This window comes from Fistularia commersonii, chromosome 9, assembly GCF_037954325.1.
Source record: "Fistularia commersonii isolate RoL2024-O1a breed Wild chromosome 9, RoL_Fcom_v1.0, whole genome shotgun sequence".
Classification (NCBI taxonomy): Eukaryota; Metazoa; Chordata; class Actinopteri; order Syngnathiformes; family Fistulariidae; genus Fistularia; species Fistularia commersonii.
Window position 1 is genome coordinate 4432956 of NC_141292.1, and position 129742 is coordinate 4562697.

General features: G+C 42.3%; 4 protein-coding genes across 11 annotated transcripts; 2 read left to right on the top strand and 2 right to left on the bottom strand.

The window, feature by feature from the left end:
* Nucleotides 1-528: 528 nt before the first annotated feature.
* zbtb7c (zinc finger and BTB domain containing 7C) lies at nucleotides 529-24083 on the top strand. Of its 3 annotated transcripts, none has more exons than XM_086152063.1 (4): nucleotides 529-612; nucleotides 18991-19724; nucleotides 19796-20469; nucleotides 21581-24083. In XM_086152063.1, exons 2-4 carry the CDS (start codon nucleotides 19020-19022, stop codon nucleotides 22158-22160), a joined length of 1959 nt encoding a protein of 652 aa, XP_086008189.1. In that variant the 5' UTR covers nucleotides 529-612; nucleotides 18991-19019; the 3' UTR covers nucleotides 22161-24083. The 3 variants fall into 3 exon arrangements, with proteins under 3 accessions (XP_086008189.1, XP_086008191.1, XP_086008188.1); XM_086152065.1 differs by lacking the exon at nucleotides 529-612 and adding an exon at nucleotides 11741-12082; XM_086152062.1 differs by lacking the exon at nucleotides 529-612 and adding an exon at nucleotides 11741-12078.
* Nucleotides 24084-42061: 17978 nt separating this feature from the next.
* s1pr3b (sphingosine-1-phosphate receptor 3b) lies at nucleotides 42062-45342 on the top strand. Its single transcript, XM_086152067.1, has 2 exons — nucleotides 42062-42209; nucleotides 43088-45342. Exon 2 carries the CDS (start codon nucleotides 43155-43157, stop codon nucleotides 44292-44294), a length of 1140 nt encoding a protein of 379 aa, XP_086008193.1. The 5' UTR covers nucleotides 42062-42209; nucleotides 43088-43154; the 3' UTR covers nucleotides 44295-45342.
* Nucleotides 45343-45822: 480 nt separating this feature from the next.
* Nucleotides 45823-61272, bottom strand: shc3 (SHC (Src homology 2 domain containing) transforming protein 3). Its single transcript, XM_086152066.1, has 12 exons — nucleotides 60527-61272; nucleotides 56061-56131; nucleotides 54175-54238; nucleotides 53271-53390; nucleotides 52228-52281; nucleotides 51876-51927; nucleotides 51661-51790; nucleotides 51441-51594; nucleotides 51041-51134; nucleotides 50748-50939; nucleotides 49266-49591; nucleotides 45823-48856 (listed from the first exon to the last, which is right to left on the bottom strand). Exons 1-12 carry the CDS (start codon nucleotides 61142-61144, stop codon nucleotides 48728-48730), a joined length of 2004 nt encoding a protein of 667 aa, XP_086008192.1. The 5' UTR covers nucleotides 61145-61272; the 3' UTR covers nucleotides 45823-48727.
* An 8684-nt stretch (nucleotides 61273-69956) lies between these two features.
* On the bottom strand, nucleotides 69957-113773 carry sema4d (sema domain, immunoglobulin domain (Ig), transmembrane domain (TM) and short cytoplasmic domain, (semaphorin) 4D). 6 transcript variants are annotated; one of them, XM_086152090.1, is made up of 20 exons: nucleotides 106577-106896; nucleotides 104146-104254; nucleotides 87761-87894; nucleotides 85323-85468; nucleotides 85173-85235; nucleotides 84992-85090; nucleotides 84826-84919; nucleotides 84561-84677; nucleotides 84117-84268; nucleotides 83820-83995; nucleotides 82739-82895; nucleotides 82438-82660; nucleotides 81881-81993; nucleotides 79157-79329; nucleotides 78979-79025; nucleotides 76671-77042; nucleotides 74818-75045; nucleotides 73306-73518; nucleotides 72448-72539; nucleotides 69957-71356 (listed from the first exon to the last, which is right to left on the bottom strand). In XM_086152090.1, the coding sequence occupies exons 2-20, from the start codon at nucleotides 104181-104183 to the stop codon at nucleotides 71336-71338; spliced, it is 2658 nt and encodes an 885-aa protein (XP_086008216.1). In that variant the 5' UTR covers nucleotides 104184-104254; nucleotides 106577-106896; the 3' UTR covers nucleotides 69957-71335. The 6 variants fall into 6 exon arrangements, with proteins under 6 accessions (XP_086008216.1, XP_086008218.1, XP_086008217.1 ...); XM_086152092.1 differs by lacking the exons at nucleotides 72448-72539; nucleotides 73306-73518; XM_086152091.1 differs by lacking the exons at nucleotides 69957-71356; nucleotides 72448-72539; nucleotides 73306-73518; nucleotides 74818-75045; nucleotides 106577-106896 and adding exons at nucleotides 97340-97398; nucleotides 113637-113665 and having other exon boundaries at nucleotides 75065-77042.
* Between the last annotated feature and the right edge of the window lie 15969 nt (nucleotides 113774-129742).

Here is a 129742-nt window from a genome sequence, read left to right on the forward strand (position 1 = left end):
TATTTCATTTTTTTGTGCGTTAAAAATACTATATGGCTCTCGATGAAATATACATGCTCTGGTTGGAGTGCTCGCTGTACATTCGGGTGTCGCATCAGCCAGGCCTTTGCCGATTGTCTCCAACCTGATCTCTGACTCGGATTCCTCGGGCGCCGGTCTGGCCTACAAGCCCATCATCACCGTCTCTCGTGCTGTCCAACGCCGCTATTATAACCGCAGTCGTACCACCCAGATTAAGACGAGGAGCGGTTTTTAGGCTTGGCCTGTAAGTGTGTGTCACTCCCCTCCCCTGAGCACAGGTGGACTTGTGATGGAACACTGCCAAATACTTTTGGTTTACAGGGAGGGAGGGGTGTTGGCTTAGCACGGTGGGCGTAGCAGTTTTGTTTTGTTGTGTTTCTTAGATAACCGTTTTGTGATACATTACCTTTTCGCCCCCCCCAAAAAAAAAAATAATCGACACACCTTCAGAGCAAATTTGAGTTTTTCGTGTCTCTGTCTCACTCACTCTCATTTTCACAAGTCTGCCAGCGCTCAGGCAGGGTTGAATTTCCTGACAGGGACCGAGTGCACAGGGGGAACTGAAACCAAGACTTCTTCTCTTCTTATAAGGTCAGTAGTCTCGCTGTCTGGTTTCCACACCTCTCATTGCTTTCTCTTTGTTGCTTCGCCGTTGAAAGATGCTGCTTATTTTTCTATTTGTCTTCGTCGTTAGAACATAATTATGCATATTATTCAATTTCTTTGGCGGCGGCTTGCATGAACCAGTGTTTTTTTTTTTTTTTCAAGCCCACGCAGAAAAGGCTGCACGACCATACGCATGATATGATTCTAGAATATCATTCAAGCATTTATTCACAATTTCTTACAACCCACCCTCCCCCCCCCAAAATTTATGCATAATATTAACACGATAGATGTGATTACATTGTTCGTGCGTACAAGTTTTACTGAATTTGCATCGCAAACTTGGTCTTCGTAGAAACTTGTGCCCTTTTTGCAAAACCCACGAGCAGAGGTGTGACACTCGCGATTATTTAACTCTTCCTGCTTGCGATATCCCGATCAAACACAATTATTAACTCTATTCCTTTGTCCAAAAGATTAATACATCATCTTGATTAAACAGTCAGCCCAGGCGGGTGTACCATACATCCCAGTTTGGTTTTCTGTTTGTCCAAATCCTTCTCTGATATAGTGCCATTGCATAAAGCATTTTTTTTTTAACTCCTTGTCACTCCAATTGAATACACCAAACAAGCAATCAAATGCTTAAATATGGACAAGGAAAAATAAACCGATTTTCCTAATATGCGCATGTATACGCTGCTTTAACTTCACTAATAGACTTTCTTTGCCCTCAAAGGTTCTGTTTTGAAACATCTGGTTTTTCCGATGTTTTTACTCAGTGGTTTTAGTGACAATGAAATCTTCATCCAAGCGCTATTTATCACTAAATCATTACATCTCTTTTTCGGATTTATGATCTTTGTAATGCGCTCATGACTCACAAGGTTTTAAGAAATAGCTCACAAGTACAAAACCTACCATTTCCAGACGTTGACAAAACCAGTGCAAATGTACGTCCAGCTTACATTCATACATACATACATGATCTATAAGATATAAATATCCAGTATAAAACACTGCAAAAGAATATTTAAGAAAAAGCCCCCGTCATTGCCATATCACCACAGCATAATCCATTCCATTCATACTATATTAGTCAGGATATGCTCAATTTGGGCTCTTGATTTTAATCAGCTACAGGATATACTGGAGATAGAACTGGTTTAAATGTTTATTAGCCCCGAGGGAGCTAATCAGCTCAGGTAGCCGGCCGCTTATCAGAGGTTTGCTGGTTCACTCCCAAGTGAACACGATTCTTCAACATGTAGAGATATTCTCTGCAAACAGGGCGTGATTCGGTGACTACGTCCGCCTTCGAGTGCTCAGATGATTCGAAAAATAAAGCTAACTCCATTCTGGATGCGTCTTGGAGAACAAGCCGCTTGATGCTTGTTGACATAAAGCATCCGTTGCGGGTTTTCTTTGAATTTTCCTTTCGACTAGATTTTCTCAAACATGTAATGTCTGCACACTGTGTAATTTAGGTTTTTTTGAAAACTTTTGTATATTTGACAGTTTACGTGGTTAAGTTTTCAATTTACAACAGAAAGGCTGTGTTTTTGATTCCAAGACTGCGCGCTTGGACCGAGTGTCCCCCTGGGTTTCCCCGCTTTTTGAGTCAAAAGAGGTTTTTAACAGTCACTTTGCATCAACGTGAGAGTCTGATTTTGGTCCGGATAATTTCGTTCGTTATCTGTACTGCTTATCGTGCACTCGTGGGGGGCTGGAAAAGAACCTAGTGTAAATTTTTGGACCGCGGGTTGAACCTGGAGGAAACCCTTGCAGACACGGGGAGAGAAACATACAAACTCCGCTTATGAAGGCTTCCCATCAGAACCAAACGGGGAGCTTCTTGATGTGAGGCGAAAGTGCCAAACACTGCGCCGACTCCATATAGAAAGAATCATGTAGACAAAAAAAAAAAAAAACAAATAGAGCTTTTGCGGAATTTGGTCTGACATTTTTTTCTGACTGCTGAAAATGCTGCCAAATGGGTGATAGTAAAGGTGCAAATGTGTCAGATGTGAGTTTGAAGGCACCATAGTAAAAGAAAAGTGAGGGATTGATCAGTTTGAAGGCACTCCCTGACACAGAGGAGATACTGACCGCGTCCCTTTGTCTGCCTCCGTCTCTTCCCCGGTTTATCTGAAATGAACCTGATCCTCTCTGGCCTTTGTCATGGAGCTTCTCTTTTATCGGTGTGTTCAACAAACATCACCCGAGGCACGTTTCATTCATGTTTATTCAATAAAAACCATCAGCGCGCTGTTGGCCGACAGTGCGCTGTATACGGTAAGCCAATACTCGAGCGACTCTGTAAAGGAATTCGCAGTATATTTGTAGAAATAATGAATCCGCGCATGAATATGTGAATGAGCAGAAGAACCCGACTGGAGGGGAAGTTTAAAGTTTGGATAAAGGTGTCAAGCTAGGGTGCACGTGGCGACAGAACCGTGCAATGCGGTTATCGGAGGAGCAACAACGTCACTTAGACGGCATCCACCAGGCGGTAAAGGAACATAGAGTAACATCTAGTCAAAATGTAACCTCCTATGAAACGGATGTCAAAATCCTATACAGTGGCAGATGAAGCCTTTTTGTGTGCGTGCGTACGTGCGTGTCCGCCCCCCTCCGTAGGTTTGAAGTCCAGGTTTTGTTGTGCGGAGTTAGGATGGGTGAGTAAGCCGCCCCTCACAGATGAGTAGAGGATGGGAGGAGGCTTGAAGAGGTTGTCGTGGGTGGGAGGCCCAAGCCCTGCCAAAAAAGCTCCTTCTGTGGGATTTGTGTACTTTTGCATTCCTCACGAAACACAGCGCCTGGCTCCGACGACAAAGCAGCCAGGAGGAGGCAGGCACTGGCACACCCAGAGGCCGGCTCAATCGCTCCTCTCTATTCTCCACGCTTTCTTCCTCCTTTTCCATCAACGATTCGTCAATTTTGTCTTTTCTCTCACTGTCGGATCGCTGCGACGTGTGTGATTTCCTCACACTCTTGGGCGAGTAGGTCGCCTGGACACGCACCTTATCTGACACGGTCCCGTTAGCCTCCGCACTGACACAGGGCAGGCGCGGGAACTGCAAAATACAACTTTTTGGGGCGGTGAGATCGATTGAAGTAGTCTAAGATTTGTACGGCAACCTCTGCAAGACGTGCTTTGTCACATCCAATCCCAACCTCGTTGCAACGTGGCATCCTCTGACAAAATCAGCTTTTAATTACATTTTCCCTAAAGACAACCTGGAGACAAACATATCATCTGGTTTTCTGAAAGTAATTACATCGACATCAGGGAAAATCATCTTGCCGTTGCATTTTTGCTTTAAATCACTTTTTGTCCTATTTGATATCGACTTTCACACTAGCAATGGTGTCTAAACTGCGTGACCCAAAAACGTTTTTTCCTCCAAACTCCACCCAGGTACTTTCTGCACCAGAATGTAATCTTGACTTAAGTTGCAACTGACAAATTCTGAATAAGGTTGCACCTTGGGCAAGATTTATAATCATGAAGGTTTGCATGGAATTTACATATATAGACTCAGACTAGTCCAAGTCGCAAAATGACTGACCATGACTGGCTTGTGTCAGGGGTAGAGTGAAAGTATGGCTACAGCTTTGCCCAACATCCACCTATGGCAGCCAAGGGGTCTGCAAAAACAAAGGATACTTTAAGATGGTTTAGTTTTCTATTTTATATGGTCTTGACATAACACTTACAACTCCATTAGCATCAAACCCACATCTTGAGTAACAGGAAATGTGGCTTGTTTTCTTTCTTTCTTTCTATCTTCCTTTTTCCTTTGTTTTCTTTTTCTTTCTTTCTGTCTTCCTTTCTTCCTTTGTTATCTTGTTTTCTTCATGTATGTATGTATGTATGTATGTATGTTTGTATTCATTCATTCATTCATTCATTCATCATGTATGTATATAAGTATGTATGCATACATTCATGTATGCATGTAAGTATCCTTGTGTATGTATGTATGCATGCAGTAATTCATTCAGTCATTCATGTATGTACGTAGGTATATATGTACGTATGTATATATGCATGCATTAATTCATTCATTCATGTATGCATGCATTCATATACAGTATGTGTGTATGCATATATGTACACACGCATTCATGTATGTATGTATGTATATATGTACGCATGTACATACGTTTGTATGTATGTGTGCAGACATTCATGTTTGTATGTAAGTGTGTATGTATTCACTACATACATATAGTTCATACTCATTAGTGACATTTCATTGGTAAGCTCTAGTAGTTGTGGGTGTTTGCTGATATTTACCGCTTGACAGGGGAAAAATCCCCTTTGACCTCCTGCCACCCACCTCTCCCAACTTAATGACGACTTCAGTCTGGAAATCATTCAAAACGATCACGCAACTACATTTCAAAATGGACAGCCTGCCTGCGAGAGCAGAGCTCCGCTGTCATTCAGTGTCAGGGAGCCGGGCGAAGAAAGAAGACGAGGGAACGAGAGCACGATTTCATAATGTCTAAAAGAAAGATCTGGGTTGAATAAGTGGGTCCACCCACCTGTGTGTGAGAGGCAGTGCAGGAGAAAGCAAGGCTGGATGGCAGTTTTAGAGACACGAGTGTGTGGGTTAGGCTAGCTGGCCTGCTTATGCTATCTAATCACCGGGAGAGAAAGGAGAGCAGCATGCCTTGATCCACCCACCCAACCCAGACAAACAGCAGTTACCCTGCTAAGTACTGTATGTGGTCAGCTGCAGCTCAGGGCCCTATGGGGGGGCGGGGAGCAAAATGTGACAGAGGCTCGGGGTAAAAGACAGCCAGTATAATCATTTCTCATTCTGTGCAAGGAGAGTGAGCGAGAGAGAGAGAGAGAGAGAGACGTGTCTGGAAACTCAAGGGTCACAACTATATGTGACGGAGTGTGAAAGCACACTCTTCATGTAATTGGTGTGCAGGCTGGCCGCAATCCACTTGGTTTGCAGGTAGTAAAACCAATTAGAGTTCACTTACTCGTTTTTTTTTTTTTTTTTTTGGCTTTCTGGCTAATTAGCTAAGTTTGTTTTAACCCAAGGCAAATCTTTCAAACATAAGTAATGGGTTCACACACGAAACGAGCAGGTAAACAATTCTGTTGACCGAAAAAACGCGTGTGTTTAAATGGCGTTTGTCACCGTGTGTCCGGTGTGTGATAGGGGCTCATTTAGAATTTACCTGCGTGATGTGTGTGAGATCCAGATCAAGTTGGAAACAGGGCCAGAAATAGTTGACCTACGCAACATTCTTTCGAGTGTTGTCTGTGGTCTGCCATCTTGTTATATATATATATATATATATATATATATATGTGTGTGCGTGTGTGTGTGTCTTTGTGTGTGTATTATGACAGGCATCTGTCTCCCCTGCCCTGCAGCCTGACTGGTTTTAATTAGGAGGTGCCAGAGTGCCCGAGGGCTCTCCTGCTGACACACACACACACACACACAAACATGCATACGCACACACACTACCTGAGGGCAGACAGAGGCTGTCCCACCAAGGTTGGCCTCCTTCTCGTTATCACTTTAAGGAGCTGTCCTCATTCACCCCACGACCCTTGCGACACGTGTTCCCACATAAATGGTTACACCAAATCAATCAAATGAGCGCATCGCAACATGATATGCATTCAGCCGCAATGTCGTGGCGGGGAAGGTGCTACTCTTAGATTTTGTTTGCAGTTTTTTTTTTTGTTTTTTTTTCGTAAACAGAATACATTTTCATATTTCAATGGCATGAAATAAATTTTTATTTTGTTCTTGGGCAAACATCACGTTTCGCTCAAACAAAGCAGAAGGTTCAAAAAATGGTCGACCACGCGTTTCTTCTCCGCCCATGACGAGTGAAACTTGAAAATGCGGCGGGAGCCAGGAGAGAGTGAACGCCCTCATCCCATTCACCGGGATGGCATGCTCCTAGGTGAGGCTGCACAGGGATGATAGATGGGTGTGTGTCTCAGCTTAGAAATATGTCAGTGTGTTGCAAGTTTTAGTCTGTGATCCAGCGTTTTAAAGTAACCGATGTCCTGTAGGAGGCTACAGTAGTTTCGCATGGATGCCCAAACCCCCTCCCCCTTTGCGTTAAAGCAATTTCGCATCCAAGCGTGCCCCTGTCCTTGGACTTCGGGAGGCAGGGGGTGTGGACCTGGGAGACGGCCCCTGTTGATATATCTCCGGCCCGTGGGGGTATGACTGCCTCCCTTTCCTGCCTCTCCCACAGCAGGCCACACCTGGCCTCCGAGACACCGGGGGAAAGGGCACAAAGGCTGACTGTCTCACAGTTAAAAATCCACAGACGTTCAGCAGATGGAAAAAAAATTTGGCCTCGTTATTTTATAATACAAACGTCGGTTTAAAATTCAAACCAGCTTCAGAGTAAATCGATAAAACTTTTTTTTTTTTTTTTTTTAATTAATACGATTTGACAGGAAATTTGATTTATAGTTACCGGTGTGGAACCTGTCCTCCTGATTGGTTTCCAGACAGCATCTCTTTGTTAGTTAAACTATAAAAACAAACATAAGGATAATCAACTAAAAAGGGTGTATTTTCAAATGGGAATGAAAACTTTATATTTACTTGCTGAGCTTGAAATCAATGTGAATTGATCTCAAGTATTCGATATCAGACTGGCTAATTTATTGATTTATCATCTATATTGCTAATTCGGTGTGCAGAGTCATGGGAGACGGAGCCATTCTGATCTGACATTGGGTGAGGTAGCAGACACCTAAGATTCATCAGATGATCCAATACGTGCATTTGGTCTTGGGATAGAACCCACACAGACACTGGAGGCAAGTTTTAACCACCATGCTGCATTTTGGTGAAGCATGGTGTAAAAAAAAAAAAAAAAAAAATTGGATTGCAATCTTCTGCGGGGATATGGGAATATGGAATGTGGAAAAAAGTCAGAAACCAGAGAAACAATGTTTAAAACATTGGAATGTTTGGAATGATTAATTCTTTTGCGTGTCCATGCAGCCGGAAAAGTGTTTGATGTTGTAGTTATTTATCGGTCATCAAGACCCCGTAGACGGATTCGGCACCGAGGACGGGACTCATCTGCTACCTGGACCCCCACCTGAGATCCATGGGAGGCCCCTGGGGTGAATTGGCACGTAGGCAGATGAGGAAGGACTTGCACGTGCAGACAGGTGTTCTCTATGCACCACCAATTTGCAAACCTTTTCCAATAAAAGTTATCAAATCAAATATTCTTATATGTGTGTGTGTGTGTGTGTGTGTGTGTATTGGGTTCAGAATATTGAAGAAGGCACGTTAGGTTAATATCTGCAGAACCACTTCTGCACCGAGTCCCCGGCGGCCATGCGGTAACTTTTAAGTAATTACTGCATACTTTGGAAAATAGCAATTAAGATCAATCTAGACTGACAAGAGGCTCCCATTTCATTTCATTATAAACTTGCTCAATGAAAACATCAGCACTGGGAATCTGTGTGTGAAGCGGCGTGTTGGACGGTCACTGTGTCTTGGATTATGCAATTGAACTTTCACAAAGAGTCCATCCATTCATTCATTATCTAAACCACTTATCCTACGATCGGTGTTGCCGGGGAGACCGAATCTTATCCAAGCCGCCGTTGGGCGACAGTGGAGGTGCACCCTCGGCGGCCAATCAAACGGCCACATATTGGGACATGCAACCATTCGCTGTCATTCAAACATCTGGGCAAAGCATGTTTTTGGACTGTTGGAGGAACAGGATTTGTCCATCACAAAAAACAATATATGGTCAAATTTGAATCTAATATTAGGTGTATAAGGTTTAAACTTCCAAGGATTAAATTGATTAAAAAGTTAGTGTATTCCGTGCTGTTGGGTTGCGGAAACTGTCGACTAGATGTTTGGAGGAGCTGACTGGGGCTGTACACCAGGAAAGTACGATACAGCGAGCCGAGTTGAGCGACCGATCGGAATCAACATTTCATTAGCTTTATAATTATCATTATTTTACAATCAGCTGGTTTTAAATTGCTACAAATGGCTTCCACTCAGACTCTGAGTCTTTAGACCATCCTAACTGGCACGGGAAAGGAGCCTCACCAGTCCTGGACATTTGACATGAACCTCAACGATGTTTGCTGAAAATGATTACAAATTGGGGCCCCTGCTGGAAGCCTGTGGAGGATCAGACCTCACGAGTTTCAATAACTTATTTTAAAACCTTTTTAACATTCAGGCAACCGACTTTTGTTGTTTTGTTTACAATGCCGCCCTGGTGAAACTATGTAAAATGGCCGCTCCATGGTGACTACACGGTGTCACAGAGGAATGTAAATAAAGAGTCCCCCGGCTCATTGATGCGACGCAACTTGTGCTTATTTTGTTAAAAACTTAAGAAATCAGCGGGAAGGTTTGGGTTGGGTCGGATGTTCAAGTCCCGCTCAGATCATCTGATTTACGCTGCGTCCCCGATATCGCTCTGCTGCTGAGTCTTACAACAAAAAGTAAGTGTCACATCAGAGCGGTGAATCATGAATTTTGCGCATCCGTCGCACACCGGGAGCCGTTTGTCCACGGGGCGTCATCGCCGTCTCGTCTGCGCTGATGACATTTTAGCAGGTGTCTTTCATGCGTGTCTTTGGGTCTTGGGTTTAAGATGATTTTGGCCCAAAAGTCTGGCGTTTTCACATGGATTCTCTCCTACTTTAAATTTTTTTTTTTCTTAAATCACAACTGGGATGAAATGCCACCTGGTATAATCAGGATTTCCGGACGCTGTTAAAAAATGTTGGTCATTTTAAAGGGAGGATAGCGCTATCTGATACACATCTTGGTAATTCCCCCGTTCAAACATGGCCTTCAACATCAAGCTGTAAAGTCTCAGAGAAGAAAGAGCATATTTAGTTCTTTTTATACAATGTGCAGCACAAATAAATTGCAAGTATGTGAAACTCTTGCTCCCCCCCCCCCCTTAACCCACATGATGAAATCAAACAGCGCATGAATAGACACCTGGAGGGTTTGCAGCAGCGCAGATCAATACGCCGTCAACAGTTTGCAACTGCACCTTTATAACTCTGGTCTGTGTCCATCACGGTGTGTGACAGTTTAGAGAACAACAGGCTGCATGTTTACACAGTTTAAAACATAGCACTCCACACAGGTGCCACTTACACTGTGTTGCTATGACGGCAGCGACGGGTTTAGAATAGATAGCCCATCTTATAGGATGGCAAGTTCTGTTTTTCTGGTCGTCTAGCTGGTCTGCGAGCAGTTAGTGGCTAACCCCGTTTATATAAATGAGATGCCAATGTGAGCCCGGCCTCGACTCTTAGCCCGCGCGAAACAGTGTAAACCACCGGGGCACGGGCTGCACTTTGCTTTCTATGTGTTTTCCTCAGGGGGGGAAGTGGGCATGGCAGTTTTGATGCCCGCTCCGATTGGTGTTTTTATGCTCAAGTTGACTTGGCATCGTTCGGCTGCGTCCGCTGTACGATTACATTACATTACATTACACGCTTTTATCCAAAGCGACTTACAATAGAGGACATAAGGACTGCAAATAACACTTGCAAATACAAGATGCAAAGGAAATATACAGAACAGTAAGCTTGGGTTAGTGAGGGTTTTTTTTTTTTGTTTTTTTTTTTTGACAAAGACACATACACACACACACTGCATAGCCTAACTTGGTGCCTAACCTGATCTGGGGAAGCTCAAGAATCAGCGCAGTTGCTGGATACGGCTCGGAGTATTTTTTTTTTACGTGTTAAATAGCAGGTCCTCCAACCGCCAAGTTAACAATGGGTCACTTCCTGTTCTACCTTCAAAAAAATGAGGCTACGGCTTGTACTAAAATGCGTGTAAGATTGTTCCTTGCATTTCTTATTTTCACCACTGCTTGCTTATATATCTAAAATAACATATCTAAATATATCTAAATTAATAGACCACTAAAAAAAACATAATTTGTTTTTTACGTCGCACCGGATGTCTCCACCTAGATTTTACCCTTTCGGTTACACGCACTTTGACTCATCCTACGCGGCGAGCTTGTCGCTCGCACCTCTGCTTCGTCGAACTTTGACACGTGCACGTTCTTGATGCCACGAACCCCGATGGCCATAGAAATCAACACAGAAGTATAATACGTGCATTGTAAGTACACCTTTCCGCATACTTCCTCGTCCTCCCCCTCACAGTTCGGTGGCCTTCATGAGCGCAACAACTGTTAGTCTGCTTCTGCGCTCTGACTCAAAGTGGGAGACTAACGTTGGCCTTCCTCTCCTTGTCAACCTGGTTTCTGAACCTCCCGTGAAACAAAGGCTTTTTTTTTTTTCCTGCAGAGAAAAATAAGTCTCTTCACGGGGCCTTGTGGTCTATTGAAGCATTTGCGGTTTAATTTTATTTTTCTCTCTCTCTCTCGGGTGTTCTCAGCTTCATATTTTCTTTAAAAATGTCATCGTTTCCGATCCCGGGGCTCGACGCAAGGCGTCGAATATTAAACGACGTGGATTTTAATCATCTTTAATGTTTGAATTTTAGAGATGAAAATAAGCTATCTCAATTGTATCCGCAACATCCCAAATTGTAACAGTATGAATTCTTGTTAAACTGGAGCAAAAGTCAAACCGAGTGGCTTTTCGAGTTGCAGTTGCGTTCCGCTTCTTTACTCCATACAGCCCCGAACATCTCATTTCAGCTCCAGACGCAAACCGACAGAGGTGCACACAAAATAGTTTTCCAAGTTTCGACTTTTTTTTTTTTTCCCCTCCTTTTTTATTCTCCCTCGGTCTCCCCAAACAACCCCTTCAAGTCGCTTTGCCCCGGTCCCTTATACCAAAATCCACTCTAACACAACTAAAAATTCATTTTGTCTGACCTAAATCAGAGGGTGTCTGCGCCATGGGCTTATTACACAGTGCGCTTAAACTTGTGTTGTGGAGGAGGACGGGGTATTATTATCGTTCAGCTACCCACCCTGCTATAAAAACTAGTGGTGCGACATCTCCACAGTGCAGTGCTGCTGCCCTCCCTCCCTTTCTCTCACTCTCAAGCTCGTCCTACATGAGCCACACACAACCTGACTCTGAGCTCCACACTCCGTTACACCGGCAGACCCAAGAATCACTGCCTTCTCCTGTTGCTCTGCCTTCGCCTGACCTCCTCCTCACCACCACCGCTGCCGCCGCCGCCGCTGCCGCCGCCGCCACACAAACACACACGCTGGATATTCTCCTCCGGGGTGTTTTTTTTTATGATTAGGATTTTTGATTTTGTGAATGGGCGTCCGTGGCCGGTGTGAGGAGCTTGTGAATGGACTGGCTCGGCCGTCTGGCGAGAGTCGGCTGTGTTTCAATCGAAAAGGGCAATGCTGAGAGGTCAAGCCGGGAGCAGCGGAGGCTCTTGGTAGTTTTGGAAATACAAAGCCGTCCGAGAAGGACCTGAGAATACGGTAGGTGAGGGTTTTTGTTTTTTTTTTGTTTTTTTTTTTTTGCGGGGAAGCTGTGGAATGCCGCGAAACGTATCAAGACATGTGAGACTTTCCACGGGTGCAGGAGTTTTAAGACATGTGTGTATGTGTGTGTGTGTGTGTGTGTGTGTCCCTAATCATTTGTGACTATAATAGGAGTGTGATGGTGTGTAAGCAAGTTTGCACTTGTGCATTGTGCTACACACATGCGCATCACTCCGCGGAGTACCTGCTTTCTGCACGTTTGTTGGTCTGACAAGGTTCAAACAGGTCAATACAGTCGCTCCGTTATAATGATTTAGGCGCTGAGCGTAAATCTTGTTTGAGGCTGAAAATGGCACAAAGTGTTTATAGCATTGCAGCACATGCTGGAAACGTCAAACAGTAGTTTTCGTGGACTTAAGTACGTGTTTTGTCTCCAGCGGTAATTACACATTTCACTTTTAGATGTCCCATATCTACATTTCCTTCTCCGTCACGTCCAACGTGAAGAGTCAGGTGATACAAAAAAAAAAAAAATGAATAAATGCCAAAGCGAGTTGGGTTTGGGGAGGAGGATGAGGGGGAGGAAGGGGGGAGCGACGGGAAAAATACAAACAAGTTGTGGATTTGAAGTTGAGCTGTAAATGATTGTTTATGAGGGGACCGTCGCGGGCCAGCAGACAGACCTCTAACCTCATACAGAAGCATAACACTATGACCACTCTTACCATTATGGTTGTTTACGGCTCGGTGGTTTTTCATGCTGTAAATAACGTTCATATTTTTGTGGGAGTCATTTAAAATTAATGGCGTTCTGAATATTTTCGGAAATTTATCGACTCAAAAAACGGTCGACGTGAGCGATAATGCCGTTTGTAGCCGGTCATTTGAAAGAAAACGACAGGAAATGACAAAAGGATTGTGATACGGGGTTTAATTCAATTGTCTTGTCTATTTATTTGATTTAAGTCAACTATAAAATAGGTTGTTTATTCAAAAGGAAAAGATAATATAACCAGTGACACCAGAGTCATTGAACCGAAACTCAACTTTCTTTGAATTATGCTTGATCGTTCCTCTTGGAACCCTGCCGGTGTGCATCTGCAAGGTGTTTCTCCTCCATTTATTTGAAACTGCTTTATCAAACCATCAGCTTCCATCACAAGGGATTCAATGTCAACAATTTTATTTTATTTTTATATATATATATATATTTTTTTTAAACCGGAAGACTCATAAAGGTGATATTTCAAAAAAGACCCACAAACCCTTTTAACCTATCTGTAATATTAAATAATAAATAACATTTTAACAACAACAAAAAAAAAAAATGAACACTGCTCTCATAATATTTTAAAATCTGTGGTTGTTTTTCGCAACACCAGCTTTAATGCTAAGAGTGTGAAGGCATGAAGAAGAAAAGCATCATTCGTCCTCAATGAGAACATTTTTGGCAGTTTTAATTGTAAACTTTTGCTTAGTTTAAGGGGAGCGCGGGGATGCTGTGTAGCTCTGGGCCCCCCTGAAGGCTCTGGACATGACATTTAGCCCAAACAGGCTTTTTAAAAGGCCAAACAGGTTAAATTGGCCCGCGGATCTCTTAAAAACCAGCCCTGTATCGACTTCAAATAATTGAATTTTTTAAATCTTCAAACGCATCTGAATAACGCATTTAATCTTTTGCGCAAATAATTCATAATTTACTGAAAATAGTTTTAGGGAATCATAAATTATAGGAATGAGCAGTCGCTGGTGTTTGCTCTTTAAGCAGAAGTTAAACAAACGAACGGCGAATGAATGAACAAATCAAACTCTTAAAAAAGTTGGGATGAACGTTAACCTCTGAACAAACTTTGGCACTAAAATTGGCGTTTTATCGCAAATAATCGATGTCTCGTCGCTGGTTTATGGCGGCCGGGGTGGGGACTTCTTGAGAGACAGATGCACTTGTGCTCCTCTGGAAATAATGGGTGGAGGAAGAGGAGGTCAAGTGAATATCTCCTCCTAATACGGTGGGTGAACGCCCGCCGCCCATGCTTTAAATTACCGCCCGCGTAACAGTCCACGTGCGACAGCTGTTTAGCAGGTGTTCACCGGGGCCGACCGGCCGGAGCCGATCCGACACGTCGATCAGGTGGATTCTCCGGCCCTGTCAGGGAAGCTGTCGCCGGCCGGAGCTCCAAATGAGCGCCTCCTCGTGACACGGGAAGGGGGGGGGGAGTGAGACGGGACGTAAGTTGAAGAAGAAGAAGAAGAAGAAGACGAGGAGTGGAGGGGATTATTAGGGAAGCAGATGAAGTTCCTGGGAGAAGGACAACACCGAATGGAGGTGACACATGATTCGGGGTGGGAGTGCTGAGTTGAAAGTGTTAGTGACTAAGTGAGACATGAGCGGAGACGTGGCCGATACAGGCAGGCAGGAGGGCAGAGACGGACAGGAAGGAGAGGTTGGTCATCGGAGGTCAGACTGGGCGGTTTACTGAAGATCATCAGCGTCAAAAAAAAAAAAAAAAAAAAAAAAAAAAACGAATGTATAACAGCTTGTTTCTTTTTCAAAAAGCAATGCAGCACTTTACTTAAGTACTTGGCAAGAGATGACACATTGTCATTCATTTTCATTATTCGACACATAAAGTGAGAAACTATTTCATGTTTCTGCCATATAAGCTTCATATACTCTTCATATGTATATATACAGGAGAAAAGCCCTCTTCAGAAAAATATCTCATTCGAAAGGAATTCGATAAAAAGACAATTGAAAAACGACCCGCATTAAAAAATAGCACGCTAAACCGAATACTGCATTTTCGTGTCAAATATAACATATGTTATCAATGTACCATTAAATATGAGATGAGATGAGAACAACTTTATTTATCCCGAAGGAAATTGTTGTGCCAGAGTTTCAAGCAAAAACATAACAGTAATAGATAATAGTAGGAAGGAGGAAGAATAAGAAAGACAATGAAATATAAATATCCATCCGCTGTACAAATTGTAACGCAAGTTCTAGCGATTACTGAATTCGGCGCTAAGTCACACATTACTGAGTTACAGACAAGCAATTGTGTAAGTAATGCGTCGGTTTGTCGAGCATTTCACCCAACATTGGTCATAATAGGTGATGGTAAGGTAATAGTAGGTTGTTGAAGGCCAGTGATGGCGGTTTAGCTCTCTCTCCCGCCTAGAAGATGGATGTCGAGCCAAATTGCTCAAACAGTAATTATGACAAGACGTCCCCACCCTGGCTGCTCCGGTTGGGTGCGGGGCGCGCAAAGGGTTACTGCCGTTTGGCTGATGAAACGTCGCTCCGGGACCTTGCGGTGGGAAAGCCGTGCCCTCCTCCCCTCCCTGTCTATGTGGCACATCCTCCTCAGATCCTCTCCACATTGTAATTAGGGGCTGGCCGCTAAGAGCTAGCGCTAGCCGGCGGCAGGCAAACGGTGGAAAACACAGGGGAGTGGCGCTCGCCGGGGCGGCGGGCGAACAAACAGCAACAGCAGCACGTGTCCTATAGTTCCAGGAGTGGGTGGGATGGACCCGGAGCGGGAGAATGACAGCGGGTCGGCCCAGCCCTCCGCAGTCAGACTTGTTCTTTCTTTCGCTCCCTCTTATCCACTCGCTGTTGTTCCAAGCTCTGCACTATTGTTTGCCTTGGCACGCCGTTGCAGGGAGGGGCCCCTCCACTGGTGTTTGTGCAACCTGTTCAGGAACTTTTAGAGCCATCTGATCTCTCCCTCGCTCTCCGCCCGGAGATTCTCTCACCTCTGTCGAAAAATATGACGAGCGGGGGGGGGGGGGGGGGGGGGGCGTCATTCGGCGTGAAAGTTTGCGTCGTGTACGAAACATCACGCGTGGGAAAAGAAAAGCGTCCGTCGTGTCATCGCTTCGCCTGGACGGCAACGAACTCTGTCGCTCTTTTGTTCCACATTTCCCACCGAGGCATTCACACAGGTCCACCTATATCCTATACCACCCCCTCCTCTATAGACAATTTAATTATGTCCACACTGTATCAATGGCACAAACATAGCAACTGTTCCCTAGCAACAAGACCGACAAGAAGAAACTACATGTAAGTTGGTATCCGAGGTGTGGACTCGCAGGTAAACTAAGAGATTTTCTCAAGCAGTGACTTTCTCTCTTTGGGTATGTGAGAATGCGTGTGTGCGTGCATGCATGTGTGTGTGTGTGTGTGTGTGTGTGCGGCTTCAGTCCCGGGCCATTTAGAGTCAGTCAACAATGCAGCTGTGGTGAACAGGGCCGCTTCAAAGTATTTATCTACACATGCCTCCAGTGACCACCAAGTGTGGACGGCTAAGTTTAAGCTCTATTCATAGACGTGAATGAACGAGGGCCCTGCCAAAGGAAGTTTTGTCGGGTTTTGACTGTAAACAGCGGTGCGGTGAATCAACAGGTAGGAACTCGGCCGGCCGAGGAATGAGGAGTTTGCAGGGGATTAAAGAAACCGCCAAGGCGAATAAACAGCGTATCAAAATGTCAAGACTCTAGCCGAGACGAGTGCGGAGGAGCGAGTTTGCAAACTAAGTGTTTTGACAGGATATAGTATCTAGAGAACAATCTGACCCCCTTCGAGGCTCTTATTTCTCACCGCATCCTCATCAAACTGCATTGTCGAAAGTATCGTCTGGTTGAAACGACCCTCGGGGTTGAATTTCATACAAAACCGACAACTTTCGTGATCCGCGCGCGCTCGCATTAGAAATCACAATTCGATAAACACTCCCAAATATGGCGTGCGCTCATAATGAATCGTGCCGTATTTACCAAATGCACAGATGGCTCACAAACAAGACAGTATATTTCAATAAAGCTAGACTGTCACATAGTATAAACAAGATCAGCCCGGCGAGGCCGACATCCGTCACGCCCCGGGACTGACAAGGAGCTGGAGCATGCTTTCTGTATTTAGTCAATCTTATTTTTTTGAAATATTCATTTAAAAATGAACCATAATTTAACCTCCATCAACAGTATGTCATATGCCTGTTGGTACAACAAACTGCTAAACCGTGTAAAAAAAAAAATGGTTTGGTGATGTATAAATAGATCTTTTATTCTCAAAAACTCTAAAATTAAGACATTTTTATCACAAGAGTTGTTTGTCACGTACGTTGTCAAATTACAAAAATAAAATTTTAGCTCGGTATGATTATTTCTTTCTTTCCAATCCCCTTCTCGAGAAGCTCGCTCAGCGATGAGTCGTGATTCCCCCTCCAAAAAAATCAGCCAAATGTTCCCGATAAGAAATTAGAAATTAGAAATTCTGCTAAGGAATCAGCAGAATTATTGATGATGAGAAGAAATAAAAAGGGCTGGTGGATATTAGGAACATCTTTCTCTGTCTTTCTCGTCTTTCTCTTTTCGATCAGCTCATTGACCCTGCATCTTTTTTTGTTTTTTTTTTAATATATCCTCATGCTATCTCACAAGCGTAACTGACCGAGAAAGAAAATCCAACAATTCAGATGGAAAATTAACATCGCGTCCCAGCGCTGGATAAATAACGTGATAGATGATTTAAAAAAAAAAAAAAAAAAAAAAGCCGTCAGGAAATCAAACACGGCGCCGCATTGACACGATATCAGCCAACTTGTAGATATTCGCCCGTCGGGAACAAATTGCTCTTCCCGAAAGAACCGTCTCTGTCGCCATAAACCCTTCGGCGAGTTTCCAGATGTGTTCGGCTAGACGTGAAAGTGTAAGACACCCCAAGGAAATGTGGAATCATCCCCATCCAGGCGGCAAAGTCGCTCCCAGACAACCGCAAACACTGAACCCTTCCCGACTCTTCTCCGTCCAGGCGGTCCCCTACGGATACCTTCAAGAATCCGCGGCGCTCGGAGTTGGGGGAGCGGGGTTCGTCTTTTCACCTCGGTCTCTCATCACCGAATCTTTGCTAGGAGAACCCGCGCGGTATGTGTAAACAAGCTCTCCCGCAGGTGTTTCTGAATCGGAGCCTCGCCCACCCCCCCCATCGCCGGCCCCCTCGGAGTCGGAATCACCATGACATTAAATGGTCCTATTTTTTCCATTTAGTATTTACACATTCTTCCCGGATCGTGTAGAAAGAAACGCCGTCTCGTCCCACAGCTGGGATAAACAGAAAAGTAAGAATTTTGTGGAAATGTGAGTCAAGCTACAGAGTCGCCACAATTGGGTGCCTCTGTGGTTCAGCCCTTAGAGTATGGACCATGAATCATGGTCATGGTCGGCGAACGTACTGGGAATTTATGTGTCACTTTGCCATCTCTACTTGTTTCAAACGGTGGCGTTTCCCCGCTATCAAAGAAAAAGTCAGAACAGAGAGCAGGGAATCCCCCCCCCCCCCCCCCCCCCCCCCAAAACCCCTCCTTTCTCCCAAAAAAGAAAGGCCAGAGATGAGAGCACGTTAAATTGATGGGAAGAATTGCAGATGGGTTTGGCAACAAAGGGGAAACAGTTACATGTATCATATGGACTTTCTGGAACAGACTATACTATTTTATTTATTATTATTATTTATTATTATTTTATTTTATTTTATTTTATTGTTTTACTTCATTATTTTTTTTTTTTTATTATTTATTGGAAATTTCGGGAAAGATAATTGAAGGGATTACCTAAACATGTGGATTTGAACAAAAAAAAAATTTTATATAAAACTTGGACACGCCGTTGTTTCTTCACTGGAAGCCACTCTCTTTGTGGTATCGATCTTGAAGTTTCACGATTCTACACCAAATTATCCATTTTTTTTTTGGTTTTTTATGCCACCTATCCTGCTGACAGGATAGTTTGCGCGGCTGTAAGGGGAAATTAAACTTTCAATTAAATCACACTGTCATCGGCGAATGTGGAGACAGTCGTCCTCCGTCTGACCGGACTGTATTTTCACCGCGTCCCTCCCAGATCCCAGACGGAGCGAAGGAGTGAGGAGGATGGTCCATCACAGAGAAGAAGACCTGATCGGGATCCCGTTCCCGAATCACAGCAGCGATGTTCTCTGCAGCCTCAACGAGCAGCGACGCGACGGACTGCTCTGCGACGTCATCCTCATCGTCCGGGACCAGGAGTATCGCACCCACCGCTCGGTCCTGGCGGCCTGCAGCCAGTACTTCAAGAAGCTCTTCACGGTCGCCACGGCCGAGGGCGGCCGCCATCCCGCCGCCGTGTACGAGATCGACTTCGTCGCTCCGGAATCTCTGACCGCCATCCTGGAGTTTGCCTACACTTCCACTCTGACTGTGACGGCGTCCAACGTCAAGGAGATCCTGAACGCGGCCCAGATGCTGGAGATTCCCTGCATCATAAACGTTTGCCTGGAGATTATGGACAGCGGCGGAGGAGGGGACGGCGGGCGAGGGGAGGACGGAGAGGACGAGGAAGAGGAGGAGGACGAGGAGGAGGAGGAAGAGGAAGAGGAGGAAGAGGAAGACGTGGGGTCGAGGAGGGACGAGCAGGAGGAGGAGGAGGAGGACGATGTCAGCGAGAGGTCGCCGCGTTCGTCCGACAGCCGGGGGGAACGGACGCCTCTGGGGACGGGGGATTCGCCGCCGCCCAGCACTTCCAGCTACCAGCAGCAGTTTGACCTTCGCAGAGAGTCGCTGGAGTCTCACAGCCCTGACGACATGAGGGGGAAACAGGTACGCTTTCTGATGCATTTTCTCGCATTTTCACGTCAAACGCGTGCCGACGGTGTGATCTTGTTCTCCAGGAGAGCGTGGAGAGCCGCGCCCTGAAGGACTTCTCCATCGAGTCGCTCCTGCAGGAGGGGCTCTACCCCCGCATATCGGCGCTGGACCGGAGATCCGGCTTTTCTCCCCTCCTCCCGGGCTTCTACCCGTCAATGTGGGCGGCGGAACTCCCGGCTTTCACGCAACAGTTCCTGGACACCGGCCACCATCAGCATTCTCGCGCGGGAGCCTCCCCGCAAACCAGGCTGCCCCACGCCTTCCCCACACCTGCGCCCTTCGAGGCCTCCAGGCCTCTCGATTTAGCTGTGAAAAGGGAGATCATAAAGGAGGAAATGAAGGAGGAAGTCCCGCCCAGTCTGCTGAAAGGAGACTTCCTGAAGGAATTCGTCAGCTCAGGGTTTTGCAGCACAATGAATGCTGGTCCGGTGCCGTCAGAGGGTCACGCTCTGGGCGCCGTAAAGAACGAAGCCGATTTCAGATCGTATCTGAGCTTCCTGAGCTCGGCGTCCCACCTGGGGGCGCTGTTTCCTCCCTGGCAGCTGGAGGAGGAGAGGAAGATCAAGCCCAAGTCTTCGCAGCAGTGTCCCATCTGCAACAAGGTGATCCAGGGGGCCGGGAAGCTGCCGCGGCACATGAGGACGCACACGGGAGAAAAACCCTACATGTGCACGATCTGCGAAGTGAGATTCACCAGGTATCGTCATTGTCGCATCTCTCGTATGTGTGATTTGAGCAAAAAAACGTTAGTTTCTGACTTTATTACCCTATAAGAATAGGATAAAAGTGACGGGTGATCGGTGATGTCTCTCCGTGAGATCTCACTCTTTTGTTTTCTATGTTTTTTGTTGATCTATTCAGGCCAAGAAAATGCTCGTTAAATTTTAAATGTTGTTAAACAATACAAAAATGGCCATATTTTTAATTTAAAATAAAATAATATAATTAAAATTTTAACAAATAATTATGTGGAAAAGATTTTATTTATCTATTTATTTATTTATCTATTAATGTTTAATGTTTAAATTCTTACAAAATGTTGAGACTGCAAATGCTTTCTTCCCCTTTATGCGAGGCATCGTTTCAGGTAAATTAGCAAATTAGATTTGTCGTTTTAGGACGCAGTGCAAACCGTCGATATAATTCCAGTGAATTATTTGTCACTGTTCGCTTTTAAACTCGCGATTTACGATTATTGAAGAATCGATTCCCATCGGTCGCGGCACGGCAAGACAATCCCTTTCCCTTGTCTCCACGTTCCCCCCCCCGTGCACGAGTGGGTTTCCTCCGGATTTTCCGGGTTCCATCAACAATCCAAAAAAACATTCGGCCGGTTCACTGGAAACACTAAACTACCCAGATGTGTGAACGAGAGAGTGAACGGTTACGCCGCCCCGTGATCCCTAAGTGCTGGATAAGTGGTCAGACAATAATCGAATAAATGATTCCCATCGGCGTCTCACAAACCCGGGCCAAAACAACGGCAGGTCCGAATCGGGGGGGAATCCCTGGTTTTCTCTTGAAGTTGTCACGAGGAGCCTCCAGAAGCACGAGGCCGAAGACTTCTGGAAAGCGTCAACGCTGACGATTTATTTATTTCCTGACACTCCGAGAACCGCAAGAGAAACACCAGCCAGCACGTTAAACGTGAGGCGAAGCAGACGTCTCCGTGGTGGAGAGCTCAAAAAAAAAAATTAAAAAAAAAAAAAAAAGAAAAAAAAGCGACTACACAAAAACAGCGCAGATGGATGAGAATAACGCATTTAATCTTCTCCGAATATAACAGCGCGGTTTTCTTTCTTCTGCAGGCAAGACAAACTGAAGATCCACATGAGGAAGCACACAGGCGAGCGCCCCTACATCTGCCTGCACTGCAACTCCAAGTTCGTGCACAATTACGACCTGAAGAACCACCTGCGCATCCACACGGGCGTCCGTCCCTACCAGTGCGAGCACTGCTACAAGAGCTTCACGCGGTCCGACCACCTGCACCGACACATCAAGAGGCAGAGCTGCCGCGTCTCCCGCCCTCGGCGGGGGCGGAAGCCGGCGGCCTGGCGTCCGACGCCCAACGGCAACTTCCTGTGCCCGCCCGCCGCCCAGAACGCCCGTTTCGACGAGAAGGGGTTGAACTCTTCCTACCAGGGCGTCAAGGGCCACGGGCTCGGGGAGATGCTCGGCTTCGGCGGCAGGGTGGACCGGCGAGGCGAGATGAAGCGCGTCCCCGAGGAGGAGAGGGCGGGAGGCGGGAGGCAGAGAGGGGTGTTCGCCTTCGCCCTGGCCTCCGGAGAGGAGATGCTCGGCCACACGCCGTTTTACGGCGCGACCTCCGACCCCTGGACCATGAGGCTGGAGCGAGCGCCTCCCATCCCCGAGCCGGCCAAATGAGCTGGAAAAAAGTCAAGAAAAGAACTTCACGTTAATGTCTGTCCTGCTCCAGAAGGGCCAAGAACCCGCTTGAGAAGAGGAAGAGCGACATCGGCGATGCTTCCGAAGCTCGCCGATGTCGCGGTGAAAAGGCCGGACTCTTGGTTTTTCCTTTTCTTTTTTTTTTTTTTTTTTTTTGATTTAAACTGCCCAAATGAAATGATTTCACAGATGACACGTTGAAGAACTGTTTCAGCTCTGTGAATGTTTACAAAGACTTCGATAGCATTAAAAAAAAAAAAAAAAAAAAAAAAAAGAGGCAAAAGGAGCTTGAAGTTTTGAATGAGAGCACAACAGAGTGCTGTTTTATATTTTATTTGTTTGTTTGTTACTTTAAATCCAAGGTAAGGAGTTTCAAATGCAGCCAAATTATAATGTTCCAGGATGCCGGAGGGATGAGATGAGGTTGTGATGAGAAGTAACGATTCCCAAGAAATCCAAAAGAATCTACATTTATTTAAATTAGTGACTGGAATGAATGTAAAAAAGCGCAGCCAAATTATACCAAATTAAGAAATTTCTGCAAACGGCCCAGAATAAGGACGCGCAAATTCTGCACATTTAGAGCTGTTATCGATTACATAACCATATATCCATTGCGATGATCGGTAAATCAATTTAAGCCACAATCTAAAATCAACAGCGAATGTGAGTTTTGTTCACTTCCTATGAGATATCAGATTAAGGTCGTCGACATTCGAGGCGGGCAGAGGGATCGACCGATGGCCGGATCCGTCGATACCGAAAACAGCGAGTGGAAGGACGTAGAAGCTGCGACGCGCTTTATTTTGAATTCTTTGGAGAAGATGCCATCTTCCTTTGGACTCAGACAAATCGGGGGTTCAGCCCCCCCCAAAAAACGAATTGAACGAATAGGGATTTTTTTTTTTTTGGCCCATGTGCAATTATCTCTCTCCGCGGCCTCGCTCGGATCGAAGCTCCCCCGCCTCTGCACTATTGTACATAGACTGACTTTGGTGTCACGTATCCATCGCCTCGCCGGTGCAAAGAGAAAAACCGCATCGCTGGAAACCACGCTCTGAGGCATTCCGTCCAAAGACTTTGATATTTCACACACTTGAATCGGTTTTAGATGTTTGTGAACACGTGGCTTCGGAGGATGTACAATTTTTTTTTTTTTTTTCTTTCGGAAATAATCGACTGCCGCTTCAGCCGTACGCTTGTGTTTCTCTCGCCGCGACCAATCAAGAGGGGGTTTCCGTCCCGACTTTTCATACCATGTCCATCTCTGATTCGTGTATAAAGTTGAAAATGATTTGAATTGAAATGGGAAAGTATTTTCTTGCTATTTATGCGTATTTAAATGAATGAGCCTTGGCTATATTTTGCAAATATGTTTTATAAAGACACTAAGTGTTGAAGGTTGTTGGAGTCTGGAGTGTTATTTCCTTACAGATCAGATGCAGCCGCATTGACTGGGTTCTTGTCAAATTATGCACGACAGATCGTTCGGAAATACAAAATTCCACTTACGCGCAGGCGGTTCCACCTGTAGAAACTCTTTCCGGTCAGGTTCACGTCCCCGTCACGCTCACCGTTCCTGCTTCCTGATTCCTGGTCGACGCAGCTGGGGATCGTCAGATGTCCAGACGGCCAGAACTTGGAGGCTGACCTCCAGTGGGCGTCTGCCATTCTCGCAGTCTCCGGTGAAACCCGGCAACAAGACGCCGCGATGAACATCGATCGGTCAATGCAGCGCGTCTCACCATTGTTGCAGAATGAAGAGGACGCAGAGAGAAAGAAAAGGAACATTATTAAAAGAGATATTCCTTCGAAAAGCTGCCCGACGGGCCGAACGAGAGTGAAATAAAAGGCCTGGCGGAGAAAAGCAGTGGTTGTTGTTTTGCAGCATTGTGTTTTACCAGTGGCCTCTTATGGGAAAAAATAAAATAAAATAAAAAACTTTTGTTTTCCCTTGTTAAACAGAATAAGGAATACTTCTATTTATTTTCAATTTTTATGATCATCTTTTTTATTCATTAATATTTGAATGTTTTTAATGGGTATACAGACATTTATCCTCTTGTGTGTCAGTTATACTCAGTTTTATTTGTATGTGTTTTTGTTTCTTTATTTGTTTGTTTGTTTGTTTAAGACATCCGTCAAAGGTATTGCCGAGCTGCCTGCCTGCACGGTTTCCTCCTACGCTCCAAAAATGACAATAAATGAATAAAAGAATAAAATACAAAAAGTACAAATAAATAAAATTTGTCCTGAAACGTGTCCCCGTGATTGCCAGGTGCCCGATTCGGGTTAAACCCTGCATCTTGCCCAGTGTCACCTGTGCAGAAAAAGCAGGATTTAAAGATAAGATAAGATAAGATAAGATAAGATAAGATAAGATAAGATAAGATAAGATAAGATAAGATAAGATAAGATAAGATAAGATAAGAACAACTTTATTTATCCCAAAGGAGATTGTTGTGCCAGAGTTTCAAGCAAAACACAACAATAATAGATAATAGTGGGAAGGAGGGAGAATAAGAAATACAATAAAATATAAAGTGTTAAGGTTAAGGCTATCAAGTGTTTTAAGGTCTTAAAAAGTACAAACATTTGAATGTTAAATTAGGTAAAGGTAAATAAATGAGTGAGTGAATGTGTGTGCGAATGCAGAGGCAATACAAACTCCATCTTTTACTTCAAAATAAAGTGAGCAACGCAAAAGATTGTTTTCTGTCATTAAAGATGAGCATCACGTGAAGAATCCTGTTCTCGGTGGCGTGAAGAGGAGGGCGATTTCACCATCTGCCGCTCTGTAACATCTTAGATATTTTTCAGTTGTACTGTTGCACTCGCAGCTCTGCCACAAATAATGACCACGGAAGAAAGCTTTCTATTGTTGGTTTTATTTTATTTCTGCAGAATGCAGATTTCTTTGGCTGCCCGTCAGGCCCTGCTTGTGTGTTTATTTATCCTGACCTCTAGTGGGAAAAAAGCGGTACTAAAACCAGGCATGCTTGTTTTATTGTATCCAACATAAAGAAACCTGCATAATGTGTATTTATCCACGTATAAATACACTGGAACGAGCACGAATAAACTGCCGGGCTCACCGAGTCGATGCCTCCGACCTCCGCAGCTTCGCCAACGTTGGCCTCCTTCCTTGCTTTTGGTAGTTTTGCAAAAATAGGAAAACAGGGTGTTTCCTTGAAAATAAAACTAAGAGACTTTAAAGATGTGTTAATGCAATTCATCGGACATTTAAATGTTCAATTAATTGTCTGTTGAACTGCAGTGCTTCATAAATATTTCTAAAATCACCAACTCATGTTGGATAATAAGTGTCAAAAAATATAACAAAATATAAATATATGAAAAAAAAAAAAAATTGAGAGCAACAGATATCCGAATTCTGTGAAGTCAGGGTAAATAATGTATCAGACGCAAAATTTGAAAATAATAAATAACAAAGAGCATCAACAGTCTGGAATGTCTTTACTCCTCTAGGGGGCGATAAAGAGTCACATTTGACTTCTCTGAAAGTCACAACTTTATTTGCCCGCAGAGATTTGCTGTGAGGTAAAAGATGCCAAATCAGTCTGAAAAGGACTGGATACTCGAGCTCTACCCAGGCTAAAATTCGCTTTGACATTTCTTTGACGGTTTAAAAATCTCGCCGTTCTCCCGAACGAACCGACCCGTGAAAACCTCACGACGTCACGAGCCTCGCTGATGCGATCTGACCGTCACCGTACTGGAAATAAAGTTAATTGGGGGTTATGTTGAAATGTTTTCACCCAACAAGGCAAGGACGCAAAACATGTCGTCAGTGTATATGTCTGTGTGTGTGTGTGTTTATGTGTGTGTGTGTGTGTGCGCATCTGGCTTCCTGATCCCAGACCCTCCTGAGGTGTGACTTCCTGACCTTTTGACCTGCAGTTCTTTTTGTGTTCCTCGCTATTATTATTTCGTCATCACTCTGAGGATCCTCACAATATGAACCTCGCGGTGAGAGTTCGAGTGTGTGTGTGCGTACACGTTTGTGTGTGTGTGTGTGTGTGTGAGTAACCCTTGCATACACAAACACATCTCGGTTGCTCCTCTAATGGGACATCCTCTGAGGAAGCTGTGTGACAATCTATAAACACAATGCAACCAGAAGCCAAACCGCTGGGACTTTTGTTGGCTACCCGCTCTGAAGTTTTCTGGGGGTCCGACGAGGAAACGGCTTCTAAACAAAAGAACTTGAAAAAGCGGCGGTTCTTCTCTGACGGTGTGTCCGACACACACAAAGAAAAGCAAACTGTATAATTAGAAAGAGACTCAGGTGGCTCCAAATTTACTAGAAAAAGAATAAGAACAACTTTATTTATCCCGAAGGAAATTGTTGTGCAAGAGTTACAAGAAAAATATAACAATAATAAATAATAGTAGAAAATTGTAAAAAAAAAAAAAAAGGGGGAGAATAAGAAATACAAATAAACTATTAAGTGTCTTAAGTAACAAGTGAAAACTATAAAGTGTTTTTAGGTCTTAAGTACCAAGTGAAAGATAAGGAGTGCACAAGAGTATGAAAAAATATTGTAAATGTAGCTGTTATGAAATATTGTAGTTATGAACATATATACAGATAAATTATTACAATTTACAGTAAGTGGGTGAGGTTTTTTTTTGTTTTTTGTTTTTTTAAGGTTTGAGATTTCACTCTGGTGTCGTCCACAAGAAGCTTTTTTTCACAAAGACAGCGAAGAACATTGAAGAACGTGGAGACATCCATCCTGATATCCGTCGTCTGCAGCTTATCCTCGCAGGGCAACATATAAATAGAGGACCATTCACTCACTCACTCATTTGGGCAATTTTTTCCGATTTCTGCGTGTTTTTGGACTGTGTGAAACAGGTGAAAAGGTTCAAGCAGGTTGGAATGGGTGGAGAACAGTGTCAGGGTTACTGTGCCATAGAAGACTAACAGCTAGAATGAAAGGAAAAGGTGTACAAGATACAAGACACGTGTCAAACTCAAGGCCTGCGGGCAAAATCTGGCCCGCCACGTCATTTTATGCAGCCGGCGAGAACATCTCAAAAGGGCTGATTGTCTTAAAATAAGTCAAACGACCATAAACTACATTTCCCGGCATTTGTGCCGATCATGTTACCCGCGAAGTGACGGCATCCCGTCATTAGATTGCAGTGTATCCACATCCATGTGATTTTCAACAAGTGGAATTGAGAAATACAATCCTTAAATGTCCAGGAAGAGAAAAGTTGATGCAGATGCAAGGCTGTTTTCAAGAAAGATGGGAATGCATATGTAACATTTTGGATTTGAATGAGTTATTTAACAGTGGGGAGGCGGAGATGAAAATGCTGAGGTTCTCTTTGGGAGTAACCAGGATGGATAGGATCAAGAATGAGTCGATCAGAGGGACGCCTCATGTTAGATGTTCTGGAGAAGAAGGTCAGAGAAGCCAGACTGAGAGGGTTCGGTCATGTACAGAGGAGGGATGGAGAATAAACAAGACTGTCTCAGAAAATTAGAATATTACGATAAAGTCCTTCATCTTCTGCAATGCAATTACAAAAACAAAAATGTCATACATTCTGGACTCAATACAAACAACTAAAATATTGCAAGCCTTTTATTATTTTAATATTGCTGATTATGGCTTACATCTTAAGAAAACTCAAAAATCCTATCTCAAAATATTAGAATATCATGAAAAAGTATTTTTGGATTTTTTTTAAATGCATTACAGAAGATACAGAACTTTATCACAATATTCTAATTTTCTGAGACAGTCCTAAATTGGTAGACGTATTTGGAATTAGAGCTGCCAGGCAGAAGGTCTCGAGGAAAAGACCAAAAACAATATTTAAGGATGTAATGAAATGGATATGAAGGTAGTTGGATAGAGAATTAGGTTAGATGGAGAAGAAGATTTAACATTAAAGAGTAGTTACATTTATTTTACATTACATTTGGTTACATTTATACTGTTACCGCTAAATATGGCCCTTTGATGGCAACCGTCTGTGAAAATAAGTTTGACACCCTTGCTGTATGGTCTAGAACAGGGATGGGCAAACTTTTTGGCTCAGGGGCGGCATTGACTTAAAAAATTTGACAGACAAGCCGGGTCAGCACAAGATACGATACATATAAAAATTTTAAAAACGCATTTGTTAACAGTACGTATCAGACTCATCTGACATTTGCTTTGAAAATTAAACCAGCTTGGTTTTGAAGGCTCTGACGTTTGCTTGCATTTCATGCACAAACCAGTTTTTCCCTTGTAGCTCCATTCATGTGTGTCAGTATGTCCACAGTAAAGGCTAAATCACAAAGCTCAATCTGTGTCATTCAGCTCAGGAAAATTGTCAAGTATTCTCAAGTAGCTTCAAAAATGAAATAATCTCCTGATTGAGCTTCCTCATTCAATCATTCACATCGAGTATGAATTCCGTACCAATCTTTGGCGGGCCGGATTAAAAAGCCCAACGGGCCAGATGTGGCCCGCGGGCCGTAGTTTGCCCACCCCTGGTCTAGAAACACCGGCAATGATGATAAGACAAGGGTCAGAGCTGGAGGTCGCAGAGATGAAGATGCTGAGGTTCTCTCTGGGAGTGACCAGGATGGAAAGGATCAGGAATGAGTCCATCAGAGGGACAGGACATCTTAGGTGTTTTGGAGAAGAAGGTCTGAGAAGCCAGACTGCGATGGTTGGGTCATGAACAGAGGAGGGATTGTGAATATATTGGTGGACGGATGCTGGAATTGGAGCCGCCAAGCAGGAGGTCTGGATGAAGACCAAAAAGAAGATTTATGGACGCAGTGAGAGAGGATATGAAGGTAGCGTGTGTGAAAGAGGAGGATACAGAGAATAGGGTTAGATGGAAAAGGTTGATTTGCTGTGATGATCCCTGAAGGGAAAAGCCGAAAGGAGAAGATGTTTTTTTGGACTGTGGGAGGAGACAGGAGAACCCCGGTGGAAACCCACGCAGACACGAGGAGAACATGCAAACTCCACACAGAAAGGTCCACTCGATAGAATCGAACCATTCGTGCCGGGAGGCCGAAACGCTGAACCACCCAGAAAAACAGACAACGGTCAAATAATGTTTCCCTTTTTTTAAGTTGTTTGACAGTTAGCACAGGGATTAGCGCTTCCACCTCACAGCAAGGAGGTCCGTGGTTGGATTCATAATTATTTACACTTTATTAATACCTTGCAGGAAATTCCGTCTTTGCATTTAACCAATCACGGATGAACCAAGGGAGCGATGTCTTGCGCAACAACACTTCGACACATCAAAAACAAATCTCTTTCCTCAACAGCAAAGCGTGGAGTCTCCATTTTCTCCGGGTTCCTTCCACAGTCCATAAACATGCAGAAGGTTGACTGGAGGCTCTTAATTCACAGAGTGAAATGAAAGACTGTATGTCTCTCTATGATATGTGAATGAGAGAGTGAATGGTGGTATGCCACACTTCAGTATGCCGCCCCGTGATTGGCTGTCCTCGGTGAACTCCGACAGCCGGGATAGGCTCCGGCCTCCCACCCCTGCAACCCCGACTGCAGGATAAGCGGTAAAATTATTGAATGAATAAATGAATGAATGAATGAATGAATGAATGTCCGCAAAGTCCACGCAGGTTTAAGACGAGTGAAAAAGCCCAATTTGATTGTTCTTGTTATTACAGCTAAGCGTGCAAATTTATCGTAAAGTAACATATGTAGGAAGCCATTCACAACAAGAAAATATTTATTACCAAAGTGATGATTGAAAACCAAGGACTCAAAAATTTTTACAAAAAGCGTCATTTTGGACAAAATTAATTCATGATTTCGTAGCAATAAAGAGAAGGAACTTTACAAAACAATTTTAAAAGTCCAAGCACAGGACGGTACCTGCTGTTGAGGAATGTCATAAAGCGGTCCATTAAAATCTCAATCAGTTCTTTTAAGTGTTTGTTCCCCGGCAGCAGACAGTCACCTCGACCCCCAGACAGGCCTTCGGTGGCAGATCCTCCTCCGGTTTGCACAAGTGTGTGTGTGTGTGTGTGTGTGTGTGTGAGTGTGTGTGATTGTCAGGGTCAGAGAGGCACCAGTCTTTTGAGCTCTTATTAAAAATGCATATATCGTTTGAGAAAAGGATGCAGTTACCGAACACTTATTACCTCCAAGTCCTTTTGTAATATTCCACAATAAACCAGAAATGCTATCACTGCTAGCACGTCCCATGCCGCACACACACTTTATTTGGAACTCTGCATTCCCCTGGTTGAATTCTCCAGCTTCTCCCTGCCTGAGAAAAGGGTTGTTGAGCAAGAAGCTGCTCAGCGGCTGCCCGCTTCCACGGCTCATGATGGGTTAAACGCAGCGGTCAAATTTCGCTGAGGTTGTGCTGCATGAATAACTGAATGGCACTAAATAAAGTGCTTTTTTTTCCTCTTCTGTTTCTTTTCTTTGTGTGGGCTTTGCTTTCTCGCTGTGCCTTCATGGATTCTCTTCAAGTTCTTCAGCTCGGAATCAATGCCAGCAGTCTTCTTAATAATAATATTAATAATAATAAATACATTAATGATAATAATGCAATGGTAAACGCACTTTCCATCAAAGTGGTTAATAGGAAAAATAGTTTTACCTCTCCAAGGTAAACTTTACCTCTCTTTTTAATCGATCCCCTCACAAGCCTGTGTGCAGGACAAGCACTTTAGATAATGACTGAATGAATGAATAATACCCATAACAGTAAAATTACTGCAAATTATACATTAATATGTATAATGTGGATAATATCTTAAATCCATATTATCACGGTAGTTTGTCACCAGGTAACCAAATGAGATGATGAGCTCAGATGATTTAAATAAAACAAACAAACAAATCAAAAAATACATATAATTATAATTTGTAAAATATATAATTATTAATATTATTATTAATAATTATATGATATCAATATAATTGTTTGTAATTCAATATTTTTACATTTACATTTTAGATTGAGATAAAAATTACATTAAAAATTTAGTTAAATCTAATTTTGATTCAATTTAATTTTTATTTAATTCAAAAAAATATACCATTTATATTAACAATTTAAACAAAATATACATATTTTGCTTTGTTCTATTTAATCAATTTCCTAAAACATTTAATATTTAGAGTAGGACAGTCAAAATGAACATCTTGCCCCAAATGAATTAATTTAGATGATTAGTTTGATTTGCGTCTTTGTGGATTGGCTGTCAATGGTGTCTGGTGGCAGATTATATACATATATATATATATATACACATTATATACATATATATGTGTATATATATAGTGTATATATGTATATATATGTGTGTATATATATATACACACATATATATACATATACTATATATATATGCACATATATACATATATATGTATTTTTACGCAAACATATTGCCCTCTGTCATAAGCCCCTAAAATGAAAAACATTGGATAACGAATGGGGTATTAATTGTGTTTAATCTAGATGAATCCATTAATACCCATTGGATTGATTTGATTAAAATTGTAATCATTTGACAGCCCTAGTTTAAAAATGATACTTGTTTTTAAAATGAATTTACAATGTTGAACGAAACAAATCTTTGAAGGTTGGTATCAAGTACAGCACACAGGTATATCCTTGTATAATGTAACTGTCACTTTCACTTATTTGTAGTAATAGTACAGCCTAATGCATATTTACAGTTAAACAGGCGCCCTCTGAAGGTTCCCACTTCACTTACCAGGCATCTTAGTAGCTTTCTACACAATAATTGTATTGATTGCACCACCATCTGAAGAGGAGAGACTGACTACTTCATGAGCTGGCCAAGGTTTTTACTACAATAACCGTAAAGGGTGAAAAGATAAGTATGTTATATTTTATATTTCTCTCCATTCTCTTAAAACAACTTCTGACAGATTGTGAGTGTCCTCTGCAGGGATGCAGCGACACACACAGGGTGGTAGCATATCGAAAGCGGTGGAAGCATCGCATTGATCCAGGGAGGACAATCTTGTTACTTGATACTAATGTCTTATTTGTATACATAAGCAATTTTGCTTCTGTGTACAAATAATTTTCTATAACCAGTTTTGAATCCAATCCCGTGATTGTAGCACTTAGGAAAGAGGGAAGAATTGATCCAAGATGCAATTTAAGCGTTGAGCGCTTTCCACCTATAACATTCCGCCGTTTGCCAAATCATCATTACAATTTAGATTCCAAAAAAAAAGAAGATATTTTAAACACACATCAATTTCTTTGTCAACCCAGTAGCACAAAATTGCGAATTTCATATCGTTCAAAACAATACGGAAAAGGTGAAAATTTTGTTAAATAACCAACGGTGACTGACTCATTAGATATAAAACCATAATGATGGATAAAAAAACAAGACAGAAAATACAAATTTACATCTAGAAGAATAAATAGATGAATATGTAGAAAGAAAAAAAGTTAAAAAGTGGGGAAAAAGGGTTCAACTGTTCAGGGTTGTGCCGAATTTAGTGCGAGTCCTGAATTTAGTGCCGAATTTAGTGGATCCATCCATCCATCTATCCAAGATTCAAGACTTTTATTGACGTCACACAGAGTGCAACAAAATTTAGAGACAGTAGTTTTCGGGTTCAGTGTTATCAAAAACACAAACCAACAAACCAACCTTAAAAGGCAGGACAAAACACAACAATACAACAATAGCGGCATCTCTCGGTTAGACATATAAGACAGAAAAACAAAAAAAGATAAAAAATGCAAAGTAACTTCTGGAACAATGAATAGATAAATATGTTGAAAGAAAAAAAAGGTAAAAAAGTGGGAAAAAGTGTTCAAGTGTTCAGGGTTGTGCCGAATTTAGTGCTAGTCTTGAATTTAGCGCCGAATTTAGTAGATCCATCCATCCATCCATCCAAGATTCAAGACTTTTATTGACGTCACACAGAGTGCAACAAAATTTAGAGATAATAGTTTTCAGGTTCAATGTTATCAAAAGAAGACATAAACCAACCTTAAAAGGCAGGACAAAACACAACAATACAACAATAGCAGCATCTCTCGGTTAGACATATAAGACAGATAAACAAAAAAGAAAGTAAAAAAAGTGAAAAAGTAAAATAGGAAAATAGTGGGAAAAAAAGTTAAAGTGTTCAGGGTTTTGCCAAATTTAGCGCAAGTCTTGAATTTAGCGCAGAATTTAGTGGATCCACCCATCCATCCATCCATCCATCCATCCATCCATCCATCCATCCAGTAAGACGATACAATGACCAGTGATTGTTGGACATCAATACAACAAGGTCTGAGTACTGGACATCTAATGGGTCTGGGAGAGGAAAGCAGTCGTCACAGCCCAGGATAAATGGACTGTTGCTCCGAGCTCACTTTAACTGCTGCGAGGCAAATACAGTTGCACTCAACAAAAAAAAAAAAAAAAAAAAAAAAAAAAAAAGGAAAGGCCTGCTTTTGCTTTGCACCAGGCTGTGCTTGTCAGGACAAAGGTCTTTGACGTAAAATGATAACATAGTTATTTGATTTTCTGTATTTGCACTCACAGATACCTGCAGAATTTTTCCCTTTCATTTTTTTTTTTTTTTTTTTTAAATAAATGTTTACTGGGGTGCAGTGCAGTCATCTTGCATCTTTTTAGGGCTGTGCCTTAACCGCCTTTTGTCCAATGTGACGTAAGAACCAGGCCTGGATTTATAAATTGGACCAAACGCCAAGTATTTTACAATCGTAATACACCAGTTCGCACCTGTATGGACATACGACGCTCAATAACAGAGTACACGCACAAAACACTAAAAGTAAAAAATCATGACGGTGACAAAGGGCTTGATGAGAAGATCAGTTCAAAATTATTTGTTTTAGAAATATATTCAGATAAAACGCTTTTATAAACAAAAAGCCGAACCATTTTCTCAAAGGACACAATTTCAAGGTAAGTTTCTATGTTGGGACCGACTATCGGCAACAAATTCATTTTCGAGGAATGCTAAAAATTGCCGGTGGTCAGGTTGTCATGGTTTCATCAAAGTAGGTCTTTTGAATCAAGCGGTTGTGTGAACAAACATCGTATTTGAAAATTCACACCCAACTGGAGCCCCCACCTTGCAGAATAGTATAATAAAAAGAAAAATATGCAATTCAAAATCAGAATCAGAATCAAAATACTTAATTGATCCCCAAGAGGAAAAGAGTCAAGAGGGAAAGAATTGAAAGAGAACTCGATCTTAAAAAACAAGAAGAAAATAGGGAATAATGAAAAAAAAAAAATCAAAAGAACAGTAAAGATCAAAAGAAATACATAAAAATAAATGTAAAGGTATATAAAAATATATGTAACATATATACGTGTGTATTTACAAGTCCATTTATATGATTACATGTAGTAATTTATGTATAAGTAGGGGTTGTATTGATTAAAACCTGTTCAATTCAAAAAGCTGCTTTATTAGAAAGTATTAAAAAAGTGAATTAAGACCTTTAATTATTGTTTATAGGGTTTGGTGCATTGACTAGGATTTGCAGTTTGGGCAAGGGGTAAAATATCGCTTAAAAACTACAGTTACTATTTTCCAAAATCAGCGTGGAGGAGCTTTGGTCCATGAACCTTAGATCTGCGCATTCATATCGTCTGATCCAACAGCGGAAAGAAAGTTACTGGCAAAGGGCTTGACAAAGGCATCCGACTAATCTCTCTGCGGGATTTAAGCGTATACGAAAAGCGTGGTGAAAAAGCAAAGGTAAAGGCATTAAGTATCCCAGCAGCTTAAGGAAATGGCAGAACTAAAGACCTATTTCTGTTCGTGCGGCCATCTGTGGATTCTAGACTAAACTGTGCCACAACTGAAATTACGCTTCAGAGACGTCGCTCAGGACTCCCTTCTGTTAAGTTGCATGCAAGAGGCCGCCGGGCCCAGAAATACTGTCACCGCAAAGCCACGGGGCAGGAGGGGACTGCGCGCCTCAGATTTGCAGCCCAGACTCACGGGGTGTGTTTTGGCCTCAGAAAGGCGAGGGTGAAATTAAAGGCAGGGTTTTCATATAATTGCACACAAATGTGCCCACTGCCCAGAATTCTGACCCCTCCAGCTCTCTGATGAAGGGTTGAGAGCCCGAACGAGGCCGGGCTCGGGCGGCGTAATGCTGCAGCGATGCTAACTAAATAGATCGTATAATGTGCTTATGGTGCTAAGTACAGGGCAGTTATCATCCTCCTATCCGGCCGCTCGTATGTCACTCACGTCTCTTCTTATTTGACGGGAGGCTCTTATGTCACCGGTCAAATAAAATGCATTATAATCAATTATGAATGTCTTAATAACGGTCTTCACGTGCATTAAGTTTAAAAATTAATATCTCCACCAGTCTATGCCAAGAGTTGGTGAAACGCTGTTCAGTGCATCTGCGGACGGGAAGCCTCCTCACGTGAGGATCTCTGGATGAGGAAAAATATCAAAAGGTCAATACATGTAAGAGGAGAGGATGGATGGAGGCGGAGGATTGGCTGGGACCAGCCCGAAAGGGAGCAGCTGAAATGAACGAAATCTATATTCGGTTCTCAATTTCCAGTTTTGACTCTTTAATGGCACTTTTTCTCTCTGTCATCGCCAGCGTCAAGGTGATTATTTATTTGTTTTAGTAATAACACCAAGGAGCAGATCCTCGCTGTCATTGGGTGAGAGGCCGGGCAAACCCAGGAAGGATAGCATCTCAATGCAGCATGAATTACATTTTTAGTAATAAATGCAATTGTGTAGGCATTAAACAATGCATATATTTATATGATGATGATGATGATGATGATGATGATTATTATTATTATTATTATTATTATTACTATTATTATCATCATTATTATTGAAATAAAAATAAAAATGAGATTTTAAATTGTTTGATTCCAGATTTATTGTATTTATTGTATTGGGTCAGTACTTCTTTTACTATTAGTAGTAGTAGTAGTAGAAGTAGTAGTATTAAAATACAAATACAAATAAAAAGAATGAGATTTTAAATTATTTGCTTCCAGATGTTATTTAGTGTATTGGGTGAGTACTTGTTTTATTATTATTATTATTATTATTATTATTATTATTATTATTATTATTATTATTATTATTATTATTATATTATTAGCATTAAAATAGAAATACAAATACAAATAGAATTAAAGATGACATTTTAAATGGTTTGATTCCAGATACATTTTATTTAGTGTATTTGGTCAGTACTTGTTTCATTATTATTATTATTATTATTATTATTATTATTATTATTATTGTTGTTATTATAAAACAGGTATTGACCCAATACACTAAAAAAAATATATTTGTAATCAAGCTATTTAAAATCTCATTTTTGTACCCATTACAAGAGTGTATCTACCTATAGAAATACAATTTGCATTTTTTCCCGAGTACTCACCGTAGCGAGATAGCGAGATAGCTAGACAGCGAGACGGGTAGCGAAATGGATACGGCTGGCTACTGGTTCAGCAGGATCGGCACTTAAACGGTGTGATATACAAAACACAACCGGGTGTATTTTTTTTTCTGTACTGCAAGAACTATAGGTACTCATTTTGGTAATAAAAACTTGAGTGCAGAATTCTCAACAGTGCTGCCGGAGCTCTACTGTACAGCCTATTATTGTTTGGCTTAAGCGCGCAGAAAGTGTATACAGTATAAAGTTTGCGGTCGGGCAGTCGCCGGGTAGTGGAAACTTTCCCCTGGAGGAATGGTTTCTCCAGCTGTGAGGCTACAATGAGGGAAGGGCGCTTATATTGTGCAGCTCCTTCAAAATGAGGGGTTGGAGCTCGTAGGTCTATGTTGAAATAATATGGCATTATAATGGCAGGGAATCGCACATATGTCGGACCGGGGGACTCGGGGCGAGATGCGGCTCCCGAAAAACGGCAGAACTTTAATTATTGTCCCGCTGACAAAGATGACAGGAAAAGTCAGTCTCGCTGAAACCGAAGAACAAAGTGAGGGTGGTCCTTTGAGAGCGAAAAACCCTCCACCCATGCTCCTCTTCAGTAGTCTATGAATACACATCAGACACGGACTCGCTCAGACCACATATTATGGGTTTGTACTTGCTGATGGTTTCATTTTTGGCCCCGAAGTTTATGTAAATGCAGATGCGAACGCCACATCTCTGTATTTTTTGCTGAGAAACCCAAGGTTTTTCCAACCATGTTCCCGCTCTGTTAATCCAGCTGCCTTCGCGTGGACCCTCGCCGTGATTGGTCCCAGATTTGTTGCGGGTCCCGAGCAACTATTTGGCTTTTTCCCGGAGACTTTCCCATTGCTTCTGGCACGGTGCGACCTGTAGGAAATGATGCGAATGGACCCGTGCCAGACCAGGGTTGTTTGTTCAACCGCAGAAAACATTCCTGGGGGTTAATAACCAAGATATAGTATCTAATGATTTGGTCTGCGTCGGTACAGTATGTGCCTCATTTGGGGAAAAGTCGCGAGCGGCCGAACGTGTGGCGATATGTGAAGCGAGGCAACATTCTTTGCCTTTTAGTCATACTCTTGCGCACACAGGCTCACCGCTCAATTATTCTCGGTGGAAGTTCTGGATTTTTATTCAATTTAGGTCACATCCCGGCCATTTAGGGCTGAGTAGGAGTCTTCAAAGTCTCCGCCGGGCGAAGGAAATCGAGCCGTCGTCCGTCCATGTGGCTCTCGGACGCTCTCCGGGTCGTGCCGTTTGCTGCCAGCCCTGCCCATCCTTCCTGGATATGAGGTCACGACAGAAGGACCAGAACAAAGGATGGGCTGCTTGTACTTGTTCACTTTCTTTCTTTCTTTTTCCCTCTTGAGATCCGCGGCATTAAAAACGAACCTTTTTAACCCGGATGAGTTTTAGATGGAGAGAATTCTGACCCATGAGAGATGATGGCGTTATTAGCTCTTATCGTCTAAGTTGTTTTTCTATTTATAGTCTTTTATGGGGCTTTTACACTTTAGTCGCTTGTTTTTGACATTTATCATGTATGATCAAATACAGATGGAAAATCTTTTACACGGGGAAACCAAAATCGTTTAAAGTCTCCCCACTTTTTTCCACTCTTTCCTTCGGTTCAATGCGGGAGCTTCACTTTTGCCGGGACGTCTATTTTTCCCCCCCGCTGCTCATAAAAACTCAGAGTTTATGAGGCAGATCTACGAACGCGAGTCGCGATATCAGGAATATTTGGGAGCCAGTTCTGGTAGAAACCAGACGCTTTCAGAGGGAAAAAAAAAAAAAAAGCGTGGGAAAGAACTCTGGAGTGAAACGGTTGACGTGTCCTTTCCATCAGATTCCCTTGTAAGAAAAAAAAAACAATTTTGTGTTGATTTTCAGATCATGTAAATAGTTTTTTTTTTTTGGTTTATTTATTCTTGTCAGTTCTTGATATATTATTTTTCAAATAATTCCTCTCTGATCTTTTAGAGATTTACATTTTGGTTATTTTACTATACATTGATTTGGGTAAATTGCATGCAGAAATATAGGAAAAAAAAAAAAAAAAACAGAGAACTCTGAGGGTAAAATATACAAATACACAGTTCTGACCGTGACATACTCACAAATATAGATTCATGGTTGGTGAAAAACTGAGTGATATATTATGTTGGAGTGAAATCAAAGTAAATGTCCCAGACCGAGAGAGAAAAATAAAAGGAACGTGAACTAAAGCGACCTTGGTGCCCGCGGTGCAGCGCCGGCCCAACCAAACACCACACTGGAGAAAATAAGGGGGGAAAAAGCAAAGCACAGTCAATCGTGAGAGTAAAAAAAAAAAAAAAAATATAGAAAGAAGCTAGAAAGCTGCGACGATGCCAACGAGCGGCGACACTTCTTATTTCTTCCCTTGTGAAAAAGAAATAAACCAATAAAGTCCACCCGCCTTCCTCACCTTCGCATCTCCACATCACATTTTTAAGCAGCAAAAATATTTCTTTTTCTTTATTCTCATTTTGAAGTTGCTTGATTTTACCCTGATTTTCTGTCCGTCTCTTTCGATGATTTTTGATAAATTATCTTATGTTTTTTTTTTTTTTTTTTTATTCGCTGGTCGTCTCTTCCCAGCTGCCATCGGACAAGAGACGGGTTACACCACGGACTGGTTACCAGTCCATCGCAGGGCAACATGCAAAGACAAACACACTCACTCATACGGGGCAATTTTCTCAAATTTTTAACCTGCTGCATGTTTTTGGAAAACTGGGAGGAAATTCAGAGAAAACCCACGCAAATACGGAGGTGAGCATGTAAACTTCTCCTTGTCGGAATCGAATCAGGGTCCTTCGTGATGCGAGGACGAAGCGCCAACCACTGCGCCGACCTCGCTTGGGTTAAAATGGTTAAATTTGGCTCAGGAATGTCCAGTGGAGGGCGGCAAAGTGGTGCAGTATTTGGCACTTCAAACTCATAGCAACCTAGCTTGATTCCGACAGTGCTATCTCCATGTTCTCCTTGAGTCTGCATGGGTGCACAAACATGCAGCAGAGTCATTCAAGACCCAGATATGTGAATGACATTACATTTACATTACATTTTGCAGACGCTTTTATGCAAAGAAGCTTACAAGAAGTGCAGTTCAGTCACCGAAGATCCGAAGTATCAGTAGTCGGAAGTCAGAAGTGACCACTCCAACCAAACAGCCATCTCAGAACCATGTACATACATATATTAATTTCATCCCCTTTTTTTTTTTTTTTTTTTTTTTTTTTTGTTTTTGGTGAGGGGTGTTTGGGGCTAAGTGCGATTAGTAGGGTAGTGCTTGGTGAAGAGGTATGTTTTCAGCTCACGGCGTATGATAGGCAGCGACCCTAAATTCTAAATTCAATATTGATCGAAAATACTTAATAAAATATTCAAAGAAAGTAGTTTGGCGGGCCAGATGAAAAAGCAAATCAGGCCGAATGTGGCCCGCAGGCCGTAAAATGACGTAAACGTCTGCTGTGGGGGTTTCACATACACATATCGAATAGTATTGTTTTTACCATCGTCAAATTACGAACCACACCCACAAAAGTCCCAGCAACCTATTCGGTAATATTAATAATATTAATTGGACATAAAGGTTAATAGTAATGACTAGTTTGAATGCAAAAATAATTGAAGGAGTATTTTTCCCAAACTGTCTGGTACTTGTCAATATTGCCTATGATATCCATCATACACTTTTGTGACATTTTATGGGGGGACTTGCAGGAGAATCATAAAATCATAAAATAAATCACCCCTGTCTCATCCCACTTATGACATCAGATGGTCCAAATTAGTAAAAAATTTTCAGAACAAAAATAATAATAATAATACATTTTGTTTCAGGCACCTTACTCAACATCCTAAGATATATACAAAAAATACAAATTTAAGAGAAACAATGATAATAAAAATAATAAAAGTGACAAAGGGGTAAAAAATAAGTAAATAAAAATCGTACACAAAAGTAAATGCACACACACATGAATATACACGGATCAAAAAATAAAGGGGACAGTAAAATAACACATCGTGGATATGAATGAATGTAATATTCTTATTAAATACTTTGTTCTTTGCATAGTTGAATGTGCTGATAACAAAAATGATCAATGGAAATCAAATGTATTGACCCCTGGAGGTCTGGATTTGGAGTCTCACTCAAAATGAAAGCGGAAAAACACACTCCAGGCTGATCCAACTTGGACGTAATGTCCTTAAAACAAGTCCAAATGAATCAGCGTTGCTTCCTAAGTGGACAGTTTGATTTCACAGAAGTCTGACTGACTTGAAGTTACATTGTGTTGTTTAAGGGTTCCCTTTATTTTTTGAGCCATATTTTAATACATACATATATAAACATACACATAAAAAAGGGATAGAGCAGTTGGTGTCAGATGAAATAGGCCATTTTAAAAAGATGCATTTTGAGTTGAGATGGCCTGAAGTGAGGGAATAAATGTATGTCTGTGTTTATCCGGGTTAAATTTTAAAGTATTGTAGTGTTTTAGGTTGATGGTAAAACGTCCGTTTAATAAGCAATGGCTGTCGTTGGCCACAGCCACGCCAAACAAACCAATTCCAGATAAAAACCCCAGAATTCCTTGCAACCCAAACCACACCCACAAAAGTCCCAGCAACCCCAAAATCACACAGAAAACAAGCATAAGAATAAGAATAAGAACAACTTTACTTCTCCCGAAGGAAATTGTTGTGCCTGAGTTTCAAGTAAAACATAACAATAATAAATAATGGTAGAAAATTGTATAAGCAGTAAAAAAATAAAATAAAATAAAAAAAGGGGGGGGGGGGACTAAGAAATACAAATAAAACTATAAAGTGTCTAAGTAACAAGTCAAGGCTATAAAGTGTCTTAAGGTCTTAAGTACCAGGTGAAAGATAAGGAGTGCGCAAGGAGTACGAAAAAATATTGCACATGCAGCTGTTATGAAATGAAATATTGCACAGTTATGAATATTACGATTTTCAGTAAATGGGTGAGATTTTTGAAAAAAAAAAAATTATGGTTTATGATTTTGAGATCCCCTGCGGCTGAAGGGACATACAGTACATACCCAACATAAAACCCAACAGTCGTGACCCACTACAGTATTTCTTTTTTTTAATTGTTGATTTTATTTTTTATTTTGTATTATTCATTTTCTATTTGTATTCATTTAATTCAGATTTTTTTTTTTTTTTTTTTTTTTTTTTAAGGTTTTATTCCCCCCCCCAGGATCCCATCTTCCCTGGAGCCCCGGGTCCGCCGCTGCCTCCGCACGGCCCTGGCAGGCGCGGTGACCCGGGGGAGGGCTGGAGGCTGCGTGGGGTGGAGGGTGGAGGGTGTGACTTCCAGCCTAACATCGGCAACTCTTGAGTTTGGAGGAAAAGATGAAGCACAGCTCTCCGAAGCGCACCGGGAAATAAAAGTTTTAATTTTGTTTATTTTTTTGTTTTTGCTTTTTTTTTTTAACGGAATCCGGAGATGCGTGGGTTCCAGTCGAGACGACTTGCGAGCTTTCCACGGTGAGTCTTCCCACACTCCCACTCTCTCCCACGCTGCTGTCCCCTGCGTGGACGTTACACGTCGCGTAAAGTGACCGATCTTTTCTGAAAACGCTTTTAAAAACTGGAATAGTTGGTTCTTACGTGGCGCCGATCCGAGATTCCGCTGGACACTGGAGTCAAACATCATCCAAAAAACTAGAAAAAAATACACGATATTATGGATTTCTAACCTTTCCAAAGAATCCTATAATCGATAAGTTAATAATAATGTCATTTGCAATGAAAGTTCATAGAAACTCATGCAAAATGTGCAGAAATGTGCGTCCTTGTCAGCCGGGGGTTTCTTGAAAACCAGCCAAAAGAATAACCTTAAACTCTGCGGGGGCTTCCGAATAGATTTGTAATGACATCAAATAAGTAAAAATAAACGAAAATAAAATGATCAAGCACAAAGCAGATGGGCTAGAAAAAAAATGACAAAGAAATTGGCAGGAAAACGTTGAGAAATTGCCAATAAATGGAACTAGAAGTGACTTACATAGACACATCCAGTTAATAAACCAGAAACGTTTAAAAAAGTCAAAAATGTGCAAATCAGCAGGAATGAGCAGGAAAGCTAAATGTGTTTAAAATGAAAAAGGTTGAGTTTCATCACTGGAGACAAGATACTTTTGTGTGTGTATGTGTGTGTGTGTGTGTGTATGTGGTGTATGTGGTGCATGATTTTCCAAACACAAGCAAATACCATTACATATTGGGCTGTCAAAAAGGGGTCTTATCATCATTGTGCTTTTTCATTTTTCCACAGTGTTCAGGCCTTGGGGTTGATTTAAAATCCCACAAATATTAGTATTTCTGCACAAACACGGAATAATAATGTGGCTCTTCTTCCGCAGCTGAACAAGGGTGGGGCTCCTGGCACCTGACTTCTGACCTCCCCTGTCAGCAGCCGGTGCCGTGAAGATGATAAACCCTCAGGTTGTCCTGCACTACAACCACACGGGCAAGCTGGACAACCGGCCCGGCTTTGCCGACCACGCCGGCGGCCCCTCGGACCCCAAGATCGTGGTGTTCCTGGTGGTGTGCAGCTTCATCGTCCTGGAGAACCTGGCCGTGCTGGTTGCCATATGGAGGAACCATCGCTTCCACAACCGTATGTACTTCTTCATCGGGAACCTGGCGCTGTGCGACATGCTGGCCGGGGTGGCCTATCTGGTCAACCTGTTGCTTTCGGGGGAGAAGACCCTCCACCTGTCCACGGCGCTGTGGTTCGTCAGAGAGGGCAGCATGTTCGTCGCCCTCGGCGCCTCCATCTTCAGCCTCCTGGCCATCGCCATCGAGAGACACCTGACCATGATCAAGATGAGGCCTTACGACGCCAACAAGAATTACAGGGTTTTCCTGCTCATCGGCACCTGCTGGCTCATCGCGATAACTTTCGGCGCTTTGCCTATTCTGGGATGGAACTGCTTAGATAACCTGCCCGACTGCTCCACGGTCCTCCCGCTCTACTCCAAGAAATACCTGGCTTTCTCCATCACCATTTACATGGCGCTGCTGTTGGCGATGTCGGTGCTCTACGCCCGAATCTACGTCCTGGTCAAGTCCAGCAGTCAGAAGGTGAGCAAGCACAGCAACTCGGAGCACGCCATGTCTCTGCTGCGCACGGTCATCATCGTCGTCGGGATCTTCATCGCCTGCTGGACGCCCATTTTCGTGCTGCTCCTGGTGGACGTGGCGTGCGGGGTGCGGTGCTCCGTCCTCTACAAGGCCGACTGGTTCATCGGGCTGGCCGTGCTCAACTCGGCCATGAACCCCATCATATACACTCTGGCCAGCCGCGAGATGAGACGGGCCTTCCTGGGTCTGGTGTGTTGTATTTGCTACAGGAGCAAGGTTTCCGTCCAGGGCAGCGGGAACAGGCCGTCCCTGGAGCCCAGTCGCAGCCGGAGCAAGTCGTGGAGCAGCCAGAACAACCCCAACCAGAATCAGCAGGGCTCCAAGCAGCCGGAGCAGGAGAAAGAGCGGGAGACGGCGAACGGCGAGGTCTCGGTGGTGGCGGGTGCCGGTCGATGTGTCGCCCGTAGCGACGATACCGACTGAACGCGGTTTGCAAGACGAGGAAGACGAAGGCGGTCCGCAGATTTCGCGAGAAAAGATGTTGAAATGTGTTGAAATGTGACTTGACTGTAAATCCTCGAGTGAACCTCCGGGCCTCGGCTGCAGAGGAGCGCCTACAGATAAACGCAATATTCGTAATTTGGAAACTCTTTGAAATGAATACTCGGGAAAAAGACTGATTTATGGTAACGGTGCGTCTTCCCCGGTTTACCGTCGATCGCCTGCCATACTTGAGGAAACTCGCCGGCCTTGAATTACAATAAAAAGTGCAATTTTTAGTGATACAAAAAAAAAAAAAAAAATGAAGGATCGTAAACAATGATTAGGGTCACAAGAAGCAGTTATTTATTATTCTATGCATCATATTCTGTCATTTTGTATTTAATCATATTGCATTATCCTACGTGCTATACATCCAATTTGGGACTTTGTATATCGAAACCTACTGCCTGTTTGAGAATATAGCATTGAATTATGTAAAAAAAAAAGAAAAAAAACTGAAGGGCTGCATTTCTTAACTTACACAAGATGTTTTTGATGTACGTGCTAAGTTGTAACTGAGCAAGGCCGCCATCTGCTGGTTAGTAACGGCGGCCAACGCCGAGTAGTTCTAGATGTTGCATGTTCAGGAGAGAGCCTCCTTTGTCTTTGTCCATTTTAACAGACTGACCACGTGAGTGGTTTTTATTTTATTTTTTTAATACGTAAAAAAAAGGCATGAAAACAGTAAATCTGACATAGTGAATTCAGAGCAGCATGTGTGTGAAACAGCCGGTTATTGTGAAGTAATAAGGAAAAAGTTTTGCCTGCACAACCCCATAGGGGCCAGTAGAGGGAACACTTCTGCATTACATCTCCCTCATCGGGTAGATCCAACCGTCCGAAAATAACTTGTGTTTACTTATTCATTTCAAAAGGTATCAGATACATTGTTTTTTTTTTGTATTTAAAGGGATTCAAGATATCAAACATTGATATTTCAGTTATTGTCTAGTACAATAAAGGTTTGCGGTGCTCACTGCATGGAAAGGACCTTTAAAAGACGTCTCTGGTTTTATGCCTTCCGAAGCTGGAAATGATGAGAGCGATTTACTGAGATAGTGAGCGTCCCTTCAGCCGACTTGTAATTTAAAAAAAAAAAAGCATGATTTAAAGGATTCCCTGGAATGCAACTACTGCCCTAAATGGGGATTTATTTCCCAAATTTACTAATTAAATGTCCCCATGATGGATTGTCACAGTTTGTATGATATTCACCCCTTCACAGCTGCTGATTCTCCCTACTTTGAAACTTTCAGCAATGTTTATAGATGATTTTTTAAGATTTTTCTCCGGGGTTTGTCCCAAAAGGGTGTGAACACCAAAAATGGAGGAAATATGGATAAATAAATAAAAGGTATTTGCAAGGTAACACGCATGTTCACCGATCCCAACCTGGTGCACGACAATCCAGGGTAAATCTGCGTGCCGGAGGGTTGATAAAACAGTAAACTGCTTGTTACAGCGGAAATTCTACACATTCACGGTTTTATTGCCAACAGTCATACAGAATAATGATAAACTCATACAACCAAAAAAGATTAAATCTGTAAACATCATTTGGACTTTTGATTTGTTTTTTTTTGTTTTTTTATTTCGTTTTTTTTTTTCTCTATACCTGTTCCAAAATAGTGAGTTCTCATGTGATTCTCTGACAAAGAGTTATATTCAGAATCCTGAAATGATACAGTTATAATACATGTATATAATAGAGAGGGAGGGAGAGAGAGAGAGAAAACAGTAGTCTCAAGCAGCAACACGCAGCAGGGCGAAAACACAACCTCTAGTGAACAGGCATGCCCCATTGAAGATCAGCTATTGCACTTTGAAGAGAGAAAAGAGAAATAAAAACACCATTTCTACAAATAAAAGGCACATTTTCATCAACGAAAATCTGGGAAATAAAAAAAAAAAGAAGCCATATCTTTATTGGTGTCCCGGCAAGTTTGGTTGTGTAATTAATCGTGTTGTCAAAGCAATCATATGGAGTTGTCAGAAATACTTCTCTTGCTCTTCAGAAAGAATACCAATCACTTAATAATAGGTTTATTTTCTGCGATTTAAAAATCAATCGGGGTGTTATGTCCTGTTCCCATATAAGAGATCTGATGAAATCATATCACAAATAAAATCAGGGTAAAAAAAAGGAAATAAAGGGGGTTAAGTGTTGAAAACCAGAATGTTTTTTTGTGCCTGTTTTCTTCTTGCAGCAGAAGATATTGACCACATGAAGTGTTTCTTTTTCAAAAGCGTTTGTCAAAAATGATGAAAATTGACAGGAAATTGGGTAAAGGGGGCAGAATTCTGAATTTTGATGTGAATTATCTATCAGAATTAAAAAAAAAAAAAAAAGGTATAATCCTAAAAAAAGCCAGTGTTTTTTCCAAACGTATAGTCATGTGTCTCGAACCCTCTGGTCATCTTTCTCGGAAAAAAAAATAAAAGCCGAACGTTTTCCTGTCACTAAAAAGGAATTGTGAGCGGCAAACGCTGTGACATCAGACACAAGGCTTCAAAAACAATCTCATCTTCAACCAAAAGGTATCTGATACTTCTTTTTGCGAGACCCCGAAACTGCTCATTGCTAAATATGTGTTGTGAGATGTGTGTACTGTACACTCCCTCTTGCAGCAAAATACAGGCACGTTATATTACATTGCATCTGTCTTGTCAAACTCATTGAACTCATGCTGATTTTGGTTCAATCGAAGTGGTCCAGTGCATATTAATACAATGCCCCTTTCATTTGGTATCCATCAGAAAACTGACAGTAGTAAGGGTGAGGGGTAGCTGGACACTACTCCTGTCAAATGTGTAATTCCCACTATGCCGAAACATCCGTCTGATCTAAAAACAGAAAACCAATCGGGGGCGAGATTGTGTACGGGGGGCTGCGAAATGCCACGGTGGAAAACTCTTTGTAAATATTTTGGTTTATCCTGTGCTGTAGAACGTCACAATATCCAATTGCAGTGGTGATATCCGACGGTTAGAGTCTTGCAGAAAGTACATGTATTCCGTTGAATGAATTAACAAAGTAATCATCTCTGAATTTAAGGATAATTATCTTGTGAACAGTTCAGGAAGCTTGATTTCTCTGGGTGTTGATGATGATGATGTCATTTCAGAAAACAGAGGACCTTTCAAAGATGCTTATCTCGGATTCAGAAAGACTTGAGTGAAATCCTTTCTATCCAGTGAATACATTAAGCTTCTGCAAAACGGACCAAATCTTGAATACCGCTGAGCGCGCCGTGACGTTGGTCTAATTTATCCTCCTCTGTAAAAGATGGTGTCACATCTCGTCACATTGGTCAATAGTCTTGGTACAGCCGACGCCGGGGATCTAACGTTCTGATTGTGCTATTCGTTTGTGGCCATTGAAAGAACAACAACAATAATTTTCATGATAATAATAATAATAATAACTTTTGAAAGTTCACCAAAAACCTGGAAAAGCGAATCAAGGATGTGAGGATACCCATTGCGTAACTCAAGCCTCAAAACTAATCATTGACTACACACCGAACAGAAGAACCCAGAGAAAAACCAATTGAGAAATAAACCACTGTTTGAAAAGCAGAAATATCTTACAGTGTCAGCATACACAAGCACCTCTTTCAAATAAAGGGGTATTAAGGTCTACAAACAATGTCCACAAGAACAGTTGATTTTAAGTCATGCGGCCGCAGTGACACGAGAAAATACCTTTTTTAAAAAAAGTTAAGTATTTAAAGCCATTGACAGCACAATGAAGGGTGTCTGACTGCAACCCCAACACGTTGTGACTACTGCAAAGCAAAACATCGATTCTAATCCCCCATAATAGCAAATTTCATATAGTGAGTAATTGAGTGAGCCGTCACGCCATTGGTGAGATTAAAGGATGTTTCCCCGGAAAGTAATTTCGATATAAACAGCGTTTGTTGGAAATGTTTTTTTTTTCCTCAACCTCTTAGCCAACAGTTCGAGTAGAAATGTGGTTGTGCTTGACAGACAAAAACTAAAATCTCAGGTTTTTATTCTAAAATACTCTTGTGAACACCTCTTTGAGGTTTGATTTGCACTTCGTCTAAACTACAAGAACAACTCTCTTTTTTTTGTAATCTTTTAAAACACCAAATCAAGATATTATGTCCAAATGCACCTATGTCTTCTCAAAAATATAGCATTTCAGTCATCACAACAAAATAACAGTTCTATAAATTTTTTTTTTTTTTTTAAATCTTAAACAAATCTTGCGCCTTCCAGTGCCTCCTGTGAAGTAACGGCAGCACTTTTCCCAAAACGCCGTCGAGCCTTTAAGCAAATTCTCTTCATGTTTCGTCTTCAAGTTTCAGGATTGTAAGAGACAGTTCAGAGCTTCCTGTTACTCATCACTGTCTCCTTCCAACAGGCTGTAGGAGGCACAGTTCACTCCCAGCCGACACAATTGGCAGATTGTTGTCACGGTGATGGCCAATAAGGTGGTTAATGCTGTCAAACACATGATCTTTTGTCCGTACCTTTGAAAATAAAAAAAAAAAAAAAAAAGAGAGAAGAAAAAGTTTTTTTGTCTGAGCAGCATTCAGAGTTAAGTTCAAGTTTAATTAGGAATAAAGTGCTGGAACGACGACAAATATTTGATTTCTGCATCCGTCCATGCTGAGGATGGAGCGACAAACTGGCACCAAGTTACGAGTTAATAAATCACTAGTCTGCAAGTACGCTAGTATGACTGAAGAGGAAAACATTTTAATGCCAAAGCCAATGATTAATAAAGACTTTTGAATTGAATTCAATTGAATTGTATAAAAGCGTTACATCTACAGGACAGAACTGCAGACATGTCAAAATAAATTAAGCGTGTTTTGCCTCTTCCATCTGCAACTATATATAATGTACACTCAGCTAACTGATCGGACTTTGTCTTACCGTGCCCTCCGGGTCCACCAGCAGCAAGTGTTTGGCGAGTCCATTGTGCATGCCCGTCAGAACATAGGACCCGGGATTGGTGGTGCTCTTACGGACCAGGAAATCCCCGTCTTCCCTCAGCAGTTTTTCCGCGTCGCGGCGGCTCATTTTGCCGTGATACCAGGGCTGGCCCTCCAGCTCCTCCTGCGCCCGGAAGGCCAGGGAGCGCACGAGCAGAGGGCTGGAATTGTCCACGGAGGCCGCCTTTTGAAGACCAGATACTTGAGACGGGGTTTGGCCCTGGGATAGCGGATGGGACTGGGACTGAATGGCATCTTCGAAGGGCTCTGGGTGTGGGCAGCGGACAGAAAGACCCGTGAGTCTCAACACAAAGTGCACGACACAAAAGTGATCTAATTTGTAGGGAAGGATGAGAAGAATGGATTTGTTTCGGGACGGTGTTTGTGACTTTAGTGTAACTCATGTTATTTATGTATTTGTATTGTTCAAACAATGCTCACAAAGCTCTCCTGACAAACCAACATCAACCAGTCTAATTGGACAACGTATTTATCTTCAGAAATATCTAAATGAGACATCTTATAGTGATTTTTACATTGGCAATCTCCTTTTTTCCAGTATGAATTAGTTTGAGGTAGAATTTTGTTTCAATCGGATTTTTCTAACACCTTTTCGAGGAGGTTCACTACCTTTTTACTGATAAATTAGCCTAGTCCTCATCACATCTTGAAGTTTACCCATAACTCTGGGGAAATACCACAAATCAAGTGAAAACACTATTAAATGTGGGTGAACAAACCAAGTCATCAAAAGAATTGTGTTAAATGAGAAAGAAATTTGGATTATCTGACAATTAGTAGAAAATGGATGGTTTTCTTATTTCAATTTCATTTTTGTTATTAAAAAAGTCAGCACATTTATGAAGCACGGTGAAAAAAAATCTGTTAGCTAACACACTGGTTCAGTCTCACAACAGTAACAAACACAGAACCTTAAAAGTAAAAATACTCCGGCAGGTAGACAATAGTTTCTAGAGCTATTTTTAAATATCAGACCAATTCGCATTTAAATTATTTGGCTGGCTGCTCATACGTTATTTTTACCATGGATTATTCATCCAGAGAGGGATAAAGGACATTAATAATCGACCTGATCTTTTGTATGTAATAACAGATGAGCTCAGTATGCAATTAAAATTAGTAAGGGATGAAGCAGAACCTTGATAGTAACTCCATCCCACTAGTGTCTTGAAACTGACAGGATATTATCATGTCGTCACACAGGGGTCATTAAGGAACTAAAGCTTGGAAAGAAAAATAAGTGTATGAGGCTCAATAGAAAAGTCATCTTCCTGGGCGATCCTTAAGTCTTGTCACTGCTTTGTATTCATTCGGCTGGAATTATTTCCTCTCAGTACAGCAGTGACTCATTTCAAAATCTTCCGAATCCACGATCCCGTGACCGTCACCGAGCAAGACTTACTCATGTCAAACAGGTCCTTCTGCGGGCTCTCTTTGGCTACAGCTGCCATGCCTTTTGTCACATTCTCCGCCTCGGCCTGCAGCGCCACCAGGACCTGGGCATCGATCTGCTGGGTGTTCACATACATGGGCATCTCTCCTGTTTTTGGTGCCTGACCTTTGCTCTCGGGCTGACTGCTTATATCAAATGATCCTTGACATTTAGAAGAAAAAGCACGGTTAGATTTCAAGTTGATGTGCTGGTGCTAAATGGAACATACTGTGCCGTGCGCCTTGATGCCGTTGATCTTTTACCCTGTTGTATGATGATAGGCTTTCTCTCCTCTCCCCAGTTTTCTCCACAATGCCGCCCTTGATAATATGTTTGATCGACAGAGCCCAAGCCCATCTGATAACATGAAGACACAGCAGATATTTAAAACTCCTCAATCTATACATGTATTTAAGCGTATGGAATATAGCCAGAGAAAATGCATCAGGTGAGGATTTTCAAGGAAAGAATGAGTCTTTCTTTCAAAATCACAGTTACAGCATTATTAGCACATTCAATTCCTTAGAAAAACACCTACTTCTTCATTAGAGTCTTGAAACAAACGAAACTGCTTGGAAGAAAATACATCCTGTGTCACTGAGTTTTTCAAGCTTTTTTTTTTTTTTTTATCAACTTTTGGCTTCATAAACCAAGTGATTCTACCTGGCAACCGTCTGATGCTGCATTCTGACTGGTCAGCCGTGTGTCAATGAACCCCCCAGGAGGTGGCATCTTGCCGGGGATGTTGTTATAGTAAGGATGCTCCGCCGACTCCTCCTCCTCCTCCGTCCACGGTAACTCCTCCATGTTTAATACCCTACAAGAACAGGTTTTTGAATCTGCGAACTTCTGTCTCGTGGGTTATGCTAGTTCACTTCCTCACCTGTCATGTGTGGAGGACTGCTTGGTTGAGGGACACTGCAGGTACTGCTGGAAGCGGAGGTCAAAGGCCTGGCCGATTGTGTTGATGACATCCTGGGCGAGACCGTCTGAGCACTCCAGTATGTGGCAAGCTGATAAGGGATAGAGCAAGTGCTTGTAAGGAATATGTAGCATGTCAGTCAACTGGCACGCAAGGGAAAAACTATGGGCCACTACCTCTTCTGTTCACGGGGTCTTTTGCAACGTAGGCGACATAATCGGTTGTGTCCTGAAATAAAAAAAAAAAAAAGAGACATCTCACAAATGTTTTTGAAAACTACACTATTAGACAAAAGACCAGACATGTATAATTTGTCTTGCATTCATATCGAATGGGAATTTAATCAAAATTAATTAACTGACATGCCGTATGCACAGAATATCATCCATTTCATTCATGCAATTCACTGAATTGTCATCCGATATTAATCAATGTGCAAAATTAGACACTAATAAGAAACACATCACTCATGTCATCCTCCAATTTTGTATGACTGGAAAACTTCATGTAGGCCACTCTGTTACTCACAGGGTCCCCGCCTGATGCAAAGGAGATGGACTGCATATGATGGTTGGCAATAATCTGAGGGGCAAAAAGATGCAGGAATCAAGCAGTAATTCAATTCTTTCAGGCGATCTGCTCTCACACATCTAACAAACTACATTTAATATGGTTTAATTTGGGGAAATTCAGTGTCTTTGTATTGCTTTTTCAATATGTACTTGTGGATTTTGCAGACAAGCAACTATTCATCTACAAAATAGAAATATATACAAAAAAATAACTTTAATTTAAGAAATATTAATAAAACAGTAATAATAAAGGACACCCTCCAAAAAGTCAAAGGGCGTTAAAGTCAGGCTCTAATTTGCAGAGTTGGTGACTCTTGGAGACTGGTTATTTGACGTCTTCAAAATTAAGCACCCTGACGCCCTTTTCTGACATCTCAAAAAGTTGTTTTTGAAGGACTGAGGCTAAGATGGTGGGTTTGGTTTTACAACCCCTAATAAAGAAGCAAATTTGGACTTGCCACAGACCTGTTTCATGGTATTTTGAACTGCTTTGTCTCCATGGTAACAAGGGCCCCTTGCCACAGAAACCAGGGTGGCCCTCTGCAGCTAATGCTTGCATCATGGTATTTCAATAAAAATTGTAAAAATAAATGATTATGAGACTTTTTTGCAAATACAGCTAAAATGTCTGTCTTAACTTTGGTTCGGTGAGGAAATGAAGGAATGAAAAATAAGCAGTTATAAAGGGACAAGAAAGTGGAGGGGTATTTCTTAACAGGTACTTTGTTGAATGTTTTTGATGAACTCTAAATCTGACAGATCCGAGTAAGAACATCCTATATTGTTCCATTTTTGTAAAACCCAATAAAAAACAAATGTTGAAAGGGCTCGAGGTGAGCACAGAAAATGTTCAACTTATTCAAAAAACAATATTAAAGAAATCGTGAGAATCTAAAATAACTTCCAAAAAGAGAAAAATATGATTCTAGAGGAGCGTGATTCGTATCTTTTGGGAGACGCACCGCGTGTGCTTTTATTTAGACAACTGGCCAAACATACCTGTTTGCAGTCAGGAGTCATCAAGTTGAGGCTACTGGTAGAGATATTGAGGTTGATGGACATGCCAGCAAACTGCAGATTGCTCTTCCCCAGGATACTGGACAGAGCTTTGGATGGTGGCTGGTAGAACCAGAGCGGAAGGACAAAAGAACACACATGGAATCAACAACAGTGTTTGAGTGTTTTGTATTTACAAGAGCTGCATACACCCCCAAGAATGGGCCTTCAATCATTTGCATGTTTTGTCCAATAATAGGAGGCTGAAATGTGGGTGATTTGAGATGAATAAAAGGCCAGATAAAATTAGCCAAACCAATTTTGGAATTCTCAGTAGCCAGCTGATGTCACCGCGATGCACTCGCCGCATGCTCCAAATAACATTTGCTTATATCTTGCATCTATTCTGAGAGAGTTTTTGTGTCGTATACTCTTCTCTGACATTTGAGCAAGCTCTTGAGAGCAGGGTAATGTTTCATTTCATATTCCACACTGAGACAGTGTCTTTTCACACTGTGGACGGACACACACACAAAAACACACTGCCTCCTGATCACAGATATTGTGCACTACATGAGTCACTAAGCACTGTGTGCGGTGTGCAATGCATCGTGGGCTTGAGCTACGCCCACGCACGTACAATCCCATGCCTCTTTATGTCTTCCCCCTCTCTGCTCAGTAAAATCTCTCATCATCTCTTCCTCTTGCTATGTATCTGTTATCCCACCGCCAGAGAACTTACCCAGGCGATGCTATATATAGATAGTAAATGAATATCTAATGCTGTTGCCTCTATTTTTCTTTCACCAACATTTGCAGCCATCTCATTTTCGGCGACACTTTACCCACGATCGCTTTTTTTTTTTTCCCCTGTCCTTCACTCCCCCCTCCCTGTCGGCTCATGTACCTTTCTCTTCCGCAGAGCACCTTTGGATCCTGGAACTGCCTCACAAACCAAACTGATGGCTTCCCTAAAGGATAAAAAAAAAAAAAAAAAAAAAAGAGGACGATGAGGCCAAGGAGGTGACCGTGAACGACACAGAATCACACTTAATTTTGCATTTGTGCGGATTATTTTTAAAAGTCACCAGACACATTTAGAGATCTTTCAATCCTATGTCCAGACTAAATAGGCAACAAGCTGTTCAGTTGTTTTTTGTTTTTTAAATCAAAAAGAATGATTTGCTAACTGGAATTGTAAAATGCCTTTTAATTATATTCAAATTGGTGGCTTTGTTGTCAAAAAAAAGGATAAAAAATAGCAATAACAAAAAAAAAAAATGTTTTAGGGGTATATCACAATTACACTATGCAACCATGATAAGGCACATCTCTTTCAGCAATTAAAGATGATTTTATTGTTTATCAATTTATTTGCCAATTGGAGACCTTCCCTCCACACAAACCAAACACACTGAAACAGTGTTATTGGGTAAAATACATGAATGTGTAAACGCAAAAAGATACATAAGTATGTTCATTCATGGTCTGTAATAGCAGTGTATTTTTTGTGAAAGAGGCAGCAATGTTCACCTCAGTATCCTCTCTCGGCAGATAAATCAATCACAGCAGTGGGTTCTTTTAATAAAAGGAGGAATCTAATTATAGAAACAACAACTTTCTCTCTCTCTTCAAGGTCCTCTCCTCCTGTCTCTCTTTCTCTCTCTCTTCATTAAAGGCTCAGGAAGACAGAAAGAGACAGGGAACCTACAACTGTGTGCCCTTGCTAGCTAACGTCAACAACGAATAGATTTCAGCCAAGCAGAAAAGCGGACATGACACCGACTGATCCACTGTCTGTCCTTGGCTCACTGCACACTGGCCAGCGTTCTCAAAGATTCAGTCACAGAAATTGACATGCAAACATAAAATTACCTTATATAATGTTATCATATGTTGGTGATTTTGAGAATTTGCCATTGCTTTAAATTACAGTCCACCTATTGCAGAAGTTGTCATTTCAAGAGGAGGTAGGAATATTGACGTTTTCAAAATAGGTGTATTCTACAGATGAGGAAGTACCTAATGTTAAATGCTCACCCCGGGAACAAGTCAGTGAGCCATATACACATTCTTCGCATTTGACACAAGCATATAGTATAAACATGAAAAAGTGCACAGATTTTGCTAACACCATGATTTTGCAAAACCACCATGAGGATCACTGATTTGGGAAAATTACAATTTGGACAGAGATAGAACGAGAGACTCACTTATCTTTGTTAATTTTTTTTTAAATTTAAGATCATCAAAGGTATGCTCTAAAAACAGCTGTTCCCTGTGGGCCACAAACCACTGATTTTACCATTCTTTGCAAAAATTTTCCATGCAAGATTCAGTCGACCAATTGGCAAGCATTTGGTCAAAACAGTTTTAAGACAGTGAGATTGTAGCAACATAAGAAAAAAATCTATTTAAAATATATTTTTTTCACCCATTTTTCATTAATTCATTATCTTTGAGTCTATCCCAGCTGTCAGTAGGCGAGAGGTGGGGTTAGACCTGGTCAATCACAGGGCCACATATAAGATATACAACCGTTTTTTCTCTCATTCAAACGTCTAGGTAATTCGGAGTCTTCAACGGACCTACTGCATGTTTTTGGACTGTGAGGAAAAAATCAGAGAACCTGGAGGAAACCCAGTCACAGGCAGAACGTACATCTCCAAACAGAAAGGCACCAGTCGGAATAGAACCAGGTAGCGCAAACCACTGCAGACCGTGCCACCAAATATTTAAAATAAGCCCTCCTATATCTTTTTAAATATCCTGTAAACAACCTGGCGGACTTACCTTGTTATTTGTGATCTTGTGGTGAAATCTAGAGATCTCATCGATCGCAGGACTTCTATACAACCCAGATACTGAAAAAAAAAAAAAAAAATTATAATGGGGTTTTAATGATAAACAGAACTATGAACAAAAAACCCCTACCTGTCATTCAAGACTGGTTATTGAAAAAAAATTTGGCCCTATTTTCTCTGTATATTTTTGAACCTTGGGTATTATATCCCATCATGATGTTAATGCACAAAAATAGCAGACAGACTACCTTGAACTTGTACAGACATGCACAAATTCACTTCTGTTCTGGTTTATTTTAACCGCTGGGCTGGTATCGTGATCATCTGTTGTAGCTCATTAAAAAAAATAACAGCAGAGGCAAAGGCGCAGTTGCAAAGTTTATCGAAAGAAAAAAAAACAAAAAAAAAACAAAACCATAGTTATTTTCAGGAAGTTGACCATGCCAATGAGCCTGTAAGGTGACTGTAGTTCTCCTATCGCATAAAATCATCTTCATTACAAGCCGCCTACTCACATTACAGCACCTCTTCTGAATAATACTGCACAGACTGGGAACACTTTGTGCTAACGAGTTGCTATCGTTTTAAGAATCACATTCGTGGTCTGGCTGTAAACAAAATACATGTCCAACACAAACTGATATCTCTATTCACCCTACCTAAAGAAGGTAGCTGTTATAATCAGCTTTAGCGTTATGAGGCCATTCGCTCTCATTTCAGAAATGCTCCTCCGAAGCTAAATGCACTTTCAAACCTCAGTGTTGGTGCTCCAAGAATAAAAGAAACTAGATAAAATTGTCAACTTCCTGAGGTAATACAGACATACATTACATTTAAGCATATGAATAGATTATTGCTTAAAAAAAATGTGTCTTTAGTCAGCTCATTTTTAGGCTGTTGAAATATTTCAGAACCATTCACCACCAAAGGATGAAAAAAAAAAAAAAAAAAAAAAATCGCCACTTGAGATGGACAAAACAAATCATCATCAGGGTCAGGTAAGTATTTTTAATTTTCCCTTTTTACGTGGTAATGACAGCTTTTTTTTTTTTTTGCATTGAACAGTCATAGAAGCCCTTCGGAAGCTCTTCAAACCGGTTTCAGAAATGGTAAACGGTCTCGACATATAGAACGCTTTCACACATTGGCGTTTTGAAGCGCTTCACACGCCAAGAGAGCAGCCCTTTGAGGTGCTAACCAGGCCATCAGGAGCAACTTAGAACTCAATGTCTTGCCCAAGGACACTTCAACATGCAGCACTAAAATCTGAACCGCCAACTTTCCATTGGATTGATGCCGACTCCACTGACTGAGCCCAAAATTGTCAACTGACGAACTGTGAACCTTTCTCACCAGTTTAAGAGGAATTGGGAAGCTTTTATTTTGACATGGCATGGATCGGAGACGGGAAGATGCCATCCGAGATGACTCATGTATTTTGTTTACTCAGATGATAGTGTGACAAGACAAAAATGAATCTGAAATGGGGGGGGGGGGGAATATTGAAGATATCGAAAAAATATCGTCCAAAAGTATAAAATAAATCGAGTGTGTTGTCATTTATGAGAAAATGATGAACATTTTCCACTCATGATGGACAAACAATGTCCTTAGTTGCACAGATAAAGCGTCAAGGTCACACATGATCCCAGGAAACATTATGTCGAGAGGATTACATGTATACTTGTGTATATTCTTCAAAAGCACCCTGTGCACTATAGAAGGTGATCCAGACACACGAAACTATCAAAATAAATCTTTCTTTGCATTTTCTACACAAATGACCAACATCAAAACTACTCGAAAAATAATTAAAAAGACAGAAAAAAAAGCTGTGCATGATCCTAACATTCAGTGGGAAATGGTCTATATCATTGTTTAAAGGAAAGGAAATGACCTGAAAGTATACAGGAGAGTACCCCAAAATTAATAATAAATACAAAATGTGTGGAATAATGTGGGAACAGTCATGAAGTAAAACACAGATTTAATAATTAAAAATACCAGCTGAAGTAAAGGGTAAGAAAACAGTGCAGAGCAGCTGCTGGACAGGTTACACAGAATGATGGGGAGTGTTGCAATTGCTTGTGAGCAAACTATTACTTTTTTGTGTCTAATGCACTTGCTGTTACTGTGGCCTTGGAAAAAGTTGGCTCCTGTGCATTTTTCCTTTTTTTTAATTGAATGCACCACTTAATTCACATGCAAAAAAAAGTATTGTATTTGCTATTTAAGTTCTGTCTGATACTTTTCGAAGATAGATCCAATAAGTAAGCAAATACATAAACAACATAGCAAATTGATTTACAGTAAAATAAACAATTTTAAAAATACTACAAAAATGAAATACCTTTTTTCTGTATTGGGCATTTCTTCAATAGTTTATCAAATTAAATTTCCGTCGATAAAATGCACGATTACACCATTTAAACTGAAATATACATTACATACTTCTATGATACTGGCCAATTAATCAACTATAGAATTTTTTCCTCTTAACAGTCATAACAGCACCCTTTAAAAATTCAATATCTATTGACACCAGTTCATAATACCCTTACATGACCTAGAAATACAATGACGAAGACCCGCTGAAGGGCGGTTAGCCGCATGTACACTGCCCCTCGGTTTTATGTGTTTATGTATTGTTATTGTGTCGAATATTTACAGGGATTGTGACCCCTTGAGAGGCTTGCATTAATGAATCAAAAGATGAGTCGACATCTGAATGTGGAGTGGTCGTGCAAAGTGGGAAAATGTGAAAAATAAATACATTTTGTGATACTTGTATTTCAAATAAATAGAATGACCTGCCCCTCAGTCTCTGAAAGCAAAAGCAGAAGTGCAATAGTGACACAATACCTCCTAGATAAGGTGATGTAGTCCTAGGGGCTTCCAGACTAACACTTCAGTAACCTCAGGCAGGAAATAGCTCAGTTCCGTAGAACCTTCATAACTACAATGAGTTATAAAATTTCTCGGTTGAATTTCCTTTTAAAAAAATGTAACTTTAGAACAACTAAAACTAAAGTGGAAAATGTGCCTTCACATAAAACATAATTTAAATCCACAAACAATGAACAAATCGCCAGCAGTAAATCATTTAAAGTAATTTTTACTTTGTGGTTATGAAACCCCCTCATACTATTATGACAAGATAATGGAAAAATATTCTATTACGAGTACAACATTTTGAAACCATGACCCGTGCATTGTGTGAGCGAAATATAATACTACAGTCTACGTAATGATTTGGGCAAACAAGTAGCTAAAAGTGAGATTTATTTGAGATAAACAACCACCACGGGCTAAAAAGTGAGTGTAAACAGTGTCACTGCCAGTAACTGTCCCTTTAGAGTAATGGTGCATGATGTACAAGGAGTGACCACATGACGCTAATTAAAAGTGCTGTGAGCAAATCACCACACTGAACTCAATACACACTGGACCCCAACCACAGGAAGAGCAGGGGGTTGGGGCGCTGAGCCCAGACCCATTTCCCTAGCCACAGAGTAGATGCTTTAGGCAACATTGACTGGTCAAATAAGGGCTCTGCCTTACTGCTGCTAATGGAATGTTACACTGGTTACAAATCTGTGGGCTTTGCACAGACAAAACTGCAATGTGTGACATATGATGACAATCATGCAGTGCAACATGGTTACTCAACAGTGATTAGTAATTTCCTGGAGGTTAAATGCATAAATACAAAGGGAAAAACACACTGCAAATTAAAATGTTATACATATATATATATATATATATATATGTATACATACACACACACACACTGCAAGTTACAGGTTTGGTGAAATATGTTCAGATTTTTTATTCACTCCACACCTTGAAGAGCTCAGCATCGTCACTCTTCAAGCTAGTGACTCATTGCCAGCCTGATGACATTCATAGCTCTCGTAGTTGTGCGCCAACTTGTGCCCCTTTAAATGATGTATGATGGCTGAAAGCACTGACATTAACGTGAGATATGGGCGTGATGAGACAAACATGCACCGCGTGCCTCTTTTCCTATTCTACCACCTCCCTGTCTGCAAGCTAAAATGGCCAATGAGAGATGCACAGAGATGCAATGTACAGAATTCACACATCACCATGGTTACCAAACCCTAACACCGTGGCATCACATTCACAAGACAGAAATTCTGTATAGAATGGAACGTATACAGTAAAATGGCACTCGTGTTTTTCTCATCACATGCTTTTGTTTTACTTTTTCCCCCTTCCTGATCTTCTCTATTTGGTGAATTATTCAGTGCCTATTTTCTGGTCACTGCTCTTTCACTCAGGCTCTAGCCAACCTACATTCAAGGGCATGTTGTGATAGGCAAGTGAAACGCCGTTATCTCTCCCTCCCTCGCAGCGCGCGACGCTTGACCCATTGAAAGAATTGACTGTAAAAAAAGGGCCCGAGAGGCAGGAAACAGGAAAAGCACCAACCTTCACGATGTATGTCACTCCTGGACCGGAGATCTTCTCGCTCGAGTGTAGCCATCCTCTGGAGGGCTTGCTCACCAGTCCGCCGCCTCCACCCGGGTTCCAGTCCTCTCCGCTCGGCTGAAGCTCGTCCTGCCTGCTCTTCTTGCTCATGCCGACGCTGGGATCCAGCTGTGAGCAGGGAGTCGAATGGGAGGCCAAGCTGCACAGAGAGCCACCCACACCAGAGGCTGCCGCCGCCGCACTGGGGCTCGAGCCGCCTGAGCCCGGTCCCCCACCCCCCTGCAGCTTAGACACAGCCAGGTCCTTGACAGCTGAGGGCAAACCCTTGATGCCCAGCAAGCTGCCCGAGTTGCTGAATTTTAGGCTGGACACCTTGTTGATGAGGGTGCAGAGAGTGGTACCTCCATCTTCCAGGTGATCAGAGCCGTGGCCGGTGGGGGTGCTGGAAGCAGTGGTGGTGGAGGAGGGCTGGACCTCAGTCGGGGGTGTGTAAGATGTCTCGGCGGCAGGCTGGGGGGTGGCCGAGACCTTGGGGTTCATGGACAGGCCGTGGAGAAGCTCATCGACGGATGTTACTGACTCATTCCTGAAGCGGTTGTATTTGGTACGGTGAAGCATACCCTTCTCTCTCTTGCTCTCTAGCCTCTCTCCACCAACCAATGCGCACAGCCTGCCTCTTTCACAACTGTGCTAGCAGACGTGGCTGAGCCGTGCTGATTACCCTCTCCTGTAACATAGCAGCAGCGGTACAGGCAGCAAACGCCTTTTAGCAATCACAGGCCACCTGACTGTAATTTTCTCTATTGAGGTTACAGTGGTGGTTGTGTTGAGCTGCTGCCGCTGCTGCTGCCAATCTACTATCAGTAAAATCCAGAGCTGCAATCCAATCCGGGAGAGAGAAACACACAGACAAAATCCATGGAAACACAACACTGAAGCAGAGGAAGAGGATGATGGAGAGGAAAAGGTCTCTACAAGGCTGCCAATGTTGTGTTGCAGCTTATTTGGTTTCCAGCGCTGATGATGGTGATGATGATGATGATGATGTTGCTGCAGATTTCCAGCCTCAATAATCCCAAAAGTGAGAGAGCTGAGGAAGGTCTATGTTGTCGATGATCATGGATAATGTGAGGGAAGAGCAAACACTCGCTACTGACTGCTGCCTGCCGGCTCAGAGCTGAAGCATGACTCACTGATCTGAGAAAACCTTCTCAACAAAAGGCTTGCTGAACACTGCAAATCACTTCCTGTTGGAGGCAGAGAGGGAAAAAAAAACCTCCCACTTGCAGCAAACTAGAAACAAATTGTTAAATTCAACCCTCATATATATTCTAGGTAATTCTTAAACTCGCACTTGTTTCAGAAATAAAAGGATGAGAGGTAGCTTCAATGTTTAGCTTAGAATAATTATTCGCAAGTGTTTGCGAAACTCCGTCTTATAATTAATTTCCAAAAGAAAATCGCCTACCGATTAAATATGCAATGATGGTCCAAAAACATAATGGATATTAGAGAGTCTCGTACCAGCTATCTAAATACAACTCTTTTAAGAATGTAATATACATTTCAAACAAATCATTTAAAGACATAGCATAGTTGAATTTCCTGACTAGAGACATGTAACATGATTAATACATTGTGCATTATAACACATAAAAGCTGCAGAATATGAGCGGACTTCATCACGGGCTCTCACTTCTGCCTTTTAAAAATGCCCGTTTCTATTCTGCAAAAATATCATGCACTAATGTAAAAAGGAACAAAGGAACGTTCTCCTTTCGTTTATTTTTCCTTTCCATTTTCAAGATAAAATATTTTCCTAATAAGCCTTATAATTGAACTGTATCTTCTTCAGCAATATAGAAAAAAAAAGGAAAATTAGCTCTTCAGCCAGAAAGAACAGAAAGCAGATATAGAATCAAAGCTAAAACAACCAGCCATTGGTCCTGCTTGAACTACATGAATGATATGACTCAGAGAAAACACAGAATGAACGACATGGTGATGAGAAGAGAAGAAACCCAAGAGTCTCCTTAAAAGCAGCAGTAATGAAGCATCTTCGTCTCCCCGGCAGCGGAAAGCACACAGCCACACACCATTCATGTAAAATGTCCTCAGGAGCATCTAGCAAAGCCGAAAGACTGACACTCATTCATAAGCAGCTTCCGCTCTCACTCTGCTGCAGATTTCGCACTGCAGTCCCTCCCAACATCTCTCTTTTCTGCCCGGCAAATATAGGGGGGGAGAAAAAAAAAAAAGCAGCTCGTCTGCCTTCTCTCCTCAGAAACAAAGGCAAACAAAAAAAGCAGCAGAGAAAAAGGCAGGCCCTCGTAAATCAGGAGTGGAGGCAAAAAGATAAAGGAGAAAAAGAGCCGAGGACAAAAAGCACGCGATATTTAGCCATTTATGTGAATGAAATAGCGGGCCGGCATACCAATGTTTCTGTGAATGGAAGCAAGGCCTTTCTGCCTCTGCAAGGCAATCCCTAGGGATGGCATGGTCTTATCCAATGAGAAGCCAGCTGGATGACTCATTCAGGGGAGGCTTGCAGAATAGTGGAAGAGACCATTCAAAATGCAGGTGTACATTTTCTGTTTCTCTCAATTGGCTTCTTAAAATGCATCGTACATCATCAGGTATGTGTCGCTTGCATAATCTAATCAGCTAATGCTCTTTTAACAGAACAATTAATGAGAAAAAATATCCGGGACAGAGAACAACACTTAAATGCCACCAGGTCACTGTTACCATTATCAGCTCCTTTTTCACATTTCTGTGGACAGTTGCCGCCTACACATTTAATTAGCAATTTACAGTCCGCAAGTACATGAACAGATAGTACCAATTTACAAAAACAACAATCATTTTGAGCTGACTGTTCCACGTTTTACTCATGTTTTATACAATTAATTTAAAATTCTAATTCTTAAAGCAACAGTCAATGGATATTTTTCTATCATTCGCAATTTCACCTGACACCAAGCATACGTTAATGGCAGATACAAACAAATGCCCATCATGATGTAAAGTCCTGGTCACTGTAACTTGGGCTTCATCTGTATTTTAGCTCCTGATTTTACATGTTTTAAATACAGCTGGTGCTGATGAGAGACGAATGAAATAAATATGGAACTCATGATTCTGTGGGATAAACAATTTCATTGCTGAATTAGCAATTATATTGTAAACTAAAGGGGGTATAAGGGCAAAAAAAAGGATTTCTATGATATTGAGATTTTTTCAGCTATAATATAGATAAGACTTTATGTATATAGAAGAAAAATACTCAAAATAATGAAACAGGTGGGTCTGGTAAATAAGAAGTATCATTTACGTCCACGTTTTCTAAAATGATAAATGGAAAGCAGGTCCAATAAAGTGTCTGAACAGAAAGCCGACACAGCCTTCCTGATATGGTATAATTTAATGGTCTACAATTTAAATAATCAGATTTTCCTCTAACAAAAGCCAATGCCCATTATTTTATCAATTATTTGAATTGTGAAATATTCCAGTAATATTAAATATTTCAGATAAAAATCATGCAAGGGGAATGATAAACATACAAAAGCTGCAATCAATTGGGAAAGAATTCTGATAATATGTTCGAGTAGAGAACAGCCCATATAAGTAAACCGAAATAAACACACAATCTTTACAGTGAAAATCCCCAAATTGATACAATAAATTAGTGATAGAAATCTAGGTTTGTTGTAGGTTTCTAAATAGCATAGTGCTAATACATGTCAATGCAATGTATGGTGCAGGACAGTTACCCTTAATCAATATTTTAATTTTCAGGTCGATAGTGTGCATCGTTCATATCGTATTGATTTCAAAAAGACTGGGAAGGAAAATTTTAAACATCAGACGATAACTGGGCATTGACTGAGTTTCCTTCTTACCCACTGCTGACATGATGAACGCTGACATACCTGTTTATCGCCCCCCAGCGGCAATTAATGGGTCAGTACAGTATCAGGGTGGATGGTGGGGGTCTAACCGTACATAGGCCACAGAGCACCTATCCAAAAATAAATGAAACAGTACAAAAACAAAAGAAATTAGCTGCTCTCCTGCTGCAGAATGAATTCCATAGGACCAGTTTTGTGAGATTTACTGACATCAGGTGGTGAAGCAGCAGACTGCAACTCCCACCTTATCACGGCGGGGACCCATGCAGATTTCAAGGGCTAAATAAAAATATTCCAAGGCCACTTTTCAGTTACAGTTAATTTAGCTGCACAAATTTACAGGAATGTAAACTCCTTAAGAAGGCTTTTCCTGATGACTAATGAAAACTGTGCATTTGTGAGTATTATACTCTTCCACATGCTTGAGTGACCACTTAGTGGTCACGGTAGCAGCTTAACCATTGAGCTGCCTTTACAACAAAAGCTAGCCTCAAGCAACCATTCTAAGTAACTGACAACATAAAAAAAAATGGAAGAATTTACAAAACGTGCTAGCTTACAAACATACTGAACTCACACCATTTAACAGATCAGAAAGACGAAACGTTTCGTCTATTTATGTCAAGTTCACATTCTGTTTTTAAGACATACACTTAAAATAAGGAGAAAAAAAAGAGATTGGGAAAATAGCATCCACTGGAAAGGAAAACAGGAGACTCGTCTCCCCTTGACTACTGTTGCCAGGTTACCAAAAACATTCAAAAAAGCAAGAGTTATTTTCAGACAAGCGAGAAGTACAGTTGCCCAGTATTGTAGAAGACATACAAAGTGTTAAAATATGACCATTATTATATTCATTATTCAACAAAAATAAAAATGACCCAACCCATCACTACAGATTGAAATATTTAAAAAGATTTGTCACATGACAAATGTAATAGAGGAAAACCATGATGAAAGTTTTTAATTATAGGCTAAGCACATTAAATGTACTTTCTCCATTTTATTTAGTGACGGCTGATGTTGAGGGCCAACTGATTACAAGAAAATAATGAATGCACCTCTAAAGGCAAATGTTGTCTCTTTTTATGGATATCTTTAATATCAAAATGGTAAATTTTTAAATCCTCTAGTCAGCTAATTCAGCTGATTGAAATCCTTTAGGTGACCTGTTCACATTTTAAAATCACAAAAAAAAATGTTAAAAAAAAAATTAGCAGGAATGTTCTTGCAATAAGCAAGAAAAAACTATGTCTGACAGTCATTACTGGAAAAAAAAAAAAAAAAACAAGAAGCCTCTCAGAAAAGGAAAAAAGAACAAAATACCAATGTACATTTAAATCTGAATTCATGAAAGTTATTCTGGTCTTTTTCAATATCCTGCGGTTGTGTTATAATAAAAATATGTATCCTACGATAAGGGCAGAATGGTGTCGCTACATACATTGACCAGCAGGGTGCACTCCAACTGAGTGCACTTCACCAGTGCTGGTAGAGGAGGAGGAGAGGGAAAAATGTCACAGCTGGTCAGATGGTTGCCTTGCAGTTTGAGTGAACTTGCTTTCACATTAGTTACAAACAAATGTCCACATTAAAAAGGTCTACTTTTATTCCAGCCCAAACAGACACTGCATTAGTAACAAGTGACTTCTTCCTGTCTGGAATAAAAACTTTCATCATTCTAAAAGTCCAGTTTCTCTCAGGCCCTTTTGCGAATCTGTGTAAGTGGGGTGAGTTTTTAAGGTCAAGTGGCCAAAGACAAAGAAAGAATGGTTATGGTCACATTGCGTTCAGGTCACAACCTTTTTTTTCCTTTTTTTTTCTCAGCAGAAAGCAGTCCACTACATGACAGCAATATATTCAGTCTTGATTCATACCACATTCAAATTGTAATGGTAACAGAAAACCAATAAAATAAACAAAACTGTAATTTCAGCATATATGGCATGGATCACTAATAATAACTATGTGAACAAATTCAGCTGTGACAGTGGGAACTGGCTCCAGCTCTCATCAATCCAGGACTAGGACAATACGAGGTTGATTTGCTTCAACATAAATCATAAATTTAGCTCTGTAGGTGGGCAACATATTGATTCAAAATAGGTTTCATAAAACAACAATATATAAATGTTTTTTGAAAACTCTGCAAGTTTATACCATTTACTAATCTTCAGTTCAATGGTGGTATATATGGGTATTGGATTAAAAGGGCATTCTTGAATATTGTATCATTGTTTTAATTAAATAACCCAAAGCTCACTTTTCCGCTTTTCCCACACAGATATAATATGGATGAGTGACATCACAAAGAAAAATAATGGGGTGAATCAATTTTTTCTGAGAGCAATATTCTTTCATTAGGACACTGTTATACGATACCATCAAATGTTTTACGTGGCCTGAATGAAACACAATGAAAACAAAAACAGCAAAGAAAAGCTGTACCGATAACCTACTTGAAGAGCGACAGTGATGTAAGAATTTCCTGTGTGGACAATTATATTAAAAGCCTTGATTTTCATAACCATGTCCAGGGCATTGTTTGGGCTTTTATGAATGGTTCATTAAAATAGAAAAAGAGACGGAAGCACAAGTGTATTATAGAAGTATGTGTGTCGCTAGCCTCATGCTGTTTTTTCCCCAAACATGCTACCAGACTCGTCTCGATTTGACGCTTCTGCCAGATCGCCATCTTTTTCAGCAACACTATCAGTTCTGCATAGCAACACCGCATGATCTTACACAGGTCCAAGATTTTTACAGTTAATCCTTAATTTTCAGGTCAGTCTGACACATCAATATTTATTTTAAAATGATATCCACTAATTAAGTCCAGCTTTTCATTGTACTTACCTATTAGAGGCATCTTTTCTCCAGTGTGTGGTAGCCTTACGTGACAGTAGTTGAGACAAATTGGCACCTATAGATATGCCATAGGAATGAGTCAGTAACTTTCATAATATTAAGTACTAAGGTGAACAGAAAATAGTCTTACAACACTATAGTTCAGCTCAATTTCTTGATTATTTGACAGCTTTTTTTCAACAATTTCACAATGATCCAAGGATTGTGAGACCTATTCAATAAAGGAATATTTTCATTATTATTATCATTTTAGAAAAGGCAAATTAGTTTTTATATAGCAATTATCTAAATAATACATACATTTAGAATGTATACATTGAACATGTGATGTTTTTTTTTTTACGGTTCACAATAAGAATAACACATGCAATGGGGCGATATCACAGTTTGGTGCTATATGATATAAGCTAACGCCACACCCGTGAGAAAGGAAATATGTATATTAGGTGTGTAAACAGTCTTATAGCTTTTACGAATCGAGTGTGGAGGTTGGCATGAGATACTTCGAAAGCTATTACATGAAAATTAGTATTTTTCTGATGTTTTAAATGGAAGTACTCGTTATAGACTTTACAAAATACTCAATGGACCTGACCTAGCTTCCGGCTGGCTGACCCCGCAGCTGAAATAGCAAAACAAAAACAGCCGTTTCATTAGATGGAAGTTGATGGAAACCGTCGTCATTGAAAGTTAAATTATAATTTAAAAAAATCGACCGGAAAGTTTGTGTGGTAAACATGGACGTAAATTAAACGCAACTCCCGTGGAGACTAATTTTCCACATTTGTTTCGATTAAAGCGCGAAGCTCTTACGCAGCACTTACGTCACCGAGATTAGTCACATGACTCCAATTATCCAATCAGATAATTTATAATCAAGGTCGCTTTAACACGTCTCAATGTATTTACTAAACTTTGCCTTGCTTTCTCTTTTAATTTATTTTAAAAAATCCTTTTGTCTGAAAATATGTATCAAAATTATATCTACTACTTGGACAGATACATTGATGATCACTATGAGCACACGTAAGAGACCCGGAAGTCGACCAACAGAGTCTCATTTCCCCACTTCTTGAATATAAACAGATACACTGACTTAGATAATTAATTCATCTTGGGTTTGGGCAGCAGGGGAATATGTATTCATATTTAATATGAATTATATTGTCATGATAATGATGTTTTTGTTTTGTTTTTTATTTTAGAATATTTAGTATAGATATTTTGCTGTTATCTGTTGCTTAATTTCAATAAACATCTAGACACCGTTTAGGTTTGACATTGACTGCTGCCACGGCTAGTTATTATACTTGAAATAGTTTTCTGTTTTCAATTGTTTTTTTTTGTTTTGTTTTGTTTTGTTTTGTTTTGTTTTGTTTTGTTTTGTTTTGTTTTGTTTTGTTTTGTTTTGTTTTGTTTTTCTTTCTTTTCTAATCACATGGCATGTTGTTCCTTCCTTGGAAAATGGCCAAATATGTGCCAAGATCCCAATTGATTTCTGAGGGTGAATGAATGCAACTGGTTTTGCAACAGACCCAAGGGTTGAGTCATCCATGATCAATCAACCAGGCACACCATTTGATATTTCACATACGGCTCTGCTGTTCTCAAATATATATATTAAAAAAAAAACATTGTGAAAGGAATTTTAATCTGTTGTCACACGTCCCTGTGACATGTTCAAGCAGGTATCCAGTCACTGTGCAGCCACTGTTTGTTATTTATTTACTTTTGAGAGCCCCACATTCTCCTGTTCAGACGACCTCTCCTAAAGCACTGACTCGGTAGCTCATCTAGAAAAATTCCTGATTTTTAGTGTTTAGTGTCTACATTCCTGCAGGTTATTGTCTGCTGAGTGAAAGCTGCATTTCCTCATAGCTCAGATTGTATAAAGAAGTGAAAGAATTCTACTTTCAGCCCTGGAATCTCAAAGAGACGCCTAAAATAACTGCACCACAAACCAGATTTCACCTAAAGAAAAAGCCTTATGGATCCTTATGGAGAATCATAAGTCTGCATTAGTTTACTGGAACATATTGTGTGAAAATTGGGGAGAAAAGTGTCTTCAGTTGGTGTTTAGAAACTGCAAGTTAGTGTTTCACCAGCTTAGTGGACAACAATGCTCCTCATTTTCTAACCTTTTGAAAATGTGGCTTGTCTTTTGTTTTGTTTTTCACTTACAGGGGACTTTTCCAGGGACTTTTCCTTTTATTTACTCCACTTTGTAATTGTGGATTAAATGCTGCTGTTATCTTTTTTTTAACTTTTCCACTTGCAATTCCAGTAGTGGTCACAAGAGGATGCTATGACAGTATCACATCAGAAGTCAATGAGCTTCAGGGACAATATGTATAATTGTTTTCATTTTTCACATATCTAGCATATAAATAGTTCAGCTCATACTTATTTTAACTGAAGTCAGTTGTTGATGATATACTTATAACTCCTACTGTATTAACATTCACTTTTCAAGTTGCAGGTTGGTAAATGATTAAGGAGCTAGAAAGTGCTGACTGCTTGTCTCCAAGCTTTTCCAGTTTCCACCCTAATAACCCTATAACAAATGGCCTAATCGCACCTTTTAATATTCTACCTTCCTGTATGCATGATAAACACATTTGATTAAAGATTAATCACGCAAAAGATCAAATTCCCATTTTATTCCCGATCAAAGGCCAGTTGGTAGTCACAGTTGAAATGTAAAGAAAATTCACAAAGAAGCACAAACTACAGAGAATAAGGTTAAATACAGAGAATAGGGTTAAATGGAGGAGTGTGAGTTTCGCTGCGACGTCACAAATAAGCACAAACTGTGGCAGGTCAACGTTGGATCAAATCCCAAGTTTGAATGCCAGTTGTAAATTTGTATTGCAATTTTAATGATTTACACCCCTCTCTGTGAAACGGGAGTTAAGCTCCAGTTAAATAAAACCTAAACAAAACTGTCACCCAAGGGCAGCTCTCTTTCTTCCTGTGTTTTGGTGCAAATAGTTTTGTGCTGTTACTGTGGAAAAGAAGATGACAATTAAAGAGCAATGAAAGTCAAAGATTATAACCTGGGGAAAATGTCAGATTTGCAACGTTGCCTTGCAGGATTGGACTCGGGCTTCGTGGGACAGAAAATCACACAAAACAGTAAGGCTGTGCTTCAAATGAAAACATTATCATAAATGCTGAAGCCCAATATTATACTTAAAACAGATTTGTTAATTTGGAAAATCAGGTTACAGTGTTTCCTCTGCAGACTCCCACTTATAGCTGATTAATTTGTGACACTTACATATTATAGCAATATTGTTACACATTTTTTGCAATTTTCTGTCTTTTTTTACACATTTCATGCAAATCTTTAAATCTTCAATATGGCTTGCAAGTTATAAGGCAGTAAAATACCCAAATTCTTTATTTTTACATAGCTCTGTAATTTGTCATATTAAAAAGAACTTTCAATTTATAGATTATTTTTCCTCCATTATTCTCCAAAATAGAGACTTTGCTGAACAAATTAGTGATGGCATGAAAAAAAACCTGTAAAACATTTGCTCTGTGTGTAACAGCATTTAGATTTGGAAGGCAAAAGTCCTGAAGATGTTTCTATTTATGAACAATTCCAAAATAAAATATTACGGTTAGACAACATTTCAGTATAATGTGATGACTTGCCCTGCCTTACTCAATGGGCCAAAACTGTCACAGATGCCACGCTACTACTATGTCAGCTCCCTGCATAACAGATGTACCCTGTAGTGTTGCAAACATGTTCTTTTTCAGCAATTACGATAGAGAAAAAGGGTCGGTGGAAAAGGCCGCCTGTATGATCTCGGACTGAAACCACAATAAGACACATCTCCTGAATTTTGATAGGAGTATGGGCAAGCTAGAAGGCAGAATTTAGTTTATCTGCCCATCAGCGGTGACGCCGGGATGTCATATTCCCATCTGTTTAGTAGTTTCGGTGTCAAAGATGAGGTCGGCTTTCTCAACTGGACTCCGCCAACAAGGTGAGCAGGTGACATTGTCATTGACCTCAGTGTCCGTCACAGCTCTCCTGTGGAGGAAGAGCACGGAGACATCAAGGCGGCGTTCAGCGTCGATCGTGGACGACCTCCGTACATGCATTTAAAACCCACAAAAGAGCGAAAGTCCATCCACGTGAAGTCGATCCTCCAATTTCAGTGCGTAACGGCATGAAAGAAAATGGTCGTTTGTTTGAATTATCAAGCCGAGTTGTGAATGAAGGTGTAATCGAAATTGAAATCGGCAATGGCATGCAGGATGTTCAGGTTTTGCTCCCCAAAGCTTAGTTATTCTAAAAACAAAGTGGGATTTTTTTTTTTAAATATAAGTATTCCTATTCATGTTTCATGAGTTGTTTATTTCTAAGAATTCTGAATTCAATTTTTAGCTTTAAATATCATTTCTTTATTTATTTCCAAGTAAATTCACATTAAATTGACAATTAATGAATGATACATCGAAAGGGTCTTCGATTTCCCCTCAAAACATGCAACGGCACGTTTTATACACATATTGATTAGAAAATTGCCGCCAAGCCATTTTTGTATTCTATTTATAAGCCACGACAAGGTATTTGTCATGCATTAAATTTCCCCATTTGGGCCCATAAATAAACTGGAGTTAATGTTATTAAAGGCTTGTATCTAAACATGCTTTAAGTGATGCAGTGTGATGTTAAAACATGAGAGGATGGTTAATATTTGGGAAAAGAAAACCCTTTCATTCGACAGATGTAATGTTAACAAATACTTTGCTTGTTTTGCGAAAGGATTGGTGAAGTGTCACAAGACTCGTTGCTCTACAACAGGATTAGTGTATAGATCATGTGCTCGGGAAAATGCAATTATAGGTAATGCAGTTAAATCTGATGGTTGAAAGCTGCGGGAACCGCCTGTTAATGGATTTGCTCTGCAAGTGTCTGGACTCTTTAATCTGAAATAAAATCATTTTTGAATAAAATTACCCTGCATTTTCACATTTCTTCTGTAGTGCGTGCGTACCAGCGACGTTCGAATCAAACCAAACCCAGACGTGCAAGGTTAGGTTCAAACTAAGGAAGCCTGGAAAGAGGCCACCATGGTATCGTGAGAGAACAACCCCCATGCAAGGTCATACACCTACCAAGGCTTTTTCCCATCTTTTAAGCAGCTGCTCGTGCTCTGTGAGTGCATTTCTCCATTGGTTCAAATCCCTGGATGCAATGCTCTCTTCATCTGTCGAATAATCAACATCTTAATGGAGTATATTCCTCGTCTGGGACCAGAATCTTATTCCTAAATCAATGTATTTGTATCATCCTGACTTTCCAAAGACTGCACTGATATTCCCATAAATAAAATATAGACATGTTGGACAATGCCTATCTAGAATTTAAAAAAAAAACTTAAACCAGCATAGAACTCATAGAACTCAATATCATTTTCTGCTAACTTCTATTTATCAGGTTATTTATTGCCAAATTCATTTTATGAGCCGAATTAGCCCTCCTTCAAGAGTAGGAATAAATAAAATCAATGTAGTAGTAATCCAGATTCCAGTTGGGTATTTTATTCCCAGAAAAATGGAATACTTAACGCCAGCAATGTACGTGGGATGTAAAAATCAGTTTGAATTGAAGTTTCATCCATAGATTTGTTTAATCAAATGGGTTTAAGACCCAGGTGATTGACAGTTTCACTTTAGTACCTCCCATGAAAGTAAACACTGGTGCTACTTAAGTGAAATTAAAACTTCAGTTAAATATGTAAAAACTGGTCATTTCCATTTCAAAGCATTTGAGTACATCCGTCTGCTATTTAAGTCGACATGCCAGCGACCAACAACACAGAATATGTATTGTAAATTTTTTGCATTGTATTTTTTATAGATATATATTAATACAATCATCAGAGGGTCCATTGAGTCTCCTGAACCAACACAGATTGGAGCTGTATTTACAAAGCTCCATGATGTCATGCACGCAGCACCGGCTGCAGATACCTCCAATAGTGAGTTGGAGGTCGACCTCGGACACGTCATTTCCTGTGCTGGCCTCGGCAACACAGTGGTAGCGTGCGTCCTTGATCAGTGGCCCCGCTCGGAGCCAGCTGCTCACGAGTACCTCGCTCTGACCCAGCGGGCGGCGGTACTCCATTATGGGGGTGTCCAGACTGTGCCCGTTTACTAGCCAGTGAATGTGGACATCACTGGGACCTGGGGGACAGAATCGCACTTCGTGTTGACCCCTGCTGATCCAGACGCTTGACAGACAATCCACACGGAATGGAAACCATGACATTTTACAGTTTGTTTGTTTTGCTGCCAGGATTAGATTCAGTTTAGGTTTGTTTGTACTTCAAATGAATGAGCGCAGCATTTTTACTGATGTCCCAACAGTTCTCTTGATACGCTCCATGTAGGCAAAAGGTGAAGGTAATATAGCAGAAAAGATACATGAAGTTTATGTAAACTTCACTCTCAAATGTCATTTCATTAAAAAGAAACTGAAGAAGAATTCCTCTTTGGCAACTTTTTTTTTTTTAAATTTCATTTGACAGCACGACAGATTCGCGCAATAATTAAGTGTCTATGTGGTTTTTGTTATTTTTTTATTTTAAAATGGCAACTGCCTTTGGAATTCCTAAATGGAAATTTTTCACGCTGTGAAATAAAATGACGAAACCAAATGAGGAAAAAAATTAAGAAAGAAAGGAGTCTAAAGACCAAATATTTGCATTTGGATGCTAACAATAAATGATGAATATGAAATCATGGATCAATGTATATTGTGTGAAACTATGAATCAGAATCCTAAATTGCTTAGAAACGTATCCTTTTATTCTCTGTGCTAAAAAAAAAAAACAACCAGCGTTCAAAACATTTGATGGGTTTTATTTAGCCTCCCTAACAAGAGCTGCCGCCCAAAAAATACCACCTAGACTCATGTATATCTTCAAACGGTATTTACCATATATACAGATATATTTACATTTATTTTTACAGGCACAAAAAAAAAATCCAGTTTGTTTAAGATGGTGAGATTATAACTGATCGTTTTTTATAATTCTTTGTGTCTAAGGAGATCCTAAAAAAAAAAAAAAAAAGGATACAAAAAAACACTGTGACCTTCAGTTACAGAACATTACAGGAAGTGTGACATTTGATTGTGAATTTCTGGTCGTGTCGCCAGAAGATAAACCCCCGGGCGGGCGGGGGGGGGGTGTTATTTAGACATTCGTTACGTTTAACTCCCCACTCAACGAAAGACGTCACCAACAGCGGCGGCAGTATTAAAAGCACAGAGGGGGAGGTTAAAAAAAAAACAACAAAAACAACAAACAATCCAAAAAATACACTTGCAAAAAGACAAGACGGTGACCGTTAGTTCTGACATGCAGAAAGGAGGAAGGGTTTAATGGTGCAAGTAGTAGAAGTGGGGTTACGGAGGGATCCAAACGGGGGCTGGGGGAACAGGGCGGGCTCAGGGTGTGAGCCGTCGCAGGCACCACTCACCCAGGGCAAGGCAGAAGAGCAGGAAGGCCTCCTGGGCGTGAACCCCCCAGGCCTGGTCCTTCAGCGAGGGAGGCAACAGTCTCACCCCCGCCTCCCGGGCCTCCACGCTGTGGAGCTTTACCGAGGGGGAGGTGAAAGAAGAGGAGGAAGAGGAAGAAGAAGGGAAGGCGGAGGGAGCTCTGCCTCCGGAGAGGGACAGAGAAGATGAGGTGTCGACAGACGAGGAGGCTGTGAAGGGAGGGAGTGATGGGGGGGAAAAAAAAAAAAAACAGGATTCAGGAAAGTTGGAAATCTATAAAAAAAAAGGGGTGACATGCAAAACAGGAAAACGGTCACGCTAGGGTCTGAAAAAACAAACAAAAAACTGTTGTAATAAATAAAAAAAAAATGGAAAATCACAACTACCTACACGACAGGAAAACATTACCACAGATGTGAATCGGCTTAAATAATGATCTTCTAAAAACTTAATTAAAAATATAAAAAAATAACTTCAGATTGTATCCAGGGCTTTTCAAAAAAAGAAAAAAAAAAAAAGAAAAAAAAAACCTGATGATTGACATTGTCAAGCATCGTGTCATGTTGTATATTTTCCTATTATTGGACCACTGAGGAACCGACAACCAGTGGGAGTTAGTACACGGGGGTCGTCGGAGGTCGTGGCAAACCTCGTGAAGGAACGTCGACTTCGAAGGAAGTAGAAAAAAAAAACAAAAAAAAACAAAAAACACAGTGGTTCGCTTTATTCCAGCATTTTTCCGATCACGCAAATAGTCCCTCGCCTGCCGGTTTCTGCTCTTGTCCTGCAAACCTCCACTGTGGAGAAACCGGGCCGCGACACGCCGAGCAAATCTTCCCTGAGAAATTCACCATAATGTTGAAGCGTTCGCCCGTGAACAGTAGCATACATTTTTTTTTCCTGTGGAGAGACACCCGAAAGCATCGAAGGGATCCCCGTTGGCCCCGGGCTGTACAAGCAGCTCCAATCTGGAAAACATCCCGGTAACTTACCAATTTGGTAAACAACGTTTCCAATTTGGAATTTTTTTTTTTTTTTTTTTTTTTTTTTAGAAATAGCTTTTCTCGCTGGACTGATCCGCCTGGAGTGGGCGCCCGCTTCCGTGAATATCCCAGTCCGGTGCCGGACCCGCATCTTTGAAATGACCCCGAGCGACGCTGAACGCTTTCCCCCCCCCCCCAAAACGGGAGCGGTTAGCTCCCCGGCTAGCAGTAGGGCTCGTCCGCGTCGGCAAACTGGATGGGCTGGGAATCGCAGTCCACGTCGAAGGGCTTCTCCTGGGACAGGCTCTCCTCTCCGGCGCTGTGGGACGGGATCCTACCGTTGCCGCACTCCGGCTCCGTCTCGTACCCGGTGTCGCGGAGCGCCCGCAGGTTTTGACTCCCGTTCTGAGTCGGCTGCTCGCTCATGTTAATTTTCTCCGTCGCGGCGGCTTCCATGAGACCCGCCTCGCAGGCCCGGTACTCGGGCTGATTGGCGCTCTTGTGGCTCCCCAGCAGGGCGGCTCGTAGCCGCAGGCAGGGGCCCGGGAGGTACTGCATGTAGCAGTTGTACGCCATGGCCGCCAGGAACAAGAAGAAGAACAGGAGGAAGAGGAGGAGGAGGGCCATGGTGTTGTTGTGCTGCAAGTACTCGGCCGCCGGGTAATGCGTCTCCGGCTGGGGAACATTGGCGCTCGGCAGGAGATGATGCTTTGGCTTGTTCTTGACGGTGCTGCTCGGGGGCGGGGTTAGTGAGGTGTCAGTTTGGGGCGGGGACGTAAAGAAGACCGTGGTGGTGTAACCGGGAGGGGCGAGGGCCGAAGTTAGTGGGGCTCTGTCTGTCTCAACATTACCTTCAGCTGCCTGAGCATTAGACGACTCCGGGTTGACTAGGGTTGGGTTCATGCGCTCCGCTTTTTGTGGCGGTCTGGGGGGAAAATCCAGAGTCAAGACGTATCCGGCCAAAAGGCGACTGAAGTTCTTCCCGACAACAGCAGCCCACTCCACTGACCAGCACTCATAGTGACCCTGGTCTTCAGGAGCCACGCTGTAAATAAGGAGACCATTTTCGCCTATGAGGTGGAAGCGAGAGGCCTCGGTGAGGACCGAGCCGTTGGATTTCCACATCACCTGGGCCACGTTGGAGTGCAGCAGGCACGGCAGCTCAGCAGAGCTCCCCGGTTTCACTTTCACACGCTGGAAATCCTTCACGGACACACCTGAAACTGCAGGGCGAAGCAGGGGTTAGGGGTGGACTTCTGCCGAGACGCTTCTCCTCGCGTGCATGGAGGAGGGGTCATCATGCAAAACTAATAGCTTCTGCGTTGTGATCTTATTTTAAGACATTTACTCCTAAATGATGTCCATACAGCTGCCTGGCCACCAATAGGTGGATGTCCAACGGTGATACCGTATACAAGTGGAACCTTGACCTACGAGCAAATCAGTTTGCAAGTATTCCCGAGATACGAGCCGGGGAATCAGTCTTTTTTTCTTTTTTTTTTTTTTTTTGCTTTGTGGTACAAGCTGGGTGAGTAAGCGAGGTGAACGTTTGGCCACCGCTGTCAATGACGTGCCTTGAAAAAGTCGGATGCGGCACCAGCCACTACAGAGCCCGGGAAACAAATCGCTGGTGTCTGGGATTTTGAGATCATTTTCAAAAGAGTTTAAGTTTAGCGAAGCGAAGCAAAGTGTGCAAGTCAAACTTGTTGCATTAACTGTGTAACAAGTAGGTGAAGTCAGCCCCAACACCCGGGCTGCAGACCGGTACCGGTCCGTAGGTGGTTTGGGCCTTAAATGAATTCCATTTTATCTATAATCTGAATCGGAACAATGTTATTTTTTTGAAAATTGACCGAATTCTCTCACTCTTCGGACACGTAATACATTAACGGCAATATTAATCCTACAAGCTAGCAAAATGAGTAAAAAAACAAATGTCTTTGGAAAGTTTCTCTGCAAAGGGGAAAATGCCCAGGGAGACAAAAGAAGAGCCAATAACCACTAAGAAAAAGAACGCTGTATTAACAGGCAACACCAGGAAATCCACTTAAAATATGGATTTATCGTGACAGGTGAATCCAACACATCAATCCCGCTATGCTTAATATGTGGCGTCCGATAAGGCAATGAAGACTTCAAAACAGCTTCACCACTTGCAGACTAAGCACCCTGCATTAAAAAAAAACCCTTTGGGGTATTTCGAAAGAAAAAAGCGTGAATATTTATATATTCATATGTATTTATCCGCCAGTCCATGAAAATATTATCAGACATTAAACCGGTGCAGAAAAGGTTGGGGACGGCCGGATTAAATGAATGAGCATCAAATGAAAACCTCCTCTGTTAATAACGTAATTAAACCAGATTTAAGGATTTATATTACTACTACTTTTACTTTCAGCTTCCCCTCCATCCAACCATATTCTCTGTATCTTCCTTTCTCACTCCAGACCTCCTGCTTGGCAGCTCCAATTTCAGCATCCGTCTACGGATATATTCACTATCCCTCCTCTGTACACGACTAATCCATCTCAGTCTGGCTTGTCTGACTTTCTCTCCAAAATATTTACATGTGCCGCCCGTCTGATGGACTCATTCCTCATCTTGTCCATTCTCGTCTTCTCTTCAATGCCTTCCAACCGCGCAGCATCACTGATCTCACAACTGTTTTTGTACACCTTTCCGTTTCTTTATACATTATTTGTCATTTATAAAATACATTTCCCTCGTGTAAAACGCGTAACAAAACTGGGGGGCCGGTAGCGTTTCCATGCGATTAATCAGAGGTAAATTAACCAGGAAATGGAGTTACGAGCCGAGTCGCCGAAGGGATTAAACTCGCAAGTCAAGGTTCCACTTTATCGAATATTCCCGAGAAAACCTCTTTTAAAGTGTTAAAACTGAAATCGTGTACGTGAAGATTGAACCCATGATTTTGTTGAAGTAACTGCTTGTTGAGAAAGACTCATAAATAAATAAACTACTGCATTCTACGCTGCGTTGTATAAATTCCACAGACACAAGTAGATAAAGCTACGATCGGAATATCACACTGTATATTGACAATTGAATTCTGTAAACCTTTGAGCCCGAGGACTGTGTGCGACTACAAATTCTACAACGATACAACTTCCTACAAGTCTGCACGTTCCGCCTCACCTTTAGGACACTTGTCTGCATCACCGTTCAAGCTCTGGATTAACCTCCTGTAAAAACAGCATGAAGACATGAGGCGCGATCTGACTGATGGAGTCTGGAAAATGAAAGCAGTTGCGCAGCCGACGTCTGGGGTTTTTTTTTTTCCCCCCCCGGACCAAATGGCTGGGAAATGGATTACCTGAGATGTTGAGTGGGAGCTTCGGAGACGGTGACGCAGCCAGCGGTGTGGGGGTCCCAGGCACAATAGGGGTCTCTTGCCAGCAGACAGTCGTCACAGGACAGATACTTTCCGCAGAAGGCTGTGGGGGATTGGACCACGCCGGAGTCTGAACCGGCGTACAAAGATCGGGTCTGTGGAGGGAAGAGATAAAGTGAACCTTTTTATTTTTTTTTGCAAGCGAAGGAACGTGGTTTAGAGAAATCTTTCATTTTCCTGTCCAAAACTCGGAGGCGTCAGATCCCCAGCTTTGTCCACAGATAGGCCGCCCTGCAAAGACGCATCTAGCGGACGATTTCACCGGCTTATTTTCCATCTTTCACATTTAGCAATCTTCTTCTTCTTTCGGCTTTTCCCATCAGGGGTCGCCACAGCGAGTCAACTTTCTCCATCTAACCCTATTCTCCGTATCCTCCTCTCTCACACCAGCTACCTTCATATCCTCTCTCACTACGTCCATAAATCTTCTCTTTGGTCTTCCTCGAGACCTCCTGCCTGGCAGCTCCAATTCCAGCATCCGTCTACCAATACATTCACTATCCCCCCTCTGTACATGACCCAACCGTCTCAGTCTGGCTTCTCTGACCTTCTCTCCAAAACATCTGACATGTGTCGTTCCTCTGATAGACTCATTCCTGATCCTATCCATCCTGGTCACTCCCAAAGAGAACCTCAACATCTTCACATTTATCAATATCAGTCTTTATTCTTACCGTGATTTCCGGACTATAAGTCCTTTCGCTTTGAACACTACGGCTTAAACAATGATGAGGCTAATTTATGGATTTTTTGGGGGGCGAATGAGCTTCATGCCGCCAAAACATTTAGCATTGTCACATCGGAACAATAAAATCTGGATATTCTGAGGCTGTTCAATTCCGACACTGAAGACTTTAACGGTTTTAGTGCGCAGGGGGAAGACAAAGATCGCGATCAGTTGGAGTAGGACAAAGTGGGGATAGAAAATGGACGGATAGACGGACGTTTCCTTGTGTTATTTATTATCAATCTTTTTTTCATCAGCCGTGTCATGAAAACCTTTTGCTGTTTGCTGCTAGAACCAATTCAACAATGATTCCAGGGGCTTTTCACACACGTGACATTGGTGCTTGGTAATTGGCGGAACCGTCACGAAGGGCCATTTTTGTACATGTTCCCCTGTTGCCTCGCAACAAAGTTGGACAGTATCGGCAAGAAATGGACCAGGAGGAGATCCAGGCTCTTCTGGTCTGCTATGTTTCAGGGTAGTGGTTTGATGGTGGGGCTTAATGCAGTCCCTTAATGCCTGCGCCAATGCAAAACTAAAATGTTCCCCTGGAGGAGGGCGGTTCCTGGAACGAAGTACAAGATGGACAGTTTCTGTCCGAAAGTGGCTAATATTTGGGCAAACTGATGTCCCCTGCTGATGCTTCTATCATGGATGGCAGACGCTGTCGTCGCTGTGCTCTCAAAGTTACCTGTTTTTGCTGGTTCAGGTTTTACGTACAAACGAGTGAAGCACACAAATTGCAGGCATTCCTGCGTTTACATCTGGTGACTCCGCTTTCTCTGTTTTTCAAGACGGACAAACTGCCGCTTGTCCGTCGAAACCGGCAAAGATTGTTCCGCCGCGCTCGGCCTTTCACTGAGACCCGGGTCAGCAAACACATCGCGGACGGCTCCTTTCATGTCCCCGGATTCCAACCCCGCCAAGCGGATTAAGTAATAGAGCACTTTGGGAAAACATTGGGAGGCAGTAAGTGCTTCTGTTTCGACAAACGCCGGTCCACGGACGCCGCGGCAACGGACAAACTGGACACCCTCCTTACCGATCTGATTTAAAAGGACAAACTTCAACCACAAACTTCCTCGAGATAAAAGCATCCAGCTTCCCGCCGTGAAAAACGAGCCGGCGGCGACAATGCAGCACGGAGAAACCAATCTCTGACCTCAACAGATGTGGACTTCCAAAGTCAGCGGTAAAGGTGTCATGGCAGAAACTAGAAAAACAGGTTTTCTGGTAGCAACCCTACATGGCATGTAAAGGTTTAAAAAGACGCCTCCAACCAAACCATGCTTTGCTGGTGAGCCAAACATTTAGATTTTGCCTTGGTTTCACCACGACTAATTCCATCCTGTTGCACACGAACGCGAACCAGCTCTTCAACCTGGCAGAAAATATAGACGGTGTAAATACGAGACGTATTACTCTTCCGCCTAGAAGTCAATACGGATCAGCTGTCCCTCCCCGGCGCCCCCAACCCCAGATCTATGGCAGATCCCTTGAGCCATGTGAAGTCCCCTCCTGTCTCCAACCTTTCACCACCGGCAAATTGACTCGGCACAGCGTACCCACGCCCATCTGTCGGTGGATCGCACCAGACTTCTTGACAGACAGGAAACAACAGGTGAGACGTGAAGAAAAAAAAATAAAAACATCCAAGGGGTGGGGTTCTTGTCCCCTGAGCGCCGACAACAACGATAACAAGTGTGACTCGTCAGTGAAGTAAAAGCGACGACACACACGAAATATTGAAAGATGGCCGACTGTTATGGCGTCGGTCTTTGTGAAACGATTGGAATTCAGATGCGTGTGGTGAAATGAAAACCCGCCAAAAGGATCGTCCGGTTGCCGGGCTACCAAATATTAGCAGTGCGACACCACTTTCTGGCAGACTTTCACGGACACACCATGTGGATACTCACCTCGGAGGACAGCAGCAGGTTCTTGATGGGTTCTGGTCTCTTTAGGAGCTGGATCTCCTCCACGATGTGGACTTCTCTTTCGAACACCACCGCCTTATGCAAGACGCCCTTGTCTAAAGACGAGAATGTAGAGAAAAGAGCGAATTAGAATCGGAAAAACTATTTGGGCAATTGGGGGGCACACGGGGCAGCAGCAATAATATGTATATATAAATCAATTACTGTACAGTATGATTATAGTGTAGTATATATTTTCACAGATACATTTCAAAAAACCTGAATATCATGGTTAAGTTCCATTGTTTTTTTTTTTGAGAAACCCATATATTATAGAGATTCATGACAGTTACAGGGAAATATTACAAGCCTATATTTATTGAAATTTTGCTGATTTTTTTTTTTTAATCGATAATAAAAAACAGAATTCAGTGTCTCGGAATATGTTGTAAAAAAGTCCAGTATTTGAAAGTCATGGTGTGGTCACGTTAGTGTTTTCATGATATTCTAATTTCTCAGTGTGTCGCAGCAGGGCATCCGACGACCGGGTGTGCGGTTACCTGTCCCGGTGAAGATGACGTCGTAAACGTTGCCGTCGAGCGCGCGGACCCTCTCCACCACGATCTGGGTGTAGTTCACGTCCTTGGTGATGAGGCGAGGTCCGTTGCCCACGGGGAGGACGGGGTCCTCCAGCAGCGGGTGGTCCCTCACAAACTGGAGGGTCTTGTCGGGGAGGTGCAGGGAGTTGCTGATGTTCTGTTGCCGTAAGGCGTTGTTGATACACTGGCGGGAAACAGAAAGAGCAACATGTACCTTTGCTACGAACTGTGATTATTAGCTCCCCGTCTGCTGGGTACTTACTGCTCCGGGACGAGGAGTGGGAGTGATGCCGTTGTACCGAACCCACTTGGTATGGGACTGCTCCACAGTGGCCTTCTGCATGTACTTGCCCTTGGAGAAAACCTCCTCCACGGTTGACATGTTGTAGGCGCACACGGCGGACAACCCCACGTTACCCCTGAGGGAAGGAGAGCCTATTAGAATCATCATCTTTTCCTTTCGGCTGCTCCCTTCAGGGGTTGCAACAGCGAAATCAACCTCCTCTATCTAAACCTATTCTCTGTTCCTGACTCGTTCCTCATCCTATCCGTCCTCGTCACAAAGAGAACCTCAACATAAGCTCTGCTTCCTGTCTCTAACCCATACAGCAAGGCCAGTCTCACCACGGTCTTGTAGACCCTTCCCTTCATTCTGGCTGATAATATTTTGTCCGATTACCCCTGACACCTCTCTCCACCTCCTTTCCACACTCTCCACTTTTCTGGACTGTTGACCCAAGGTACTTCAAATCTTCCTTCCTTCCTTCTCTCAACTCCCAGTAGCCTCCTTAACAGTCATACGTATGTATTCTGTCTTGCTGTTGCTATCCTTCCCGAGACATACCTCCAACAAGATTTTCCTCCACCTGTTCTCTGATCTCACGACAGATCACGATGTCATCTGCAAACATCATGGTCCCTGTCTAACCTCATCTCTCAGCTTGTCCATCACCGCCGCAAGCAAGAAGGGGCTCAGAGCTGATCCCGGATGTAGGCCCCCCCTCCACCTTGAACTTCTCTGTCACACCAACAGCACACCGCAGCACTGTCTCACAGATAGCATACAAGTTCTGCACCAATCGAACATACTTCTCTGCCATTCCAGACTTCCTCTTACAATAGCATAGTTCCTCTCTCGGCACTGTGTCGTATGCTTTTTCTAGGTCTGCAGCTCCCTCTGACAGTCTCTGTACCCAGGATTCTTCAAGCAAATACTGCATCTGTAGTTCTCTTTCTAGGCACAAACCCATACTGCTGCTCACAAATGCTGACTTCTGCACTCAGTCTTGTTTTCGCTACTCTTTCCCATAATGTCATTGTCAACAGTGTTTGAGCGCACTGACCACTGTGAGGTGAAAATGCCGTAAATGACCGCGCCGCTTCCCTCGGCCTCCTTCAGGATGAAGACGTCATGCACAACGTTGAATACGAAGTTGAGCTCAGGCATGGAGCACACCAGCTTGGCTTTCAGGAAGGACGTCCACTTCTTCTGCAGGGTTCGCTGTCCCCCGAGGTCACCCTGGGGGACGACATTGAAGACGCTTACGGAGGGGGAATATAGATGATGAAGTTGCAATGGAAGTCTAATCATTTGAGTACGGTTGATAACAGGAAAATAACGACAGGAGAGGGATGCTGACCTTGCAGACGCGCGCCACCCTGGGGATGAGAAGCTTGCCAAAGAATTCATATTCCACCGAAACCTCGGTGAAAAAATAGTAGATTTTGTCATCCTCGCCATCCTGCCGGCTGCTGCCCTCTCTAACGACGTCAGCAAATACAAAACTGGGCTCTGCAAGAAAAGAACAGAAAGGGGATATTTAAAAAAAAAAAAAAATGAACGTGAAGACTACTGAGCTTCCTCACTTCGTACATTGCAATTTCTGCATTTAGAAGAATCTGAATACTGAAAACTGCCTGGTCTTAAATGGAAGAAATGTAACATTTAAATATATCTGTAAATATAGTGCAGCTCATTGATGATTACTGGGGAAAGATGCTATTATACAAATTTTAGCCTGAGACAGCCTGATGACTACATTTTCGGAAAAATCGCGAATTTATCATTTATTTCATGCACTTACCATTCAGCCACGATGTGGAGTACTCCGTCCTCAGCAGGGACTGAGATGGCGAGTATCTAAAAATAACCGGTTCGCTACCCAAGAAGTTATAAGCCGTCCCAGAGTACAGCTCCCCGTCTGAGAGGAAAACAGACATAAATAAATAAATGAAAAAGAACTGTTCAGCCCATCTGGTTTGCTGCTCAAAAGAGGAAAACAGAGATTATTGCAGATTATAATGACGGAAGCCACAAATGATCTTCGCGGGAATTCGGCCTTCACTCACCGACCATGACGGACGTGAAGCTTTGCGAGGGGTCAAATGAGCACTTCCCTCTTCCGTCTTCCGTCCGACCCTCTAGGGAGAAGTCGGCCAGATTCTGGCAGGAATCAAAGGACGCTTTAATAACCCAGACGGATGGATTTTGTGCCGTCTGTGTTTCGGAACTCACCAAGTAATCACACTGAGGCTGGAAGGCGTGCGTCCCGCAGACGTAGAGGCGATCGTCGTCCAGGACCTGGAGCACTCGGATGTAGTTCAGACAGTCCTTCTGCAGAGGAAGGCGTGACGGACGGGTCATCGCAAAGATACAGAGACGCAAAAGAGCTGCAGGTAGAAACTATCTCACTGACCACTTTTGATTTTCCTTTCACGGTGCACATGAGCATCGGCGTTTCCGGAACGGACCACTCCACCTTCAAACGAAGCCCAGGGATTAATCTCGAGAATTGCGTGCATTGTTTGGCCGTTAAAAAACAAAAAACGTCAGCCGCGCTAGATACCTTGTTGTTTCTGATGCTCACATTCTTCTTGCTGAGCTCAAAGATGGCCTCCCGAGCTCCCACGTACAGGGCGTCCTTTTTCTCACCCAGCAGCAGCGTGGTGTAGTTGGAGATCCCGGGCTCGGAAAACTCCGTGAGATCTAAATCTGAGCACAGATGCACCGCATCATGCTTGGGCCTCTGACCCCCCATTCGGGTTTAACTTTCCAGAACTATTTTTCCACGAGTGAAGAACCCCGCTGATAAGAGCAACAGTAAATGTGTCTCTTTCGTGATACATCTGGGCCAAAAATGACATTTTTCTGCAAAGTAAGGGGTTATTCCGGTTTAAATGTCTTACCACACACACACATTTATTAAGACCTTTTTTTTTTTTTTTTTAAGTTTTCTAGGGTATGTTCAAGTCCCTAAGTTGAAGCTCCAGCATCTGAAAAGGCCTTTGGAACACCAAGCTCCTTAATATTTGTTAAGCTTGCAGCAATATTGCCATGACGACGGACATTTTCTATAATAATAACTAACCAAAATTTATTAATAATTCTAATATGCTCAGGCTTCGAAAGACAAAGCTTGGGAAACCTCATGAGCAAAGTGAAGCATTTTGCTCTTTGGGAATAAAACTAAAGGGACTTAACGACAAACTCCATTATCAAGAGTTTTGCAGAACGTGACCAGTTTTGGTCTCGGCAAAACAATCAGAAATGTAAAGGAAGTGGTATTTATACAGTATTTATTTTAATTCATCAATGGTCTATAGTGAGAGTGCCATCTCTGTGGAGGTTCTCAGTCATCCAGATCATGGTGAATTCTTGTCGTGGCACTGGACTCGAATGTCTTATTAAAGCAAATTCTAGAAGATTTTGACAAGTATGGTGAAAGTTCATCAGGTTTTCCATACACATGGAGATCATTCCATATGAACTTCAAATGTATAAAAAGGTGCGGGACGCAGTCGTGGAAACGGACCCGCGCATCCAGACGCGTTCCACGAAGTCCCATCTTTCATTACGTGCGTAGCTGTGATTGACGGTTGATGCGGTGCCGGCGCCGTAGCATTTGTTTCTGGCCGCCGCCGTCAGTACCAGGTGCAAGCGGGTTCAGATTGCAGGTGCCTGGACATAAACGACGTAGCGATGAAAGAAAATCCCCCTCGCTGACTGACCCGAGCGGTCTCTAGACCACAGCGGGAGGAAGAGAGACTCCTCTTTTGTCAAAAGGCGGCGCAGCGCGGTAGCTGGAAACTATTTCTGCAAACATAAGTGTGAGAACTCCCGCCCGCGCTTGAGACCCGAGGGACATCGGTGAGGCCGAGCGGTGCGGGGAGTTTCCTGTGATACATTTAGGAAACAGGTGCTGCAGATTAATCTGCCACGAGCCTTGTCAAACTGCGTAAATCAAAATCACTGTGTGTTAAAGGCTGTTTCAGATTAAAGAAGCTCTTATTTTGGCATTTCTCTTTGCTTTGGATATTTTCATTTTAAGTTTTTTTTCCTCAGTGATCATTAAAAAAGACTAATAGAATCATGCATCAGTTACGTATAAATACACAAAACAATCAATATACAAACATACATGTATATATACACACACACACACACACACACACACACACACACACATTTATATGTACATATACACACATATATATATACATACATATACATGCATATACACGTATATATACATACATATGTGTATATATACATATATACACACGTGTGTCTATACATACATATACACGTATATGTACGTGTATATGTATATATACATGTATATATATGAATATATACACACACATGTGTGTATACATACATACATACGTCTATGTATATAGACGTATATATGTGTACATACACACATGTGTGTCTATACATATATGTATTTATACTCACATGTGTATATATACATATATGTATATATGCACACACCCATATGTATACACATATATATACACACACATATATACATAATTATACATGTATACGCATGAATGTATAGGACTGTCTCAGAAAATTAGAAGATTGTGATTCAGTTCTTTATCTTCTGTAATGCAATAAAAAAAAAAAAAAAGTTACTCTTTCATGATATTCTAATATTTTGAGATAGGATTTTTTGACTTTTCTTAAGATGTAAGCCATAATCAGCAATATCAAAATAATAAAAGGCTTGTAATATTTCAGTTGATTTGTAATGAATCCAAAATGTATGACATTTTTGTTTTTGTCATTGCATTACAGATGATAAAGAACTTTGTCACAATATTCTAATTTTCTGAGACAGTACTGTATATTTATTTATACACACACACACACACACACACATATATAAATAATTTACATGGACCTCATCTTGAAATATAGTTATCTGTCTCATGAATCACATAAAATGTAAGTCTTCAATGGAGAATCACGAATCAACAATAGTTTTAGCACGGTTACCTTGGTTTCTCCACGAGGTTCGGGGCACGGCGTGGGGCCCCTGGGTGGAGACCTCCAGGAGCAGCCCCAGGAACACCCCCAGCACGCCAAAGCCCATGTTCGAGTCAGACAGCTTTGGAACCGTGAAGTTTCCTCTGTGAGATACACAAAAATGAGAATAAAGCAGCTGTGATGATGTATTTTGAGAGGCAAAGCTTCCTCATAGCCCCGCTTATCGCCCGCTGCGGATCTGAAACTGATAAAACAAAAAAAAAAAAAACACATCCACTTGTTATATTGAAATCAAGCGGATGATCTGATCCGGTTTCATATCTCTTACTGTAACATTCCAGTCGTACTTCAAACAAAACCATTTAAAAAAAAATGATAGTATAAACACAAGCAAATCCCGTAGTGTTAATAAATAAATTCATTATTTGCGATAGTTTCATTCATTCATCAGAATACTTTATAGATCCCAGGGAGGGATATGCTCTTCCTTGCAGCGGCTCTTACTCACAGAGTGCAGACAAAAACATAAGCATCAATATGAAAAGAAAAAAATATATATATAAAGAATAAGTATATGTATATATAATTCTGTGTTATTCCTCTATTAGGACTTGATACAGGTGTTTGCCCAGAAGGAAACGCGTATATAAATATGTACAAAATAAGAAAAATAAGGGAAATAAAGATGTTATTTTGACATCGAGGACAGGGTTGGAGCATGTGATGAGGACCTCAGCTGGAACGAAAATGGCTTAAAAAACCGCACAACCTTTCCTGCAACACACCAGCCTGTCATGACTTCTCTTTGGTATGTTTCTTATGCAATTAGTTAACACCTCGGGCTTAAGAAAATCTCCCCTTTTATGAAAACAAGGGTTCTGCCGCGCGGCACCATTGTTGCTGCACAGTAACGGGCGGATCTTTTGGCCCCGGATGAACGCGGTCGCTGTCACGGCTGCTGTCGTCACCGCTTAGCTTTTTTTTTTTTTTTTTTGCAGTACAGCATGACCTTCCTGCCAGGCAAAAGCTCTCTCCTGGCGCATTTACTTCAGGATATGCCTGATAAGAACCCCATTAGCCTGGCATGTGTGTATGTGTGTGTGTGTGTGTGTGTGTGCGTGCGTGCACACATTTTTATTAAATAGATTCTGGCCCGGCTTGGGAGGTTTACGTTGTCATGTCATCAACTTAGCCATATCTATCTTTCGAAGTCTATTTTTGGGGGAAAAAAAAAGAAATTCCATAATTTTTAAATCTGAGACTGGGGTATTGCTATATGGGGTATAATGGGGTATAATAATGTGCAATATGGCAATTTCAAGTGTGTGCGATAATTTGTTTGCAAACACTGTTCCCAACCTGTATTTTAAGTCCACACATGTATATAATCTGGCTGAAAATCTCCATACAGAGACTCTTAATCCAATTTTTTTATAACCATGACAGCCAATATTCTAGTTGTAAATTGTATAAATGCACATTTACAGATGGAAGTTGAAACAATTAATATCTTGCACATTCATTGATGCTAATTGTTTTGCTGCCTACAACAATCATGCACATGTACTAACGCGTACACGCACCCAAGCTCTTACCAGTTCAAACTCAGCTATTAAACTATAAGGTATAAAGTATAAAGTGCATGCAAATTCCACAACGAACATTTGACAGCTCTATCCTTACAATCTTATCATCTGGTCTCAGAAAATTGTGAATTAGACAACGCAATGACAGATTTGATGTCAAAATGCTTATTTCGCAGTCGCCATATTATACGTACATAAGCACAATTTATTCACTTAATGTGACAAAAGCAATCCGCATGTATTGAGTCAACTGCCCTTGTTTTGTCTGTCAGGTTCCCGTTCTACAGCTGTAACAACACGTTTCAAGCCGCCTCTTTTAGGTCATCTGAAAAAAGTTGGGAGAGGCTTTAAAGCTTAAGTCAAACATTTAAAATAAATCTCCAAATCTGTTTCCAATCCCGTGCGTAATACACACAATATAAATACCGAAATTACTGTGATCCCCGGGGCGTGCACAAATTTAATCTTGAGGTCAAGTTTCGCGGCGGGCCGATTTGTCCCGACAAGGACGGAAGGCTGATTACCTTCTTTGGGCTGAATATGATCACCGGCGAAAATGGAATTATTGAAAGTGATTAACCGGCGTAATTCGGCCGTAAATCTAAAGTGCTTCCTTTCACTCGATCCAGTCGTGTGAGAGGAGCGTGGGAGGGGCGAAACTCTAGCCGTGTGACCTGTCTTTTAATTTCACTCGCTTTTACAAAGTAAAAGACACATCACCCGCATGTGTGTGTGTGTGTGTGTGTGCGCGCAAATATGCACGTTGCGTTGACAATGGAGGGCGATGTTGATGTAACAAGCACGGGGAAGGCGGCCCCGTCGGGCGCTTGCGTGCGGTTCTCTCGCCGATCCAAACAAAGCAGGTAATTCTAGTTTTAAAAACGTAAGTCGAGGGGAAACTTAAGTACCTGCGGCGCGTAGCCGTTGAGATGGGCGGGTCAGTCACGCAGAGGACGGCCCACGGGGTTATCGGATATCGTGCCAGATGAGGATCGAGATAACTTCGCGCCGCGAGGAACAAACTAGGAGGTAGACGGAGCTGCCGAAAAAACAAGAATGGCGGGGGGAGGGGGGGTGGGGGTGTCAGGATGCGGGTCATCTGTCCTCATTTCAGATTTGACAAAGTGTCAAAGGCGTATAAATCACGGCGATTACTTTGGGGGGGAATATAGGTTAGTTGATCATTAGTCGCACGCTGGGTGGCTGCGTCCGTGAAGGGGGGGGTGTGTGTGTATCATAACGCACGGCATGGGTGAGCGGTCGTTCATCAATGCGTGAGAAGAGGATGGACGGGGAGGTTCTTAATTGATTATTGATTTGCTCGCAATGAGAACAAATTGGACCCTGAGGTATGACCTTACCGACACTGGAGTTGGTTTGGTTTTTTTGTTTTTTTTGTTTCCCCCCCCTGTGTGAGTAATTGCCCTGACTAAATCTGGCAAAGATGGGAATCCATTCCAGTTTCAGCTGTAGACTCATCAACCAAAGAGGAGGGATGGGGGTGGAGGACGGCGGGAGGAGGAGGAGGAGGGGGGGTCAAATGCACAAGGACCTATTGTTTACTGAAGATGCGGGTAGCCTCCACTCCAACCCCCTCCAACCACATCATCACGGTAGAATAGTGACAATGGACACACAGAAAGAAGCGAGAGGGAGAGAGAGAGAGAGAGAGAGAGAGCGAGAAAAAGGCATCACTTCTCGCTCTTATTCAGTTCTTTTACAGTGTTGCCAATCTAAATGCCAGGCCGGCTTAGCTGCGAGGCAAGCTGTGAGCCCAGACAGTATTTTCCAAAGATCACACAAGCCCGTGAGATCCGGGACCGTCCCCGAAGACGACCCGTCCATAGAAACGGCGTGATGACAACAGCGCAAGCGGACTGAGAGAAGAGCCGGTGTGAAAAAAAAGGCTGCGGTGACAGTATCCCCGCAGGGGAAGCGGACAAATTTCCAACCGGTCCGTCTCCTCTAAAACTCATTTAGAGGCATAAATAAAACCATCAAACGAGACCGTCCTCTCCCGACGGCCGCTCCTAATTATCCACCGTCCGGGAGCCCCATTCAGGTCAGGGCTGGGAGAAAAAAAAAAAGGAAATAAATGAAACCTAAAGAAAACCCATTTTAAACCGGGCGCTACAGTAGCAGAAAGAACACAGTGGCAGCTACCCTATGCTAGTGAGAGATTTAGAGGGGCTGCCGCATTGCCCTTGGATATTTAAGATGGTTACCATGCTGGCAGGTCTCTTTGAGCTCTTTGTGTTCCCATCTCGGCTCTTTTGGCTGCACAAGGAGGTTGACACCTGCTCGGGGCCTTGGGGTTCCCAGCACTGCGCTATTAACTGGGTACAGACGTTGGCTGGGAGCCCGCGGAGGACGGAGAAGGGGAAGGGGGGGGGGGGACTGGAGCCCTGCCTATCTTTACACGAGAAGCGGTAAGTATGCGAGACAGAAAAACAAGTCACCCTGCAAAGCAAATCACTGGGACGCTGCCACACTTTTTATTCTCTGACTTAAAGTCCTTCGTCAGAATGAGGCATTTAAGGCTTTTTAGTTGAATAGATGACTCAGAGCCTACGTGGTAGTTATAAGCTGACGTTCTTGCATGACTCAACATGAGCCTTTGGACAATGTGTATAGAATTTGGGCTGTCGAGTCACATTTTATTTCTATGGCGCCAAATCACAACACAATTGTCTGATGACTGTTTCCATGTAGAGAAAGTCTGGATTTTTTTTTTTTTCTTTAAATAAAATTTTTTGTTTATAAATTTTTCTTACTGCTATGACATTAATACATTTGAAAAATTAACAAATTAATAAAAAAAAAATCCTTAACGCCGGCGGCCTCCTGCAAGGGACAGGCACATATGACAGTTGAGGAGAAGGAGATAGAGAAAAATAGAGTTGGATGGAGGAAGATGATTTGCCGTGGCAACGCCTGATGGAAGCAGCCGAAATGGCAAAGAAGAAAACGTTTTTTGTTTTTTTTGAGTGTCGTCAAGGCGAAGTCTTTCGCAGCGGATGACACCAAAGCATGGAAATGAGTTTGACATGGGCGCAGGGCACATAGCGAGGGTTTTCGTGTCGCAAAGTTTAAATGTCAACTGTCGGAGCGAGCGGCCCTCTCACAACTCAAATCCAACCGCAAAGCAAGCTTCGCCCAGGTTCCCGGCAAAGTGAAGAAAAGGCCACCCCTACATTTATTCCCGTGAACATTTTTTTTTTTTTTGGCTGGATCAGCTTTCTCTTGGGATTCTCAGCGATTAATAATAAATGTCTGAAAGCAACTTTTTTTCGTAAACAGACAAACTTTTTAAGCTTGCACCGAAAAAGAGGCCTGTCCTGACTTAACCCCGGGTTAAACAGTCATTTGATTTCCTGACTGGTGACTGTTGATCATTATGCAATAGAGACCGGGGCCAAACGGGGAATATAAGAGCCTCAAAAACAAAACTCTATCCACAGGGGTCGATGGCACCGTCGAAAGAACTGAATAATCGGCGAAGCCGACCCGCTGAAAGGGGGAAGTTACACCTTACAGAAAGACAGGAATGGAAGGTGAAACCGATGCTCGGGAAATATTCGATGACCGGAAATGTCGTGATTACACCGGGCTTGTCTGACTCGCGGCTTGTATAAAAACACCGGTGAAGACTCGCCGATGAAGGACGGCTTGGCACTCGGGACAAGATAGTGTCCCCGTCACTTCCGAGGCAGAGCGCGGACAAGAAACTCGCCGGGGAGCGTGACAAGTGCGGTGGAGGCTGATGAGAGGGAGTTGGACGTTCAGGGACTGCCAACCGCTCGGCTCCCTTCACTTCTTTTCCCCGGCCAGCAGCTTCTTCCATGAACTCACTTATCGTCCGCATCAATGCACAGAGATGCTCTTCTTTCGCGGAGCCGAAGGATGCCAAGATGCTGCTGCTCCCCCCCCAAGTCTGTCTCTCTACCAATGAGGCGAACGGTTTGATGGGGAGTTTGAAGCGATGCATTTTGTGGAAAGAATGTCTCTTTTTGGCAAGTGGATGCGATATTTCCACAGTGCGCCGCACACTAAATTTGCTCGGGGATGATGAAAACGACATCTGCGGCCGTGGACATTCCTCCGACACCTCCAGACAAATAGTAGACTCGACTAAAAAGCTGACTCATCGGTTTCTTACAAATTAGCATGACCGGGGGATGGTCCAAGTCACAGATTAACTTTCCCCGCAAATATGGACAAACACATCACGAATAATTAAATAAAGATGACAGTTTCGCTGTCAAGAGCGCCATATTTCATTCCAATGCTCCGTAATGTGGCACAATGATCTTCGTATGGTTTTGTCATCCGCGCCACGGGTTTTACTTCCCGATGAAGCAATCAAAGTTTGGCTGTTCGCAGCTGGCCAGAGCAAAGCGAGGAGGAACACCACCTCTGATTTTGGATTTTCAAAAAAAAAAAAGGTTTTAAACAAACGCATTCACAATCAGGAGCCGTCGGCTTCGGTTCAAGTCCAACCGGACGCGTCGGTTCTCACACAAATCTACTGCGAATACTATTGGAGAAAAGAGAAGGTTCACGTCGATGGTACATGTTTGTAAATTGGGCTCAGGGGTGCGGATGCTTCCGTACGCCCGGGAGATGTCGCGGGTTTTTCGGAGCGCGGCGAGTTTGATAAATCGAGCCCCTGCTTGGAACTAAATACCGAGACCAGACAGGATGACACAGTGATGGGGACAGATTTACAGATTAATGGATTTTGGCTATAAACGCGGGCGCGGCACGCTAACATGTGTACATGATCATGTCTACCGCGCGCATCAAATCTCCCATGCAAAGTCTAGTTTGAAATACTGGCAGCTGCACGAGTCCGCACAGGCTGACAAACCCATTTTGACATACGAGGCATTACGGTCCCTGTCATACACTCCTACTCCCATGTAATTACGGACACGCTCGACAGGTGAACAAAGTAATAATTATTTGCTCTTTGCTTTAAAGAATAGCCCCAATATCTACGACTGCTCAAAGAGTATTAGCAGTACCGCGGCTCTGGCCCGGGTCCAAACCATCTGGGATCGGCTGAGCGGAGCTGTCAGAGCCTTTGTTGAGAGGAAAAGCGGCTCTGTCAAGGCCACATCATTACGTTTGCATAAAGGTCATTTTAAACCCAGATGCGCGACCGACAGCGGACAGCTGACTGTTACTCATATGGAGACAATAAAAGTAGGAGCGGCGACAAACGTCGCGGTGCATTATCCAGGCATGACAGATGGGAGGAAATATTGACTTTTTAAAAAAAAAAAAAAAAAAGCCAGATTAAGGATTAACAACATGATTTACTACTTCCATATTCGTTTACATCTTCCTTTCAGTGCTGAATGATGACAGTCATTTCTGTTACTTTAACTGCCAGAAACTTGCTATTTTGGTTGGATCGCCATGGGGACGAAGCAGCGAGATTTAACCCTTAATGACAGCCCAAATAGCTTAACTGAGTAAAGGAGCTTGTGTGAAGGCAACACTATACCGAGGGGAGGTAAAATGGATGCCCTCCTATGTAATTACTAGTTGTAGGGCCACTGCTGAGCTAGCACGTCAGCCTAAGTGGCCACAGCAAAGGCAAATGAAGGGTCAGGTCCAGTAAAGGGTATATTTAGTCCGCCGATGGCAAGCTTTTTAAAAACAACACACCCTTTCTCTGAGTCACATGGCTCTGGAAGATCTGAAAAAAAAAACTTCCCCATAAAACATACAGGCAAATGAAGTAAGTTAAATACGTGTGGTGTTTCCCCTGTCCGGAGTGCAGTGTGCCTCTGCGCTGACATGAGAGCATAATCACTAGGCACTTTTTAATTAAAAAGGGAAACAAGTGGACTTTGATCGGCGACGGCAAAAAAACAAGGACTTTTGCTTTCAAGGACGAGGAGAAAAAAAAAAAAAAAAGGAGACGGCTCCTTTTTCATCCAAAAGTTTTACCCGCAATATCTGAATACGACCGTATCTCAATGGCGGGCTTGGTCCGACGTGCGCACACGCTGAATATGTAACAGCATCTCAAGCAACTGGGCTCGGGCGCTATGCGGAATAAGCCACTTATTTTGGGTTTTAAAACTGGTAATCCGAGAGGGGTCACATAGAAGCCGCCGTTCACAGTCAAAAGTCATAAGCCGTTCACTCAGTCGTTTCCTTGAGGCTACTGTAATGGCAGACAGGCCTTGGGGCGTATTATGTGAGACTATTTTAGGAGGTTAGAAAAGAACAGCTGAAGGTCTTGCGGTTTCAAGTTGGCGAACGGTCGTCCCATTGGTAGTGGGACGACCCCGCGCCCCAACCTCCAAAGACAAAAACAAAAAAAAAAACAAACAACACCAATAGTCAAGGGCAGGTGACTTCAGCTCTAGAACTAGCTTGTGGGGCTGGTTTTCAAATCAACATCCAAATAAAAATATCCATGATTCCCCGTCATTTGGGTGACGCGGCAAACATTCGACCGGTTTAAATAAAGAAACGACAAACGGCATTTAAGATTACGAGGCTTTCCCACCGGCCAGGAGAGGTTTGAAAAGAGCTACAAACATCAGTTAAAAAAAAAAAAAAAACAACCCCTTGCTGGTTTTTTTTTTCCTCCTCTTCCTCGCTTCTTTTCAGGAGCGCTCCTTTCTCCTTCGCCGTTGCTTTAGACGTCTGCAGACGGATCCGATTTCATGGCGGTAATTTTGGCCGGCGGAGACAAAAACACTTCAATTCGGGTTGTGTGTGAAAGCTGGAGCCATCCGGCGCTGGCCGCCGCGGCACCTACCGAACTTTGCCTACCTGAGGCAAAACAATAACTTTTCAATTTCCTTCACAGAAATGACAGGGATAAAGAAAATGGACCGGGAGCAAAGGGATTCCATATGGAGACTTCGTGATCATCTGATTTTACAGGTAACTTTGAGAAACCCCCCCCCAAAAAAAAAGAAAGACAAGAAAGAAATGAACATCCCGTGTACATTAAGTTCTACCAACTAACGCTTCTCAGTGATGTAATGGAAAATAGTTGATGTACAGTAATGACAGGGTATGTTGTTTATGGCTCTGATTGATTATTTTTCTCAGTTTTTTTGTTTGTTTATAGATAAAGTGGGATCCATTTTCCACTTCTCAGGGGATTTTATCCTCAGATTCCTGTCTGGTTTCCTGGAGCACTTTGAAATTTGAATTTGTGGGGCTTGTATTCGTATAATTACATATTACTTTTACTTAAACAGATATTGCACTCTGGTCTGGGCATTGTTTCCAATGTTCTTGTCCGGTCATTATTTACCTCCGCGTCAGTACGAGGTGTATGTGTGAGCATTTTTCATCAATGAAGCTGATTCTGATGAATACTTATTTAAATGCCGTAACTTAAGACTTGCCATTCCGTGCTAAGAAAGAAAATTGAGTGGGAAGATTTAGAAAAAAAATCCATCCATCCATCCCTGCACATGATTGTGAATCGTGAAACATGTTTGAGCATTGCAAAATAATACAAGTCAATACACATAAAGATTGTGTGATATAAGTTGAGATGAAGTAAGCTCAGCCTCTGGGCCTCTGCATGCTCACAAGGTTCAGTAAAATCAAGATAACGTGAACCGCCCGAATGTTTCCCAACAGTGTCAAGCGATCAATACTTAAAGAGAAAAGGACAAAAAAAAAAAAAAAAAAAAAAAAGCATCACACGGGGGGTGAGGGGGTAGGTAAACAGATGCGAGGGGGTTTCGGGGTTATTCTCCAAAAAGCACCAAAGCCAAGCTGAATCAAATCAAAGCGGGATTTGCCCAGGTGTGTGTTCATGCAGGGGTAGATTTGAGAAACCAAAAAAAAAAGGAAAGAAAAAGGCAAAGCCCCCAAGGGGGTTACAGGAGGGACCTTTAGAAGCATGCAGCGTTCGTGTTGAAGCATGCAAGCCCAGGAGCAGCTCGGTTTGCGATCTGCACATCAAAAAAGGGGGCGGCAGGGAGGGGAGGAAGAGTGGATTGGTGTTTCTGACCTGTAGCTCCTTACAAGATGCGACGTTCTTCCTCCGGAGAGAATTATAAAATTCTCAAGCTAGAGAGTAGGGGAGGGGGGGGGAGAGACAGAAAGATCAGACAAGACAGTTAAGTTGTGCATGTTTGTGTTTGCGCCGCTGAAAGGGAGGAAGCAGCCGGTATGTGTGGTTCGCTGTCTCGACCACGTTCGGGACAGAATGTAGCTGAATCGATGCAAACATGTGGGACCGCAACATTAACACAATAATCACATAGACACACATGAAAAGGAAGGAAAACATTCTAGACAGAGAAAAGTATCATATCAGCGCTGAAGTAATCCCGACCACTTCTCTTAGCGAGGCGCGTGTGACGGACAAATTAATGATGAACAGCATGCGACGTCGACACCGCAAGAGGAACCTGCTGTCTTCGTCCACAACATCAGATGTCCTCAACTTGGTCTACAAATGAGCGATGTCTCCTTCTTTGCACGCAATTTTCCAGTCTGGCGATTACTTGCAACAAACAATTGCGGGCGTCAAAGCCCCTGCAGCTGTATTTCATGTATGGTGTTATCAGTTTTATTACTCACTGCAGTAAATAAGGCTCGAACGTAATGACTGTTAATGTAATAACACACACAAAAATGCTAACCGCTTAAAAATCCCCGAATGTTCGGCAGGGATGACAGCCTGCTATCACAAGACCGACGTTTTATTGCGATATTTTGTTTATGTTTTTGTACTGCACTTGTTTTCTGTCGCCCTAGACACGCATTTTCGGAGAGCAGGCTCACTGAACAGCAGTGCCGCTCTGAAAAAACAGCTTCTGGGCACATATGCATTTCAACAGGGTGACACTTTACGTCAAAACCAATTCATTCAAATGGGATTGTAGAGCTTTGTATATGCTTGTGGCGCGTATGTGCAAATATGTTTTGCAGCAAGTTCGACAGCCCACCTGTCAACAACATTTTTTTTTCCCTCATCTGTTGACTGGCTGGTGAACGTCAGCATTCGAGTTCTTCAAACTCTGCAATTGTGAATTATCACATTTAAATATTCAGGCATGCCTGGGGGGGGATTTGGCAGTTAACCAGTTTCAAGACCAAAAAGGGTTCAAACGCTGACAGGACATTTTCCCTCCATATGCTACCACATTGCATGGAGCGGGACGCTAATAGAGAAAATAGGCTTTTAAAACCTTTCACACTTTATCCAAACTAGCGTTGTGCAATACTAGAACAAAAGACCCAAAATCCGCAGTAAGAAAGAAAAGGACTGTCAAATAGGAAATTATTTTCCTTTAACTTTAAGGTGCTCAAGAGCAAGATTGTATACATTAACAGGATGACAAAAAAGTAAAAACTCCTTACGCCCATAGTGACAGATGGTTGGGCCTCCATTCACAACGCTTTCCAGTCTGTTCCCTTACACTGCTTCTCTGAGCGAAAAGAAACCCCATGCAACAAGGATGAATACATTCTCCTTGCACAAGTACACAAGCCTTATTCCCACAGTCCACTACAATCCGACTCTGTTTGAGTGGAACACGCAGGCTTACATATTCGATAGGTCTCCACAATAGCTCACTTTGTGACCCGTGGTCAATTTTCACTTTCACTAATGCTCAGATATACAAGGAGAAAACCGCGAATTAAAGCGGAATCCCTCAAAATTTGTACCGATTGCGCGCGGAGGGGGACAATTAAACAAAAGGAGCCAAATCTTCCAGACAACTGAATTCAGGTCACACAAATCAACCCAAATATGCAGATTCACAAGCATTGGCAATGGCTTGGAGGGGTAAGCTACAGTAATGTAGCCCCCCCCACCCCTAACCCCCTATTCTCTTGCATAAAAGAATAATCAGATTATGTTAAGCAGAGATGATACAGACCAGACTACAGACATGGGAAATTCTCTTAGAACTGATAATACCCCCCCCTTCCTTCCGCACCTCCACCCCCACAAAAAGTTAAATGCACGTTACAGTCTTTCCACTGGTTGAGTGAACCGCAGTCTACTGTAATGAGATGGTTGCGGTCGGGAATATTTATCATAACAAGTTTGCTTATTGCTTGTCCGGCGTGGAGAGTAGATTTGGCCGACCGGTAATGATAGCCTATAACTTTGAATCGGTTTTCGCGATTTTTAAGAGGCCGCGTAGATCAAGGTCAAGATCCCAGTGGCTACTTTGAGGCAGAAAAGATGAGTCCTTTCCTTTGGGAAGTACAAGGTATCACCCTTGGTTCTGCCGGATCCTTACATTGATCACAGAGGCAAACGCAAAACAAATAAATAAAACACAAGGGGCCGGCGAACGCAAGACGACGATACAAGTCCCGGCCTCTCGGCCTCCTCTGACGGCATCAATAGAGCAGGAGGAGAAGATGACAGATGTGCAAGATTGATGAGGCGTAGGCCAAAGGGTACATCCCCTTCCACATCGTTAGGAAGCGCTTTGACTCGGCTTTCCCCGGCTCCCACAAAACCCCGTGACAGCCGATACCGTCGTCTTTACTACCAGCCCACGAATCCCGATGACACCGCGCCTTTATGTCTTGATTCAAAACGTCCGGCCCGTGGGTCATGGCCACGCCCCTCGGTGACACAGTGGTCCGGAGAGGGGACGGAGAGGAAGCCGAGATGTCGGGGATCTCGGGGTTATTTAAATTGATGAGCGGCGTTGAAAACGGGGACGAGAGCTGGTCTTCAGAGGACCCTTCAGCCCGGAAGAAAATTATTAATGGTTCCACTTCAGAAACTCAGCGTTTCGGAAAAACACTGATGGATGGGCTTTTCGGGCCACTCCGCTGTGACAAACAATTCCGCCTTTCTCTTTTTTAACAATATCACGACCGTCACGGATCTATCTCTCCGATCGACACCCGTTTTCTTGTGATATGCTGAACCGATACTTTTAATGAAGTTGAAATTTTGAATCTAACCGTTATTGTTTTTCAAGATGCCGTATGACTGAAGTTTAAGGAAACCAAAGCATCCTGAGTCCGAGATATTTTGCTGACGGTTGCTATTTCTTCATGTGTTTACCTCATTAGGAGGAACATTTTGGACATGTTTAGAGCGAACAGCAGAAAATGGAAAATGATATACAGAGGAAAAATACACAATCAAGGCCCCTCTTGACCTCACTGCAGAACCCATCAGCTCAGTGACAATTTAAGGAACTTGGAAAAAATACTTTTTTAAGACTCAGAGGACCGTGACTGCACGTAAAAAAGGTTAATGTCGGAGTCAATATTAAAAGTTGAACGAGACACATTTCCAGGATTGGATATTAGTTTGGTGCTGAAGTGAGAAAAAAAAAATTTAATGATATTGCTTTTAATGACATGTGAGAGGAAACCAAAGGAAAACTAGATTTAAAAACTTCGGTGATTCAAATCAGGCTGGAAAATATATCGGAAATAAACTTTTTATATTTCATTTCCTTGATATACCAAGTAACATTATCAGTCTTGCTCTCTTTGCTGGGTTTTCCTGCTCCTCTAATATTTTTGGGACAAGAGTAACTAGTCTTGGAAAACGGGAACATTTCCTGAAAATCCTCATTTCTGATAATTATGTACATGGAACAAAGAGTAGGTTCTCTCGGCTCTGTGTAGGACAAACTGTTGCAGCTCTGAAAACAGACAAAAAAAAAAAAAGGTCTTTACAACTTTCTGGTAATGGGATTGGACCTTTGCTCCCCTGAGTTCAACATGAATACTTTCACATGGGACCTTGACTAACACACACACACAAAGATTTACAGTGGACTGACAAAGGCCATTCTTCTTCATTATTGTGTGATCGTTTCACTTAAAAAGCACTCCGATCGCACACTGGCTCCTCTGGACACTGGTCTCTGCAATTATGGAAGTTGTATTTTATAGTTTCCACATCCCACGGAGATGAGTAAATACCATATCATCGCTATGGAGGGATGGGAGTAAAACGTGTTTTCTATTTCACTCAAAATGAGTCGATTTCATAGAGCTACGTTACAAAATAAGTAGATAATAGACAATGCAAAGCTGGTCGCTTTAACCCGATGGTTAAAAAGAAAAAAAAAAAAAACTGCCGAAGACGATATTTTGAATGTGAAGCATTCAGAAATGCAGGGAAGCAAAACTACTGACGCACAGTTTTTGTCTTCACTAGAAAAGAGATCATGTGAAATCATAATTTGGGGTGAAAAGTCACCCGTTTGCCCCAATCACTATTGTACCTCGAGAAATTAACCATTAACCAACCCGCTGCTCATCTGTGCACGCTTATTGTCGATATCTCTGACAGGGCTGTTAGCTGCTCCAACAACCCATGGGTCCGCGGGTGCAGGGGGTCATATGAGGGGAAGAGGGGAAATCAAGAGGATATTCCAGTTCCAAATTAAGACAATGGTTGATGAAAAGGAAGAGAGGAGACAAACAACAGGAATTGTGCAGATTCTCCTCACGGAAAACAAGAATGGAAACGCTGTAACATGAGAGTCCAGTTTAAGCCTTGAGGAGCAAAAGGTTTTTTTTTTCCCCCTTTCTCCATTTTGCTTCTTTTTTTTTTTTTGTGTTTTGGACCCAGTAAAACGTGCATTTCACATCTCGACTCAACAAATGTATACGTAATGCATCAAATGATTTTACTTTTATGCGATGCAATGCAGTAGTAAGCCTGATTTAAATTAAACCTTTTGGAAAGAAAAATAATGGCAGAAAATCTGGATAAAATTCCTATTTAGCCAGATCGAGAATGGACTCTGCACTTATGCACAAACCCCACACACACACACACACGCGCGTGCACACACACAATCACACACACACGCGCGCACGCACGCACAGAGCAGTTTGGTTGAGAGGATTATGCAGGCTTGAATTTAACCAAATCTGGTTTTTGCAACTTTCCTCATCCATGGCTCAGTAGGGCGCAGAGCAGGAAATTAAATATAAATAATGAACCAGAAACAGATGAAAAGTCAATTTTTGGGTTCCGACCTCACCAAATCGTTCAGACGTTGAACTTTACGCAATTGGCATTCTTTGCACTTTGGAAAATGTAGGAAAAGCGGAATGTGAGCCGCCCCGCGAGTCCTTCAGAGATGGTCGGTTTGTATCGGGGAATACTGATTGGAATGCGCATTATCTAAAAAGGAATGTCTACTGATACGTCGGTGTTTACAAATGTTTGCTCATGAGCGAGCCGGGGGGAGGATAACGGGCCGATTGTGCGCCTTGTACAAAGTAGGTAGCCATCTTCTTCCTTTGTATGAATCCTAAATAGTCCAGCGTTGAGGGGGTCTTTGTTTGCCCAAACTGTCGGGGGGCGCGTCGTCTAACTTTTCCCCTCACTTCCTTTTGGCATGACATTCATCATTCCTCCCCAATTGACAATCATCCTACAACATGGACTAGCTCCTACCGCACAATAAATTGCCGCCCTCCCCCCTTTCACGCTCACTGGTTGCCCGGATACCTTTTATCCGGAGGGGGGGACAGCTTGTCAACAACATCATCACTTACTTAAAAAACTCCCAACCTTCTCCTCGCTTTGATTTTGTTAACGGTTACACCATTAAAATCCAAACGTTAATCAAACTCGGCTGTTTGACGGGAACTTTTTCGATTCCATAGCGGGCAGGAGTGCATTTGATAAGGTAGAGCCTTATCAGATACTTTAAAAGGACACAAAGGCCGTACTATGTTGTTATAGATGCTCTGGTCAGCTGAACTGAACCACTTAAAAAACACCCAAGCAAGGAAGATCTGGCTTTGAGATGATCGAAAATGCATCTTTTCAGGGAGATGCTAAAGTGGCGCAACAAAGTGGAATTTCCTTGTGGGCAAATGTAGCATTACCGGACCCACAATGTTTAACGACGACATTTGTGATCAGCTGGCCAAGCGGACTACCATTAGGCCTGTTTCATTGAGGGACTGCGTTGCCGGGGGGTCGGGTGGAGAGGGGGGGGCTAAATCCGTACAAACAGTATCACATAAACATCTCAGCCCATAAGAAACTGTCTTGGAAACTGTGAATTTACATTTTTTGAGCCTCTATTCAACACAAAGTCCTATAGGACCGCTCATTACAAATCTAATTATTCTGACATTCAATACATTTCTTTTTGTGCCGTGTAATAGCAATTACTTTTTTTTTTTCCTTTTGGTGTCCAAATTCATTTTCTCCAACTCAGACATATAATAGGCCTGGCCTTGCACGTCCCGCCCCGCGTTTGGGACTATGCCTTTCAGCGCTGAATACCCTGCACCACTTATTCCGCTTATTATGAATGCTGACAGCAGATTATTTTGCTTACTGCACCCAAATTCTGTGACTTCTATCAAATCGGACAAATGTGACACCGGGGGACAAAGGCGAAGTTGACAAAGGAAACAAAAAAAGAGAAAAGAGGTGGGGAGCGCAGAGAATCGGTCAGAAATGAAAAAGGGACGGGGAAAAATGACGGGGCACCAAAAAAAAAAAAAAAAAGGGGTTTATGACAAAGGTTTAAAACCCGTTTAATGTCTGTTTTTGTGAGGGAAATGAAGGCAAACCAAAAAAGCAGCGACGACGCAGCGGCACGGCAACGGCAAAGGAAAATGCAAATCAGCCCCGATGCAAATGTTATACGTCTTCTGGGGCAAAATAGACCGTCTTTACACCAACCCCCACCGCCGCCACCGCCGCATACTTCTCTACGCTATCAAAAGCCCAGACACACTTCCAACTCCGTACTGGAAAAATATACCTTCAGGACAAAAGTGGGAACGTTCTGCAAAAAAAAAAAATACCCGAGCTTCCTGAAGAGGGGAACTACTTACTTGTCTGTCATGGCTTCGGCTAGCGTGTACTGGTTCATGAAAACGTCTCCTCACCGGTCTTCGCACAGGAACAGTTGAGGAGGCTCAGGGCTGAAATCACGGCTCCGGTCTGCAAAGGATGGAAACGTCACAAGGGTCAACTCTGGATAACTCAACGCGGGGACAGCAACAGCAGATCTTTCTGCTACTATTATTACAAACAGAGCTTTATTGAGACGTAGCTTTTTATACACACACACACTTTGGTGACATTTGGAAAAGGACAACTGAACTATTTTGCACCAATTACGCTCATTATGCTGTTCCAGCAGATTATTCCGTGTTCTCTCATTGCTACCGCTGTGTGAATGCAAAAAAAAAAAAAAACACAAATCCAGCGCAACAACACCAGTCGGGGCTATTTCTTACTTTGCAGACATGCTTCACTTGCTCACAATTACCCTAACAAGGCCCGGGCTCTTAAAAACTTTCTGGGGGATACTGTTACCATAGTTACCGAGGCAGCCAACCAGCCAGCAAGCTAGCATAAATAGAGAGCGCCGGGTAATCCTCCGGGTGGAGAGCAAACAGTGAGAATCCCATTACGGACGCAGAATGCGACATGTGAAGAGCAGTAATGATGATAATTTTGTATTCACATGTGATCTGCCAATCATGAGGAGGGACGCCGAAAAATATCTCAGACATGTCCTTAGTGCAAAACACAGCAACTGTTTTTCTTTTTCGGAGAGCATTAAAAAACAAAACTCTGAGATATTCACAGAAGAGCATTCCAAAAGAGAAAGTAAGGTCATGCAGCGCGGCCGATGTACGGCATCCAAGACCTTGCATTTGCTCTTTAGCTGATTTGCCTTTAAAAAGATTACGATAGAGGCATATTACTTTGATAGATGATGCCATTATGTGTTAACAAATAGTCATAACACAGATTGTGACCTACCAAAATGGGATTAAGGTTTCATAAGCAGATAAAGGGCAGATTTCTTTTTTTTTTTAAACTGTCACAGTAAAGGATGTGCAGAACAGATGCAGGAAATGAGAGCTTCTGAATCAAGTTTGACCAAATTCCTGGTCATAATCCAGATTACACAACACAGATAAAAAAAAAAAAAAAAAGGGAGCGGTTCTATCACTGTGATCGGCGACTGTAGGGCGACGCGACTGAAGGTAGGGTCTCGACCCCACCCAGTTCTTACAACCCCCCCTTCCCCCCCAAACCCAGACAGACACCAGCCAGTGACAGTGTGTCTGCATGGGCACCACGGCTCACTGAGTTGATGCACCTCACCTTCTCAAACCGAACAATCCGGAAATTCACGAGGTTTCCCCTCAAGTGACGATCGCGTACATTTCATCAGGAGTCAGCCGATCCCTTATCAGCAGCTGATTTAACTGTCATCTGTGGCTTTCTCTTCAAATCTCAGGGTGACCGTTTGCATTCCATTTACTCCTGTTGCTCACAGGCAGCTATTCTGGAAACTTGTGACATTTCCCCTACAAGTCTGTAGCTCATAAAAAAAAAAAAAAAATCCTTTTTTTTTTTTTCTTAACCTCTTAATCGCAAAAGGGCACCGGGGATTCAAGGAATGTCACAACATTTCTCAAGAAATGCATTAACGATTGCCCTCTTTGTGCAAAAACAAAGTGCATTGATGTTGGCTGAGCACAGTATCACATCGAGTGGGGAGTCACACCGGCGAGCAGACACATTATTCTACAATAGACTTGCAGCTGGGGGACAGTGCACAACAGAGATAGGGCTCGGCCCAAAGTACAAAACAAAAAAAAAAAAATGAAAAAAATGGTTCCCTGTGAAGCGCACCGATAGCACTGCAAAATATGTGAGATAGCTGGAATGCACTGAGCTGAACCAATACCGCCACACAAATGTCTTTGTTTTGTTTTTTTTCCCGGAGAGAAAAGACGAACTCGTGGCAGTACCGAGTGAGAATCTGAAATGGCCAAGCCGGGAGGGTATGACCACTCCTTACCCTCACAAGGTAGATTGATGACTCAACAACGACCAGCCTTGGAGGATAAAACAACCCCTCCTATGCACATCACCGAAAAAACTGAAAGGTAATCATTGATGTGAACAAGTTGAAAAAAAAAACAAACGAAAAAACACAATACTGCCAACATATATAATTCTCTAATAGGTGGATTTAAAACAAGCAGCCACTGTGTTTGCACAGTGGGGTACTTCCTCTAATGTCACATAGTGTGTCAAGCACTCTGCACCACGCCGTCTACAGAAACACTGAATTATTTACCTCCAAGGATGGCATTTGGGTAAAAATAGCGAGCAACATGCAAGAGACTCTCCATCTAAGGTTTGAAAAAATATCTCACAGCAAACAGGAAAGGTGTTGTCACCCCAGTAGTTGATGCTCACGCTGCTCACACAAGCTGTCCGCGATACAAATCTTACCATAATCAGTGTGAAGATCCTGCAGGATGGGAGTCATCGAGACTGCAAGAGAAGCTTTTCCAATCCTGCCCTATCACACTGTTATGACTGGAAAAAAAATACATCTCTGGTGGTTTGCATGACAGATGGAAAAAAAAAAAAAAAAAAAAAAAGGAGAATATGATCATCCAATATGACTGGTCAGTCACCTCCTCCCTCCCTGCTCCCAGATCAAGCTTCTTCTCTCACACCTCCTCCCCCGGCTTCCTCTCAGCCTCTCCCTCGATTTCGCACCACATGGGAAAAAAAATATATATATTTAAAAAAAAAAAAAAAAAAATGCAGATGAGCGGCGAGGCAGTGCTCGCATGAGAGGCTGGTTTCACTTCAACGCGCTCCAGTGGCGGGCTGTCTGCCTTCTCCCTGTCACTGCAGTCAAACGCCGCTCAGCAGTGGAGAGCAACAGCGCGGGGATCTCGCCGGAAAGCGTCAATGCACACGAATGCCGAGGAGGGGGGAGGGGGAATTTGGGGGTGCTGAATCAGGGGGGAGGGGGCTGGGGTTAGGGCAGTGTGTATACGCATCTGCGGGAGTGTGTCCATTGTTGCAGGGATGCTCTTTGCTCTTGAATGGGGGTACATTGAAGAGCACTGACTGCGGGTCCAGCTGCTGCTGCTCACTCAAAGCACTGAATTTAGCTCCTGGGGGAAGCAAACTGCACACGCGCTATCTCACAATAAAGACAGTTTGCATCCCCGGGCGATAGATCACTGATATTGAGCATGAAAAGCTCCCTTCTAAATACCAAAGGACCAGCAAAGCGGCGAGTGACATGGGGGAAAACGGAAAACTGATTAAAATCTGCTGATCTCAAATGACGTTGCTATCGTGAGAGATTTCCCGCCCTGTCACCTGTAAACAAACACTGCTGACTATGCCACTTTTTTCAAGATTGGGACAAAAAGAAAAGAAAAAAAAAAAGGATACCTTCTCTACTCAGCTGTGTCAAATAGTGATATCTACCATGGCAACAGAATGTACTGTATGTAGGCTCGCCTCCCACTCCATTCCCTTCCAGCTCCCTGCTCTCAGCGGCACAACGCTGGGAAACCTTTTCAAAACACCCGTGTTAGCAGTCTGCAGCGCTGCGGAATTAGACCTGCATTAGCGGCTTGGTACATTCTCTGCACAGACAAAGGTGAGGAATCTTGCGGACCTTCTCAGATTCCGTTTACAATAATGCAATTACTTCCGGCGGTTTCCGAACAACGCCAACAAATAACTCATTTGGATTAGCGGAATTGAACAAGTCTTGCACTGGAACAGGAACTCAGGGACTCTCCATTATAATAAATGTTTCTTCAGCTTATAATGAAAAAAACTTGTGACAAGATGAGGTTGTGAGAAACATGAAAAGACATTTCGCAAGACAGTGCGAGGTGGAAAATGTGTTAAATGATCATTTCAAGGGGGAAAGCACCCACAATCTGCTCAAATACATTTTAATTTAAGGCAAACTTCAATCCCAGAACGGTCAGCACATTAGAAGAGGTTGATCTAAATAAAAATACAAAACAAATATTGGCGTGATTTTGAAACTTTCTTGCACTATAAATTTATAAGCCTCAAGTCAGAGAAGTGAGGAACATAGAAGAGGTTTTGTTTGTTTGGCTTTCAATTGTCTGTAGAATTCTCGCTGGGATGCAGAGACGACATGATGATTTGGACCATTTTAAAAGAATTAGCTTGAATGTATCATCTTGTCACAAACGTGTGTGTGTCACACACACACACACACACACACATGCACACATATATGGAGAGGGTGCATGAGTTTATTTACTGCTGTGCATACTACATCTGTTGCACAGTACCTGTCCAAGGAGCAGAATACCTTCTCTGAGGCGCTTCCTGATTTTCTTTTCTTCAATTTCCCTGCTAAGATCACTTTTGGGCACTTTTCTTCAGTCTGGGCTCTTGCGAGTGGAGGATGGGCTAAATTGTACTGAGGGTCCAGCGCTTCAAGGCAAACTTAGCTTATTTTGGGCTAAACAAATAAACACTGGCTGAATGCGCTCGGAGCATTTCTCGTTTTCCATCATAAAGCAAGAGGAAATAAAATCACAAAACGCAAAGTTCGATTTTGTCTCAATCATGAGGCAATTTCCCTGAAGCATCCCCGGAATGCAGAAATGCATTATGCATGGCCGGCGACACGCGAGCCCCCTTTAATGCCTACACATGCCGGCGTCTGCTACTGATACGCAGACAGATGCTAGTTGCTTTGCCAGTAGGAAATTATTCCGGCCTGAGGGTGTGTTGGGGTGCAAGGGTGTGGCTGAGGAGCGATGTGGCTGCGTGATTCAAAGGGAGGGTGGGGGCTTTGTCCAGATGGCTGCGTCGCAGAGACGGCGGAGCACACCTCCACATTAGCACGCGGGTCTGACCTCTACCCTTTTACTCCTGCAGGACCACAACAATGAGGCCGCTGTTGTGAGCCGTATATCAAACCCCGCTACCTTGTTTCCTCAAACACTTAATAGATGTGTCGAAAAGGTCGCGACGGTTGTCACCGGAGCTCGACGCTCGTCGGCTAGAGTTACTTTGAACAAGAGAGCGGTGTTTGCAAACTCAACTGTGGGAGAAAACTAACCAATAAAATGCCTAATGAGCACGGCGAGGGCTGTGGGTGTCTGTGTCAAAGTCGTCACCTCTTACAGTGACCTTGCACAGCATGGGGTAAAGTGCTTCTGGACGGCCCTTTCTCACCAGGCCATCCAGGCGACAATAAATGTCAAAAGAGAGGGACGGTGAATGGCGTCGCCGAAGGGCTCACCCTCAAACCCATCAGTTCCTTCAATGTAATGTTGAGAACTTATTCTTTGCATTTAGGCGAAAAAATACCTAAACTGCTTTTGGATTGAGGAATAATTCAAGCGGCCCGGATGGAGTGCTTAAGGCGCAATTCTATATGGAACACTGGATGCTCTCCAATAGGAAACGACTTGAATGCTCTAAACAGAAAGCTGAAACGCAGCCAAGGTTTGGTCCAAAACCAAAAAACAAAAACATAGCATCCAAGTAAATAACGCTTGACATACTTACATGGGAAAAAAAGGCCCATTTCTGCAGAAAGTTTGAGACAAAAAACAAAGATGTTCTTCAGCGCCGGAGTTCCTGACTGAGCTTCCATTTCGCGTCCATTATAAATCGATTATCGGTGAAAGGGAGCCTTAAAAAAAAGACAGGTTTGTGATCCTGTGTCATCATTAACAACCAAGACTGTTCCAAGTAATTTGATTTAGCACGTGTGAATCCTGTGCTTCGGTTGAATGTGGGGTGAAAAAAGGAATTAAAAGATCAGTTATTTTTAGTTATTCCTAAAACCAGGGTGCGCTGGAAAAACTGGGTATGTTACTATGAAGAAAATAGCCACAACACATTTTAAATTGCCAAGAAGGTGAAAAACATGGTTTAACTGCAATATGCAATACAAACACTGGGAAAGGGTTCACAAAGCAATTTGCATTCAGGTCTCTGGGTCTGAAACTTATCAGTTTCACAATAAAATAACGCAGCATTCGGCTATGCAAAATGCAACCGAAACCCAAATAGGCAACTTTGTCGTATCACACGACGAAAGCGACGGCTGAGCCGGGCAGCGACACACGGCCAGCGGTTTAATGATTTGTCTGCAGCTGGTGAATGATCACACGGCAATATCCTGTTCTAGCTAGTTCTTTGGGTTTCCTCCCTTCCCTCCCCCCCCCGAGGGCCCAGCTGACATGATTCTGGCTGGCGCTTCGTGGCACCGGAGAGCCGGCCTGTCCGTATTGACAGGACTCGGGTGGCCGCCCCATGCCTGATGTGACCCCATCAAGGGGCCTCTGGAATTAAATTCGATGAGGCAGAAGAATCAGTTATTGAGGCCATGAGGAAGAGTATGTCACGGCCAAGGCCTTCTCTGAAATTGCAGCGCAAAGAGGGAGTTGGGTGGTCCGAGTCGCAAACAAACAAAAAACAGAATTCCACTACACAACAGCTGAATTTGGTCTAAAAATCAAAACAGCTGGCGTGCTCCAAAATTCCACAGCTATTACTCAATAAAAACCAAGCCTTCACGAAAAGGTTGCCTTTGCGATTAAACGAAGGGCATTCTCTTGTTCCGGTAACATTTTCTATTAGTGAGTACAATGACCTTTAACAACACAAACACAAATCATTTACCTAATTGGGGGGGGGGTTCTCATGGTAACCCTAGCGGAAGCAGTGTAGTGAGTCAAACAGCTCCGTCAAACCCTTCAAAAACACCAATAACATCTGACCCGTCTGTTAAAATTTCCAGAATTTTGTCTTCACGTGTATCTCAACGGCCATTGGATGGAACTGTGACAAGTGCAAACATCTGTGCACTTGCAACTCCGATGCCCGCTCGCCGGTCAGGACAATTTGCTGCTTTTCTTTAGCCTCTCTTGAATCTAGATTGTGCAGAAAACCACGAGAGGAAAAAAAAATGACCCAGAGTCCAGGAGTGCACATTTATGTAGAAGAAAGGCTTCTGTGTTTTAAATGAGATGTTCTGCTGTTCCACCCGGCCCTTTGACACGAGATGATTCCATGTCATCACTCCTCCTGACTTTGGGATGAGCAGGAGGACACACTGTTCCAGCCCGCTCCGTATTTTTTTGCACTTTTAAAACAGATGTCCGGGCGTCACGGCAGCACGGTAGCCGAAACTCGGGGATGAGACCTATCACTTTTGCTGGAATGGGGTTTTCCCGGGGGTAAAATGGGAGGCCAAAAGTAAAGCCTAGTGGTAAAAAACGCTAAACAAGTCAGCCTATTTTCATGAACTCCTTTGGGTTTTTTTTTGGTTTATTTCTGGGGTTATGAGCCTCGTGAAGATAAAGGCTTTTGGTTCAACATAATCTGTTTGCTTGTTAAGAGGTAGAAGGAAGTTAGCGGTGACAGTGGGGGTGCCATACTTGTATCCATGTGCCGGATTTTGTCATCATTAATGATCCCTACTTAAAGAACTCAATGTCACACCTTACAGTTTCAGAGCATTTCAAATGAGATGGAATTCATCCATTCACACGCTGATAAAACAAACCGCCGATCTCCCGACTGGAGGGACGCAGCCGCCCCTCAGTTGAGATCCTAAGCCTTGTTTGTCTGTGGAGATCCACAAAGCAATCAGCCATGTCCTATTGGCTTCATCCACTTCTTACTTCCATAAAATAATAAGATGACATTGTGCGGAGAGGGACAGAAAATACGTCTACCACCTTCGACTACAAGTATCCATTAACTATGTTTCTCAAAGTCAAATACGAAAGTTACATTACCAGCAGTTTTGTATCCGTGTGCACTTTATACCCTACAGTCAGATGTTTGCTGTTTAATTTGCACTCTATTATTGTAATTTTGTTGTTAATGACACCGTGGGATTGTGAGCAATGTCATTCCTGTGTATGCCCGGCACATGCAGAGAAGTTGACAATAAAGATGACTTTAAATTACGATAAGGCAAACTGGGAAAAAAACAAAGCGCTGGTGCCAAAGCAGGTCAGTCTGCAAGAGCTGGACTGTCGCAAAGAAGAAAAGTAATTCATCCCTTCAATACATTGCTTTTCCTACAACGGCTGGCGGGGGTGCTGGAGCCTATCCCTGCTGGGATTGATCGAGGAGCAGGGGTTCAGCCTGGACGCGCCACTGGTCGATCACAGGGACACTTATGGAGACATCCAAACATTCACCCGCTCATTCACGAGTCTTTTAAATAAACCTCCTGCACGTTGTGGACTCTAAGGAAACAGGAGAACCTGGAGGAGACCTGTGCAGAGACAGGGAGAACATTGCAACTCCACACAGAAAGGTAGGTTCAAACCAGGAATCTTCTCGCTGTGAGGCAGAAGCTCGAACCTCTGCACCCCAGAAAGGTGTACCAGCAAACTGTGCTCGATGGTTTCGGGTCAATGAAACCAGCTCCGGTTCGAAGCTCCTTCCCCACGCCGCTGGAGGAGAAGGTCGTCACAATGGCGTAGTTTAATTACACGGAATAAAAAGCCAAGCGAGCCACAGATGTTGGGACTCGGAGGCCAGGGGCCAAAAGGTCAGGAGGAGCCGCAGACGGGAGGAGACACTCATCTTATTACTCCCTCTGCTCCTCAGGGCTGCAGACTAAAAACAGCATCCAGGTGAGAAGTTTATGACTCACTGGAGATGAGCTTCCAGGTGGGGAGGCGTCCCTGTCCGAGGGGGAACCCACGGGCCCTTGGGGGGGGGGGGGGGGGATAACCACTGGTGCTCAAGATTTGCAAGATGAAGCGCTGCAGATCTTCATCTGACTCGACACGCACATAAACTGTGGTGGCTGATGATGCTCCTCGCCACCGTCCATAAAGCTCCTTTTGTTGGCGCACTGAAAGAAGCCTCTTGATTTATGCACAACCCGGGGGCCGCACCGTCCCTGTGACCCCCCTCCCCTCCCCTGACCCCCGGGGGCCAGCAGGACGTCACTTACAAACTCCGAAGAGAGTTTAAACCTTAAAATAAAGAGGGAGGGAAAGGGAGTTTTGCGTGATCGCCACCGGTGATCAAGGGCGTCAAGGACAAGGGGGAGCGGCGGCGGGAACTCCGGAGCTCCGGCGGGGTTGCAGCCGGGCTCCGGCGGGGTTCCAGCGGGGCTGCAACCGGGCTGCAACCGGGCTCCGGCGGGGCTCCAGCGGGGCTCTAGCGGGGCTTCAGCGGGGCTCTAGCGGGGCTCCGGCGGGGGACTCCGCCACGACGACGCGCTGCCTTATTTTCCGCCTTTTTCCCCCGAAAAAACAACCTATAACTAACTTTTTCTGCCTCATAAAGTCACACTTCTGATACTTATTAAGATAATATCACTAATAAAAACTTTACAGCGAGTTTTTTTTTTTCGTTCCCAGCTGGGGGATCGGCTCGGCGCAACAAGTGCAGCGGGACACTCGCTGCCCCGACGCCGCTGCGGATTCGCCCCGCGACTCCGGAGAAAATCTTCCTTAGCACCGGGGGAAAAAAAACACATATAAAAAAAACAATGGGGACTCACCGCGGGGATGTTGTCTTCTTTTTCGAGCGGGAGAGACGGCGGAGGGACACGGCTCGGTGCGCGGCTCTCAGCAGCTCGGCATGGCGGCGGCGGCGGTGGCTGCGGCGACCGGAGGCTGCATTCAAACCTCCGGGCTCTGCGAGCCACGAGCGGGGGGAGGCGGGGGGGGAAGGACCGGGGGGAGGAGGGAGGGAGGGAGGGAGGGAGGGGGAAGCAAGCAGTGGGCTTCCTTCTGAGGAACAACTTTTACTTTTCTTTTCTCTTTTTTTTTTCTTTTACATTTGGTCAAACATTGAACTACATCTCCTGACCTTCAGCCACCTTCACTCTCTCTCTCTTTCTCACACATATATATACACACACACACACACACACACACACACACGTCCTGCCAATATTCACAAAGGGTTGCCCAGCCCCAAGAACACAAGCACACTTTCTTTTATTTTCTTTTTTAAGTTCACTGAGAGAACACACACTCACTGCCAAGTTCCCTTAAAAAAAAGGGGAAAACATATATACAGTTTTATATTTCGTGAAATAGATCCCATTCCTTGCTTGTGTCAAACGTCTCCACCAAGGTTTTCACTAAGGTTTTTGTTCAGTTATTGCCTGACTGACATATTGACAGAAGGGGGGAGGACGAAAACCTTCGGCTTTTCCAAAAGTGAGTCACATAGTGTTTCACGAGTACTGCTGCGAGGTTTTCCAGAATCTTCTGCTTTTTTTGGTGCAGAAATGCCACCGACGACGAAATAATATCAAACAGATGATATTAGATGAGAACAAGACGTTCTGCAGAGATAAATGGCAGTTCAAAATGGAGTTTTCTTGGGGTTTATTTTTGACAGTTTGCATAAATCAACAAGTCACATCAGGGATATTTGGTTTCATAGAAGAATATCAACTGCTGAAATAAATATTGTTTTTATCAACTAAATATGGCCTAATTCTGTTTAATCATTATCATTCGCCCCTCATGACAGTTGGATTGTTGTTTCAGAATGTCCCTGCAGTTGTTTAAAGTTACAACGTCCAGTCTTGTAAATTTTCAGCAATAACTTTTTTCTGGTATTGAACATTATGTATTTGCAATGATCCCGAACGAGGCCTGAACATTATGTATTTGCAAAGATCATAAAACCCCTCAAATTTCCAGAAATATGACCGTGGACTTGACCTAAGGTCCTGTGTGTCGGCCGGCCACAGTTACAGTAAACCCTCCCAGTATTTGGTTGGCGAGCGGGTTTAAAAGGTCGCTGTAGGGAGGGTCAAAGGTTACACAACATTTTCCTAAAGGAGAAGTCACTCGAAAACACAGCGAGAGAAAGACAGGGTGACCCTTGTCTCATTGTGAGGGCAGAGAAGGAGGCGGGTGGAGGGCTTTCCGTGGCACTGCTGACTGAACACAATACCATCTTTGAGTAAAAGCTCGATCGCTGCCGCTGGAAGATGGAACAACATCACCGTCTACCTCTGTGGCTGCTTTGTGGCTCAGTGAATAATAAATGCGCAGACGTCTACCTACCTGCTCAAATGAACTAGTATTCACCCCCGCCACCTACTTGCCTTAAGTCCAAAAAATGTACCCTCACTTGGAGAATTCGAGAATTCAACGCTATGCTCAAATATGCCAATAATTCCCCGGATCATCTGTAATACTACAAATTGTTTATTTTCATGGTAGCTCATGAAATGCTCATGGAGAGCTCAGGGTGGAAGCCTGGCTGCAGTTAAAAGGGGACCGATAAGTGCTGCCTGAAATGAATACGAAAGCAGCTGGGTTTATCTTCACTCGCTCCGTGACATGTGCTGCTAAGAGAAAACAGGTGACTGAGGAATGTGTGACCAAACCCCAAATGTAATACTGAAGCTCAGATGATTTATTTGTTGACACTTTGGCAGATTTGTATTTTCAGTGACGGATTTCATGGAATTATACACTCTCTTCACCCCGTCCTTTCCCGGAGGTTGACGTATTAATTCAACTGTTCCTGCGGGGAAATGGTTAAACGTGACTGTAAGGGAGACATAGACACCACGCGGAGAACCATATGTTCATTGTAGGTCTGGGCAGGAAGAGACTGGACCCAAATGTCACAGGGACACGGTGAGACACACACACACACACACACACACACACATGCACACACAATGGCAATGGATGAGAGAGTAATAGTGTAAGGTGTAGATTTCCAGTCTAAGTATATGATCTCCATGGCTAAGCCCTCCAGACACACCGGTTTGGATATATTTAGAGTCTCTAGCTGGTGTATCCAAGCTAAAAGGCAGATCACAATGATTAGCAACTGTGGGAGTCAAGAGGAGATTTCTTGGACAAATAGAAGGGTGGCATGCCATTACTAATAGAGTTTACGTGATTTATTTTTTTTCCCATGTATTTATTCATAATTCAAAGTGTTGCAGCTTAATCTGGAATTTCTAATTTGAAATGGAAATTATTGGCTGCTGGTTTACCGGTTACCTAAATCAGAGGTTATGTTGTTGACTCACAGTCCCTTTCGTTTTATATTGCAGAAATAAAAATGTCAAAATTACTATCAAATTATCTTTTTAGCTCAAATCAGGGACACAAAGCTTTCCAACAACAAGTTGTTTAAGAGATTGCGCCATTGAAATTATTAGAAAAACGGAAGAAATACATGACCACGTTACTGATGATATTAAGGATGTGCTCACCAGTTTTGTGACACATCATTTCCCTTTCAATATCTAATGCATGAATGAATGAATCTTCTTTTCTTTTTTCACAAATCATTGTCTCATTGTATTTTTCATCAAACCTACTTGCACGTTCAGATTACTGGCAAATCCTCTGAGTGAAATACCAGTTATTATCCCTGCAAAATCATGCAATGAATTGTGCAAGAATGTAAATGTAAATGAGGAAGAAATTACTTACAAGATTGTGAAAAGGAAACTGCAACCTAGCAAGAAAATGTCCTATAAAAATCATGAATGAGAGATAAAGGAAACATTTTAAACTCCGTTCCCTTGATGGAGGCCACTAATGATGTCCACATTATGGTCAAAAAGTAAGAAACAAACAATAAAACAAACTTATGAAATCCTAAAGTGTCACAATCAAATTGTCATTATATAGTATAACACCAGTAAATAAAGATTTACAGGAAGATATTTTCACATACACACTTTGCAATACTTTCTCAACGTGTCCAATTTTACTGCGTGTAAACTGCACATGATGACAGAAGTGTGACAATGCAGCTTTGCTGCCTTCATGCTTCACAGGTCCAGGAATGATATTCCTAAAGGTAATCAAAAAGCTCATGCAACATTATGGGGCGAAACCTCACATTGTTGCATAGCAGCGTCATCTAGTGACGAGAAGGAAACACGTCATGATGTTGCCCTGTTTATTGAATATTTTCTTTTTTTTCCCTGTTGTGGACTGAGTCTGCTCCTTCTTTTTTATTTTTAACTTGTTTATATTTTGAATCATCATATGATTTGAAGTTAATAACATTTAGACTTTTTTGAAATCAGGATTAATTAGCATTTGGTTGTTTGATCATCTTTGCCCCCCAACTGGGGATTGCAGACAGTCCTTTTCAGATTAATAACTTGCTTTCAGTGCTTGTGTGCTCACTGAGCCTGCTTCTGTCCATGGGATGTAATTCACCCTGTGGGTCAATAGCAGAGCTTTAAAATAGCATATACTTGATACTGGTAACATCAGCTGCTTTGTGTGATCCCTCTCATCCTGTACATGATGTGCTCCAGCTGAGCATCAACACAACCATGCAAACACCAAGCAATCATCGTTCAATAAAACTTCCACCTATATATGCATAAAAGATGATTATTCCTTATTCAGCGATTATAGTTTCACATGTATCTTTGAATAATGTCATTTTTTTTTTGTAGCAACGCACTCTTCATCCCCATTTGCCACCCACTTCCTGTCTATTTTCGGTCAGTCATTATTTATTAATATTGTTTATCCTGCACTCAAGGTCACGGGTTTGGCCGAGGCTTAACCCAGCTCTCTTTGGGAAAGCGCAGGGTATAACCTGGACCGATTGCCAGTCGATCACAGGGCCTCATATGGAGACATACAACCATTAAATCTTTTATTCATCATCATAAAGAGATATACAACTATTTTTTTTCTAGTTCATATCTCACCAATGAACCCTATGTGTGTTTTTGGAGTATGGAAGGAAACAGAAGGACTGTAGGAAAGCCATGCAAACACGGGGAGAACATGGAGACTCCACACCACCTGTTGGAATTTGACCAGGGGCCTTCTTGCAGGGATGTGCACTTGCACTGCACCCCCCCGAAAAAAAAGTCAGATTTATAATAACTTTGTCATAATTCACATACACTATACATATCCTTTTCACTCACCCATCTGAGGTGCCCCTGTTTTTTACAGTACATATCCATTTGAAAGTTGTTTTTCCTTTTTTTTCTTCCCTTAGCTTGTTATGCCATCTTTTAAGCATATGACCATTATTTTTGGAGTATATGGCAAAAGATTATGTAACATCAACGCTGACTGAACGGGATTCATTGAGCTTTCAACGAGTTGGTTTCAAGTACTTCTCAAAGTCTCTAACCCCAAATATACAGACCTTGAATACATTTTACTTTATCTTGAATACAGCAGCAACATTACATTTACTTAATTCTTTTATTTTTGAAACCATCAATGCATACTGATACCCTACACGACCTTCATAAATTGATTGTATCTATTTCTAACCAATTTAAATGACATAAGACAGATGACAGTGGGATGTCATTTTTTTAAAGTTATTATAATATTTTAACACTTGAGAAGCCTACCAAATCAAGATACAGGCAGATGTACATAGTGAGAGAAAAAGTTCTGACATATTTATCAGCAAATGTTGTATCTGTATAATAATATATACAAGTTATCACTTTGTTTGTATGTACATTCGAGCAGCTCATAATTGTTTCGCAGATAATTTTAAAATGTAATGCTGTAACATTATCGCACCTTCATATAACACTGCGCATGTGCTGACTAACAACATGCAAATGCAGTGTTTTGGAACTACAAGCTACTATTTACTGTGCAGATAAAACACGTTGTAAAAAACTGTCAGGACGAATCATGAAACTCCAGAATGTAACCGTAACATATCGCCAATTTCTACAAATTTGTGATGTTTTATGACCTCTGTTAATCTGGACATGAGTTTTCTTAGTCAAATCAGTTCAATGCTAAAACATGGTCAGTCTCATTATTTTTTTTTGCATATAGGCACATTGCAACTTCCAAATTCCTGCAAGAGAACGGTTGTCTATCGGATTCTGACCAGTAATTTCTCTTAATGAGTTGAGTGTGTGTTTCAACAACATACAACGATACAATTATCATCAACGTTCAAAAAATGATTTTCCCTTTTTCCATTTACATCTGATTAGCCTCTTGATTGTCATCCGGAGTCCGTTTCTATCTGCATGCATGTTTATTTAACTCAAAATACAGAGTTCAGTGTGCAAATGTACACGCAAATACATGGTACTCTTCAAAATTTCACGGAGAATTCAGTGCGCGGGCCCGTTACCGCCACCAATAGGACATGTGTGTTTGTGAAACGAAAGATAACAGTGCAGTGTCAACTTAGCACCACTAGCCCACTCCCTAGTTTCACTTTAGCTTTAGCTCCCAGCTAGTAGGCTAAACCCCCAAAAGCTTCTTTTCACTGGGCGTGGCAGAGGAGAGTTAGAAATCCAATCAAAAGCCTCAATTCAGTCACATGTCTGAAGTTGACCAATGCTGAGGCGTAGAAACCATTCGCCGCACCCAAGTGGGGATGATGGAGGATGGGCGGAGTCTCGTCAGGGGACGAGAGGCGCAGAGAGATAAACTCGCTCTGTAATAACCAGGTCCGGGGGGGATTAAAAATAGTGAAAACCGCCGCCCCGCTTTCGCTGACCGCTGTTCTATATTTTCCCCGCGTCACCGAAGAGAGGGTAAGTGCACACGTTACCGCCGCGGTTCGCCCGGTCGTACCGACGATGCAACGCGGCCCCGTTTGTTGTGCATGTTTGTGGCACAGCCGTGAAGCCCGCACTGCTTTGCTAGGTTACTGTGTGTTTTCGTGTTTTCATCCAAGGGGAAAGCAGCACACACACACGCACACACCTACATACACATACATACACACACGTTTTCGTGGGTGTTTTAGCAAACTCGAGTTTTTAAAAGCCGGCCACAACATTTTTTCTGCACCGGAACAGCTGCCCATCCGGCCGCCAGTGTTTTGCTCCGGGGTACTAGCATCTGGAGGCCATGGCTTGCACGCTTTGCGCTATTCGTACGATGCCGTGTAAATAAATAACGTTTTGCACCGGATGTGTGTGTTTGTGCACTCACACTCAAACACGCACACATACATATGTATATGTGTGGTTTTTTTGTGTGTACGTTGACTGGGCGTGTTGTGGATCCGCACTCTTGCGGACTCCCGATGATGGAGCAGTTTCTTGTTTTTTTATTTGATGCTCCTGCGTGATGTCCTGCATCATAAGTTCCCACCTCACATCCTCACCCAGCCGTCGAAAGCCGCTCTCCATCAATTCTAACCGTCACCGGTGCAGCCACATCGACGTGCAATCGAATATTTTGTTGCATTAGCACCATTTGCAAGCCTGAAGCATAAGAGATCACTCAGATGTGATTATTTGCTGCCACTTCGTGAAAATGCAGATCGTCCCCTGTAACCTTTGGGTATTGGATTGTCAATGCAATCCAAACACAATATGTGTGTGTTTGGTTGTATTGTTTTTGGTTGAGTTTTGAATAAATGCGCACACCAAACCATTGGAGGAAGATCCTGGTTTTTGCATGCATGTGAGAAAAAGTGTTTGTGTTGTATGTGAAATAAATCATCTTTTCTTTTTGGAGCAGTTTTGGGGGGTGGATTTTTTCAAAACTACTAAGTCAGATAATTTTTTGATTCAGCACCCATCCCTAAATGGGCAGCTGATGTGTGTGTTTTTTTTCCTTTTCTAACTGTATTGTTTTTCGGCCCAAGTAGAAATAACAAACTGAATGTAACTAGTATAGATAGTAGTGTGGGGATAGTGGTAGTGCATGTGTGTACATGTTCGTTTTTCCTGTTTATAGTGTGTGTTTCAACAGTCTATTATGGATCAAGTACACCAAAAACTGCAATGGTGTCCAGACAAGCGGTGTTGTTTGTTTAAATTGATAATGTGTTCAGCTTTTAGCATGTAGTTTTTTGTCATCTTTGACATGGTCATTTTCTTTATGTTAAAAATATGATCCCCACATGACCAGAAAACTGAAAAAAATATTAAATAAAAACTTTATCTTATTACTCGTGATGTATCAGGAAGGTGATATCCTTACTTAACCAGTTATTATTATTCTCATTTTTTCACCATATTGTTCAACCCCAGTTGAAATAATAATTCGTAATCACCACAGCTTTTAAATTGTATTTTTTCAATAGTGTATTTTGTCCTTTTTTAGGGCCGTAGATAAAAAACGTAAGCTCTAAGCTGTCGCTGTGTCTGTTCTCTCTAAAGTGCACCGTGCAGTCCCTTCCCCCTCGTACTGTATGTGGATTAGCAAAGCCAAAATGCCAAGATAAATTTTCTCCATGTGTTAAGGCCCGGTAACTCCCTGGCTTTAGTCATCCTGTTAGACTGAGCTAAACTCCCGCAGGACGAGCCTTTCCTCTATCAGTCTGGCTCCACATTGCTACTCAACACACACAAACTCGCGTATACGCACTTGCATAGACAATCATCCGAGATACAGAGGAGTGTATTTGTTTTACACCCACTCCCTGCGCCCACACCCTCGACTGCAGCACAGCTGCAAATGTGTTCCTCATTTTCAGTCCTTTCTCTGTGTTTCGCTCTTTCCTTCCTTCCCTCCTCTACATATGTAATCTTTTAGCAGGGTGTCTGACACTTTTCACAACATGTCAACGTCACTGGGCTTTTCAGAGCCCGCAGAAGAGTGGGTCGGTATGCTTGGGTCAACGGATTGTCTCTAGTATCCAGTATTCTCTTTGGATATTCTTGTCTCATGGTTTTGGCATACCGTATCAGTAGGCTGGAGAGAAATGTCCATGCAGGTCATCCCGCCTGTTCCAGTACTCGCACACTTTTTAAAATTTTTTTCAAGTTTCATGCTTTCTTTTTTTGAAAGCCTTTTAAGAATTGCTCAAGTGCTTGCTGAAGAATCAATTCAAATGAATTTCAAATACAAAATCATCAAATATTTCTTCATATCGGAGGTGATACTTAATATACAAACTAAATGTGATCAATATGTTTACGTCATTGTATTTCTTATCACAGTAACTGATGAAATAATCAGGGCACTTCTGAATTACAGAAATATTAATGACATGTTCTGATTTCGACTCACTGTCTCAGTTTTTTTTCTGTACATTACACCGCAAAATTGTGTAGTAACAGCTTATAATTACCAATGTATTCTTTGAATATCATGCTGCGTGTTTTATCGATAGTTAGTACATAGAGACCCAGAATGAAAAAAGATTTTGTCCGCATGTATCCTGTCCTATATGGAGCACAACGCTGCACACATATTCGGTCAAATTTGGTAGCGCTTACTAAAATTTGAGGCTGTGGAAAATGTGTGTGTTGATTCAGAGAGATACACAACGTCTGTGTCTCTTATGACACGTGACATCCAGATAAACGCCGGCCACTGCATTCACGCACCGTCTTTAGCACAACACCATGGTGACAGCGGACAAGGGCTGATAGGAACTTTCTCATGCTGACAGACAATCAAGTTGGTTTGTTTGAGAAGGAGCTTCTTTTTTTTCCCCTGTTGTTCATTTTTTTTATTCCAAATTCTTTGCCGGTCACCTCATCCTCATCTCAAAAAATGACATCAGCTGACTGCTCTAAAAGAGTTGTGGAGATTGTGAATGGATAGACCATATGTGATATAACATAGAAAATTAATGGATGTTTTGTCCACTCAACTTTTCCTCCCGTTGTTTTCCCAGTAGTTGGTATTAAACATTCATTTACTAGATAAGCATTAGCTCAAAAATGTACGGCACACTCAAGTGATTCAGGCAAAGAGAATCCGAAAGAAATCAATTTTTTCAGTGTATGTAGTGAAAGGATATTAACATTTTTCTATCTGAAAGGATTTTCATTTTGATTTTATTCCTGGGAAATAAGAAAATACATAGCAGCACACATTATCATGAGGTTTGAGTTTTTCCACATTCTGTATTTTGAAGTTCTTAAATGTCGCGTAAGTGTGCAGGCAAAGAAATGGGCTGCTGTGGTTTTCACATCTTTTAGTACACCTCACGTTGCAGATTCGTACACCGCTTGGCTAGGAGCAGGTGTACACAAATGCACTAGGGAGTACATTCCTACCGGTTGTAAATGTAGAGGACGCTAAGTTGTGTAGACACACACACACACACACACACACACATACATTGCCAGGAGTTCTTACTAGATTCTTCTTCCTCAGCAATGCCAAGCATCCAGCACAGATATATAAAGAGCCACGTGGGGGGGGGGGACTCTCTTAAATGTCTAAATGTCTAAAAGCAGCTTGAAGCCCTCGCTCACACACATACACAGACACACCCACATCCATACTCAAACAGTAACTCACAATTTTCAGAAACTAACATAAACCCCGGTGACAGCTTGGGGCCATAAAATTATCCATTCTGCAGGGATCGCTTGATTGCCATATTTTTGGAAGCGACGAAAAGGATCTGTTGCGGGATGGATTGTGTCTGGAGAGAGCTTAGTCATGCTGAAAAGATGTGCTTGGTTCCAGCTTCCGTTACTCTGTAGATTTGTGATTTAAATGAAATGCTGTCTGCTGTGGTTTGCTGTTTATCAAAGAAGCAGGCACAGGGAGAAATCAAGAGCGTCATGCCCCTTTTCATTCAGCGGGATCATCCAGGCCTTGCAGCGGGATCACATGGACGGGATATTGTCCCAGTAAGCCCACAAGTCATTCCCTTCAGAACAGGTCCCCGCCGATTTAGTCGGGTTCGTTGGTACAATGATGTAACATAATGCATCCATCATACTGACCATGCTGAGATAGCTCTTTTCTGATATCTCAAAGCATAGGCGGAGCGGTGTCAAGCAAATCAATATTAAGGACACACAAGGAATATCTCAGGGTGGAGAGCTCTGCAAGGGTTGATGAATGCATGCAGGAGATTAAGATTATAATATATGTGAGTGTTTATGATAATTGTTCATGACAGTTCACATGAGCTCATCTGTCTGTGAGAAAGAGGAAGAAGGAACAGAGACGTAGAAGAAAAAGTAGAACGGTTCGAGGGTGAGACAGATATATGACTTTAGAGATATGCGATGGATCTTACTGCCCCCCAACACCAGTGTGGCCGGAAATAAGTCCAACCGACAGGATGGTACATTTAATAGATACAGATGGATTCTGGGGCCACTGCTGCCAAAAGGCATACCAAACTTTTAATAATCACCGATCAAACATTTGCACAACATCGTCTCCCCATCTGCCCAGGTTCTCCCTTCTGTTTTCGCTACGCCCTGTGAAAACAAAGCATCTTACAACTGTAAGTCAAACATTTGTTTTTAACAGTTTTGCTGTGTTCCCCTTTCCCGTTTGTCCTTTTTCCCACATGATGTGCAAGGCCGGCCTATTTGTAGGGCGGTGTATGTGCTCAGCTCAGGAAACACCCCTCATTCTAATGTCGAGGGGGATAGGGTATTTTCCAACAAACATTCTTCAGCAGAATGTGGTGAGAGGATGGGATTTCTACCTTACGAGAGTTTTGACCATCACGTGATGCAACCAATTCAGCGATAGTGTTATTTTTCCCAATACTTTGCAGGAATTCTGTCTTAAACCTGAGGCTCCAGTGCTTTCTATGCATAATGACAGTGTACAGAGTCATGCAGTAAATCTCAATTTTCCTGAAAATGAATCTGATCAGGTCAAGGGATCATTATATTATATTTCTTATGAGTGCAATGTGGCTTTTATTCATTTCATCTAATGCAGTTTGGTATAAATATGACATTAAAAAAGGCCGTGTTTCACAGGTTTATCTCTGAAAAAGGTCCAACTCAGTGTAATAAGATACTTTCAAGTCGATGTGTGTGTGTGTGTGTGCGCGCGCGCGTAATGGGCCTCGGGACATTGACCGATTTGCTGTGTGACGTTGTCCTACAGCTGTTCTTACATAACAGTAATCTCTGAAGAATGTCTCGTGTTTCCATGGTGATGGATTTGGTTTCCATAGCGATTGCACTCTAAACAGGACTGGAGGCTCGCCGAGCCCCTGCACCCACATATCCAAGGAGAGATGAGAAGTAGGGGGTCTGGTAAGGCGGGGGCGCCTGGAACTGTGAGATGACAGTATCCTGTGTAGCAGGAAAGCGTAGCCTTCATCCACCGTCGCTGATATTGAAACGCTTGCTTTAGCATGGGGTTATGGATTGAGATGGGAGTGGATACACTGATTTAATATAGTAGGATAAGAACTCAGAGATAGAAATCCCTTTCCTTCTAACACTCGTTATCATACCTGGACTTTCAAATGCCGTTCCAATACTTAATACTGTATAAAAATACATACACTTTTTTTTCCCCATTTCGTTTACCAGTTGTTTACAACTTACCCTAAGACAATTTCCATCATTTGTGCATAGCCTTTATAAGCTGTGAAAAAAAATCACCAAGAACCAATCAGAATTGGTGCATGGATTCCTGCACAGTATTGGAGGTACGGTATGTAATTACAATAATAATGATAATAATAATAATAATAATAATAATAAATTATAATTATTTCTGCACAGTATTGAAGGTACAGTATATAATAATAATAATAATAATAATGATAATTATTATTATTATATACTATTACACTATTATTATTACATACTATGATAATAATAATAATTATTATTATTGTTCCTGCACACTATGAGATGAGATGAGAACAACTTTATTCATCCCAAAGGAAATTGTTGTGCCAGAGTTTCGAGTAAAAACATAACAGTACAGTACATGCAATATCTGTAGGAAAATTAACTATTTTAATTGAATGCTTTGTAATATGGCAGGTAAATAGACCTTTTTTCATAATAATGCAAATTCCACGTCATGATACTTTTCCTTAAACCCACACTTAAGCATGTTGTCCAAATCCTCAGTTTCTGGTTTCATCCATGCTGCTGCTGCTGCTGCTGCTTCTATGTCTCCATGTGGGTGTAGATCTCTTAATGTCCCTCTTTCTTTTTTTCTCCTTTGCACTTACGTCTTGTAATTGCAGGGCTCAGCAAATCTGGCACACCACAGTGTTGCCCACGCCGTACTGACGGTATTCCTCATGTTCTCTTTACTACTTGGCTAAACCGATTGTTGTAGAGGTTAAGTGCACAAAAATGAGTCACCGTAAATTATAACCCGTGCTTGTCGGGAAACATCGATAGTTACAGACTGAGTTTTGTGTTCAGCTTTAAAAAAGCACCGGTTCACACCTTCCAAAATATCACCTCCTGCCTTGCAAATGCAAATTGAAATTGTTAAGGTATTATTTTCCATCTGCTCGGTACTTGAAAATACCAAAATCGAAAAATGAAAAGTCGTCATGTAATGCTGGGCTTCCACCTCAAAACTAAAGATTCAGACTAATTCTGAAGTAAAACGATCATTGACTAGTTTTACAAGTCTTAAGTCTTAGTGTAGTCTTACGTGCGGAGACCAAAGACTGAGTCTCACATCTAAAGACTTTGCAAAGATTTTGAAAATATGGAAGACTACATCTAGATTCTTTCAGCTTTTTTTTGCCACCATGCAATGTTTTCACTGGGTGTTTGCAAAGCCTCTTATTTTGATCAGAATGAGAAAAACTTTAGTGGCAATTGGATGGCACAAGGGGTAGCAACCAAGAGTAGATGAACACATATATCACGTGTGTGTGTGTGGGTGGATAGGATAAATTGTAATTGATAAATTATAATTCATTATTACGTTGTGAGGGAGGATATGAAGTTAGCTGGTGTGAGAGTGGAGAACACGGAGAATAGGGTTAGATGGAGCGGGTTGATTCGCTGTTGCGACCCCTGAAGGGAAAAGCTGTAAGGAAAAGAAGAAATAAGAAGATTATTATTTTCGTTTTTCCTTCTCCACTTGGTGGTGATACGTTGGAGAGTTGACATCGTAAAAAACAGGCTTTTCTGCCCACAGCTCCACCATCCACCCCTCTTTCTCGACGCTACATAATGATCAGGACGCCGTTCCTTTACATACCGTCTGCTGCCAATATCGCTTTGTTGTTTGTTTTTTTGGTCTATCCGGTTTCCGTTTTTGTTGGAGCTCATCTATTGGTTGCTGATTCAGTCTTTGCGGTGACGTAATGCTAAGGCTTGCAATAATATCAGACACGCTTGATATTGTCAGAAGCCCTAAGATTTGGTAAAGACTGAGCTACGCCTTAAAACTCGATACTACTTGTTCACACTTAACAACAGAAATGATGGTAATGGCTTTGGCTCTGCTACAACTCTTAAGATTTCCGTACGATTTCCTTACGACCGCGAGTTTTAAGTCTGCAAATGGAAAATCGTAAGGTATAAGCGCAGCATAAGCAAAGAATTGGCCAAACATCATACATTTTTATAAGACAATTTGTTGATTCATGGTTATTAACCCATAAGGCATGGGTGTCAAACTCATTTTCACAGAGTCACATCAGCATAATGGTTGCCCTAAAAGGGCCTCATATAACAGTAACAGTATAAATGTAACTAAATATATCTGAATGTAATGTAAAATAATGTAACTACTCCTTAGTGTTAAATAACCGAATTTATTACTTATTCAAATCAACTGTTACATATGCATTCCCATCTTTTCCATCTGCATCAACTTTTCTCTTCCTGGACATTTAGGAATAATTTGTATTTTTTAATTCCACTTGTTGAAAATCGCATTGATGTGAACACACTGCAATCTAATGACAGGATGCCATCATTTAACATGATTGGCATGAATTGGGGGGAAATGTAGTTTATTGTCTAGGCACAAGTTTGACTCATTTATTTTAAGACAATCAGACCTTTAAAGACATTCTTGCAGGCCACATAAAATGACGTGGCGGGCCTTGAGTTTGACACGTGCCATAAGGGATCTACGACGTGTTTGTTAAAATATTGGATAAAGAGACAAGTCCCAAAAGTGCATGACCCGATCAGGAGTCTTCTGTAAGGGCTTTGTTTGGGGTTGTCCTGTTGTCAGCAGACGTGCCGCCCTGCCTTGTTGCCGTAAGCGACAAACACGAAGCAAAGGCAGCGGCTGTAGAAACTGCTAATCCCGAGCACAGGAGATGAGATGTGACTTTCCGTCCGGTCGAATCATCTTCGTTTTGTCGGTAAACGGGGCAGACGATGGCTGCTAAAACTAAGAAATGTCAAACGGCCGTCCTTGAATCGGTTCACAAGCCAACACTGCTCGCGTCTCTCAGAACGGCGAGCGGGACTCCGCGGTGCTTTCGGTGACGTTCGGTTTTTCACGCAGACGGTTTTAAGGTTTTGTTCTTGTCGCAGAACCCGCAGCATCAGCCGATTTGGGTCCAGGTTTGCAGCAGAGATGCGGTGCCGTTGAAAAGAGGCCAGAGACTGGGACACGACCTCTCTCTCCCTAATGAGCACATTTGGCATCAGAACTTAACCGCCGATGTCTTCATTCCTCTGTCAATAGCCAACGGCCTAATCATGCAAGGGACTCGAATGACCGAGTCCTCGGGGCTAGGAGAGTAAATACATCTACCGCTTTTGTCTTCATTAATAACCTTTTTATTTCCTTTTTTACATGTTTTCTTCATGTTTATTTATATTTTCATCCATTTATTTTTGAGCAGAGTCACGGCAGAGAAGAATGCCAGTATGTGTTTTACAGTCATTGAGACAAAAAGTTGCTTGACACTATTATGATAAATAGAATGTAACTTTATCCTCTTGATATCCAAGTAAACGATTAAACAGTTTGCTTTAGGAAAACAACAAAAACAATAGTGCTGGAAGAAGTGAAACATTGTAGCTTCCAGCACCCGTTCTTCCAAATGGTTGATAAATAGAACTCAATAAAGTTATTTTGTTGTCAAGGCCCGAGGAGCAGAGCAAACTTTCAGCTATACTGCTTATATACATTTAGTTTCTATTGGGTTACAAAGCCAACAGTAGTTAAAACTCAGGTATAAACTTTGGTATAGAGGAAATTGTAGGCACGTGATTGTGATTTCATGACATGTACGACTATGTTAAATGTAGAATATTTAGTCTTTAAAGTTTTATTTGCATGTGAAAATGTGTGTTGTCATTTCATCTTCTGTCCTATGTGTGTTTCTGTTATGAGAAAAGCCCAAAAAAATTGCCAATTAAAAAACTGACCAAGAGTTAGCCGAGCAACAGTAAAACACAAAACCTCGACAGGTGACCGGACATTAGTGAAAACATTGGGGTTTGTTGCTGTGGAAAATCCACGGCTGCCATTTAAAAGCGCACAAAGGCAGTGGGCCTGCTGGTGCGCGGTGTGATACCGGATGCTTCGGGTCTGGCCTGCAGTTGTCATGGCGGCTTTGGCTGCACATTTGTATTGATCACTGTCAGTCAGCGGAACTCCAATACCCATGCATGTTTGCACACACAGATTTCCTGAGTCTGAGTGTGTCACATATGGCCAGAGGTTATTGTTTCCATATAAGAAACTAGCATGTCGCCTTTACGAATGTCATGTCCCACTCATGTTCCAGCCTAAACAAATCTACAGATCATAATTTGACTTTTTTTTTTTCAATGCACTATCTGGCCAAAGCTAGATTTAAAAAAAAAAAAACTTATTAATTTGATTAAATCTAGACCTTTTTTTTCCTTTTTTTGTAATCAAATCTTTATCAAAGATTGTCAAGTTGTTCCAGCCTAAACAAATCTACATATCATAATTTAACTTTTTTTTTTTCAATGCACTATCTGGCCACAGCTAGATAGATTTTTTTTTTTTTTTTACTTTTTAATTTGATTAAATCTAGACC

Excerpts from the sequence above, each read along its gene's own strand:
- zbtb7c (XM_086152063.1), top strand. The coding sequence starts at position 19,020 with ATGGTCCATCACAGAGAAGAAGACCTGATCGGGATCCCGTTCCCGAAT. Across the intron at positions 19,725-19,795 it reads ACGACATGAGGGGGAAACAG|GAGAGCGTGGAGAGCCGCGC; the intron begins GTACGCTTTCTG and ends CTTGTTCTCCAG. Across the intron at positions 20,470-21,580 it reads TGCGAAGTGAGATTCACCAG|GCAAGACAAACTGAAGATCC; the intron begins GTATCGTCATTG and ends TTTCTTCTGCAG.
- shc3 (XM_086152066.1), bottom strand. The coding sequence starts at position 61,144 with ATGCTTCACCGTACCAAATACAACCGCTTCAGGAATGAGTCAGTAACA. Across the intron at positions 56,132-60,526 it reads GAGTGACATACATCGTGAAG|TATCTGGGTTGTATAGAAGT; the intron begins GTTGGTGCTTTT and ends TTTTTTTTTCAG. Across the intron at positions 50,940-51,040 it reads GCCTATCATCATACAACAGG|GATCATTTGATATAAGCAGT; the intron begins GTAAAAGATCAA and ends CTAAATGTCAAG.
- s1pr3b (XM_086152067.1), top strand. The coding sequence starts at position 43,155 with ATGATAAACCCTCAGGTTGTCCTGCACTACAACCACACGGGCAAGCTG.
- sema4d (XM_086152088.1), bottom strand. The coding sequence starts at position 104,183 with ATGAACCAGTACACGCTAGCCGAAGCCATGACAGACAA. Across the intron at positions 85,469-87,760 it reads AACCTCGTGGAGAAACCAAG|ATTTAGATCTCACGGAGTTT; the intron begins GTAACCGTGCTA and ends ATCTGTGCTCAG. Across the intron at positions 82,896-83,819 it reads GGCATTTTCACCTCACAGTG|GGGTAACGTGGGGTTGTCCG; the intron begins GTCAGTGCGCTC and ends TCCTTCCCTCAG.